Source organism: Nycticebus coucang, chromosome X (genome assembly GCF_027406575.1).
Source record: "Nycticebus coucang isolate mNycCou1 chromosome X, mNycCou1.pri, whole genome shotgun sequence".
In the NCBI taxonomy this organism is placed as follows: domain Eukaryota; kingdom Metazoa; phylum Chordata; class Mammalia; order Primates; family Lorisidae; genus Nycticebus; species Nycticebus coucang.
Genome location: NC_069804.1, coordinates 58,285,537 through 58,429,715, shown reverse-complemented (window position 1 = coordinate 58,429,715; position 144,179 = coordinate 58,285,537). Strand labels below are relative to the sequence as shown.

Genomic DNA, 144,179 nt, shown 5'->3' with positions numbered 1-144,179 from the left:
CTCACATTTTCTCATTCGACTGACAAATATATTTCTTTTTCTTTTTTTTTCTTTTTCTTTCTTTTTTTTTGAGACAGAGTCTCACTACATCACCCTTGGTAGAGTGCTGTGGCATCACAGCTCATAGCAACTTCAAACACTTGGGCCCAAGCAATTCTCCTGCCTCAGCCTCCCAAGTAGCTGGGACTACAGGTGCCCACCACTATGCCTGGAGATTTTTGGTTGTAGTTGTCATTGTTGTTCAGCAGGCCCGGGTCCAGCTCAAACCCACCAGCTTTGGTGCATGTGGCTGGTGCCCTACTCACTTAGCTACAGGTGCTGAGCCTCAACTGACAAATTTTGAACACCCACTCAGTTGAAAGTTTTGCTCCTGATACCACCCATGCAAAGAAGAATAGGATACAGTCCTAGATTTCAAGACCCTCTGCTGACTGAAAGAAGCAAACAAACAACTGGCAGTATTATAATGTGATAATAATAATTAGTAAAGAGGAGAATGTGTAGTAACTATGGCTATATCATTCATATGATGAATACTATAAACCTAAAAGAGTCCTTACCTCTTATAGGGTGCTCAGTAAAGACTTGTCTAATGTTGACTAAAAGAATGGATAAATGAAAGGGAAGAATGGCTGCAGAGTCAAAGTATAGTGTAAAAGAGCAGTGATGAAACATGAGGCTGGAGATCTAAGGAGAGGCCAGAGAGGAAAGGATTTTGTATGCCATGTTATGGAGTTCGGGTTTTATTATGAGGAAAACAGGAAGCCAAAGAATAATTTTAAGCAAGGAAGTGTATAATAATGTTTATAAACAAGAAATAGAAAATGGGTTGTACTGATGCAATCCTGGAGGCAGAGAGGTTGATTTACAGGCTATTAAGATACTCAATGAATAAATACAGAAAATTATTGGCTTAAACTATTAAGAATTAATTGTATTTGGGATTTGGACTAGAGAAAAATAGACAATGGATTATCACAAATCCAGAAGCATTGAAACCTAAGCATTTCCCTTGCCTCCCTTCTCATTTTAAAATTTTGATTACTTCATACAACAAATATTTATTGGGAAGTTAATATGCACCCTGAGGATAGAATAGTATATCATATCCTGAGGGTAGAATAATGATCAAAAAATATGAAAATGTCTGTCCTCACAAGACTTACATTCCTCTGTCGGATAATAAAATATTTAACAAAATACATAATAAAGGATGATGACACATATGAAGAAACAAGCCAGTAAGTAGGATAGCAATGCGACTGGACAAGAAGGAGTTGCCATTCTAGAAGGGTTCTGGAAAGGATGATGTATGAGCAGCATTTACAGACTTCATCCTCTCTTCTCTCAGTCACCAGGATGATGATTTTAGTTCAGACTGTTAATATTTCTCTCCAATCTCAACTTCTTAGCACAGTACACAAAATCTGTCTCTCACTCGCTAAAGCCTTAGCCACTCATCATTGGAGTCCCTAAGTCCAAGTGTCACAAACTGCTTATAATTTAGAAACTGCAACAAGTTCTCAAATCTCTGTGCTTTCACACCCTGCTAATTTATATTCACCTTTCAAAGGTCAGTTCACATTCTATCTTTCCTGAAAGCTTGCTGACTCTTCTTCCATTCCTTTACCAAAACCAGACAACTGCTCCTCTTCTTTATTTCTACCATTGTATCCTATTCTTATGACTTTCTCTTTCTCTTATTTGCTCTACATTTCTTGGTCAACTACTATGTAGTTATTACTACTCAAGGCAGTAAAGCTATATACATAAATAAGGAAATGAAAATAATCCTTTCGTTTTTGTAACTTCCATTTTAGAGTGGAAGACAAGCAATAAACAAAATAATACAATATAAATGGAAACGAAAAATCAGTAGTTTTCAATTCTGGGTGCCCATTAGAATCTCTAGGACAATTTATTTTTTTCAGTGTTAATATGCCTGGTCTGCATCCCAGCCAAAATTAATCTAAAGCTAGGGCCAAGATCAGACAAATGTGTGTGTGTATGTGTGTGTGTGTGTGTGTGTGTGTGTGTGTGTATACAATGTCTCTCTCTCTCTCTCTCTCTCTCTCTATATATATATATACAGTATCTATACATATACATATATACATGTACATGAGGAGGATATATACATATATATCCACATATATCCAAATATATATATCCAAATATAGATATCCATATATCTATATATATGTATAGATACTGTATACACACACATTTGGATATACATGGATATATATGTATATATCCTCCTCACAGTGTTTCTGATGCACAGAGGATATTGAGAACATCAGCCTTACAGACTGCACCAAAGAAAAAAGAAAATTATCCCAAGAGAACAGTCAGAAAAGCTAGGAAAATTAAGAGCAAATAAAATGATAAGCATGTTGAGTTATCTCACTTGATTATTCACAGTCAATTACAGTTGAACTGCTTGTTCAGCTCTTTCCTCCCTTCTTACTACTGTACTTGACTAGTCTTAAAAAAATTATAATCATGTTTCATTTGTCATTTTGTTTCTCTCTTTCTGTCCTTTATCTTTCCTTTTCTCCAGTTCTTTTCTTTCACACACCTCCTTTTTTGTTTCTTTTTCTTTTCTTTCTCAGTGCTCATTTTTTACCCTTATCTTCCTTTTGGCCTTATATCAAGAGGCAAATTCAACACCTAAGCTCTGAGACATGGCAATTCAAAGCAAAGGAGCCAGAGAGAAGGAAAAAAAAGTAAGGGTGATATCTCACCTAACCCCAGCGAGAACAGCTTATATCACAAAATCTCAAAACGGCAGATACTGGTGCAGATGTGGAGAGAAAGAAACACTTTTATACTGTTGTTGGGACTGCAAACTAATACAACCTTTTTGGAAGGAAGTATGGAGAAACCTCAAAGAACCCAACCTAGACCTCCCGTTTGATCCTGCAATCCCATTACTGGGCATCTATCCAGAAGGGAAAAAAAAAAAATTTATTAAAAGACATGTGTATTCTAAATTCCCTTTCTGTCATTCCTAACATTTCTTTATAGGTGGAATCCTCTTCAGTAGCTACCTCATGGTCCCTTGGAGGGGTTGCTCTGGACTGGTTCTTCATGTTGCCATGTTCTGCTGATTCTTCCCCATGAAGAATCTGTTTCCTTGCCCTAATTTTCCTTTCATTTCCTCTTGCTCTTTAAGTTCTCTCGCCTGTGGACTAAGGTTTTGATGAGTCCTTTTGGTACAGGACCAGAAGGATGAGAAGGTTGAAGAGCAAGAAGGGATAAAAGAAAGAGAAAGAAAGAAAGAAAGAAAGAAAGAAAGAAAGAAAGAAAGAAAGAAAGAAAGAAAGAAAGAAAGAAAGAAAGAAAGAAAGAAAGAAAAGAAAAGAAAAGAAAAGAAAAGAAAAGAAAAGAAAAGAAAAGAAAAGAAAAGAAAAGAAAAGAAAAGAAAAGGAAAAGAAAAGAAAAGAAAATAGAGAAAGGAAAGGGGGTGGGTAAAAGGGAATATTGACAAAAAGAAGAGAGGCACAGAAAGAGGGAGACAGAGCAATATAGGTATACAATAGGGTACTTTGACACACTCTTAAAAAAAAAACAACCTCTGGGGGTGCCCGGTTGGGTGGTTCCCTTGAAGTCAGCAGCTCTTTCTAACCTGATCGGACACAGTATCCCACCTCCACCAAGTAGAGAGGAAAGAAAAAAATGCTATAAATCCCATAATACACATGATGAAAACAATGAAGGAAATGATGGAAACAATGAAGGAAATGGCTAATAAAGTGGAAAATAACCAAAAGGAAATCCAAAAACAGAATCAAATAAGAAATGAACAATGTGAAGAATATAGAAAGGATATAGTGGAGCTGGAGGAACTGAAACAGTAAATTAGGGAACTTAAAGATGCAATGGAAAGTATCACCAACATGTTAGACCATGCAGAGAAAAGAATTTTGGAGGTAGAGGACAAAGTTCTTGAGCTAACTCAGATAGTTAAAGAGGCAGAAAGGAAGAGAGAGAAAGTGGAGCGTTCATTGTCAAAATTATGGGACTTTATGAAGCATTACAACATATGAGTCATATGAGTTATAGGAATCACAGAAGGGGAAGAAAAATGCCCCAGAGGAATGGAAACCATACTAGAGAATATTATAAATGAAAATTTCCCAAATATCACCAAAGATTCTGACACACTGCTTTCAGGGGAATATCAAACCCCAGGTCACCTCAACTCTAACCAAGCTTTTCCAAGACACATTGTGATGAATCTGTCCAAAGTCAAAACCAAAGAAAATATTCTGCAAGCTGCCAGGAATAAATTCCCATTGACCTACAGGGGCAAATCCATCAGAGTGACTGCAGACTTCTCTAATGAAACTTTCCAAGCAAGAAGACAATGGTCATCTACCTTTAATGTACTTAAACAGAAGAATTTCCAGCCCAGAATTCTATACCCTGCTAAGCTAAGCTTTAATATAGACAGAGAAATCAAACGTTCTTCTTTTCTTTTTCTTTTTGCCTTGTTCCTTTATTTTTTATTTCATATTCATTTTTTATTTTTTATTTATTTTTTATTTTTTATTAAATCACAGCTGTGTACATAGATATGATCATGGGGCATCATTCACTAGCTTCACAGACCGTTTGACAGACTTTCTTCACACTGGTTACCATAGAATTGTATCAAACTTTCAAGGAAGAGCTTATTCCTGTACTGCAGAAATTATTTCAGAGAATGTTGGCAGACAGGACGGACGTGTAGCCCACCTCTCCCAAGCCACCAGGTGAGAGGAAAGGTGGTCTGGACCTTCGCTGTGTGTGGATTATTGGAGTGGACAGACAGCTGGAGACGCCCAGCAAACTGGCGGATTGCTACATATGAGGGGTATTTTAAAATCACAGACTCTGTTGTAGAGATTCTTCCCTGCTCGGCCGTGCCGGCCAGCAGGACCCTCCCCTACGGAGGTCAGCAGCTTGTAAACACTGACAAAATCCAATTGATAAATAATTATTCCTGAACTGAGGGAGGCATCCGAAAGGAGAGCCACTCAAAACCAAGGGGAGCTGGGCAAACTGTTGGACAATTGAAGGGAAGGGATCCTGCCTGGGAAACAGACATTTTGAACTACCCAAAAGGGCGGGCAGCTTTCTCCCAGGCATTGGAGGGGGCTGGCGGTTTAGGCTGCATGCGAAATGGCGGGCGCCAATCCAAAAGAGAAACTCTGAACCATAAAACCCAGGATAAGTGCCCCGAACGCTCCAGCCACGGGACACGACTTTGGCTGCTAAAGTGGGGAAGCTACTAAAGCCGCGGACCTGGCCGTAGCTGCTGAGGCCACGAACTTGGCTTCAGCCCTGGGAGTCAGCTACAACAGATAAAATTGCAAGCCCGCCAACAACTGGGAGAACTCAGCACCACTCCCCCTACAGCCGATTGCAGTTGCCAGTTTGTAGGAGAACCTGGGAACAGAGTGGAAAGACTTGAGAAGCGTGGACACCTGCACTGAGTGGGAAGGTCGGTTGCAAGTGCTGTCTGGAAAAGAACAGCCGAGGTTACACAATTCTTGGGGGACAAACTTTTACAGAAATTCCAAAATGGCGATCGGCCATGGAAGGTGGTTACCATGGTAACAGTATAAACTGTAAATCAGATATAAGCCTCCGCACCACTCACAGCACCACCTGGTGTCCAGAAAGTATATTGCAGTATGAATATATTCCTACGAAAGTTGATAACTACAGCAGACATATAGATAAATATAGGTATATTTCCACACGCAAGAATATTTTTGTAGCTGGTGGCTTTTTGTTTAGTTTTGTTTTTCGTGTTTTTTTTTTGTTTGTTCTGTTTTTGTCTGTTTTTTCCTCACCATTTTCTTAGAGGAGATTTCGATAATTTTTATTATTAATTTTTATATAAATATATTTTTTATTTCTATGTCTTCTAATTTTAATTTCTTCTTTCTTCTCATTTAACATTTCTAATAACACCACTTTTTTCTCTCTATTTTTTTCCTTTCTTTCAATTATTTTACGATTATCACTATTTTTATTGCAGTTGTTCTTATATTGCTGTTGTCGTGGCTGTTACCTGTATGTCTATGTGTTTCCGTCTGTCTCTGTATATATGGGCCCGTGTGCCTGGTAACCTTTGTATCTGTTTATTTGTTCATTTGGTCTCAATGAGCTTGGTGTTACGACCTGCAACTCTGAGCTCCTAACACTCCCCTCCACTCTCACTCCGTGATCTGGAGACCTGCCCCCCCAGGAGTCCAGATTCTTGGGTGAACTCTCGAGAGGTGCAGACAGGACTTGGACTACAGCTGGCCAGTGCTGACTCTGTAGCAAAGGAGCGAGAAGACGATGGTCGGCTAAGAGGGAATTACACTGGAGCGGTGGTGCTCCAAGGTGCAGAGCAACAGCCGTCTTCAGCAATAACAAGGCCCACCCCCAGATATCACATAGCCTCTCCTCCTATCTTCCTGGGCAACCAGATGAGGCCGAGCATCTTCTCAGATGGCAACCAATATGAAACAGACCTGGGACTGAAACACAGGCCCTGTGAGTAAAGGGTTTGGTTGAGGCGGCACTGACCTGGGTGGAACATGGGGACTAGCAAACACACCTGCAGAGCTGGGAAACTCAAGGTGGGGCTGATCCAGAGGACTACTTGACTGAGCCTAAGACGCACCTGGCCCTCAGAGGATCACCAGTCTATAGACAAAGGAGGCCAAGAGGTTGTAGCTGACAACTGATCGTGCTGCGAATACAAACCCACAGGACTAAAGACAGGGCCTGAGGCACAGGTTCTGGGAACTCAAATCAGCCTCTCCTCTACAGAATAATCTAGCAGGGTCAGAAACAAACTCCCACAGGGTTGTTCCGTTCACCCAGTAACATAAACTAAGGGTGGGGCTGGAACTGAGTGAACAACTCCAGCCTCCATCAAGTGCCCGAGGTTGACAGGCCGCACCACCCCCTGCTGGATAAAGACAGAGAGTAGCGGCCTAGACGAGCGGACACAGACAACCCTGTGACTTAGGCAGGTGCAAACCCCTGGAATATCTGCTTACTGCAGACAACTGACTGGGTCACAGCCCTGTGGGGCTAGCAGCGACTGGGTGTGACAGAGCTGCAAGGTGGGGAAGGAGGCATCAATCTTCCCAGACTGATCTATTTACTGGGTGGCTCTTCCTGACTCCACGCAGCACGGGAACAAATCATATTAGAGCAGTCACCAGACCCCTGTGATCCAGTTCCCCGGGATCTCTTGAACTCTCCCACCCAAGGCAGCTGCTGACTGAGACAATTGATATGGACCTTTTGAACTGAGCCACTCCCCTGGGGACTATCCAGGTGGTGCCCTGGGTGTGTGGTTGTAGGCAGGTTTGATTTTCCCTCTTCCATTTTTTGCCTGTGGTGGGTGGGGTGATTTAATTGCTGGTATTTCTCCACAGCTGAGACTTCAACCCAGAGTAACTGTTTCACTAGGGTCAAATAGAAACCAGCTGAAAACAAGACAGAACCACTTAACTCCTCTACACCAAACAGGGCCCCAGTTTCTCAGGCCACAGCACTCTACGGATCCTCGACAAAACACCAGGAGAGAAATCAAAGGGAATAAAACAATCATGGGGCAGAATCAGCAGAAAACCTCTGGTAACATGGATAAAAAGAATAGATCAATCCCCTGGAGGAAAGATACGGCAGATGTAATTGAAGATCCCATTCACAAACAACAGTCTGAGATGTCAGAAATCGAATTCAGGATATGGATCGCAAACAAGATTAACAAAATGGAACTAGGAATTCGTGGAGAAATTCAAAAGCTGTCTCAAGAATTTAATGAATTTAAAGACAAAACCACCGAAGACTTAGACACACTGAAGCAAGAATTTGCAGCCCACAAAAATATGAAAAATACTATAGAATCCCTTAGCAACAGAAGGGACCAAGCAGAAGAAAGGATCTCCTACATTGAAGATAAAGACTTTGAACGCTCCCAAACTCTCAAAGAGGAAGAGAAATGGAGAACAAAAATGGATCACTCACTCAGAGAGCTCTGGGATAACTTGAAGAAGGCAAATATTCGAGTCATAGGAATTCCTGAAACAGATGAAGTGGCCTCACTGAACATAGAGGCCCTTCTGCATGAAATGAAAGAAAATTTTCCATACATGCCTAGAGATTCTGAAATTCATATAGCAGACAGCTTCAGAACCCCAGCACGACTCAACCCCAATAAGACATCCCCCAGGCATATCATAATTAACTTCACTAAAGTTAATATGAAGGAGAAAATTCTCAAAGTGGCCAAGCAAAAGAAAACTATTACATTCAAAGGAAAGAACATTAGAATGACTACAGATGTATCTGCTGAAACTTTTCAAGCCAGAAGAGGGTGGTCATCAACGTTTAATCTCCTCAAGCAAAATAACTTTCAACCCTGGATCTTGTACCCAGCTAAACTGAGTTTCATTTATGATGGGGAAATTAAATACTTTAATGACATTCATATGCTAAAGAAATTTGCCATAACCAAACCAGCTCTTCAGGATATTCTCAGACCTATCCTACATAATAACCAAACCAATCCTCTACTACAAAAGTAAACTCACTCAGGAACTTCTGATCAAACTCCAACTTCCACAATGGCAAAAGGATTAAAAGTGCCCATTGCCTTTCAAAAAACTCAATACCCAAAATTTCACCAAACTTATCAATACTCTCCATTAATGTGAATGGCTTAAACTGCCCTCTAAAGAGGCATAGGTTAGCTGACTGGATACAAAAACTCAGGCCAGACATTTGTTGCATACAAGAGTCACATCTTAACTTAAAAGGCTAATACAGATTCAGAATGAAAGGATGGTCATCCATATTTCAGGCAAATGGTAACCAGAAAAATGCAGGTGTTGCAATTTTATTTGCGGATACAAAAGGCTTTAAACCAACAAAAGTAAGGAAGGACAAGAATGGTCACTTCATATTTGTTAAGGGTAAGACTCAATATGATGAGATTTCAATTATTAACATCTATGAACCTAACCAGAATGCACTTCAATTTATAAGAGAAACTCTAACAGACATGAGCAACTTGATTTCCTCCAACTCTATAATAGTCAGAGACTTTAACACCCCTTTGGCAGTGAGTAAAGAAATTCTAGATTTAAACCTAACCATCCAGCATTTAGATTTAGCAGATATCTACAGAACATTTCATGCCAACAAAACTGAATACACATATTTCTCATCAGCCCACAGAACTTACTCCACAATCGATCACATCTTATGTCACATGTCTAACCTCAGTAAATTTAAAGGAATAGAAATTATTCCATGTATCTTCTCGGAACATCATGGAATAAAACGTGAGCTGAGTAACAACAGGACTCTGCATACTCATACAAAGACATGGAAGCTAAATAACCTTATGCTGAATGATAGCTGGGTCAGAGATGAGATCAAGAAGGAAATTGCCAAATTTCTGGAACAAAACGACAATGAAGACACAAACTATCAGAACCTCTGGGACACAGCAAAGGCACTTCTAAGAGGGAAATTTATAGCACTGCAAGCCTTCCTCAGGAGAATGGAAAGAGAGGAAGTAAGAAACTTAATGGGACATATCAAGAGACTGGAAATGGAAGAACACTCCAACCCCAAATCCAGTAGAAGAAAAGAAATAACCAAAATCAGGCAGAACTGAATGAAATCGAAAACAAAAGAATAATACAACAGATCAATAAATCAAAAAACTGGTTTTTTGAAACGGTCAACAAAATAGATAAACCTTTGGCCAACCTAATCAGGAAAAAAAGAGTAAAATCTCTAATCTCGTCAATCAGAAAAAACAAAGACGAAATAACAACAGACTCCTCAGAAATCCAAAAAATCCTTAATGAATATTACAAGAAACTTTATTCTCAAAAATACGAATATCTGAAGGAAATTGATCATTACTTGGAAATACGTCACCTTCCAAGGCTTAACCAAAATCAAGTGGAAATGTTGAACAGGCCCATATCAAGCTCTGAAAGCACATCAACCATACAAAAGCTCCCCAAAAAGTAAAGCCCGGGACCACATGGTTTTACGTCAGAATTCTACCAAACCTTTACAGAGGAATTAGTACATATATTACTAAACCTGTTATAAAAGGTAGAAAAAGAAGGAAGACTACCCAACAAGTTCTATGAAGCAAACATCACCCTGATCCCCAAATCAGGAAAAGACCCAACAAGAAAAGAAAATTATAGACCAATATCACTAATGAATATAGATGCAAAAATATTCAACAAGATTCTAACAAACAGAATCCAGAAACATATCAAACAAATCACACATCATGACCAAGTCGGTTTGATCCCAAGGTCTCAAGGCTGGTTCAATATACGTAAATCTATAAACGTAATTAAGCATATAAACAAATTAAAAAACAAAGACCATATGATTCTCTCAATCGATGCAGAAAAAGCTTTTGATAACATCCAACATCCCTTCATGATCAGAACACTTAAAAAAGTTGGTATAGAAGGGACATTTCTTAAACTGATAGAGGCCATCTACAGCAAACCCACAGCCAATATCATATTGAACGGAGTTAAATTGGAATCATTTCCACTCAGATCTGGAACCAGATAAGGCTGCCCATTGTCTCCATTGCTCTTTAACATTGTAATGGAAGTTTTAGCCACTGAAATTAGGGAAGAAAAGGTGATCAAGGGTATCCACATAGGGTCAGAAGAGATCAAACTTTCACTATTCACAGATGATATGATTATATATCTGGAAAATACTAGGGACTCTACTACAAAACTATTAGAAGTGATCAAGGAATACAGCAGCATCTTAGGTTAAAAAATCAACATTCATAAATCGGTACCCTTTATATATACAAACAATAGTCAACTTGAAAAAACAATTAAGGACTCTATGCCATTCACAGTAGTGCCAAAGAAGATGAAATACTTGGGTGTTTATCTAACAAAGAACGTGAAAGATATATATAAAAAGAACTATGAAACTCTCAGAAAAGAGATAGCTGAGAATGTTAACAAATGGAAAATTATACCATGCTCATGGTTGAGAAAAATCAACATTGTTAAAATGTCCATACTCCCCAAAGCAATATATAATTTCAACGCAATCCCAATTAAAGCTCCACTGTCATACTTTAAAGATCTTGAAAAAACAATACTTCGTTTTATATGGAATCAGAAAAAACCTCAAATAGCCAAGACATTACTCAGAAATAACAACAAAGCAGGAGGAATCACGCTACCAGACCTCAGACTATATTACAAATCGATAGTGATCAGAACAGCATGGTACTGGCACAAAAACAGAGAAGTAGACGTCTTTAACCGAATAGAGAACCAAGAGATGAATCCAGCTAATTACCGTCACTTAATCTTTGACAAGGGGCAATTAAAAACATTCAATGGGGAAAAGATTCCTTATTTAAGAAATGGTGCTGGGTGAAATAGTTGACAACCTGTAGAAGACTGAAACTGGACCCACACCTCTCACCATTTACCAAGATAGACTCACTGGATTAAAGATTTAAACCTAACACATGAAAGTATAAAAATACTAGAAGAGTGCAGGGAAAACCCTTAAAGAAATTGGGTTGGGCGAGTTTTTCATGAGAAGGACCCCCTGGGCAATTGAAGCTGCTTCAAAAATACACTACTGGGACTTGATCAAACTAAAAAGCTTCTGTACAGCCAAGAACACAGTAAGTAAAGCAAGCAAACAGCCCTCAGAATGGGAAAAGATATTTGTAGGTTATGTCTCTGACAAAAGTTTAATAACCAGAATCCGCAGAGAACTCAAACGCATTAGCAAGAAAAGAACAAGGGATCCCATCGCAGGCTGGGCCTAGGACTTGAAGAGAAACTTCTCTGAAGAAAACAGGCACACGGCCTTCAGACATGAAAAAATGCTCATCATCTTTAATCATCAGAGAAATGGAAATCAAAACTACTTTGAGATATCATCTAACTTTAGTGAGAATAGCCTACATCACAAAATCCCAAGACCAGAGATGTTGGCATGGATGTGGAGAAAAGGGAACACTTTTGCACTGGTGGTGTGAATGCAAGTTAATACATTCCTTTTGGAAAGAGATATGGAGAACACTTAGGGATCTAAAAATAGATCTGCCATTCGATCCTGTAATCCCTCTACTGGGCATATACCCAGAAGACCAAAAATCACATCACAACAAAGATATTTGTATTAGAATGTTTATTGCAGCCCTATTCATAATTGCTAGGTCATGGAAAAAGCCCAAGTGCCCATCAATCCACGAATGGATTAATAAATTGTGGTATATGTACATCCTGGAATATTATGCAGCCTTAAAAAAGATGGAGACTTTACCTCTTTCATGTTTACATGGATGGAGCTGGAACATATTCTTGTTAGTAAAGTGTCTCTAGAATGGAAGAAAAAGTACCCAATGTACTCACCCTTATTATGAAACTGATGTAGGACCTTTACATGAAAGCTATAACCCAGTTACAACCTAAGAATAGGGAGAAGGGGGAAAAGGAGGAGAGGGAGGGGGGAGGTAGTTGGAGGGAGGGGGATTATGGGGATTACACCTGCGGTGCATCTTACAAGGGAATATTTGAATCCTAGTAAAAGTGGAATGTAAAGGTCTTAGCAAAATAACTAAGAAAATGCCACGAAAGCTATATTAACTAGTGTGATGAAAATGTGTCAAACAGTCTATGAACCAAGTGTATGGTGCCCCATGATCATACTAATGTACACAGCTATGATTTAATAAAAAAATAAATAAATAATAAAAAAATGTCAATAAAGCCAAGGTCAAGAAATCCTCAAAAAAAAAAAAAAGAAATTATTTCAAAAATTGAGGAGGAAGTAATCTTACCCCAACACGTTCTATGTAGCAAACATCACTTTAATACCAAAACCAGGAAAAGACCCAACCAAAAAGGAGAATTTCAGAGCAATTTCACTCATGAATATAGATGCAATAATTCTCAACAAAATCCTAGCCAATAGATTCAGCTTATCATCATAAAAGTCATACATCATGATCAAGTAGGTTTCATCCCAGGGATGAAAGGCTGGCTTAAAGTAAGTCCATAAATGTTATCCACCGCATTAACAGAGGCAAAAGTAAAGATCATATGATCCTCTCAGTAGATGCAGTAAAAGCATTTGATAAAATCCACCATCCTTTTCTAACTAGAACACTGAAGAGTATAGGCATAGATGAAACATTTTTATTTATTTATTTTTGTTCTTGTTGGGGATTCATTGAGGGTACAATAAGCCAGGTTACACTGATTGCAATTGTTAGGTAAAATCCCTCTTGCAATCGTGTCTTGCCTGTATAAAGTGTGACACACACCAAGGCCCCACCCCCCTCCCTCCGTCCCTCTTTCTGCTTCCCCACCCCATAATCTTAATTGTCATTAATTGTCCTCATATCAAAATTGAGTACATAGGATTCATGCTTCTCCATTCTTGTGATGCTTTACTAAGACGAATGTCTTCCACTACCATCCAGGTTAATACAAAGGATGTAAAGTCTCCATTTTTTTAATGGCTGAATAGTATTCCATAGTGTACATATACCACAGCTTGTTAATCCATTCCTGGGTTGCTGGCCATTTAGGCTGTTTCCACATTTTGGTGATTGTACATTGAACTGCAATAAACAGTCAAGTACAGGTGTCCTTATGATAAAAGGATTTTTTTCCTTCTGGGTAGATTTCCAGTAACGGGATCGCAGGATCAAATGGGAGGTCTAGCTAGAGTGCTTTGAGATTTCTCCATACTTCCTTCCAAAAGGGTTGTACTAGTTTGCAGTCCCACCAGCAGCGTAAAAGTGTTCCCTTCTCTCCACATCCATGTCAGCATCTGCAGTTTTGAGATTTTGTGGTGTGGGCCATTCTCACTAGGGTAAGATGGTATCTCAGGGTGGTTTTCATTTGCATTTCTCTAATAGATAGGGGTAATGAACATTTCTTCATATGTTTGTTAGCCATTCGTCTGCCTTCTTTAGAGAAGTTTCTATTCATGTCTCTTGCCCATTGACATATGGGACTGTTGGCTTTTTTCCTGTGGATTAATTTGAGTTCTCTATAGATCCTAGTTATCAAGCTTTTGTCTGATTCAAAATATGCAAATAATCTTTCCCATTATGTAGGTTGTCTCTTTGCTTTGGTTGTTGTCTCTTTGGCTGTACAGAAGCTTTGCAGTTTAATGAAGTTCCATTTGTTTATTTTTGTTATTGTTGCAATTGCCATAGCAGTCTTCTTCATGAAGTCTTTCCCCAGGCCAATAACTTCAGGTGTTTTTTCTATGCCTTCTTTGAGGATTTTTATCATTTCATGTCTTAAATTTAAGTCCTTTATCCATCTTGAATCAATTTTTGTGAGTGGAGAAAGGTGTAGATCCAATTTCAGTCTTTTACATGTGGATATCCAGTTCTCTCAACACAATTTATTGAATAGGGAGTCTTTCCCCCAAGGTATGTTCTTGTTTGGTTTATCAAAGATTAGGTGGTTGTAAAATGTTAGTTTCATTTCCTGGTTTTCTACTCGATTCCAGGTGTCTATGTCTCTGTTTTTCTTCCAGTACCATGCTGTCTTGACCACTATTGCTTTGTAGTACAGCCTGAAATCTGGTATGGTGATGCCCCCAGCTTTGTTTTCATTACTAAGAACTGCCTTAGGTATATGGAGTTTTTTCTGGTTCCATACAAAACGCAGAATCATTTTCTCCAAATCTTGAAAGTACGATGTATTCAACTTTGGATACATACGTATATATCCTCTCCATAGTGTTTCTGATGCACAGAGGATATTGAGAACTTCAGCCTTACAGACTTCACCTCAGAAAAAAAGAAAATTTTCCCAAGAGAACAGTCAGAACGTTATTAAGAATGGAGAAGTATGAATCCTATGTATTCGATTTTGATATGAAGACAATTAATGACAATTAATGATATGGTGGGGCGGGGGAAAGGGAGAGCAGACATAGAAGGAGGGAAGGATTAAGGGAAAGGAAAAGAAGAAAAAGAAAAAACAAACAAGAAAATAAAACAAAATAGTGACTAATTCTCACATCAATTGGATTTAATTTTGATCAAAATACATTATTAAACATTAATTTTTAATTCAACTTGTTAGTATGTTGTTTAGGATATTGCATCCTCATTTATAAGTGACATATGTTTGTAATTTCCCCTTTATAATAATATATTTTCTCCAATTTTAATATCAGCTTTACCCAGATCAAGTAGTATGATTTTGAAGTAGTTCTCCTTTTTCTATTTCTATAAGATTTGGCATGATATGTTTTTCAAAATTATCATTTACTTTTATTTATAAATATTAGTTATTTATTTTTGATACTTAAAATATAAGAAGAAATTAACTGATGACTTCATACTGAATCTAAGAGTCAAAGCATTCTATAATAGATATACTATTATTTGACAAAAATGTGAATGTTACTTTCTTTGCATTCTTATTATTGGTGTTAGTATTAGTATTGCTTAATATTTCCATGTAGCAATTGTCTGATTCCTTTGCTGAATGTATTTATGTTCGTTCATTCTTTATGAGGTTTTTGTTTCTAGTCCTTATCTTAAACATAGTTATTGTTATTAATTTTTAAGCCTTTTTAACTTTGTGAAGAGAAAAAGTGTAAACCTAATAAACACATGTATATATAAAAAAAAAAGAAAGAAAGAAAAGTAGGGAAAGGAAGTGAACAAAAAGAAAACACACATGAGAAGGAACCAACAGAAAAATTCCGGCACCATAAAAAAACAAACAAGAGCAACCCCACCCCACAGGGACCATGAGACAGCTACTGCAGAGGATTCCACTGATAAAGAATAATGGAAATGACAGGAAGGGAACTTACAATATGGATGGTAAAGGCAATAAAAGGAATTGACTAGAAAGTGGAAAAACACAACCAAAAAATACATCCAAGATATGAGGAACATAAAAAAGATATGGTGAAACTTAAGGAAATAAAGGAGTCAAGCAGGTAACTTAAAGATGCAGTAGAAATTATCAATAATATATTAGGCCATAGAGAAGAAAAACTCTCAGACCTAGAAGATAAAGCCCATGACCTAACCCAAACAGGTACAAGAGGCACAAAAGGATAGAAAGCAGAGCATTCCCTCAGAGAATTATAGGACTTCATAAAGCATAAAAACATACAAATCATTGGGATCCCTGAAGGGGAAGAAGAATGTCCCAAAGGAATGAAAGCCCTACTGGAAGATATCATAAATGAAAACTTCCCATGTTTCACGAAAGATTCCAAAACTTTCCTTTTAGAGGATATTGAACCCTGGGTCATCTCAACATGAACATAACATTTCCAAGACACATTGTAATGAACTTGTCCAAAGTCAAGACAAGGCTGCGTGCAGTGGCTCACGCCTGTAATCCTAGCACTCTGGGAAGCCAAGGCAGGTGGATTGCCTGAGCTCACAGGTTTGAGACCAGCCTGAGCAAGAGCAAGACCCTGTCTCTAAAAATAGCGGGGTGTTGTGGCAGGCACCTGTACTCCCAGCTACTTGGGTGTCTGAGACAAGAAATCACTTGAACCCAAGAGTGTGAGGTTGTTGTGAGTTATGACCCCATGGAACTCTACCCCAGGCAACAAAGTGAGCTTCTGTCAAAAAAAAAAAAAAAAAAAAAACCAACAAAGTCAAGACAGAAGAGAAAATTCTGCAAGCAGCCAGAGTTAAACACCAACTGACCTACAGGGGCAGATCCATCAGTGTGACAGCAGACTTCTCAACTGAAACTTTTCATGCCAGAAGAGAGCGATCATCTACCTTTAGTTTAAACTTCTTAAACAAAACAATTTTCAGCCCAGAATTCTGTATCCTGCTAAACTAAGATTCAAAATTGATGATGGAGAGATAAAATCTTTTGCTGATGTGCAAACATTAAGGAATTTGTGACATCAAAACCAGCTCTACAGGAAACACTTAGACATATTCTCAATGTAGACCATCACAATGGACCACCAGCAATCTAAACAGCCAGAAATAAATGGACAAAACCTAGTTTCCACAATGGTACAATGAATAAAACTAAGCAACAGACTCTCCCAAAGTTAAGATGAATAGAACTCCACCACACTTATCATTTCTCTCAATAAATATTAATGGCTTGAATTCCCTACTGAAAAGGCACAGCCTAGCCAATTGGATATAAAAAGCATAAGCCAAGAGACACACCTAACCTTGAAGGACAAATCAAGACTCAGGGTAAAGGGCTGAAAAAGAGTATTTTAGGCAAATGGAAATGAAATCAGAAGAAAGGAGGGGTTGCAATCTTGTTTTCAGACACAAGTGGATTAGCAAAATAACTAAGAAAATGCTACGAAAGCTATGTTAACTAGTGTGATGAAAATGTATCAAACAATCTATGAACCAAGTGTATGGTGCCCCATGATCATACTAATGTACACAGCTATGATTTAATAAAAATAAATAAATTAATTAAAAAGATGGTCACTTCATACTGGTGAAGGGAACAATACAACAAGAGGACATTTCAATTCTAAATATTTATGCACATAACATATGTGCTCTAGGATTTATGAAAGAGATCTTGATTGATCTGAGCAATATGATATCCCATAACACCATAATATCAAGGGACTTTAATGCCTCTCTAAGAGAACTGGATAGATCCAGAAACTAAACAAAGATACGAGGGACATAACTGTGACCCTAGAACAAAAGGGCTTAATAGACAAATACAGACCACACCATCCGAAAGGTAAGAAATACATGTTCTTGTCAGTCCATGGAATATACTCCAAAATATATCATTTCCTAGGACACAAGTCAAACCTCAACAAAATTAAAGAATTGAAATTATACCTTGTATCTATCTTCTAAAATAATTAGGCAATAAAGGTAAAACTCAACTCCAACAAAAACTGTCATTCCCACACAAAGGCATGGAAATTCAACAACCTTATGTTGAATGGCATTTGGGACAAGGAAGAGAAAAATGAAGAAATTGTTAAATTGCTCAAACATAACAATAATGAAGCTACAAGTTACCAAAATCTGTGGGATACTGCAAAAGCAGTCTTAAGAGGGAAATTGATTGCATTAGATGCTTACATCCAAAAACCTGAAAAAGAGTACATCAATAAACTAATAGATTATATTAAGGAGATGAAAAATGAAAGGCAATCTTATTCCAAATGTAGCAGAAGAAATGAAATAACCATAATTAAGTCAGAAATTAATGAAATTGAAAAAAAGAATCATTCAGAAAATTAATGAAACAAAAAGTTGTTTCTTATGAAAATAAATAAAATTGATAAACCATCAGCCAGATTAATTAGAAATAGGAAATTAAAATCTCTAACAACCTCAATCTGAAATGAGAAAGGGGAAATAATGACAGATATCACAGAAATACAAGAGGTTATCTCTGACTACTAAACAAAACTCTATACCCAGAAATTTGACAATGGACCACTACCTGGAATGCACACCCTCTCCCTAGACTTAACGAAGAAGCAATAGATCTCTTGAACAGATATCAAGCACTGAAATCAAAGAAACAATAAAAAATCTTCCAACAAAAAATGCCTGGACCTGATGGCTTCACACCAGAATTCTGTAAACAATTCAAAGAAGATGGGCAGTGCCTATAGCTCAAAGGAGTAGGGCCCCGGCCCCATATACCAGAGGTGGTGGGTTCAAACCTGGCCTCGGGCAAAAACTGCAAAAAAAAAAAAAAAAACATTCAAAGAAGAACTTATACCCATACTGCAGAAACTATTTCAAAATGTTGAGAAGGAAGGAATCTTCCCCAACACATTCTATGAAGCAAAAATCACCCTGATACCAAAACAAGGAAAAGACCCAACTAAAAAGGAGAAGCGCAGACCAATTTCATTAATTAATATACATGCAATAATATTCAATAAAATCTTAGCCAGTAGATTACAGCTACACATTAAAAACATATATACATCATAATAAGGAAGGCTTCATCCCAGGGATGCAAGGCTGGTTTAACATATGCAAATCTATAAATGTAATTCACCATATCAATAGAAGCAAAACAAGGACCATATGATCCTATCAACAGATGCACAAAAAGCATTTGACAAAATTCAGCATCCTTTTCTAATAAGAACATTTAAGAATATATGCATAGGTGGCACATTTCTTAAACGATTGAAGCCATTTACGACAAAGCCACAGCTATTATACTGAATGGAGTAAAACTGAAATATTTTCTACTTAAAACTGGAACCAGACAAGAATGTCCTCTATCACCACAACTATTCGACATAGTGCTGGAAGTTCTAGCCAATGTGATCAGGCAATAAAAGGATATAAAGGGCATCCAAATGGGGGCAGATGAAGTCAAACTCTCGCTTTTTGCCAATGATACAATCTTATACTTAAAGAACACCAGAGACTCAACCACAAGCCTCCTGGAAGTGATCAAGAAATATAATGATGTCTCGGGGTATAAAATCAATGTCCACAAATCACTCATTTTTGTATATGACAATAACAGCCAAGTTAAGAAACTAATCAGACATATTTCCCTTTATGGTAGCTTCAAATAAAATGAAATACCTAGGAATATACCTAGCAAAAAAGATGAAGGACCACTGCAATGAGAACCATGAAACCCTAAGAAAACAAATAGAAGACATTAACAAATGGAAGAGCATACCATGCTCCTGGCTGGGAAGAATCAACATAGTTAAAATGTCTATACTTCCTAAAGTGATCTACAGATTCAATGCAATCCCATTAAAATACTAATATCATACACTGAAGAACTGGAAAAAAATAGTTCTTTGTTTTGTGTGGAACCAGAAAAAGCCCTGTATAGCCTAGGCAATTCTTAGTAATAAAAACAAAGCCAGAGGCATCACCCTGCCAGACTTTAGGCTATACCACAAGTACACAGTGATCAAAACAGCATGGTATTGGCACAAAAATAAAGACATTGACATTTAGAACCAAATAGAAAACTGAGATGAAACAAATCTCTTATACCCATCTGATCTTTGATAATCCCAAGAAAAGCATACACTGGTGAAAATAATTCCTATTCAATAAATGGTGCTGGGAGAACTGGATAACCACGTGTAAAAGACTGAAACTTAGCCTGCAACTTTCACCACTTACAAAAATTGATTCAAGTTGAATAAAAGATTTAAATCTAAGGCATGAAATGATTAAAATCCTAGAAGAAAGTGTGGCAAAAACTCCTGAGTACCTCAGCCTGGGGAAAGATTTTACAAAGAAGACTTCTGTGGCAATTGCAACAACAAAAATTAACAAATGGAACTTAATTAAACTGAGCAGTTTCTGCACAACTAAGGACACAACAAGCAAAGCAAATAGACAACCTTCAAAATGGCAAAAGATATTTGCACATTATTCATCTGACAAGGGCTTGATTACTAGGATCTATAAAGAACTAAAATTAATCAACAAAGAGGTAATAATCGCGTCTATCACTAGGCAAAAAACATGAACAAACCTTCTCTGAGGAAGACAGATGAATGGCTAACAAACATGTAAAAAATGCTCATTATCCCTAATCATCAGAGAAATGCACATCAAAACTACCCTGAGATGTCACCTAATCCCAGTAAGATGTCACCTAATCCCATAAACTTATTTTCATTTGATACAGTTCTAAAAATTAAAAAAAATTATGGCTGGAGGTCACCACAACATGAGGAACTGTATTAAAGGATTGCGGCATTAGGAAGGTTGAGAACCACTGCTCAAAGAACTCAAATTAGACCTCCCATTTGACCCTGCAAGCCCCCTACTAGGCATCTACCAAGAAGAAAAAAAATCATTTTATCGTAAGAACATATGCACTAGATTATTTATCACAGCTCAATTTACAATCACCAAGACCTGGAAACAACCTAAAGGCCCATCAACTCAGAAATGGATTAACAAACTGTGGTATATGCATACTGTGTGGAATAGTATTCAGCCATAAAAATGGTGGTGACTTTATATCTTTTGTATTAACCTGGATGGAGTTGAAACACATTCTTCTCAGTAAAGTATCACAAGAATGGAAAAAGCAAATATCCAATGTACTCAATACTAATATGAAGACAGTAGATAATCTAATTCACACCCACATAGGAGAAAAACTTATTTCAATTCAAGTTGGGGGTTCTCCCACATTGAATAGGCACAATATAGGGGTATATGGCACATATTTTTATTAAATCATAAAGAGGTAGATCATGTATACATTAATGCATTTGTGGGGTACAATATGCTGATTTCATATACAATTTGGAATGTTTACATCGTACTGGTTAATATATCCCTCACCTCATTTACTTAATTACTGTGTTAAGACACTTACACTCTATAATTAATAGATCCAACATGTACCCTTGCAATATTCACCACAGGTGTGATCCCACCACTCACCCTCCCTCCATCTGACCTCTTCCCTCCCCTCCCATCCCCTCCTCCCCCTTTATCCTGGGCCATAGTTACGATCTATTCTTCATATGAAAGTGTGAGTGATTGTAAATTGGTTTCATAATAGTACTGAGTACATTGGATACTTTTTCCTCCATTCTTGAGATAACTAAGTAGGATATGTTCTAGCTCTTGGGTGCAGACCTAACTATAACAGGGACTCTAACTAAAAAATTCAAATATTGTGATTTGGTTTTTGTACCATCACATTTGTCTGAAATAAAAATTTAAAAAATGTAAGCATATATATTACTTTAGAAAACAAATGTGGTACATATAAAATCATAAAAATCAGAACTCATATGGGATTCAAGAAAAAGACTACTCAAAGCTTATGAACAAAAATGTCATATAACTGAGGAAGAGATGGCAATCCAAATTAAGTTGCTTGGAAGAGGGGTTAATATATTTTTAAAATTTTGACAACATTAAGGTAAATAATTGTAATAAACTGTAACCACTAAAATAGCAGAAGCACAGTAAAAGAAAAATTAGAATAATTTTCTTTCTTTCTGTTTATATGGAATCATGTATCTATAGAAACAGAAAGACATAGATAGTGTTTAACTCTGGCATAGATTGCTTCTGGGTTGAAAGATGCTTCCAAAGTGTTGTTTTTATAATTTACAAATATAGTACATGCATTATTTTATATGTATCATATAATAAAAAGATAAAGAATAATTTAAAAATAAACAATTACTAAAAAAGAGACAAAATGAAATATGATATTAACTCTCCATCTTATGCCTGGCCCCCAGCCTTCTAAGTTTTCTCTCTATAGGCAACATAAATACCAAAAAATACTAAGGTCTTAATATCATTTGCCCAAGTTTGCTCATAGAGTGCAAGTTACACACTGGCAGAGGCAAGCCAAGGAGACCAGAGGCTATTATAATTTCTTTGTATTACCTATAAATTATAGAATCAGCTTTTCTGTAATTGTAGAAAAAATCCTTTTGTGATTTTGGTTGAAATTGTAAATCTATAAATTTATAGATTAACTTGGGAATAATTGTCACCATAATAAGTACCAATAGTAGACTATCAATTCATGACATTTGATGTCTTTCCATGTCTTTGGATCTTCTTTGATTTTTTTTCATTAATGTTTTGCAGTTTACAACAAGCAGATCCTATCCATTTTTGTTAAAATTACATGTATTTCTTTTTGAGCCATTATAAATTGTACACATATTATTTTTTGAATTTTATTTAACTGTCAAAACTAATTAAATTACCAGTTTATAGTTATATAATTGATTTTGTATGTTGACTGATTTCTTGACTTTTTGTTAAACTCACTCAATATTTCTGTTTTTTTTTTTTTTTAATAGATTCTTTGGTATTTATTTTTCTGGCCAATTATGTTGTTGCAAATAGGAGGAGTTTTTTTTAAATATTTTACCTTTCCCAATCACTATGAATTTTATTTCTTTGTTATGCCAAATTGCACTGTATTCAACTTTATAATGTTGAATATGAATGGTGAGAAGAACCTCTTTTGACTTGTTCCAGAAATTAGGGGAAAGCATGAAATTTTTCACAATGAAGTTTGATGTCAGGTTTTTTTTTAGAAGCTCTTTATTAGGTTGAAGAAGATTCTTTTTAGTTCTAGTTTGCTAAGTGTTTTTATTATAAATGGGTGTCAGATTTTGTCAAATGTTTTTTCTGCACCAATTAATATGATTAAGCAGTTTTTCTTCAGTGGACTGTTAATATGTGGATAATGTTTGTTTCTCTACTGGTGAACCAGTTCTGCATCTCCAGGATAAATCCTATGGTCATATTGCATTGTATTATAATTTTTGTTTATTGTTCTATCTGATAATATCTTATTCAGGACTTTTGTGTTTATATTCATGAACTTTATTGGTCTATAGTTTTCTTGTATGGTCTTTGTCTTGTTTTTATATCAGCATCATGCTGGCTTTCAAAGTGAGTTGAGAATTGTTCCCTCCTCTCTGTTTCTGGAATTGACTGTACAGGATTAGATTTTTCTCTCCTTTAAATATTTTATCAAATTTACCAGTGAAAGAAGCTGGGCAGATTTCTTTTTTTCTTCTTTAACAATGAAGCAAATAGCTTTATAATATTAATAATTATAGTACTTGTCACGTTATCTATTTCATCATGGGTGGTTTATTTTGTTGTTTGTGGTTTTTTGAAGAATTGTTTCCTTTCATAAAAATCGTCAAATTATGCACAAAGAATTGTTTTCAGTATCCCTTATTAGATTTTTAATTTTTGTGAGCTTCATAACAATATTCCCCATTTTTTACTGGATATTAGTAAGTTGTCTATTTTTTCCTTGTCTGTTGTGCTAGAGATTCACAAATTGTATTGATGTCTACAAAACCCAGCATTTTTTCCTCTATTTTCTCTATTTTTTTCTGCTTTCAATTTTATTGATGTCTGTTTGTATCTTTATTATTTTCTTCCTTCTGCTTCCTTTGGGCTTATTTTGCTCTTTAATTTTCCTAGCTTCTTAAAGCAGACATTTAAATTATTGATTCGAGAATTTTCTTCTTCTCTATGTAAAGAATTCATATTATCATTTCCCTCTGGGGAAGCACTGGCTTAGTTACATCACATTAATTTTCATATTTTGTATTATCATTCTAATTTAGTTCAAAATATTTTGTAATTTACCTTTGTGTTTCCCCTTGGATCTATAAATTCTTTAGAAATGCATAAATTTCCAAGTATTTGGAGATTTTCCTATTGTGTTCCCAGTATTTTTTTTTTAATTTTTTTATTAAATCATAACTGTATACAATGATATGATTATGGGGCATCATACACTCACTTCATATACCATTTGACACATTTTTATCACAGTGGTTAACATAGCCTTTCCGGCGTTATCTCAGTTACTGTGCCAAAACATTTACATTTCTTGTTTAATTTCATTGGGTCAGCAACTTATAGTATATTATTTTAATTTTTTTACATTTATTAAGTTTAATTTATGAATAAACATATGGTCAATTTGGTGAATGGTCCATGTGCACTTGAAAAGAATGTGAATGTGTATTTTATTTTAATTGTGTGAAATACTATATAAATATCAAATAGAGAACTAGTTGGTAGTATTGTTCAGTTATTCTATATCCTTGATGATTTTCTATATAAAATATTATATTGTTTACTGGGAGAGGATTGTTAATCTCTCCAATTATAATTGTGGACTTTTCTATTTCCTCTTTCGATCTGTCAGTTTATGCTTCACATATTTTGAAATTCTTTTGTCAGGTGTATAAACATAAGAATGATATTTCTCTTTGGTGAATTAAGCCTTTTTATTATTATATAGTATCCCTCTTCATTTATGGAAATTACCTTTGCTCTGGAGTGTAATTTGTTAGATATTAATTTAGCTAACGCAACTGTCTCTTGATTAGTATTTTCATAGTATACTATTTTCCATCCTTTTACTGTTAGGCTATTGTTATGAGTTTCTCATAAGCATATTTAGAAAGTATTCATTCACTCCAAGGTTATGAACAATTCCCCCATTTCTTCTAGTGTATGAATGTTTGGATTAAATTTTTTATTCATTTGGAATGTATTCTGGATAAGGTATGAGAAAAAAATCTCATTTTATTTTTGTCTCTCTAGATGGTTTGCTTTCTTATTTTAAAAATATTATTTCACCGAATCCGTCTTTTCCCTACTGATATAAGCAGCTGCTACAAATAACCCAAATTCATTTGCTATGCAGCTTTTATGCCTTCCTTTTTGCTTATTTCTTACTGTTTCACTGTCCCCAATTTAAAAATATCCATTAACCTCAGCTTTCATACGCACAAAAATACAGATGTCCAGAAAAGGGGTATAAGGACCTCCAGAGAACAAGCATAACTAGTAAATTTTTTTAAAAGCAACCATTTAAAATCTCTGAAATTTTCTCTAAGGGCATAGAACAAAAGAATGAACATTTATTTGAGAAAATCTAAATTTCAGTAACAAAAAATAAGGTCTGTGGCACTTAAGTCATAATCTGCTCCATCGCTCCCCTGTCAAAGTCAATGTAATTACAGGTAGAATCTAGGTAGAAGTGGGCAAGAAGGCATGACTTCCTCTTCCTTAATGTCCAATGGCTATTATTTCTTTCCAGGATGGCAGGCCACAAGTATTAATATTTATCATCCCCTCAAGCTTCAGGTTGTCAGCCTAATTCAAAGTGAGTGCAGCTGAAAGGTCCAGGTCTTCCTTCCTGAACCTAGTCTCACCACTTGTAGTGTGGAGGATTTTTATCAGGCATGGCAAACCAAAAAATACTAAGGTCTTCATATCATTTGCTCAATTTTGATCATAGAGTACAGGTTCCACACTGGCAGAGGCAAGCCAAGAAGGCCAGATGATATTACTCCTACCCAGTGCTCAGCTCAGAAAAAAGGGATTTCACTCTGAGAGAAGCAGTTCACTCTCCCCACTCCAAGCTCCAGAGCAGTAGTGAAGTGATTTTGGACAGAAGGGAGACTGGCCATAAGAACAAAGAGGTCCAACACTCTCCCTAACAAAACAGACATTATTTGGAACAGAGTGTAGTAAGTTTAACCCAAAACTAAGTAAGTTTTTGGTGTTGGGTGTTAAGAATAGTTTGGTAAACTCATAAGAGCAACAAAATAAACCACCAGTTGTGAGTTTTCCAGAGATGATCAAAGAAAAAGACAGTTAACAAGAGTCCTCCTGGAGTCAGAAGGAACTTCAAAGATTGGATTAAAAAACTATCTCTTCAAAAGGACCAAATTTAATTGGATCAGGCTGTGAAGTTATTTCTGTACCAGGGTATTGTCAAAAACAATAAACCAAATCAGCCAGCAATTAGTTGAGCCTAATAACAGGTAATAATACCAGAAGAGGTAGGCAAAATAACAGACAGCTAATGAAAAAAAAGACAATATATTGTCAAAAAATTATGAAACATGCAAGGAAACATACGTAGGTGACTTATACACAGGAATTAAAAGGAAGTAACAAAAATTGCCAGTGAGATGGCTCAGATGTCAGATTTAACAGATAAAATTTAAATAGGCCATTATAAATATATTTAAAAACACAGAAAACCATGTTAATGAAGGAAAGGAGGTATGTTGAAAATGTCTCAGCAAATTGAGAGTATTAATAAGAAAACAGAAATCATAAAACAGAAAAACAAATTTTATAGTTGACAAGTATAATAAATGAAGTGAAAAATTCATCAGAGGAGCTCAACAGTAGACTTGAGTAGGCAGAAGGAGGAATCAACAAACTGGAAGATAAATCAATTAAGTTTCTCCAGTCTGAGATACACAAAGAAAAAGGAATGAACAAAGCCTCAACTAAAGGTGGGACACCACTGAGCCCACAAACACACACATAATGGGTGTAAAATAAGGAATGGAGAGAGAAAAAGGAGCAGAAAATGGTATTCAAAGAAAATGAAGAATTACAAAGCTTGATTTTAAAAATTAATCTATACATTCAAGAAGCTCAATGAATTTCAAGTATGAACCATACACAGAAAAATACTGAAACCCAGAGAAAATATTAAAAGCAAAAAGAGAAAAACAACTCATCACATACAAGGGGACTCTAGTAATACTGTCAACTGACTTTTTATTAGAAATAAGAGGCGATAAGAAAGTGGGATGTCATATTCAAAGTGCTGAATCTTATATCCAGCAAAAGTCCTTTAAAAATGAAGACAAACTAAAAATACGGTGACTTTACATCTTTTGTATTAATATGGATGGAGTTGAAATACATTCTTCTTACTAAGCATCACAAGAATGGAGAAGCAAAAATCCAATGTACTCAATTCTGATATGAGGACAATTGATGATAGTACAAGGTGGAGGGAGGAGGAATAGGGGAGTAGAGAGAGGGAAGAAGGGAAGGAGGTCAGGGGCCACGGTGTGTGACACACCTCTTGGGGGCAGGACACTATCATTTGAGGGACTTTCTTCAGCAAACGCAAGCAGTGTAACCTGGTTCTTTGTACACTCGATGATTCTCCAACAATAAAAAATAAAAATGAAGACAAAATAAAGACATTCACAGATTCAAAAATCATAAAATTCATTCCTAGCAGATACAGATGACAATAAATAATAAACTTCTTTAGGCTAAAAGTAAGTGACTCTACAGAGCACATAGAATCCACAAGAAAAATGAATACTGGTAAAGGAAATTATGTAGTAATAAATGGCTATTTAAATCCATATTTTTTCTGCTTTTCTCTTAACTCATTTTAAAATCAATTATATAAAAATGTATGCAAGGTTATTGTTGAGAGTATAACATTTATAAATTAAATATAACTTCCAATAAAGGACTTAGGAGGTAGGTGGGAGCAAAGCTTATTGAAGTAAAGAAATAATCCAGGTGCTTTGGCAGGTGCCTGTAGTCCCAGCTACTTGAGAGGCTGAGGCAGGAAAATCTCTTGAGCCCAAGAGTTTGAGGTCCCAAGAGTTTGAGGGTGCTGTGACAAAGCAACCGAGGGTAACAAAGTGAGACTCTATCAAAAAAAAAAAGAAAGAAAGAAAGAAATGAAATGACAGATATGGCAACTCAAATTCATATGAACAAATAGGAAATAGAAATGGCAAATAAAAAAGATTAATGTAACAAACAGTATAAATATATGTATAATTGTTAAGCTTTCATTTCTCAGGTGGTTTACAAGGCCTAACAGTATGTATAGTAACAATTACAATAAAGTATTATTGAGTTTAGAATACATATAGATATACGTATAAAAATAATGCCACAAAAATCATGAAGGGGGAACAAAGCTATATAGGAATATTAGAAATACATAAAGGAGTAGCACTGATTTAAAAATAAAGTTTTTGATTTCCTGTCTAGACAATTTAAAGGGAAGTAAATCATTTTTTTCACAGCACCATGAAGCTTTTCATGATCTGAGTCACGATCATAAATCCATTAACATCACTTACTTTCTCTGACATCTACTAGTATTCTACTATGTGAATAATATTAATATGTAATTGGTATCAGTGATATCAAGGTGGGGTTTGATGTTAAACTGGCCAAGTATTCTGGGATGAAAATACTCCCTCTGGAATGGCCATCTGTTAAGAGAAAAAAAATCTCTGAAATGAGGCTACTTCTAAAAGACAGAGATTGATAGCTAAAGTGACAGCAATAAAATTACTTAGATTTATCCTGACTCTAGCATAAGTTTCCTCAATAGCAAAATGAAAAAATAAGATGGCTAATTTATAATAAAACAAAGTAGTGAGGGAGCCTCCTGGGGATGCCTGATAGTATCTTGATCTGGATGGTTATTTCATAGACATGTAAATAATTGAGTTGTACATGCATGAGTTGTGCATACTATCGAATGTAAAATAATACCCCAATTAAAAAATCATTTATTGTTTTTTTATGGACCATATGGAATAAAAAGCATCAGATTTATCCTCATAGCTAAGATGACAAAAAAATGTTTCAAATATATGAAACATTAGTTTTTAAGACACTAGAGGGCCAGAGATCCAGCAATGAAGCAAAGTGAGCCCTGAATAAAGGAAAATAAATGAGGTGAGCCCAATGATTGCCCCAGTTGATGGCCTTGAGAGATTTTCTGGGCTCTGGTGCATTGAGAGAGATGGAACTGAGCATCCAGGGATACTGAGGTGGCTAGAATTTGCAGGAGAGGGTACTGCAGAGAAAAGAGCTACACAGGTAAAATTCCAGATATCCACAGAGATTTCCTTCCAGCATTCAGCTAAGGACTAATCAGAACATACGTGTGAGGAAAGTACCCAAGGCCAGATAGGGGATCACCCAAAAGGATTAGAGTTCACAATCTGAGATGAATGTGCAGGGCCAAAAAGAGTGCCTATTCTCACCAACCACACTAGAAAACCTGAAAATTCATGTGGCACTGAGTAGGGTATTCAGAAGGGTAGCTTCAGTACTAGAGAATAATTAGGCCTAGATTGAACACTACCTCAGTCGTGTAAAAAAACTTAAAAGCATGACCCAAAAGGATCAAACCATAATGGAAATAGTTTTAGAACATAGTTAATGTACTTCAAAACAGTTTGATCACTGAGGTAATGTTCAATCTAGGCCTAATTATTCTCTAGTACTGAAGCTACCCTTCTGAATACCCTACTCAATGCCACATGAATTTTCAGTTCTCTAGTGCACCATGGAATATTATGCAGCCTTAAAGAAAGATGGAGACTTTACCTCTTTCATGTTTACATGGATGGAGTTGGAACATATTCTTCTTAGTAAAGTATCTCAAGAATGGAAGAAAAAGTATCCAATGTACTCAGCCCTACTATGAAACTAATTTATGGCTTTCATATGAAAGCTATAACCCAGTTATAACCCAAGAATAGGGGGAAGGGGGAAAGGGAGGGGAGGGAGGGCAGAGGGGGGCAGAGGGAGGGTGATTGGTGGGATTACACCTGCAGTGCATCTTACAAGGGTATATGTGAAACTTAGTAAATGTAGAATGTAAATGTCTTAACACAACAACTAAGAAAATGCCAGGATGGGTGGCGCCTGTAGCTCAGCGGGTAGGGTGCTGGTCCCATATGCCGGAGGTGGCGGGTTCAAACCCAGCCCTGGCCAAATTAAAAAAAAAAAAAAAGAAAGAAAATGCCAGGAAGGCCATGTTAACCAGTGTGATGACAATGTGTCAAATGGTCTATAAAACCAGTGTATGGTGCCCCATGATCGCATTAATGTACACAGCTATGATTTAATAAAAAAATAAAATAAAATAAAACTATTTCCAGAATATTTATAGAAATGCAGAAATAGTCACCATCAAACAAGGTAAAATCTATAGATCTGGTTAGTATCCCATGAAAAATTACAATGAATGAAAAAAAGCATAAAAATATGAACTATATTGAGGAGAAAAACAAAACAATTGAAAGTGACCCAAGACTGACAGAGATGTAGAATTAGCAGACAAGGACATTTATGTAGACATTATAACTGTATTTTATATATTCAAAAAGTTATCTAAAGATAAGGAAAATATGAAAAATACTCAAATAGATATTCTGGAAATGAAAACTAAAATGTTTAAGATGAAAAATATAATGGGTGGAATTAATAGCAGATTATACATTGCAGAAGAAAATTTTAGTGTACTTGATAGCATAGCATTACAAACTATCCAAAATAAAATACAGGGGAAAAATGAATTTTAAGGTACTTGGGGGTGAAAGTCAGGGTAAAAGGGTAAAATTCTTTATTTGGTAAGAATTCCTTCCTTCCTTCTTTCCCTCTCTCCCTCCCTCCCTCCTTCCCTCCCTTTCTCCCTTCCTTCCTTCCTTCCTTCCTTCCTTCCTTCCTTCCTTCCTTCCTTTCTTTCTTTCTTTCTTTTTTCTTTCTTTCTGATAGTCTAACTCTGTTGCCTGGTGTCATAGCTCACATAGCTCAAACTCCTAGGCTTAAATAATTCTCCTGCCTCAGCCTCCCAAGTAGCTGGGACTACAGGCATTGCCATGGTGGCCTGCTAGTTTTTCTATTTTTAGTAGAGATGGGGGTTTCACTCTTGCTCAAGCTGGTCTTGAACTCCTGAGCTCAAGCAATCCACCTGACTCAGCCTCACAGAGTTCTAGGGTTATAGGGGTGAGCCACTGGACCTAGGCCTTGATTGGCACTTATAGACACGTTATTCTGAAGTAGAAACTGAACATTTACCAATATAGACCATACTCTGTGAAATAAATCAAGTCCCAATACATTTTAAAGGACTCAGCCATACAAAATGTACTCTTAGACAACAATGGAATTATATTAGAAATCAATAATGGAAAGACTCTGGAAAATCCCTAAACATTTGGAAACTAAATAACAAACTTATAACTTCTGTATCATAGGATAAACCAAAAGGGAAATTAAAAATTATTTTTAGCCAAAGGAAAATGAAACATACTAAATCAGAATTTGTAGGATGCTGCTGAAAAAAGACTTGGAAAATTCATAGCACCAAATGTCGACATTAGAAAAGAAGAAAGATTTCATATCAATGACCTCATGTTTCTCCTTAGGAAACTAGAAAAAAAGAGAAAATACCAAAGTAAGCAGAAAAAGGGTAATAATAAAGATCAGCATGGAAACTGATGTAAGAGAAGAGATTAAAAACAACAAAGAAAATTGATGAAACCAAAAGTTGGTTCTATTAGATCAATAAAATTGACAAACCTCTTATGAGAGTGATGGACAGGGGAGAAAGAAAATACAATTGACCATTTTTATCTAAATGAGGCTGCAGTTACTGCTCAGTTTTGAGTGACTGGTACCTCTAGGCCGGGAATGCAAATACCATGTTACCAGATCTAATTTTCAAAAACATTGAAAATTTTTATTTTTATGTGAAATCTCCTAATTTCTAAATATCAGCAATCAATGCAAAATTTTCAGCACTGAGGACTAAACACAGCCCATCTACAGGCCTCCATTTACAAACTCTACATCGAGCACTATGTAATTATTAAAAAATACATTGTAAACAAAAGTTGAGTTTGATTTTCCATTTCTATCTGGGTGATGGGCACACCCTAAAGCTGGAACTCAAGCATTATGAACGTGATCCACAGAATCTAAAACATTCCTATCCCTTTAATATTTTGAATTTTTTTTAAAAAAGTTGAGTTTTTCTCTCATGCACGGGCCTGTAGTTGTTAATCTACTCATTTCCTGTAATTTAGACTTTACCCTACAAATGCAAACAATGTAACCTAATTATATATACCCTCATATTAATTGGAAATTTAAAAAAAGAAAGAAGATGAATTTGATGTGTTTCATTTCTTACAAAATTGCTGGGAATTCTAGCTGTCACTGAATTTTTGTGTAATTAGACAAGTTAACATACCTGTACCTTGTCTTGTCTTACCTCATCCTCACCCTGGAGTTATCACTCTTGGCAGCACAAATTACCTGGAGAGATTTAAAAAATGTCTATGACTAACTCACACTTCCAGAGATCTTGATTTGATTGGCCTAGGGGGCAGCCAGGACACTGGAATGTTTTTTAAACTACTCAGGTGTTTCTAACTTGTAGCAAAGGATAAGAACGTTTGGCATAGTCTGAGATAATAATGAATGCTTGATAAGGTAAATTACCAATTTAATCTCAGGTAAAGGGGGGCACAATCTTGCTCAAGAGAAAATGAGCTTTCAATACTTCTTTCTAATCCAAATCTCTTCTAGGGTGATATTTTCAATTTATTCTCAAATACATTGTTCACACTCACAATGTGAGTCTGAAGATCCTCATGCATTGCCTATTAATTCATCCATTAATCCCGTGCTTTGTACTCTGTATTGGGTGCTAAAGTTCCAAGAAGATGACGTATAATATCTTCACTTTCAAATGCCACAATCTAGTAGTAGGAGTCAACATGTGAACAATTCCTCATCCTTGTTATACTGTTCTTGGTCATTCCTCTTCAGCATGTAGTTGGATCTTATTTTCTCCTGCAATCAATGCTATCACTATAATCAGCTTCAAGCCTTATTTGGATTATTCATCCAATTTTAGTCACAAAGTTCCTTGATGATCCACAACTCCAATAGCCATTTACCCTTTCCACTTTAAGGTCAAACTCTTATTCCCTTTACTATGAATCCAATTTAAAGTAACTTGTCTCTCAAAATTCATCATATATGACTTCCTTCAAAATTTGTTATCTTTCTATTTCTTTTACTTCTGCTATTTGGCACTATTAGCCTATGTTCCCTTCTTCTTTGTGCCTACCCAGGAGCACCATATTTTAGGTACTTACTCTATTTCAAGGACAACTCTAATCGATTGGTTATGATTTCCTAAAGCAGTATGTAAAAAAAAAATTGACGCCACATCTGAAATAAAAAATATTGTCTGGCTTGGCATCCATAGCTCAGTGGTTAGGGCACCAGCCACATGCATCGGGGCTGGTGAGTTTGGACCCAGCCAGGGCCTGCTAAACAACAATGACAACAATAACAAAAAAACAACAACAAATAGCTCAGCACTGTGGCGGGTGCCTGTAGTCCCAGCTACTTGGGAGGCTGAGGCAAGAGAGTCACTTAAGCCCAAGAGTTTCAGATTGCTGTGAGCTGTGATGCCACAGCACTCTACCAAGGGTGACATGATAAGACTCTGCCTCAAAAAAAAAAGTATTGTCCGCTGTGGTGCTGTGGATGTAGGAGGGGTATGGAAGCATACCTGACATCCTAATTTTAATGCTAGACCTCCAAATGCCAGCATTTACAAAATCACATATGTAATAATCATATAATAAATTCTGACATCAGCTACCATGTTACAAACATTTGAACTCTCATAGCTTTTTGGTAATCCTACTCCTATGACATTTATTTTACAGTTCTTAAAGTAGTTATTTGTATATTCATTTTATCCTTATAGTTTGACAAGCTCCTTAAAGACAAGTATAATGGCTTACTCCTGTTTCCCTTGCATTTCTTGGGATGATACATTAGAAACTGCACTTGTTGGGTGCCAGGCACTATGATAACGTAACTTAATAACAGAATTATCTCATTTAGCCAGATGTGGTGGCTTTTTCTTGTAATCCTAGCACTTTGGGAGGCTGAGGCAGGTAGATGGCTTGAGCTCAGGAGTTCAGGACCAGCCTGAGCCAGAATGAGACTCTATCTCTAAAAATAGCTGGGCATTGTAGTGGGTGCCTACAGTCCCAGCTACTTAGGAAGCTGAGGCAAGAGAATCACTTAAACCCAGGAGTTTGAGGTAGCTGTGAGTTATGATGCCACGGCACTCTACTGAGGGTGACAAAGTAAGACTATCTCAAAAAAATTATCTCATTTAATTGTCACAACTACCTTATGAAATTTGCATTATACCTACTCTGTTTTATAGATGAGGAAACTCAGTCTCAAGGAGGTTAAATGACTTGCTCAAGGTCAATTAAGTAGTAAATTTAAAAAACCTGGACTGAAATAGAGACCTGCCGTCAACCCCCATGTTCTTTACTTTGACCTCAAAATTTGCAGAACCATAATAATGATTCAAAGAACACAAAAAATTAGCATTAATACAGTTAAATTTCTTAGGGTGGGCAGGGAATGCATAGGCCTGCACTGTATAATTCTGTATATCTTTTTTACTTTTTATTTTTTGAGATAGAATCTTGCTCTGTTGCCCAAGCTGGAGTACAATGGTATCATAGCTCTCTGCAACCTCAAACTCTTAGACTCAAGCAATCCTCCTACCTTAGCCTCCCACGTAGCAGAGGCAACAGGCACATACCAACACACCTGGCTAATTTTTTCTGTTTTTTGGTAAAGAAAAATATGTGTCACTCTTACTCAGGCTGGTCTCAAATTCTTGACCTCAAGCAATCCTTCCACCTAGGCCTTCCAGAGTCCTAGGATTATAGGCATGATCCACTGTGCCCAGCCTTTGCATATCTTTAATATGTTATAATACATGTTTTTAAATTAGTGATCACAAGAATATTAGACAACTGAGTCTTATCTCTCTCTAAGCTTACAGTCATTTTATAATACGCCTAGAGTATGTTAACTTCATATTAACAATTTTATCCAGTATTACTTAGGCACCAAAATACTCTTGTGTAACATACCATGAACTACCATGTACACTGTATTTCCAACCATGTGTACTAATTTGTGTCTGAGGTAATTTAACAATACAAAGGTCCATATAAATGACAAATGAACCTATGAAGGGGTAGAATAGAATCCAAGAAACTTGAAACCTAATCAGCTATATTGAGCACAGACTGGTGAAAAACTATAAATAAAGGGGATGCTATCACTGTGGAGTCCAGAAAATGGTGTATAAGAAGAAAATTTGAATGCTCAGTTCTTTTAGTGGCAGTGATGAGTGTGTTAGTCTCATTGACTTAATTTGGCTATGACTCTTATTTGCTCACCAAAGAATCTTTTCATTAAGACACTTTTTTCCAGTGCAGACAGAAAGAGATCATGGTGATGCAAAGATACAAATCATTAGTCCACTTGCAAACTAAAATTCTCATTAAAATTGCCTCTCAGATTCTGGTTTTCATACAAGATGGTGAAGATGCATTTCTCCCTATTCTTCTGATTTCATGCAGGTAAAACCCGTGGGAATGATAACATATGTATATTCTATCTCAAACATTATATATATAGGACCAAATATATATAATGTTTGAGATAGAATATATATATCTGAAGGCTTTGAAAAGAGAAGAAATATGACCGAGGAACTTCTAGACACAAGGCAGTACAAAACAACAGTGAGTCAGTTGATTTTTTTTTTTTTTTATTTTGCCTCATGTATCCAAGACTGGGTGCTATAGAATACAACAATCCAGAAATGCCAGTCAGCACAAATAAAATAGAAGCCCCAGGAAAAGCCTTCTCTTTCTAGCCAAAGGACCAGGAAAGGGTCAGTATAACAATATAGAAAACTTCAAATGATAACCACTGTACTCCAGCTAAATAGCATGGAAAACAATATGGCCTTACCCCACCTCTGAATCAAGAAAGATCAAGTGGGGAGTTTAAACTTCCATTTTATCTGACTTTAAGAATACACTACTTCTCCATCATAAGGGTAATTTTGGAAGAAGCTGAGTGGGAAGCTGGGACATTCATCCCCATTTGGTAATAAAGGAGGCAGTCCCTCATGGTTTCAGTAGAGGCTATATAGGAAACAGTAATTCGGTACTCCCTACAGCACCCAGACAGAGTAATGTCAGTGTTGGCTTACTGGAACCTGAATTCCTACCCCTCTCTCAGCAGTAATGAGGAATCTCTCCTTCCTTGAATATCAAGGGAGGCCAAGTGGGGAGCCAGGACTGGCACACTCACCTACAAGTTATAAGGCAACACTCTTCCTTTCCCACTGGTACGGTGTCAGAGGAGCTCTGCTGAAATAAAACATTTAAATGACATTCAATCTCATAACATGAAACAAAAAATGTTCAAGATACAACAAAAATCACTCATCATATCAAGAACCATGAAAATGGCTGTGGGGCTGTGGCTCACTGAAGCAGGTGAATTGCTTGAGCTCAGGAGTTTAAAACCAGCCCAAGCAAGACCAAGACCCCATCTATACTAAAAATAGAAAAATTAGCTGGGCGTTATGGCCCGTGCCTATAGTTCCAGCTACTCAGGAGGCTGAGGCAAGAGGATCACTCAAGCCCAAGAGTTTGAGGTTGTTGTGAGCTATGATGATGCCATGACACTCAACCCATATGACTAAAGAGAAGAGAGATGTAGAAAGAATTGGGACGAGAGTTTGGAGGGGTAGGTAGGCTAGTGCTATGGAGGGGCTGGAATACCATGTTAGTGAAGTTGACCTTCATCCTAATAGCAAAGGGAAACAGGAATCTGATCTTCTTAAATCTACATGTCAAAGACAGTGAAAGATCATAAATTGTATCACACTTGCAAATTTGCAAGTTAATTTGCCACAGATTGGCAAAGGCAGACAGAAGACACAAGACTAAGAATTTTATTCGTCACAGCAAAAGCAGCAGCAAGAGCTTCATATTTATTCTGGTTCTATATGCCCTAGGTAAGAATGTTTAAGGCTTTAAATTCTTAAATATCTTCCAAAGCCATAAAGAAACTCTCAGGGCCCTGGGTATATTTCCTCACCCAACACAGTGTCTTTAAGTTCAACATTTAGAGAACTGATTCATTAATGGAGAAAACAAATACTGAATCATGGCTTACACCACATATGAACCATTCCCATCAGCCTACAAACATGCTATAATTTCTTCCATGTTGACTTTCGCCTTCTCTTCCAGCTACAATACCACCTACCACCCTATAAACAGGGTTGAGAGTTGTAACATACCCTAGGATGTCTCCAATGAGAGGAATATGTACTGGGATGAGGGTACATGAATAAATGAAAAGAAGAGCTACCCAAGTCCATGAGGGAGTCAGTGCAGGTGGAGGCAAAGAGGATATGTTCTGGGCTGGTGATGGAAAGATGGCTGAGCCTATGGGCATAGTACTCCATGGAAGCACAAAAACAACATCTCCAGAGGTATTATTATATATAGACAGGGTGTGGATATGGTACAAAATGGACAGTATCTGGAAGAGAGGCACCAACCTTTCCCATCAACATCCTGGCCTGGATCATAATCTAGGAAGTTACAGTCCCAAATATCATAATCCTGAACACTGAAATTCCAAAAGATCAAAATTCCAGAAATCTAAAATCCCAAAAAGTAATTTTGAAACAAAAAAATTTTAAAAATGTAAAATATATTCATTTACAGTTTTAAAGCAAGATTTGAGAAACATAAAGATATGAGAGAATACTTCATAGTCCACTGTACACAATAAAATAGGCAATAATTACATACATATTGCTATAAGCATAAACACTCAGGTATACTAATGATAGTTGCACAAGTATAATGGTTATGAGGAGAGGAACCATATTTATAAAGGAATAGTTCAAAAAGGGAACTATATAAAAGCATGTCACTACAGTTGGTAATTGTGTGCACCCAGCTTTATAATTACTGTCATCTGGAATACTGTGACGAATAACCTATGTCTTTTAAGGAAATAGGACAAAAACCCCAGTGAGTTACCAGCACTTACACAGTCACCCAAAAAACCAATATTTCAAAATATTTGATCTTTCACAAATGCAGATGTATAAAAAGTACACATTATCGTTTACTGAGAAAATTTTAACATTTTAACCTACATATACAATGCTTACAAAGTCAAAGTTGTGATAACACACTTTTGTAGAGTGAAATTTGTTTTTAAAAATGCATAAAATGGGGCGGCGCCTGTGGCTCAGTCAGTAAGGCACCGGCCCTATATACCAAGGGTGGCGGGTTCAGGCCCGACCCTGGCCAAACTGCAACCAAAAAATAGCTGGGCGTTGTGGCGGGCGCCTGTGGTCCCAGGTACTTGGGAGGCTGAGGCAAGAGAATCGCTTAAGCCCAGGAGTTGGAGGTTGCTGTGAGCTGTATGAGGCCATGGCACTCTACCGAGGGCCATAAAGTAAGACTCTGTCTCTACAAAAAAAAAAAAAAAAAATGCATAAAATGAATTAGAACTCTCTAAGTCTTCACACAGTTTATACCTCCATGGTATTGGAAATGATGTGAAAACGAAATACATAGCATAATGAATTGTCAAAAATAAGGTTGGCAATTTAAATAGTGGAAAAAACCTAAAGAAAAAGAACAAAAACAAAGATAAAAATTAACCTAAAAAGTATATTTCATGGATAGGTTGTAGGCAATTGCACAGGCAAATTGTCAAGGGCTGGCCAACTTTCATTATCATTGACTATTATTTTGAAGTGTTGCATACCAACCAAAATAAATAGCTGGTTTTTTATTCTTCTAGGACATGCTGTCCTCAGAGAATACATTCACATTCACTTTGTACCTGGTGCTCTTTATTTTGAAATTCTTTTTTGGTTCAATACACACCAACATGAGCATTCCCTATTAAATTTTCCCATCTTCTGTGCCATTCTTCTATGCTATTTTGGGTGCATAGAAATCCATTCCACATGCACTCATATACAGACCACAATACTAGTGATTGAACACAAAACCAGTGCCTAAGTGTTTTATCATATGATGCACATAATTATTTTTAAACCAATCAGTAACTTCCCTGGCTTCTTCAGGCAAATATGGCTTTAATTCATTAAAAGCTCCTGGAATGTCATCAGCTTAAAGGAATGCCAAGGCAGGCAACTGATGCATTTTTAAGCTGAAGTTTTCATCGTTGCCATATTACATGGCTAATTCACTCATCTGAATTTTCTGCCAAATACAAATAAAGGCAAAAACAAGGTAATACTTAATCCTCCTACTTGGTTGCTATGGAAACTCAAGTACTTGACTACACTTCTGGCAACTTATGTGGAACCTCACCAAGACTGACTACATCCAAGTTGGATTCATAATGCTCAAATAACTTGTTCTGAACTTGCTGATACTATCTGCAGATGGGTAAACAGCTGGTGTATTTGAGCTTTAGGGGTGAATGGGGACACATTAACTCATTCAAAACTGTAGTTTTTCTTATGTTTGCATGTGTTCATTATATCACCTTTGTGCTACTTTAACAAAGTATGTAATAGTTTATATTTCATATATAGTATTTATTGCTACTTAATTGATAATGTAATAATTATCACCTTATTCATAGTTTAATAGCCATGTTTAACATGCAAGGATTTCTTACACTGTGCCAGATACTTTGCTAAGCACTTTACATGCAGGATCTTATTTAAGTCTTACAAAAACCCTATGAGGGATTTTTTCTTTTCTTTTCTTTTTTTAAAAGTTGGTCAAGTGAGAGGTTTTTTTTTTTTTTTTTTTTTTTTTTTCAATATCTACATTACTGATGAGGAAACTGAGGTCCCAGAGAAGTTAAATCTTGGCATCTTGGCACATGGGTATGGTATGGTAGCAGGCCTAGCTTCATGGGCCTGCAACCAATATAGTCCCACAAGGCCCCATGCTCAGAATGGGTCCCTGGGCTTTCAATTAAGTGTAGCTATCTTGGAATTCTTTAACTATTTTCTTCTTTGAATTTGTATTTTGTAGGTGAAGTCGTATGTGCCTGTGATCTTGCTTCTACCACCTCCCTGCCTCAGTGGGACAGGTTTTCTGCTGCCCATTCACTCACACATCCTCCCAGAATCCCCTTCCCTCTGCAGCCCTGAGACTGCTGCTGCACTTTCCCCCAGGTGAGCTCCTGGATGTGGAGGGGCAGGAAGGGGCAGTCTTGAGAATGCCAAGCCATAGGACAGGGCCCTGGGCACCTGAGAGGATCTTCACTTGCCCTATGAGTGTCCCCATACATGAGAGAGCATGATATTAAATAGCAAATAAAAACATCATGGCAGGGCAAAAGAGAGACTGAGGAAAAATGGGAAAAACAGCTTTTGCTGCTTTTGAATAAGGGACCCTGCGTTTTCATATTGTACAAGGTGCCTCATTATATAGCTTGACCTATATAGTAGAGAAGGGTCACAACTTCAGAACTGCATAGTTCCAAAGCCATTATTTCATTTTACTTCTCTTTATTTTAACAAAAATAAAATGTTTTCTTTTAAATATTTTAATAAAAATATTTAATAGGTGATACATGCACACTTAATTCAAAACTATGCAAAGGATTCTTCTCATGCCTGTTACTGAACCATACATAACTCCTTCCTAAAGGCCACCACTCTTTTCTACAAGGCTCTTATATATACCCTTCCAGAAACACATCACTGATATTCAAGCATATGTGTATATTCCAACCACTCACTTTTTTTTATTATTAAATCATAGCTGTGTACATCAATATGATCATGGGGCACCATACACTTGGTTCATAGACTATTTCACACATTTTCATCACATTAGTTGACATAGCCCTCCTGGCATTTTCTTAGTTACTTTGCTAAGACATTTACATTCCACATTTACCAAGCCTCACATATACCCTTGTAAGATGCACCACAGGTGTGATCCTTGCAATGCCCCTCCCTCTAACAACATCACCCCTCCCCCCCACCCTTTCCCCCTTCCCCCTATTCTTAGGTTGTAACTGGGTTATAGCTTTCATGTGAAAACCCTAAATTAGTTTCATAGTAGGGGTGAGTACATTGGATACTTTTTCTTCCATTCTCGAGATACTTTACTGAGAAGAATATGTTCCAGCTCCATCCATGTAAACATGAAAGAGGTAAAGACTCCATCTTTCTTAAAGGCTGCATAATATTCCATGATGTACATATACCACAATTTATTAATCCATTCATGGATCGATGGGCATTTGGGTTTTTTCCATGACTTAGCAATTATGAATAGGGCTGCAATAAGCATTCTGGTACAAATATCTTTGTTATGATGTGATTTTTGGTCTTCTGGGTATATGCCCAGTAGACAAATTGCAGGATTGAATGGCAGATCTATTTTTAGATCTCTAAGTGTTCTCCATATATCTTTCCGAAAGGAATGTACTAATTTGCATTCCCACCAGCAGTGCAAAAGTGTTCCTTTTTCTCCACATCCACGCCAACATCTCTGGTTTTGATATTTTGTGATATAGGCTAGTCTTGCTGGAGTTAGATGATATCTCAAAGTAGTTTTGATTTGCATTTCTCTGTTGATTAAAGATGATGAGCATTTTTTCATATGTCTGAAGGCCACACACCTGTCTTCTTCAGAGAAGTTTCTCTTCAAATCCCTTGCCCAGCCTGCGATGGTATCACTTGTTTTTTTCTTGCTAATGTGTTTGAGTTCTCTGTGGATTCTGGTTATTAAACCTTTGTCAGAGACATAACCTGCAAATATCTTCTCCCATTCTGTGGGCTGTTTTCTTGCTTTACTTACTGTGTTCTTGGCTGTGCAGAAGCTTTTTAGTCTGATCAAGTCCCAATAGTGTATTTTTGAAGCAGCTTCAGTTGCCCGGGGGGTCCTTCTCATAAAAAACTCGCCCAACCCAATTTCTTCAAGGGTTTTCCCTGCACTCTCTTCTAGTATTTTTATAGTTTCATGTCTTAGGTTTAAATCTTTAATCCAGTAAGAGTCTATCTTGGTTAATGGTGAAAGATGTGGGTCCAGTTTCAGTCTTCTACACGTTGCCAGCCAGTTCACCCAGCACCATTTGTTAAATAGGGAATCTTTTCCCCATTGAATGTTTTTAATTGGCTTGTCAAAGATTAAATAACGGTAAGTAGCTGGATTCATCTCTTGGTTCTCTATTCTGTTCCAGACATCTAGTTCTCTGTTTTTGTTCCAATACCATGCTGTTTTGATCACTATCGATTTGTAGTATAGTCTGAGGTCTGGTAGAGTAATTACTCCTGCTTTGTTTTTATTTTTGAGTAATGTCTTACAAAACTCTTAGAAGTGATCAAGGAATACAGCAACATCTCAGGTTACAAAATCAACATTCATAAATCGGTAGCCTTTATATATACCAACAATAGTCAAGCTGAAAAAACAATTAAGGACTCTATCCCATTCACAGTAGTGCCAAAGAAAATGAAATATTTGGGAGTTTATCTAACAAAGTACGTGAAAGACCTATATAAAGAGAACTATGAAACTCTAAGAAAAGAGGTAGCCGAGAATGTTAATAAATGGAAAAACATACCATGCTCATGGCTGGGAAGAATCAAGATTGTTAAAATGTCCATACTACCCAAAGCAATATATAACTTCAACGCAATCCCTATTAAAGTTCCACTGTCATACTTTAAAGATCTTGAAAAAACAATACTTCGTTTTATATGGAATCAGAAAAAACCTCGAATAGCCAACCACTCACCTTTTTATGTAAATGGTAAGTACCAAACAGTGTGTGGACCTTGCATTTGTTTATTTCAAATTTTATCTTGGAATACATTCTGTGCAACACTGAGGGAAAAAGTTATAGAGTGCTTTCCATGCCACTGTTTTTAATGTTTCAACCCCATTAAGTTAATTCTTTGAAAGCAATGTTTTGACATACAGTTTTTTGGTTTTTTTTTTTTTTTACTTGATCATATTTTAAAAGACAGGGCAGAATTATACTCGTCTTCATAATTGTATGAGTGTAAGCTTTTAGAGCTTTTAGTATGCTTTGGAAATCTCTGAAGAGTTGACCATTAGTATCTGTAGGGATCATGGCGGCTTGTCCTTTTCCTCTTAAAAGTTCATCGAAAGATCAATTCACAGTTAAGGTAAATTAATAAGAGAAATGTTTATTTCCAAATACCATGCATATGGGGGAAACCACAAGAATGATTACCCAATGTTTCAGTAATGGTAAGATAATTTTATGGATGCCTTTTAAAGGGGAGGGGGGACAAAGTAGAGTATAGGGACAGCAAGTAGTTGCTGGGGAGGATGAATAGATAGGGAAAATAGGTAGATTTATAAATCAGCCTGAGAGACAGGTATTGTGTTTTAAATGATTTGTGCTGGGTCTGCTAGGATTCTAGGGGAAGAAAGGAAGTCAATTTCCCCACTTTGATCCCCTCATCTGGTCACTCTGGTTTTATGCAGATAGAGGGAAAGCCCCTTCTGATACTTTCTGATTGTGAGTGGCCTTTAATTCAAAATATTCTTTATGTAAAGTAGTCATACTTTAGGGTAAAATTTCCTTAGCATTTTCACAGCCCAGTAAGCCTATTCATTTTCCCCCACTTACTTTTCTTGCCCTTTGGGGGAGGAGTTTTGGACAACTGATGCTAAATTAAGTAGCCTGTGGGTGAACTTGCCAAATCCATTCTACCTCCTCCTGCAAGCAAGATGGTGACTTGGCTTATTCTTTATCTAAAGTCACTGAATAAGTAAGTATGTTATCCCACACAGAGGATGGAGGGAAGTTCCTATTGTAGATAATTCCCAGATATAAGAATGGATGAAGTCATAGTTTAACTGATCTGTTTTTTTTTGTTTATTTGTTTGTTTTGTTTTGTTTTGCTAACTGGGGAGAGCTATACTAGAGATAGAGTTCCTATCTTTGGTCCATTAAAAGACCAGTACTCAGTTTCTTTGATTAAAATGTGTTGGAAAAACAATGTCTGGGTGGGGAAACAAAGTTAGTTTATTATAATATAATGATGGTAGTAAAAGAGGAAAATTGAAATAGCAAACAGCAGTGTCCCTTTCCTCTTGAACACCAAGGTTCACTTCATTCCTGTCAGCTTTACATCCCAAGCAATTCAACGGTAAGGGCAGGGGATGTCAATTAGGGCAGAAAAATGAAGAGGCCTTTATTCAGATCTGTGGACCTTTTCAGATCTTGGATTCCCAGCATCATTATCTTTGTAGTTGATGTAGTTATGGAGGATTCAAAATTTAAGACTCCATTTTATGGCCAATACAGAAAATGGCATAAACAGCTGATCTTCTTTAGGTATGCATACAGATGTGCTGTTTTCCAATTGCACACTCCATGGTTTGGAGGCATAGATAACCTCCGTATTGATGTTAAGCCACTTTCCAAAAGCAAGGAGCCCTTTTTTTGGAAGATGGAAACAATCAGTCTATCTTTAGTTGGTCCAATGTTCAGAAGATAGTTGCCTTCTAAACTTACTGTCTGAGCCAGTTCCAAAAGGATTTCAGATTCCCTTGCACCTTCAGACATCACCTTTTCAAGATGATAGTCCCACAATGTCTTTAGGATACTGGTGCACATCTACTTGTCACCTGACAAGCTCTCTGGCTTGAATTTAATTTAACAGTTGTAGCACATTCCATGGTGACAGGAATAATTCTGACCCCATTGGTCATTTACTGCCAGCTCATCTATGACTGGATTATCACTGTAGAGCCAAACAAGAAAATTAGTACAATTCCAGTAAATATCTGTGAGAAGTGTAGGGGTAGAGTCTAGGTGAGGGTCCACAAGAGGGAGAGGAGGCCAGTGCCAGCATTAAGGAAAGGCTTTATTAGAAAAGAACAGAGTGGTGGGGCACAGTGGCTCATGCCTGTAATCCTAGTACTCTGGGAAGCCATGGCAGGTGGGTTGCCTGAGCTCAGCCAGAGAAGAGCGAGACCCCTTCTCTAAAAAGTAGCTGAGCATTGTGGAGGATGCCTGTAGTTACTAGCTATTTGGGAGGCTGAGACAAGAGACTGGCTTGAGCCTTAGAGTTTAGGGTTGCTGTGAGCTACGACACCATGTCACTCTACCCAGGGAAAGAAAGTGAGACTCCATCTCAAAAAAAAAAAAAAAAAAAAAAAGAACAGAGTAGAGTCTGACCAAGAGCCAGCTCACTCTCACACAGTTTCAAGAGGCTTTTATTTATTGTAATTGGAATGCAGGAGAGGGTTGCTGTGATCATGCAGTTTGGTTTCTGGCCTGCTTTCTCTCACTAGCTATCTCCCAAAATGGCAGTACTCTTTGTCAAGGTAATAAGGATTACTTCCACACAACTCTTCACTTTTTATTTTAAATAATAGGTTCCCAGAAATCTCTCAAAACTGCTTCATACTGGACAGGGGCACAGACTCTTAGGAGGAATTGTTGAGATTATGGATGTTCCAGTGTTGGCCTGACCGGGTTTCTTCTAGAAGGAGAATTTGGGTAATGTGTTGTTGGATTAAGCTGTGGACTATATTTTGAATAAACTGGGTCGGTTACTAGAATGTAGAATTTTAAGTGGAGGGGCAAAGATCACTTGGCCTTGATGAGTCCATTCCTAAAATGCAAGACCTGAAAGATATCTCAAAAACTACTAAATGTTTTCCAAACTTAAAGAAGTTTAAGTAGAATGAAAAATAAATGTTTTAAATTTTGTTTACAAATACATACATTACTCTAAGCTATAAGTAGTTTAAAATATGGAAGATAGTTTTCTTAATTTTTAGACAACAGAATACAGAAAGAATTAGCAATGTTTCAAACAAAAAGTCATAAAAATTATCTCAGTCTCATGTAATTAATTTCTGTTCTGTTTGAGATTAAGTTAGGAAAAGAAAATTGAAAAGCATTTTATATTTGACAATGCTTCCTGTACAGTTTTAATATTCCAAATAAGCCTAATATGTCTTTTACCAAATTTTGGTGGTCTTAATATTAAAAAGCTAGTTTGAGGGCAAAAAGACTGAATTTAGAATTTTTATTTTGGAAGGTTTGTCAAATATCAAAGGTTTAAAACATTTGTTCAAATAGGATTATAAGTCAAAAGATTCTAAAGGCAATATAAGAGGTTATGTGGGCATAAACCTTAACCCTTTTAATGTTTAGGGTTTTTTTTTAAGTTAGCTAAAACCTTCATAAAGACAATACAGGGATTGATTTTTTTCAGGATAGTTACTGAAAAGGTAAAAAAAAAAAATTCTGTAGTGATTTTTACTTTTTTGTTTGTTTTTGAGACCAAGTCTAAATCTGTCACCCTGGGTAGAATGCCATGGCATCCTCAAGCTCACAGCAACCTCAAACTCTTGGGTTTGAGTGACCCTCTTGCTTCAACCTCCAGAGTAGCTGGGACTACAGGCCTGTGCCAGAACACCCCACTGATTTTTTTTCTATGTTTAGTGTGTGTGGGGGGTGTCTCACTCTTTCTCAGGCTGGTCTCAAATTCCTGAGCTCAGGCAATCCATCCACCTTGGCCTCCCGGAGCACTGGGATTACACACGTGAGTTACCGCAACAAATTTTTAAGATTGGCCAGGAAATTGTTATGTCTTTTTGTAAATATAAATATATTTTTAAAACCACCAGCTGTTGGCTCAGCACCTGTAGCTCAGTGGCTAGGGCACCAGCCACATATGATGGAGATGGCAGGTTTGAACCAGGCCCAGACCTGCCAAACAATGACAACTACAACAACAACAAAAAAGTCATATAGTCATAGTATGATTTTTAAATCAAAGGGAAATAGGTCATGTAATTTCATCAAAAGTTAATTAATATTTTAGGAAAACTTTGTTGCTTTTCACAATTATAGTCAACTGAATCATATGAAAATTTCTTCATAAATTCCTTTTTATGAAGTTTTATTCCTTTTTCCTGAGTTTTATCTATCCTGTAAAGACAATCTATAAACTTGTTAAAATCTTTCTGTTTTGTCTTCACTTTCCTTTTTCTTAAATAACCAGCCATTTTATTTCAGGATAAAAGGTTATTATACAAGATCATTGTTTATACAATACTATTTTCCTTTCTGTTTAACTTTTCTTGCTTAATGTACTTTTCATAAAACAGGATCATAGTTTATTATAAAGTTAACCAAACAGATAATTAGAAGATATTAAAAGGTAAAAATTTTGTTCTTTGAAAGAGAAAAGACTCAGTTTCCCAAACAATCATAGGCAGTCAAAGTATTTATCTTGCAAATGACTTAGATATTTTATGATTATCTTTTTAACTTAACAAAACATGATTTTAAGGTTTTATGTAATTGAAAAGTATTTTAGGAGGGAGACAAGATGGCGGACTGAAGCCAGCTTTCAACAGAGGCTCCCGTCCAGAAGGAGAGTTAAGGGACAGGAATTTAGTAAGTATCCTGGTGGACTTGAGCCTCACCAAGAGAGAAGGTTGAAGAACACACATCAACACCGCTGAGGCAAGTTGTGATCACAAGGACGCAAACAAAAGGTACAAAATCCACCACAAAGCAGACGGGAGTCCCCCTCCCCCATGAGACCGGCTCAAGAGCCCCACAATTAAACAAGCGGGCAGAAATTAAAGGCCCTCCCACTACATTCCACAGGAGAGACCTTCTAAAAACTGGAATTACCTCCCCTAGTGGGGTGTCGTGGCGTTCTCCTGCCAGGCATAAAACTGAATAAAACTTTGGGAATCCTTCGCCGGCAACACTCCTGGCGCTCCCCTCCCGCCCACTGAGGTCTGGAGGCCTGTCCCCCAGGGGTTCGGATCCTTGGGTGATTTCTCAAGGGGAGTGGACAGTCCCCGAGTTGCAACTGGTCAGCATTGACTATGAGGCACGCGAGTCAGGAGAGGGCACCGGGCTGAGGGGGAGTCACGCCTCACGGCACTTCCCTGCGGTGCAGTGCAACAACCCTCCCAGGGCAACATTACAGGGCACAAGACTGAATAAGACTCTAGCCTCCCCGCTGAGAGCTGAGAGCCCCTACTCTCACTCGGGGTCTGAGGGCCTATCCCCCAGGAGTTCGGATCCTTGGGTGATTTCTCGAGGGGAGTGCACAGTGCTTGAGCTGCGTCTGGTCAGCGCTGACTCTGGGACACATGAGCGAGGAGAGGGCACTCTGCTGAGGGGAAATCAAGCTTTGGTGGCACTTCCCTGCAGTGCAGTTCAGGAGCCCTCCCCGGGCCGTAGTGTTGCGTAAAACTGAATGAAACTCTAGCTTCCCCCCCCACTCCCAATCGGGGTCTGGGGGCCCATCCCCCAAGAGTTCTGATTCTTGGGGGAATCTCTTGAGGGGTATGGACCCAGCACAAACTGCGGCCGCTCAGTGCTGACTCTGGGGCGCGGGACAGAGGAGAAAAGGTTCGCCTGAGTGCCCACACCAGAGCAGCAGTTCCCTGGAGGTAGATCAACAGCCGTTTTTTCTTTAACGGCAGAATGCTCACTTCTGGATATTCTGAGGCCACATCCGCTGTCTCCCTGGGCAACCAGAGGAGGCCATCGGTGAGCGGGAGATTTCCTGACACGGCTCACAAACCCGGGAAGCTTCCAGGGCGGGCCGACTCAGAGAGGTGTTCGGACGCAAATCTCCAGCAGCAAAGACTTTTGACTCAAAACAGCCCGTCTTCTGTAGACGATGACAGGAACAGAGACAGAACCCCGCAAAGTTGTCTGTTCTGTTCTGTTCTGTTAGCAGCATCCATCAGGGATGAGGCTAAGCCTGAGTGAACACCTCCTTCCCATCACCTGCATCAAACACTCAAAGATGACAGGCCCCATCTCCTCCTGCTAGATAGCGGCAGTCTGCGGGGGACAGGCAGACTTCCTTGCGATTCAGGCAGGTGCAAACCCCTGGAGTGTCTGTTCACTGCAGGCAACTGGGTTAGCCATCTGCAGAGATACCAGTGACTGGGTCCGATGGAGGGGCAAAGTGGGGAAGTCAACCTTCCTAGACTGCTCTGTTTGCTGGGTGGCTCCTCCTGACTCCACGCTGCACTGGGGTGAGCCGTGTCAGAGGAGTCACTAGGCCCCTGTGATCCAGTTCCCAGAGACCTCTTGAACTCTCCCACGCGAGACAAGTGCCGATTGAGACAGTTGATTTGGACCTTTTGAACTGGGCTAATAGACTGAGGACTTTTCAGGCGGTGCCCTGGGTATGCGATTGTAGGAAAGTTTGATTCTCCTTTTCCAACTGGGGCCAGAGGTGGGCAGGCGGAGTGACTTAATTGCTGATTTTTCCACACAGCTGAGACTTCAAGCCAGAGTAGAAGTTGCAATAGGATCGAACGGAACCAGCTGAAAGCAAGACAGAACCACTTTGCTCCACCACACCAGACAGGGCCCCAGTTTCTCAGGCCACAACACTGTACGGGCCCTCGACAAAGCCCCAGGGGAATAACCAAAGGGAGTAAAATAACCATGGGGCGGAATCAGCGGAAAAACGCTGGTAACATGAATAACCAGAATAGATCAACCCCCCCAAGAAAAGATACAGCAGATGTGATTGAACATCCCATACATAAACAACTGGCTGAGATGTTAGAAATCGAATTCAGAATTTGGATTGCAGACAAGATTAATAAAATGGAATTAGGAATTCGAGGAGAAATTCAAAAATTGTCTCAAGAATTTAACGAATTTAAAGACAAAACCACCAAAGACTTAGACACACTGAAGCAAGAACTTACAGCCCTCAAAGATAAGAAAAATACAGTAGAATCCCTCAGTAACAAAATGGAGCAAGCAGAAGAAAGGATTTCTGACATTGAAGATAGTCTTCGAACGCTCCCAATCTCTCAAAGAGGAAGAGAAATGGAGAGCAAAAACGGATCAACTCACTCCGAGAACTCTCAGATAATTCGAAAAAAAGCAACATAAGGATTATAAGGATTTCTGAGAACGATAAAGTGGCCTCCGAGGGCACAGAGGCCATTCTGCATGAAATTATGATGGAAAATTTTCCAGACATGCCTAGAGAATCTGAAATTCAGACAGCAGACAGCTTCAGAACCCCAGCACGATTCAACCCCAATAAGTCATCCCCCAGACATATCATAATTAGCTTCACTAAAGTTAATATGAAAGAGAAGATTCTCAAAGCAGCCCGGCGAAAGAAAACTATAACGTACAAAGGTAAGAATATTAGAATAACTGCAGATCTCTCTGCTGAAACTTTTCAAGCCAGAAGAGGCTGGTCATCAACTTTTAATCTCCTAAAGCAAAAAAACTTTCAACCCAGGATCTTGTATCCAGCTAAACTGAGTTTCATCTATGATGGAGAAATTAAATACTTCAATGACATTCATATGTTGAAAAAATTTACCATAAGTAAACCAGCTCTTCAGGATGTTCTCAGACCTATCCTCCACAATGACCAACCCAATCCTATACCACAAAAGTAAACTCACTCACAAACTTCGGATCAAACTCCAACTTCCACACTGTCGAAAGGATTAAAAATGTCCAATGGACCTCTGAAAAACTCGATACCCAAAATTCCACCAGACTTATCAATACTCTCCATCAATGTGAATGGCTTAAACTGTCCTCTAAAGAGGCATAGGTTAGCTGACTGGATACAAAAACTCAAGCCAGATATTTGTTGCATACAAGAGTCACATCTCAACTTAACAGACAGATACAGACTCAGGGTGAAAGGATGGTCATCCATATTTCAGGCAACTGGTAATCAGAAAAAAGCAGGTGTTGCACTTTTATTTGCGGATACAGTAGGCTTTAAACCATCAAAAGTAAGGAAGGACAAGAATGGTCACTTCATATTTGTTAAGGACAATACTCAATATGATGAGATCTCAATTATTAATATCTATGCACCCAACCAGAATGCACCTCAATTTATAAGAGAAACTCTAACAGACATGAGTAACTTGATTTCCTCCAGCTCCATAATCGTCGGAGATTTCAACACTCCCTTGGCAGTGTTGGATCGATCTTCCAGAAAGAAGCTGAGCAAAGAAATCTTAGATTTAAACCTAACCATCCAATATTTAGATTTAGCAGACATCTACAGAACATTTCATCCCAACAAAACTGAATACACATACTTCTCATCAGCCCACGGAACTTACTCCAAAATTGACCACATTTTAGGTCACAAGTCTAACCTCAGTAAATTTAAAGGAATAGAAATTATTCCATGCATCTTCTCGGACCATCATGGAATAAAACTTGAATTGAGTAACCACAGGAATCTGCATACCCATACAAAAACATGGAAGTTAAATAACCTTATGCTGAATGATAGCTGGGTCAGAGATGAGATTAAGAAAGAAATCGCCAATTTTTTGGAACAAAACGACAATGAAGACACAAACTATCAGAACCTCTGGGACACTGCAAAGGCAGTTCTAAGAAGAAAATTTATAGCACTGCAAGCCTTCCTCAAGAGAACGGAAAGAGAGGAAGTTAACAACTTTATGGGGCATCTCACGCAACTGGAAAAGGAAGAACATTCCAACCCCAAACCCAGGAGAATAAAAGAAATAACCAAAATTTGAGCAGAATTAAATGAAATTGAAAACAAAAGAATGATACAATAGATCAATAAATCAAAAAGCTGGTTTTTTGAAAAGGTCAATAAAATAGATAAACCTCTGGCCAACCTAATCAGGAAAAAAAGAGTAAAATCTCTAATATCATCAATCAGAAACAACAAAGACGAAATAACCACAGACTCATCAGAAATCCAAAAAATCCTTAATGAATATTACAAGAAACTTTATTCTCAGAAATACGAAAATCTGAAGGAAATAGACCGATACTTGGAAGCACGTCACCTTCCAAGACTTAACCAGAATCAAGTGGAAATGTTGAACAGACCCATATCAAGTTCAGAAATAGCATCAACTATACAAAACCTCCCTAAAAAGAAAAGCCCGGGACCAGATGGTTTCATGTCAGAATTCTACCAAACCTTTAAAGAGGAATTAGTACCTATATTACTCAACCTGTTCCAAAAGGTAGAAAAAGAAGGAAGACTACCCAACACGCTCTATGAAGCAAACATCACCCTGATCCCCAAACCAGGAAAAGACCCAACAAGAAAAGAAAATTATAGACCAATATCACTAATGAATATAGATGCAAAAATATTCAACAAGATCCTAACAAACAGAATCCAGCAACACATCAAACAAATTATACATCATGACCAAGTTGGTTTTATCCCAGGGTCTCAAGGCTGGTTCAATATACGTAAATCTATAAATGTAATTCAGCACATAAACAAATTAACAAACAAAGACCATATGATGCTCTCAATTGATGCATAAAAAGCTTTTGATAATATCCAGCATCCCTTCATGATCAGAACACTCAAGAAAATTGGTCTAGAAGGGACTTTTCTTAAACTGATAGAGGCCATCTACAGCAAACCCACAGTCAATATCATATTGAATGGAGTTAATTTGGAATCATTTCCACTCAGATCAGGAACCAGACAAGGCTGCCCATTGTCTCCATTGCTTTTCAACATTGTAATGGAAGTTTTAGCCACCGCAATTAGGGAAGAAAAGGCGATCAAGGGTATCCATATAGGGTCAGAAGAGATGAAACTCTCCCTCTTCGCAGGTGATATGATTGTGTATCTGGAAAACACTAGGGACTCTACTACAAAACTCCTAGAAGTGATCAAGGAATACAGCAGTGTCTCAGGTTACAAAATCAACATTCATAAATCGGTAGCCTTTATATACACCAACAACAGTCAAATTGAAAAAGCAGTTAAGTACTCTATCCCATTCACAGTAGTGCCAAAGAAGATGAAATATTTGGGAATTTACCTAACAAAAGACGTGAAAGATCTCTATAAAGAGAAGTATGAAACTCTAAGAAAAGAAATAGCTGAAAATGTTAACAAATGGAAAAACATACCATGCTCATGGCTGGGAAGAATCAACATTATAAAAATGTCCATACTACCCAAAGCAATATATAATTTCAACGCACTCCCTATTAAAGCTCCACTGTCATATTTTAAAGATCTTGAAAAAACATTACTTCATTTTATATGGAATCAGAAAAAAACTCGAATAGCCAAGACATTACTCAGAAATAAAAACAAAACAGGAGGAATCACACTACCAGACCTCAGACTTTACTACAAATCGATAGTGATCAAAACAGCATGGTACTGGCACAAAAACGGAGAAGTAGATATCTGGAACAGAATAGAGAACCAAGAGATGCATCCAGCTACTTACCGCTATTTGATTTTTGACAAGCCAACTAAAAACATTCAGTGGGGAAAAGATTCCCTATTTAACAAATGGTGCCTGGTGAACTGGCTGGCAACCTGCAGAAGACTGAAATTGGACCCACACCTTTCACCATTAACTAAGATAGACTCTCATTGGATTAAAGACTTAAACTTAAGACATGAAACTATAAAAATACTAGAGGAGAATGCAGGGAAAACCCTTGAAGAAATTGGTCTGGGTGAGTATTTCATGAGGAGAACCCCCTGGGCAATTGAAGCAGCTTCAAAAATACACTACTGGGACTTGATCAAACTAAAAAGCTTCTGCACAGCTAAGAACACAGTCAGCAGAGCAAGCAGACAGCCCTCAGATTGGGAGAAGATATTTGCAGGGTATATCTCTGACAAAGGTTTAATAACCAGAATCCACAGAGAACTCAAACGCATCAGCAAGAAAAAAACAAGGGATCCCATCGCAGGCTGGGCAAGGGATTTGAAGAGAAACTTCTCTGAAGAAGACAGGCGCACGGCCTTCAGACATATGAAAAAATGCTCATCATCTTTAATCATCAGAGAAATGCAAATCAAAACTACTTTGAGATATCATCTAACTCCAATGAGACTAGCCTATATCACAAAATCTCAAGACCAGAGATTTTGGCGTGGATGCGGAGAAAAGGGAACACTTCTGCACTGCTGGTGGGAATGCAAATTAATACATTCCTTTTGGAAAGATATATGGAGAACACTCAGAGATCTAAAAATAGATCTGCCATTCACTCCTGTAATTCCTCTGCTGGGCATATACCCAGAAGACCAAAAATCACAACATAGCAAAGATATTTGTACCCGAATGTTTATTGCAGCCCAATTCATAATAGCTAAGTCATGGAAAAAGCCCAAGTGCCCATCGATCCACAAATGGATTAATAAATTGTGGTATATGTATACCATGGAATATTATGCAGCCTTAAAGAAAGATGGAGACTTTACCTCTTTCATGTTTACATGGATGGAGCTGGAACATATTCTTCTTAGTAAAGTATCCCAAGAATGGAAGAAAAAGTACCCAATGTACACAGCCCTACTATGAAACTAATTTGGGACTCTCACATGAAAGCTATAACCCAGCTACAACTTAACAATAGGGGGAAGTGGGAAAGGGGGAGGGGGTGGGTAGAGGGAGGGGGATCGGTGGGATCACACCTGTGGTGCATATTACAGGGGTATTTGCGAAACTTGGTATATGTAGAATGTAAATGTTTTGGCACGGTAACTGAGATAACGCCGGAAAGGCTATGTTAACCACTGTGATAAAAATCTGTCAAATGGTTTATGAAGCGAGTGTATGATGCCCCATGATCATATCAATGTATACAGTTATGATTTAATAAAAAAAAAAAACAGAGTCTGGAAGGTGACCTAGAACAACCTTAAGGCTAATTATAATGTCATTAGCTTACATCTACATTGTGGTTCACAGCCCCCAATGGGTTTTCACAAAGGCTCACAGGAGGTCTGCATGCGCAGTAAGAGTCTAGTTTCAAAGTGGGCTCTGAAGCATGAGGTGGGCCGATTCCAGACAGTATAAAACAGAACTCCTAGCCATAATTGAGGCCTTTTTTGTCATGACAAGGGAGCTTTCCTTTATCTATGGCAAATATATCTTGCTCTGTAAACCTTTCTTTTCCTCAATAAACTTTGTTTCAGCTTGCCTTAAAAAAAAAAAAAAGTATTTTAAAATCATAATATAGGCACCATTCCTGATGTCTTTCCTAATCCTCCTGAGTCTGTAAAAGACAGGATTTTTTTGTGTCCTCAATTTCTTTACCAGGTGCAAAGACAGAAAACAGGATGACTATAGGAGTCAATTTTTCCCAGAATAGCCAGGAGGCAAAGTTAAAGCAGAAAAGAAGGGGCCAGGTAGGTTGAAGCAGCTGGCCTAGGCACTGAGAATATGCCCCTAGGCTTTCCTACAGCCACCTACCTAGAATTTAGAATTCAGAGGCTCACAAATAAGAATTAAATTTACAGTCAAATCTAGCAAAGTTTAGAAATATTATAGGAACAGCAGTGTTATAACCTTAAAACACCTGAATTTAAATAACAATTTTGAAACTACTTTCATTTATTGAAGATTACCAAAGTAATGTAATACATGAACATGTAGACAGAAGCAGATTTAAATTAGATAACAATTTTTTGATGTTGTTAAGAAAATTTTTAAGATTGGCCAGGAAATTGTTATGTCTTTTGTAGTTTTGATCTTTTTTGTAAATATAAATTTTTTTTAAAACCATGGGGTAGGGTGCTGGTCCCATTTGCTGGAGGTGGCGGGTTCAAACCCAGCCCTGGCCAAAAACTGCAAAAATAAATAAATAAATAAATAAAACCACCAGCTGTTGACTCAGCACCTGTAGCTCAGTGGCTAGGGCACGAGCCACAAACAATGGAGCTGGAAGATTCAAACCCGGCCCCAGCCTGCCAAACAACAATGACAACTACACAAAAAAATAGCCGGGTGTTGTGGTGGGTGCCTGTAGTCCCAGCTACTTGGGAGGCTGAGACAAGAGAAGCGCTTAAGCCCAAGAGTTCAGGTTGCTGTGAACTGTGACACCATGGCACTCTACCAAGGGTGACATAGTGAGACTCTGTCTCAAAAATAAATAAATCCACCAGCTGTAGAGTACTAATTATAGAGAAATAAATAAAGCAATAGTGACTAAATGTTATTAAGCAAAAAGGAGTAGGAGACAGAAAGACAAATATTTTCAAAGGGTGAAAAAGGCCTGAATGTAGGGAGACTCAGTGTTTTCTACTGTGGTGCCAAAAGTTGTTAAGGTGCTGAAAAATGTTTAAGTTAAAGTTATCCTTTTCAGGCTATTGAGATGCATTATTGAGTTTGTATTGAGGCCCAGCCATGTTACAAAATAGAATAAGGTGCTCAGGGTGGATATTGGGCATGAGGGTGAGGATACTTAGGCTGCAGAGAAGATAGGGTGAAGACAAGGACTTTCAGGGCAGGCATTCTGAAGAGAGAGGACATCCTTAATTTAGTGTGACTATCCTGAGGTGTGAGGGGACAGTCTTTAATCCAGATACCCTTATAGTTAGAAAAAGACAGAGAGTGGGGCCCAGGGCCCAGCAGAGAGGAATTTCTAACACAGAAACGGGAGTTGGTGTGTAAGGAAGTGAGTGGATGTTTTCTGAAAAGGTTTGAAACAGTTTGATTATTCTGTTGGGGTTGGCTAGAGTGGTGGGATAATTTTTAATTAGGGTGTATCTTTGGTCAGAGAAAGAGGCTCCTTTCTTTTTGTAGTAGGTTAAGTGTATGGTTGACATGTTTTAAATCAGGCAAATTTAGCATCCTTGAGATAAAACTGATAAGGATTGGTTTAGAAAAGATTGTGTTTAGTAATTACTGAAGTGTAACATCAAGGAAGTTTAAAAGGACTAAAGTGAGTATTAGGTTGAGGAAGAAGGCAGTTCTAACTGAAGAGCTAAGTCTTGTTACAAGAAATCTGAGAAATCTTCTTGGAGGTAAAGGTCTCAGAGAAGTGTGAGAAAGTTTTTGACAGAGGATTAGGAGTAATCATAGATGAGACCAATCATATAGTTATCCCAAGCAACTTGATACCTTGTAGTCTGGCTGTTGTAAATTAAGTCCTGGAATGTAATGTAAACCAAAAGAAGACATTTGTTAAGAAACTGCCTAGCTACCATAAGAGCCAAACACAGTAGTGTCAATTAAAAAAGAAAAGCGGCTACTGTTTTACAAAGTCAAAGAGAATGCTCCCCATTTTTTTCTAGTTTATTTTTTTTCTCAAGCTTTGATAAACATCATCTGGTTTATTCTTTGTTTTTTTTTTAATTGTTTTAATTATTGTTAATCATAGCTGGGTACATTAGTGCAATCAAGGGGTACAATGTGCTGGTTTCATATACAATCTGAAATATTCTCATCAAACTGTTCAACATAGCCTTCATGGCATTTTCTTAGTTACTGTACGTAGGCATTTGTATTCTGCATTTAGTAAGTTTCGCCTGTACCCATTCTAAGATGCACTGTAGGTGTGGCCCCACCCATTACCCTCCCTCCACCTCAAACTCCCCCCTGCTTTCCCCTCCCTTGGCCCTTTCCCCATATTCTTGTGCTATAGCTGGGTTATAGCCTACATATGAAAGATATAAATTAGCTTAATAGTAGGGCTAAGTATATTGGATAATTTTTCTTCCACTCTTGAGATACTTTGCTAAGAAGAATATGTTCCAGGTCCATCCATGTAAACATGAAGGAGGTAAAGTCTCCATATTTCTTTAAGGCTGCATAATATTCCGTGGTATACATGTACCACAATTTGCTAGTCCATTCGTGGGTCAATGGGCACTTGGGCTTCTTCCATGATTTAGCAATTATGAATTGGGCTGTAATAAATATTCTGGTACATGTATCTTTGTTATATTGTGATTTGTGCCCTTCTGGGTATAAACCTAGTAAAGGAATTATAGGATCGAATGGCAGGTCTATTTTTAGATCTCTAACTATTCTCCAAACATCCTTCCAGAAGGAACATATTAATGTGCATTCCCACCAGCAGTGTAGAAGTGTGCCCTTTTCCCCACATCCACGCCAACATCTCTGGTTTTGGGATTTTGTGATGTGGGCTACTCTTACTGGGGTTAGGTGATATCTCAAAGTAGTTTTGATTTGCATTTCTCTGATGATTAAGAATGATGAGCTTTTTTTCATGTATCTGTAGATCATGCGACTGTCTTTAGAGAAGTTTCTCTTCAAGTCCTTTGCCAATTCTGAGATGGGATCACCTGTTCTTTTCTTGCTGATACGTTTGAGTTCTCTGTGGATTCTGGTTATTAAAACTTTATCGGAGGTATAACCTGCAAATATTTTCTCCCATTCTGCTTTACTTACTATGTTCTTTGCTGTGCAGAAGCTTTTTTGTTTCATCAGGTCCCAGTAATGTATTTTTGATCTGCCTGGGGAGTCCTCCTCATAAAATATTCACCTAGGCCGATTCCTTCAAGAGTTTTCCCTGCACTTTCTTCTAGTATTTTTATAGTTTCATGTCTTAAGTTTAAATCTTTTATCCAGTGAGAGTATATCTTAGTTAATGGTGAAAGGTGTGGCTCCAGTTTCATTCTTTTACAGGTCCTCAGCCAGTCTACCCAGCACCATTTGTTAAATAGGGAATCTTTTCCCCATTGAATGTTTTTAATTGGCTTGTCAAAGGTCAAATAATGGTAAGTAGCTGGATTCATCTCTTGGAACTCTATTTTGTTCCAGACATCTACTTCTCTATTTTTGTGCCAGTACCATGCTGTTTTAATCACTATCGATTTATAGTACAGCCTCAGGCCTGATAGCGTGATTTTTTCCTTCTTTGTTTTTATTTCTGAGTAATGCTTTGGCTATTTGAGGTTTTTTTCTGATTCCATATAAAACGAAGCATTATTTTTTCAAGATTTTTAAAATATGACAATGGAGCTTTAATAGGAATTGCTTTAAAATTATATATTGCTTTGGGTAGTATAGACATTTTAAATTCTTCCCAGCGATGAGCATGGTATGTTTTTCCATTTGTTAACATCTTCAGCTATTTATTTTCTTAAAGTTTCATAGTTCTATTTGTAGAGATCTTTCACGTCCTTTGTTAGGTATACTCCCAAATATTTCATCTTCTTTGGCACTACTGTGAAAGGAATAGAGTCCTTGACTGTTTTTTCGGCTTGCCTATTGTTGGTATATATAAAGACTTACGGGTGTTTATTTTTTGTTATTAATATTAAATCATAGCTGTGTACTTTAATGCGATCATGGGGCACCATACATAGGTTTTATAAAGTTTGATTTTGTAGTCTGAGACATTGCTCTATTCCTTGATCACTTCTAAAAGTTTTGTAGTAGAATCCCTAGTGTTTTCCAGATATACGATCATATCATCTGGGAACGGTGAAAGTTTGATCTCTTCTGAACCTATGTGGATACCTTTGATCCCTTTTTCTTCCATAATTACAATGGCTAAAACTTCCATTACAATGTTAAAGAGCAATGGAGACAATTGGCAACCTTGCCTGGTTCCTGATCTGAGTGGAAATGACTTCAATTTAACTCCGTTCAATACGATATTGGCTATGGGTTTGCTGTAGATGGCCTTTATTAGTTTAAGAAATGTGCCTTCTATACCAATTTTCTTAAGTGTTCTGATCATGAAGGGATGCTGGATATTATCAAAAGCTATTTCTGAATCAATTTAGAGAATCATATGGTATTTATTTTTTATTTTGTTTATGTGCTGAATTACATTTATACATTTACGTACATTGAACCAGCCTTGAGACCCTGGGATAAATCCCACTTGGTCATGGTGTATAATTTTTTTGATGTGTTGTTGGATTCTGTTTATTATGATCTTATTGAGTATTTTTGCATCAATATTCATTAGTGATATTGGTCTATAATTTTCTTTTCTTGTTGGGTCTTTCCCTGGTTTAGGGATCAAGGTGATGTATGCTTCGTAGAATGTGTTAGGTAGTATTCCTTCTTTTTCTATATTTTGGAAGAGGTTTAGTAATGTAGGTACTAGTTCTTCTTTAAAGGTTTGGTAGAATTCTGATGTAAAGCCATCTGGTCCTGGGCTTTTCTTTTCAGGGAATTTTTGTATAGTTGATGCTATTTCAGAACTTGATGTAGGCCTATTCAACATTTCCACTTCATTCTGGCTAAGTCATGGTAGGTGGCATACTTCCAAGTATTGGTCGATTTCCTTCAGATTTTCATATTTCTGCGAGTAGAGTTGCTTGTAATATTCATTAAGGATTTTTTGAATTTCTGAGGGGTCTGTTGTTATTTAATCTTTACCATTTCTGATTGATGAAATTAGAGATTTTACTCTTTTTTTCCTGGTTAGGTTGGCCAAAGGTTTATCTATTTTATTGATCTTTTCAGAAAACCAACTTTTGGATTTATTGATCTGTTGTATAATTCTTTTTATTTTCAATTTTATTTAATTCTGCTCTTATTTTGGTTATTTCTTTTCTTCTGCTGGGTTTGGGGTTGGAATGTTCTTCCTTCTCCAGTTGCTTGAGATGTCCCATTAAGTCATATTCTTCTTAGTAAAGTGTCTCAAGAATGGAAGAAAAAGTACCCAATGTACTCACCCTTATTATGAAACTAATGTAGGACCTTCACATGAAAGCTATAACCCAGTTACAACCTAAGAATACGGAGAAGGGGGAAAGGGAGGGGAGGGAGGGGGGAGGTGGGTGGAGGGAGGGGGATTAATGGGATTACACCTGCGGTGCATCTTACAAGGGTATATGTGAATCCTAGTAAATGTGGAATGTAAAGGTCTTAGCAAAATAACTAAGAAAATGCCAGGAAAGCTATGTTAACTAGTGTGATGAAAATGTGTCAAACAGTCTATGAACCAAGTGTATGGTGCCCCATGATCATACTAATGTACACAGCTATGATTTAATAAATAAATAAATAAATAAAAAGATGTCCCATTAAGTTATTAACTTCCTCTCTTTCTGTTTTCTTGAGAAAGGCTTGCAGTGCTATAAATATCCCTCTTAGGACTGCCTTTGCAGTATCCCAGAGGTTGTCATAATTCATCTTTTCATTGTTGTTTTGTCTCAAAAATTTGGTCATTTCTTTCTTAATCTTGTCTATAACCCATCTACCATTCAGCATAAGGTTATATAGCTTCCATGTTTTTGTATAGGTATGCAGATTCATATTGTTATTGAGTTCAACTTTTATTCCATGATGGTCTGAGAAGATGCAAGGAATCATTTATATTTTTTTAAATTTGCTGATGTTAGATTTGTGGCCTAGGATGTGGTTGATTTTGGAGTATGTTCTGTGGGCTGATGAGAAGAGTGTTTATTCAGTTTCATTGGGATGAAATGTTCTATAGATGTCTGTTAAGTCCAGATGTTGAATGGTTAAGTTTAAATCTAATATGTCTTTGCTCAGCTTCTTTTTGGAGGATCTATGCAGCACTGCTAAAGGGGTGTTAATATCTCCAACTACTATGCAACTGAAGGAAATCAAGTTGCTCATGTCTGTTAGAGTTTCTCTTATAAATTGAGGTGCATTCTGGTTGGGTGCGTAGATATTAAAAATTGAAATCTCATCGTATTGAGTATTATCTTTAACAAATATCAAGTGTCCATCCTTATCCTTTCTTATTTTGGTTGATTTAAAGCCTATTGTATCTGCGAATAGGATTGCAGTGCCTGTTTTTTTCTGCTTTCCATTTGCCTGGAGTATAGATGACCATCCCTTCACTTTGAGTCTATATTTGTCTTTTAAAGTAAGATTAGATTCTTATACGCAGCAGATATCTGGCTTGAGTTTTTGTATCCAGTCAGCCAACCTGTGCCTCTTTACAAGACAATTTAAACCATTCACATTAATTGAGAATATTGATAAGCCTTTCCAGAGTCCAGTGGACATTTTTTATCCTTTTGTGACTGTGGAAGTTGGAATTTGATCAAAAGTTTCTGGGTGGGTTTACTTTTGTGGTAGAGGATCACGCTGGTCTTTATGGAGGATAGGTCTGAGAATATCCTGAAGAGCTGTTTAATTATGTCCAAGCTCTTCAACATGTGAATGTCATTATTTAATTTCTCCATCATAAATTAAACTCAGTTTAGCTGGATACAGGTTCCTGGGTTGAAAGTTATTTTCTTTTATGAGATTGAAAGTTGATGACCATCCTCTTCTAGCTTGAAAGTTTTCAACAGAGAGATCTGCAGTATTCTAATATTCTTCCCTTTGTAAGTGATGGTTTTCTTTCGTCTGGCTGCTTTCAGAATTTTCTCCTTCACATTAACTTTAGCGAAATTGATTATGATGTGTCTGGGGGATGTCTTACTTGGGTTGAGTCATGCTGGAGTTCTGAAACTGTCTGCTATCTGAATTTCAGAATCTCTTGGCATGTCTAGAATGTTCTCTTTCATAATCTCATGAAAAAGGGACTCTGTGCCTTGTGAAGCCACTTCATCACTTCTGGGATCCCTATAAGACAAATATTGGTTTTCTTCTAATTATCCCAGAGCTCTCTGAGAAAGTGATCTGTTTTTACCCTCCATTTCTCTTCCTCTTTGAAAGTTTGGGAGTGTTTGAAAGCTCTGTCTTCAATGTCAGAAATCCTTTCTTCTGCTTGCTCCATTCTGTTATTGAGGGATTCTACTGTGTTTCTCAGATCCTTGAGGGCTGCAACTTCTTGTCTCAGTTTTTCAAAATCTTTGGTCATTTGGTCTTTGAATTTGTTGAATTCTTAAGACATCTTTTGGGTTACTGCTTGGAATTTTAATTCGATCTTATTTGCTATCCAGATTCTGAATTCGATTTCTGACATCTCAGCTATTTGTTTGTGCATGGGATCTTGTGCTGTGTCTGTGCCATTGTTCCTTGGGGGAGTTGATCTACTCTGATTATTCATATTGCCAGAGTTTTTTCATTGATTTCGCCTCATGATTGCTTTTCACCGTTGCCTCTGGCCATCCTCAGAATTGGGGGTGTGTCTCTCCAAGATTAGACCCCAGAAGGATCACTCTATTGTTGCTGAATTTTTGTAGTGTGTGAGCCTGTGTAGCTCCTCTGATGCTGTCCCAGCCAGGAAGTTCTGGTATTGGGAGCAGCTCCAGATCATGACACACCTGGATCCAGCATTAGGGCTGGGGGTGGTACCCCCAGTCCTGGGAGCGCCTGGTGCCCATTTACTTTGGCACAGAGAGCCCAAGGCTCCAGCAGTCCCTGGCCAGGAGAAGGGCTCTGCACAAAGGCAAGGAGGGCTCTGGAGGGCACATAGCTACCAGAGTCCCTGGCCAGACAAACGGGTCGGTGTGGAGGCAGGGAGGATACAGGAGGCTAGACATGTGGTTGCACAACTCCTGGAGTTCCTGGTTAGGGCATGCAGAGGCCCAGCAGGTGTAAGTCACAGGTCACAGCACTGCTCATAAGGAAGTCTGGGTGGGCGTGGTTCCCAGGTCATGGGTCGTGGCACCGCTCGTACGGAGGTCCTGTTGGGCTCGGGTCACATGTCACAGGGCTGCTCGTATGGAGGTCTTGGCGGGCCACAGGTCACTGGTTATGATGCCCTTGTACGGAGGTCCGGGCGGGCCGTAGGTCAAGGTGCCAGGCCTACGGAGTTCAGGGTGGGTGGCAGGTCATGGGTTGTGGGTCACATTGATGCTTGTATGGAGGTCCGGGTTGGCGGAGAGTCATGGGGTATAAGGCTGCGTGGCTGCCAGTGGAGATCTTGGAGGGAGGCTCGGTGTGGCCCTGGAGTCTCTTGCTGGGGAAGCACTTTGTCCAGCAGACAGGGAGGGGGGCACCAATCAAGAACCTCCTCCCTCCCTCATTCTCAGCAGGGATTAGGCTTCTAGTTCATCAGGTAAGGGGGGAAGGGCATACTGGAAGTTCAGAATGGCAGGGAAGATCTGATTTCAATATTTTTGCCTCAGGCTTGGTTTCTTAGAGTTGCAGTTTGCCTTAGCAGAGGTGACCTGCAGTTATCATCTCTCTCTCAGCTAGGCTCCCAATCTTCAGCTTTATTGGGCTGTTTCTGGACATTATCTTTCCTTTTGGACAGGAGCCTCCCTTGGAAGTTGCTCTCAATAGGCCATCTTTCCCTCCCCCCCCTTTTTTTCCAGTTTCACATGAGTAACTGACCTTGAGTCTCCTTCTGAGTGCTAGTATCTTATTTCAAAGACACCCATAATTTAGCAACCACTGTTTTTAGTAGGCAAAAAGACAGACAGTTAAACTCTGCATTTTAACATTTTATCATGGCAGATTGACCCATAATTTTGAACTTTTGATGCATTTACTCAACAGTTTAAACGTATGTACAATAATAGAAATCTAAGAGGCTTCAAATATAAGTTCTATAACCTGAGAACAGAAAACTTTGTTGTTTTAAGGTTGTGTATAAAGTCTCAGTTGATTCTCAAGACTTTGCAAAAGGAAGCCTGTGGTGTTAAAGGAATTAGATGTTTGATTTAATCTGAAGATTTTATTTAAATAGTGGAGTAGGGCAATTGGACTTTATATCCCAGCATGCAGAGAAGCTGTGGAATACACAGATGGTTGTATTTTACTTTCTACTCCAATGATGTAGATAGGAGATGGAAACAGAGGTCTCAAAAATTTAGGGAGAACCAAAGTAGCTTTGCTGTTACTAAAATCAGAATCCACAGAGAACTCAAACGTATTAGCAAGAAAAGAACACATGACCCCATCTCAGGGTGGGCAAGGGACTTGAAGACAAACTTCTCTAAAGAAGACAGACACACAATCTACAAACACATGAAAAAAAGCTCATCATCCTTATTCATCAGAGAAATGCAAATCAAAACTACTATTAGATATCACCTAACCCCAGTAAGAGTAGCCCACATAACAAAATTCCAAAACCAGATATGTTGGTGTGGATGTGGAGAAAAGGGCACACTTCTACACTGCTGGTGGGAATGCACACTAATACGTTCCTTCTGGAAGGATGTTTGGAGAATACTTAGAGTCCTAAAAATAGACCTGCCATTCTATCCTATAATTCCTTTACTAGGTTTATACCCAGAAGACCAAAAATCACAATATAACAAAGACATCTGTACCAGAATGTTTATTGCAGCCCATCATGGAAGAAGCTCAAATGCCCATCAACCCACGAATGGATTAGCAAATTGTGGTACATGTATACCATGGAATATTATGCAGCCTTAAAGAAAGATGGAGACTTTACCTCTTTCATGTTTACATGGATAGAGCTGGAACATATTCTTCTTAGCAAAGTATCTCAGGAATGGAAGAAAAAGTATCCAATGTACTCAGCTCTACTATGAAGCTAAATCATAGCTTTCGCATGAAGGCTATAACCCAACTATAGCACAAGACTATAAGGAAAGGGCCAAGGAAGGGGAAGGGATGGGGGGAGGTTAGAGTGGAGGGAGAGTAATGGGTGGGGCCACACCTACAGTGCATCTTAGAATGGTTACAGGCCAAACTTACTAAATGCAAAATACAAATGCCTACATACAGTAAATGTTAGGTGTGGAGGAACCAGGTGTCAGGCCCTGTCTTGCCAGGTTCTTAGTTTTCAGTGCTGAGTCAATGGAATGAATGAGCAGAGTAAGCAGGTATAAGCAAGCAAAGTGACAAAGGTTTTGAAAGATTAATCTAGGGCGGCGCCTGTGGCTCAAGGAGTAGGGCGCCAGTCCCGTATGCCAGAGGTGGCAGGTTCAAAGCTAGCCCCGGCCAAAAACCACAAAAAAAAAAAAAAGAAAGATTAATCTATAGTACATTCCAAAGAAGGAATGGGGAAGCCCCCCATGAGTGGAGGAGAAAAGAAGCCAGATGGATAGGTTGGGGGTGTAGGAATTGGGGACTGAATGAAGGCAGAAAGTTAGAGAGGTAGGGATACATAAGGAGGGAGGCAGAATGGCCTGTAGGGTCAAAGCCAGAGTCAGAAATAGAAGGTTAGGTGGCGGTTGTTCCTTGAGAAGGGGAATTTGAAAGGTGGTACAGGTCTGCCAGAGCAAAGGATGACCTTGAAGGAAGAAGAAAGCTTGAAGATGGGGGACCCCAGACCACTTGCCATTGGAGTTATAAAACTTTTAAGATTTCTGAGAAATGTTTACATTGAAAGTACCATTTTCAGGTTATTAGTTTCCGTTTTCTAATTTGTATTTGGGGTAGGCAGTGTTGCAGAGGAATGTTAATCCTTTCAATTTGATGTCTCCTTTTTTAGACCCAGCATGTCTAGGTTTTTTTTTTTTTTAATTTTTTTTATTAAATCATAACTGTATACAATGATATGATTATGGGGCATCATACACTCACTTCATAAACCATTTGACACATTTTTATCACAGTGGTTAACATAGCCTTTCCGGCGTTATCTCAAGGGATCCCATCGCAGGCTGGGCAAGGGATTTGAAGAGAAACTTCTCTGAAGAAGACAGGCGCAAGGCCTTCAGACATATGAAAAAATGCTCATCATCGTTAATCATCAGAGAAATGCAAATCAAAACTACTTTGAGATATCATCTAACTCCAATGAGACTAGCCTATATCACAAAATCTCAAGACCAGAGATGCTGGCGTGGATGCGGAGAAAAGGGAACACTTCTGCACTGCTGGTGGGAATGCAAATTAATACATTCCTTTTGGAAAGATATATGGAGAACACTCAGAGATCTAAAAATAGATCTGCCATTCAATCCTGTAATTCCTCTGCTGGGCATATACCCAGAAGACCAAAAATCACAACATAACAAAGATATTTGTACCAGAATGTTTATTGCAGCCCAATTCATAATAGCTAAGTCATGGAAAAAGCCCAAGTGTCCATCAATCCACGAATGGATTAATAAATTGTGGTATATGTATACCATGGAATACTATGCAGCCTTAAAGAAAGATGGAGACTTTACCTCTTTCATGTTTACATGGATGGAGCTGGAGCATGTCTAGGTTTTTGAGGAGACTGCTCAGTGGCAGGTCTCAGGAGGGAAATGAATAGCAACTGCCCGTGGAGTGTAAGGTATGGAGGAAGAAGAATAGGGTAGAGGCTCACCAGCAGAGAGACAGGTGTCCCCAAGTCACTCATGGAGCCACATGAGTCTGGAGTCCCAACCCTGTCCCTTAAGCATCTCCAAGAGAAAGTGTTTGGAGGACAGAGACCAGTGCCCCAGATCCTGAGGGAAATCCTAACCCAGTGCTAGGATTTGGGGAGGAGTGAATGGATGGTTGCGGAAGAGGAGATCCTGGAGGAGGTGGAGGAGCCCCTTCCTCCAATTTATTGAGTCTTAAGAAATTAGTGTGTGGTGGTAGTCATTGGGGGACCCTAGCAAGGTTCCAGGTGGTCCCTAGATGGATCTTAATGCCTCTTTGCCTCACCAAATGCACCATAAAGATGAGAAGTTTAGGGATAGCATCTGGGTGAGAATCTTCAAAAAGGAGAGGAGACCCGTGCCAGGATTAAGGAAAGGCTTTACTAGAAAAGAACCAGAATGGAGTCTGACCAAGAGTCAGCTGCTCTCACACAGTTTCAAGGGCTGTTTTATTTGTGTAGTTGGAAGGTGGGAGGGAGTTGCTGTGATCATGCAGTTTGGTTTCTGGCCTGCTTTCTCTCACTAGCTATCTCTCAATCAATATGGCTTTACTTTTGTCAGGGTTGTGAGGATTCCTTCCCTACAATCAGGACATTGCCACTTCCCATCAGATCATATCAGCTTGAAGCTTTACTGGTTAATTATAAAGAATATTACAAAAAGGATACAGATGGAAGAGATACAGAGGGTGAGGCATGTGGGAAGGGGTGTGGGAGCTTTCATGCCCTCTCCTAGTGCACCACCCTCCAGGATCCTCCATGTGTTCAGCTATTGGGAAATTCCCCAAACCCAGTACTTTGGGATTTTTTATGGAAGCTTTTCCTTTTCTTTTCTTTTCTTTTCTTTTATTATTCTTTCTTTCTTTTTTTCTTTTCTTTTCTTTTTTTTTTTTTTTTTTTTTTTTTTTTTTTTTGAGACAGAGTATCATTTTGTCACCCTTGGTAGAGTGCTATGGCATCATAGCTAATAGCAACCTGAAACTCTTGGACTCAAGCGATTCTCTTGCCTCAGCCTCCCAAGTAGCTGGGACTATAGGTTAAAATAGCTGCCACAATGCCTGGCTATTTTTAGAGACGAGATCTCACTCTGGCTCAGGCTGGTCTCAAACCTGCAAGTTCAGGCAATTCAACTGTCTTGGCCTCCCAAAGTGCTAGGATCACAGGCATGAGCCACCGTGCCTGGCCCTTATGGAAGCTTTATTACATAATCATGATTGATTAAATCATTGGCCCATTGTTGATCAATTTAACCTTCATCCCCTCTCCTCTCTCCAGAGGTTGGCCTATTAATTCTCACCATAACACAGTGAAGTAGGTGTTATTTTATGCCTGAGGAAACTACAACACACAGAATTTCAATAACTTGCCAGAAGGCGGGGCATGGTCCTAGCACTCTGGGAGGCTGAGGTGAGTGGATTGGTTGAGCTCAGGGACCCCATGTCTACTAAAAAAAAATTTAAAAAATTGAAAAAACTAACCACGTGTAGTGGTACACACCTGTAGTCCCAGCTACTTGAAAAGCTGAGGCAAGACTATTGAGATTGCTGTGAGCTAGGATGCCATGGCACTCTACCCAGGGCAACAGAGTAAGATTCTGTCTCAAAAAAAAAAGAAACTTGCCAGATGTATTGCAATATGGCTAAAAGGGGCAAGAACCAGGATTTGCATCAATGCATTGAAGCTCCACTAAGCTAAATAACATTCTACTTTTTTCCCAATAGCTGTATAGATATGCTCTCTTTTATTTATTTAGCCAGTCCCCTACTGTGGACATTTATGGTTCTCCCAGTCTTAGGCTAATACAGACAACCCTGCCTTGAATATACAAATATGTAATATTATTCCATAAGTGTGAAAGTATATCTAAAGGACAACTTCATAGAAGTAGGATTTATGGAGCTAAAGGCACACATAATGTTCATAATTATTGATAAATTGCCCTCCCTAGCTGATAAATCAATTTATACCCACACTAACAACGTAGGAGATGTCTGTTCTGCAGCCTCACCAAATCAGTGAGTCTCAAATGTTTGCTCATTTGGCTGTATGACAAATAATGGATGGTACATAATTGTAGTTAAAATATCCATTTCACTTACTATGCATGGGGCCAGGGCATTTTTTGTTTTGGAAACAGAGTCTCACTGTGTTGCCCTCAGTAGAGTGCTGGGGCATCACGGCTCACAGCAGCCTCCATCTCTTGGGCTTCAGCAATTCTCTTGTCTCAGCCTCCCATGTAGCTGGGACTACAGGCATCCACCACAAAGCGTGGCTATTTTCTTGTTGCATTTGTCATTGTTGTTTAGCTGGCCTGGACTGGGATCGAACCTGCCAGCCTCAGTGCATCGTGGCTGGCGCCCTAATCACTGTGATACAGGGCCGAGCCTATTTATGGGCATTTTGCATTTTATTTCCTATGAACCTTTTTGGCATACCTATAGCAGAGACTGACTAGTTGTTCTTCAATTCTATTTTCTTTTCTTCCTGGAGTAGCTCAGTTTCCTAACAGGTAACTATGGCTAGTGGGCTGAATCCTGGGCAATGAAAGGTGGGCCTATGAGATGTATAATATTGACAGGGGTGACTCACAAAAGCCTCCTTATGAGATTCTCCTACTCTCTTTACCTATCTGCTGGCAAAATATTGACCCACAGAGTGACCTATGAAGTTAAGCACTGAAGAGGGCAAGCTTCTGTCAGTCTAGTCCTTGAATTTTTTCCAAAAGCACAGCCAGTCCTCTCTAGTTCTGCTTCTATTTGGAATTTATATGGATAAGAAAAATTTTGATGGTTTTGGGCCACTAGGATTTTGGAGTTCATCTCTTACAGCAGCTACTATTATCAAAAACAATAGAGGAGATTCCTTTTTTTCAAAAAAATGAATCAATTGAAGATATTTCTTATTAGGGAAAGTAGCCCTTTGTATAATAAATAATTTTAAGCTTTTTTTTTTTTTTAAGACAGAGTCTCACAATGTTGCCCTTGGTAGAGTGCTGTGGCATCACAGCTCACAGCAACCTCAAACTCTTGGGCTTAAGTGATTCTTCTGTGTCAGCCTCCCAAGTAGATGGGACTATAGGCACCCACCACAATGCCTTTCTTTTTTTTTTTTTTAAATTGTAGTTGTCATTGTTGTTTAGCAGGCCCGGGTCAGGGTCAAACCCACCAGCCCTGGTATATGTGGCTGGTGCCCTAACCTCTGAGTTATGGGTGCCAAGCCAAGCTTTGCTTTTTGAGTTTTAACTTTGCTTTAGGTATATTTAGCTTACTGTGTCTTTTTACAAGAGTCTGACAATTAAGTTCATGAGCTCATCCTAGGAAAAGTGCCATATAGCTCATTGCTGAATATCATTATGTTCACCTTCAAAATACTTGGGAAGCTATGCACTTCCCAAGCTAGGACACCAGCACCTAGTCCACCCTTCAAAGCAATTTTGGAACTCTTTCTCCTACAATGGCTATCAAAGCTGTTGTGGTATTACCTTAATATTCTGAATGTATTCAAAATGTCTTCCTTTCAATAGTTTCTTTATCTTCAGGTAAAGTAAAAAGTCATTGAGGTTCAAATCAGGTGAGTAGGGAGGGTTTTCCAATACAGTTATTTGTTTACTGGCTAAAAACTCCCTCATAGACAGTGTCATGTGAGCTGATGCATTGTTGTGATGCAAGAGCCATGAGTTGTTAGCAAAGATTTTCAGTTAAGATTTTCCTAACTTTTTCTCTATCAATGTTTTACTTGGTTTTCTATGCTTCTTATAGTAAGCTGACAATTTTGACATATCACTCAAAGTTTTGCAATTTTTTCATCAGTTCTGTTTATTACTGGGCATCCATTACTTCTCTTCATCAGTGATACTTTCTCTCCACTCAGAAAAACATATTTAATCAGTCTGTACACTGTCATTTTCCTCATGGCATTATCCCCATAAACTTGGATGGGGATAAACATCTTGGAATATGTTTATTCCAAGATACAGGATAAACATGTCCCTGATTTCACTCCACTCTTGCAAAGTTTAAGAAGAAATTTATGAATATTTGTTCATTGCTCTACTTTAAGCTCCAACATTCTTTCAATGGCACACAAAAACACACTACAATAATGAATGCCACTCAGCAAGAAACACCACACGCTCACACGAACACAACTATGGGACTGATATACCAAGGTTATGAAACCTTACTGAGTTGTTTGTACAGTGCTGCCAAGGTAAGCACACAGTGGCAAGTTTGTGTTAATTATCAGATCTCATATTAAAATGGTCTTTTTTTAGAACACTTCTATAGAAAAATTGAGTAGATAACAGAGTGTGGCTCAACTTTTAACTTTGATTATGATTCTTTTGAAAAATAATAGTTTAAAATTAATTGTTGTTAAATACGTATAAAATAAATTTACTGTTTTAACCATTTAAATGCACACTGTTCAGTGGCATTAAGTATATTCACGTTATTGTGCAACTATCTCTACTGAAAATAGCAAAACTAGCTGGGCATAGTGGTGGGTGCCTGTACTCCCACCTACTGGGGAGGAGGAAGCAAGATAATCACTCCAGCCCAGGGCTTTGAGGTTGTTGTGAGCTATGACACCATGGCACTCTAGCCTGGGGAAACAAAGTGAGGCTCTCTCTCAAAAAATTATAATAATTTTTCAAAAATTATGTAGAGATAGAGTCTTGCTATGTTGCCCAAGCTGATCTAAAACTCTTGGCCTCAAGCGATCCTCACACCTTGGTCTAACAAAGCACTGGGATTTTAAGGAAGCTACTGCACCAGGCCCAATCGGGGTATTTAGGATATCTATCACCTCAAATATTTATGATTTCCTTGTGTTGGAATCATTTCAAGCTTCTCTTCTAGCTATTTTGAAATGTATAATAAATTATTATTATCTATAGTCACCCTACTGTGCTATCAAATGCTAGAACTTATTCCCTGAATATTTATTATAAATCCTTTTATTTGTGTTAATATACTCAACTTTATCACCTTTTCCTTTTATGAATTCTGGGTTTGTGACGTACCTAGAGAAACCCTGCTTAGTCCCAAATTATATGTAAAACTCTCTTGGAAAATCTCATCTAAGTTGTTTCATCATGAATGAATGATGACTTTTACCAAATTATTTTTGTATCTATTGAGATGATTATGTTAGGCTTCCTCTTTCCTTTAATATGTTAAGGTGGTGAATTACATTCCTAAACCAACCTTGCTTTTCTAGAATAAATATGACTTGGTTATGATATGGTATCATTTTTATATACAGTAGAACCTCTGTAAGTTGACTACCTGAGGGACTGTAACAAACTGATCAACATAAGGAAGTGGTACTGATACATACATATGGTGCATGTCTAATCTATGAAAATTAGGTCAACTTAAGATGTTGGTCAGTATAGAGAGGTGGTGAACTATGGAGGTTCTACTATATTGCTAGTCTTTTTTCAAGTATGTTGCCTGGGATATTTTCATCTGTATGTATGAGACAAATTGTCATTGCTGAATTTTGGTGTCAAGGTATGCTTCATAAAACACAAGAGACAAGTGTATGCTTTTATAGTCTCTGAAAAAGGTGTGCAGTATTTAAATTATGTCTTATATAACTATTGAAAAAACTCATTTATGAATGAGTTTAGAGATTCCATCAAAATAATTTAATCAGTTATTCCATTTATTTCATAGGTAGAGTTCACATCATGTTTTAACATCCTCTTTCAGTTTTAAGTTGTATTTTCCTATTTGTCCAATTCGTCTCAATTTTTTAATTTATTAGCATAAAGTTCTCTAGTGATGTCCCACACTTTTGATCCCTAATATTAGTAATTTGTCTTTGTATTTTTATAAATATCACCAGAGGTTTATTAATTTTACAGACTTTTTCAAAGAACCAGTGAAATGCTTTGTTAAAACTCCCTATTGTGGGTTTGATTTCTCTCATTTATTTTATCTTTAATGATTTTTTATATTTCTATGTGTTTATTTTTTTTTATCTTTGTAATTTCTTGAGATGGATGCTTAGCTCACTTTTAGCTATTCTTCTTTTTCTAACAAATGCATTTAAAGATACAAATTTCTGCAAGAACAGGGTTCCTGTTTTGAAAAAGAAGAAAAATGAAAAGGATGTAAGTTTCCACTTAAGTTAGCTGCATTCCCTAGTTTGGTCTGTGACATTTGCATTGCCACCCAGTTTAACGTATTTTATAATTTGCATCCAGATGATGTAAAGTCAGGCTCAAGTGAGAGATGACATACTGATGCTTTATTTCTCTTGATTTGGAAAGTGATGGCCTCTGGTATCTCAACTACAAGTCAAGGGGTGCTTTACTGGCATCACCTTTGATTAGCTCTGAGATTACACTTTCAACTTTACCTGTATCACCAATGCACTGCTTAATTCTCCAGCTGTTTATTTTCAGGTAGTCTGTTCTGAGTAAAAGCAGTTTGAAGTCCTCAGCTTACTCTGCAGGTCCTGATTTCTCTTAAGAGATCAAGTAGTTCTGTACTATTCTATTAGTACTAAGCTTATTCTTGAAAATGTCTTTTAATATTTCACCCAGGCTTTTGAAGTACTATTACCTAGAACATTGGTCCTTATAACCTTTCACCTTGATTAGAATTTGAAGCCTTCAATCTTGGTACAATCACAGAGGACAATATGCATCACTGAGAGCTATCTCTTTTGTTATTTATTTATTCTACATTCCTATTAATTGTGTCCACTTAATCTGAGTGTCCATGTCAAGTCTCATACTGCCAATTTTTATGTATTTTTTTCTTGAATTTTCTATACTTTTTCTTTATGTATGTTGATGATGTGTTCTATCTTCCTAAGAAATTGTACTCATTCACAATAAAATGTGCACTTTATTACCTGCTTTATTAAATTCTAATCCTAATTAATTCTGATTTAATCTTAATTCATTCTGATCTGATTCTATAATAAGATTGTGAATCACTTTCATTCTTAATTGTCTGCATTTGTCTGAAACATCAGGTGGGCTAGGTTAGGTAACAAAAAGATTGGAAAAGAGTAAGTCTAACTATCTCTGTTAACCAATTATATGATCCTATACCTCTATAGAAAACCCTAAAGAATCCTAGATTTTAATAAATAAGTTCAGTAAAGTATCAGATTACAAAATCAGTAGTGCTGCTATACACCAGTAGTGACCAAGCTGAGAATCAAATCAAGAACTAAATTATATATACAAAAGCTACAAAAAAACGAAAACATCTAGGAGCATACTTAATTAAGGAGGTAAAAGATATCTACAAAACACTGATGAAAGAAATCATAGAAGACACAGACAAAAGAAAAATCTCCCATGCTCATGGATTGGCAGAATTAATATTGTTAAAATGAGTATCAGGCGCAAAGCAATTTACAGATTCAATGCAATTCCTATTAAAATACCAATGTCATTTTTCACAGGATTAGAATAAACAATCCAAAAATTCAAAACGAACCAAAAAAGAGCCTGAATAGACAAAACAATCCTTAGCAAAAAGAGCAAATCTAAAGGTGTCACATTATCTGACTTTTGATTAAACTACAAGGCAACAGTAACCAAAAGAACATGGCACTGGTACGAACCCAGAAATAAAGCTAAATACTTATAATCAGCTGATTTTGACAAAGTAGGCAAAAATGTAAACTGGGAAAAGAAGACCCTATTCAATAAATGGTTCTGGGGAAAGTGAATAGCAACATACAGAAGAATGAAACTGGATCCCTATTTCTCACCATATACAAATTTAATTCAAGATGAATTAAAGACATAAATGTAAGACTCAAAGCAATAAAAACCTAGGAAAACTCTTCTGGGCAATGGCTTAGACAAAGAATTCATGACTAAGACCCAAAAGCAAAAGCAACAAAAGCAAAAATAAATAAATAGAACTTAACCAGACTAAAAACCTTCTGTATAGCAAAAGAAATAATTAACAGAGTAAATAAACAACCTATAGAATGGGGAAAATATTCATAAACTATACATCTGTCAAAGGACTAATATCCAGAATCTATGAGGAACTCAAATAAGTCAGTAAGAAAAAAACTAATAACCCTATTAAGAAGTGGGGAAACAATATGAACAGACATTTTTCAATGCAAGATATGCAAATAGTGAACAAACTCATGAAAAAAATGCTCTACATCATCAATCAGGGAAATGCAAATTAAAATCACAATGAGATACCACCTTATTCCATTCATTACTAAAAAGTCAAAAAATGGGCTGGATGTGGTGGTTTACACTTTAGATCCTAGCACTCTGTGAGGCCAAGGTGGGTATGAGACCAGCCTGAGAAAGAGCAAGACTCCATCTCTACTAAAAATAAAAAAATTAGCCAGGCATCATGGTGGCATCTACAGTCCCAGCTACTTTGGAGGCTGAGGCAAAAGGATCACTTGAGCCCAAGACTTTGAGGTTGTTGTGAGCTGTGACGCTGCAGCACTCTACAGAGGGCAGCATAGTCAGACCCTGCCTCAAAATAAATAGTCAAAAAACAATAGATGTCGGCATGGATGCAGTGAAAAGGAAATGCTTATATACCAATTGGAGGATTGTAAATTAGTGCAACCTTTATGGAAAACAGTATAGAAATTTCTCAAGTAACTGAAATTAGATCTATAATTTAATCCAAAAATCTCTATGTTAACCAGTGTGATGAAAGTGTGTCAAACGGTCTGTGAAGCTAGTGAATGATGCCCCATGATCATATTAATGTACACAGCTATGATTTAATAATAAAAAATAATAAATAAATAAATAAAAATCACACTATTGGATATCTACCCAAAGGAAAAGAAGTGAATATATCAAAAGACTTCCACAATTATATGTTTATTATAACGCAATTCACAAAGATATGGAATCAACCTAAATGCCTATCAACAGAGGAATGAGATAAAGAAAACATGGTATATATACATCACGGAATACTACTCAACCATAAAAATGATGAAATAATGTCTTTTGCAGCAACTTGGATGGAACTAGAGGCCATTTTTCACTATAGCAAACCATCATGACTACAATTAACAATAGCATATTGTGTATTTCAAAGTAACTAAGAAAGTAAACTTCAAATGTTCTCAGAACAAAAAAAGATTAGTTTTTAAAGTGATACACATGTTAATTAGTTTGATTTAATCATTCCACGTTGTATGCATACTGTATAACATCACTTTGTACCAAATAAATATATATAATTATAGGCTTGGTGCCTATAGCACAGTGGTTACAGAGCCAAGGCTGGCATGTTCAAACCTAGCCCAGGCCAGCTAAGCAACAATGACAACTGCAACAGAAAAATGGTCAGGTGTCGTGGTGGACACATGTGGTCCCAGCTGCTTGGGAGGCTGAGGCAAGAGAATCACTTAAGCCCAAGAGTTTGAGATTGCTGTGAGCTGTGACGCCATAGTACTCTACCTAGGGGGACATAATGAGACTCTCTCTCTCTCTCTCTCTCTCTCTCTCTCTCTCTATATATATATATATATATATATATATACGTAATTATAGTTTGTCAATTTATAATTTTTTTTTGAGACAGAGTCTCACTTTGTTGCCCTTGGTAGAGTGTCAAGGCGTCACAGCAAACAGTAACCTTAAACTCTTGGGCTCAAGCAATTCTCTTGCCTCAGCCTGCTGAGTAGCTGGGACTAAAGGCAGCCACCAGAATGCAAATTAATGCATTCCTTTTGGAAAGATGTATGGAGAACACTTAGAGATCTAAAAATAGATCTGCCATTCAATCCTATAATTCTTCTACTAGGCATATACCCAGAAGACCAAATATCACATCATAACAAAGATATTTGTACCAGAATGTTTATTGTAGCCCTATTCATAATTACTAAGTCATGGAAAAAGCCCAAGTGCCCATCGATCCACGAATGGATTAATAAATTGTGGTATATGTACACCATGGAATATTATATAGCCTTAAAGAAAGATGGAGACTTTACCTCTTTCATGTTTATATGGATGGAGCTGTAACATATTCTTCTTAGTAAAGTATCCCAAGAATGGAAGAAAAAGTATCCAATGTACTCAGCCCTACTATGAAACTAATTTATGGCTTTCACATGAAAGCTATAACCCAGTTACAACCTAAGAATAGGGGGAAGGGGGAAAGGGATGGGAGGGAGGGGAGAGGTGGGCAGAGGGAGGGGGATTGGTGGGATTACACCTGCGGTGCATCTTATAAGGGTATATGTGAAACTTAGTAAATGTGGAATGTAAATGTCTTAGCACAATAACTAAGAAAATGCCAGGAAGGCTATGTTAACCAGTGTGATGAAAATGTGTCAAACGGTCTATGAAACTAGTGTATGGTGCCCCATGATCACATTAATGTACACAGCTATGATTTAATAAAAAAATTAAAAATTAAAAATAAAGGCACCCACCACAATGCCCAACTATAAATTTATAATTTTTAAAAGTAAAATCAATTCAAATAAATTAATTTTGCCAATCTCTGTCTTTTTCTTTTTTGAGAGACAGGGTCTTGCTCTATCACCTAGGACGAAGTGCGGTAGAGTGATCATAGCTCACTCACTGCAGCCTCAAACTTCCTCTAACCATTGTCTTGCTCCCACCTTGAGCAGGCAGAACTATAGGCAAGAGCCATGAAGCCCAGCTAACTTTTTTTTTTTTTTTTTTTGAGGAATGCAGTGTAAACTCACTATCTTGTTTGGGGTGGCTTCAATTCCTCACCTCGGGCGATCTTCCCACCTTGGCCTCCCAAGAACTAGGATTACAGGTATGAGCTAATGTGACTGGCCTCAATCTCAGTCTTTAATTGGTGTACTTAGAGAATTTACATTTAAAGTAAGTATGTTAGGGCTACAACCAAACATTATATTATTTGTTTTCTGTTCCCCATGTTTCTCATTCCTGTTTCTTTTCTTTTTTTCCTCTTACTTTTCTTTAGGTTACTTGAATACATTTTAGAAATTCATTTTTATTCTTCTATCATGCTTTAGAGCATATCATCTTGTATCTGGTTTTAGTGGTTATTCCAAGTGTGACAATATAAATATACAACTATAACCACCATCTACAGCTATTATTATTTAACGATTTTGCATGAAGTGTAAGAGCCTGACTTATGTTAATATAAATGGAAATTGGGATTCCATTAAAGTTTACAGTTAGTACGAAGATTCAAAGGCTCAAAATTCCTCTTGTGTTCTTGTTTTCATTTCTGCTTTGGATTTCTCTAAGTATTTCTTCTCAGAGAAAGTTTTGTGCATCGCATCTCTTTCAGTTGTAATTTAGTATTATTTTACTAGAGCCTTGCAGGTGTGTTGGAAATGTGAAGTGAGCATTCTATAATCTCCCATATATTTATTTATTTTATTTTTTTCTAGAGATGGTCTCACTCTGTTCCCCCATGCTACATTGTCATGGCATCAGCCTAGCTCACAGCAACCTCAAACTCTCTGGTTTAAACAATCCTCCTGCTGCAGTCTCCGGAGTAGCTGGGACTACAGGTGCCTACCACAATACCTGGATAATTTTTTTCTATTTTTAGTAGAGACAGGGTCTTTCTGTTGCTCAGACTGGTCTGGAACTCTTGAGATTAAACAATCCTCCCAAGAGTGTTAGAATTACAGGCATAAGCCACTATGCCTGGCCTCCCATTTAAATCTCAATCATTTTAGTGAGCCTATGTCTCCGGTGTGTGACCTTTACAAGTGTGTCTTCTTCTGTATCTCCACCCACTCCTTAGATGAAAGCAGGAAGTTAGAGGAAGCTTTTGTAATAATGGCCTCCTCCAGGGCTCTGAACAAGGCTCTTTGAAATGCTATCCCTGGAGACGTGGCCTTTTTTATGGAGAAGACTCGAGGCATTTCCTCTCAGAGACATGGTGAAATCATTCTGAGATCTTTGGTAATAACCTTGTGGGGTTCCTAGAAGTAAAAAATAAAACTGTGGGGCCTGCACCCCCAAGAGTACAGCTCTCCAAACTTATTCACTCGTACTAGTCCAACCCAACCTCAAGCAATTTATCAAAATTGTAATTTAAATTACGTATGGTTCAAGCAGTTTCTGTTTTTTAAAAGCCATTTTTGGCTGGGACTCTGGATTCATACATTTCTCAAGTTTCAGGGTGGTGACTGCTCTGACAAGTCTGTTGTCTGATGGGACCAAGAAAATTTGTTGATTTTTAAGTTTGTTCGGTTTTATCTTGCTTTATCAGTGGGATAAATTCTAAGCACTTTATATGTCAGAATAGCTCCCTGGTTCCTCAGCAATAGTTGAGTATTGTTTTCAGCTCTCAAATACTTGTTCACTACTTCTGAAACTCTGATGGTTCAAATGTTAGAACTTTCGTTTTTGTCCCACAGTTCTGCTCATTTCTTCTCACTCATTTTCCCCTATCTTCCAGATTGAGTATATTCTATTGATCCGTACTAGAGTTCACAAATTTTTTCTTCTCTCATTGCCATTCAATTATACAAACCACTGTGCAAGATTTTTTTTAAAATGTTCATTATGATTTTTAGTTTTATGATTTCATTTGGTCCTCCTCTATTATTTTTATAACTTGGAAGAGGTTACTTCATAGCAATCCATTATTATGCTTTCAATTAATTTTATACTCAGCATACTTTAAATACTTTAAAATATTTTTGAGATACTTCCAATATCTTATTCATTTCTGTTACTGCAAGTTGATAGCCTTTTCTCATTTTATTTTTTATTAAATCATAGCTGTGTACATTGATATAACCATGGGGCATCATTCACTAGCTTCACAGATCGTTTACCAAGTTTCACATATAAACTTGTAAGATGCACCACTGGTGTAATCCCACCAATCCCCGTCCCTCTACACACCTCCCCCCTCTCTCCCCTCCCTTTCCCCCTTCCCCCTATTCTTAGGTTAAAACAGGGTTATAGCTTTCATGTAAAAACCCTAAATTAGTTTCATAGTAGGACTGAGTACATTGGGTACTTTTTCTTCCATTCTTGAAATACTTTACTAAGAAGACTATGTTCCAGCTCCATCCATGTAAACATGAAAGAGGTAAAGTCTCCATCTTTCTTTAAGGCTGCATAATATTCCATGGTGTACACATACCACAATTTATCAATCCATTCGTGGATCGATGGGCACTTGGGCTTTTTCCATGACTTAGCAATTATGAATTGGCATGCAATAAACATTCTGGTACAAATATCTTTGTTATGATGTGATTTTTGGTCTTCTGGGTATATGCCCAGTAGAGGGATTACAGGATTGAATGGCAGATCTATTTTTAGATCTCTAAGTGTTCTCCATATCTCTTTCCAAAAGGAATGTATTAATTTGCACTCCCACCAGCAGTGCAAAAGTGTTCCTTTTTCTCCACATCCGTGCCAACATCTCTGGTCTTGGGATTTTGTGATGTAGGCTAGTCTCACTGGAGTTAGATGATATCTCAAAGTAGTTTTGATTTGCATTTCTCTGATGATTAAATAATGATGAGCATTTTTTCATATGTCTGACGGTTGCACTCCTGTCTTCTTCAGAGAAGTTTCTCTTCAAATCCCTTGCCCAGCCTGCGATGGGATCCCTTGTTCTATTCTTCCTAATGCCTTTGAGTTCTCTGTGGATTCTGGTTATTAAACCTTTGTCGGAGACATGACCTGCAAATATCTTCTCCCATTCTGAGGGCTTTTTGCTAGCTTTACTTACTGTGCTCTTGGCTGTACAGAAGCTTTTTAGTTTGACTAAGTCCCAGTAGTGTATTTTTAAAGCTGCTTCAATTGCCCGGGGGGTCCCCCTCATAAAATACTCGCCAAGATGGATTTTTTCAAGGGTTTTCCATGCACTCTCCTCTAGTATTTTTATAGTTTCATGTTTTAAGTTTAAATCTTTAATCCACTCAGAGTCTATTTTAGTTAAGGTGAAAGGTGTGGGTCCAGTTTCAGTCTTCTACAGGTTGCCAGCCAGTTCACCCAGCACCATTTGTTAAATAGGGAATCTTTTCCCCACTGAATGTTTTTAATTGGCTTGTCAAAGATTAAATAACGGTAACTAGCTGGATTCATCTCTTGGTTCTCTATTCTGTTCCAAACATCTACTTCTCTGTTTTTGTGCCAATACCATGCTGTTTTGATCATTATCGATTTGTAGTATAGTCTGAGGTCTGGTAGCGTAACTTCCTCCTGCTTTGTTTTTATTTTTGAGTAATGTCTTGGCTATTGGAGGTTTTTTTGATTCCATATAAAACGAAGTATTGTTTTTTCAAGATCTTTAAAGTATGACAGTGGAGCTTTAATAGGGATGGCATTGAAATTATATATTGCTTTGGGTAGTATGGACATTTTAACAATGTTGATTCTTCCTGGCCATGAGCATGGTATGTTTTTCCATTTATTAACATTCTCAGCTATCTCTTTTCTTAGTTTCATAGTTCTCTTTATAGAGATCTTTCACGTCCTTTGTTAGATAAATTCCCAAATATTTCATCTTCTTTGGTGCTACTATGAATGGGATAGAGTCCTTAACTGTTTTTTCAACTTGAGTATTGTTGGTATATATAAAGGCTACCGATTTATGAATGTTGATTTTGTGAACTGAGACGCTGCTGTATTCCTTGATCACTTCTAAGAGTTTTGTAGTAGAGTCGCTAGTGTTTTCCAGATATACTATCATATCATCTGCGAAGAGTGAAATTTTGACCTCTTCTGACCCTATATGAATACCCTTGATCGCCTTTTCTTCCCTAATTGAGGTGGCTAAAACTTCCATTACAATGTTAAAAAGCAATGGAGACAATGGGCAGCCTTGTCTGGTTCCTGATCTGAGTGGAAATGATTCCAATTTAACTCCATTCAATATGATATTGGCTGTGGGTTTGCTGTAGATGGCCTCTATCAGTTTAAGAAATGTCCCTTCTATACCAATTTTCTTAAGTGTTCTTATCATGAAGGGATGCTGTATATTATCAAAAGCTTTTTCTGCATTGATTGAGAGAATCATATGGTCTTTGTTTTTTAATTTGTTTATGTTCTGGATTACATTTATAGATTTATGTATATTGAACCAGCCTTGAGACCCTGGGATAAAACCAACTTGGTCATAATGTAGAATTTGTTTGATGTGTTGCTGGATTCTTGTTGAATATTTTGCATCTATATTCATTAGTGATATCGGTCTATAATTTTCTTTTCTTGTTGGGTCTTTTCCTGGTTTGGGGATCAGGGTGATGTTTGCTTCATAGAACATGTTATGTAGTCTTCCCTCTTTTTCTACCTTTTGGAACAGGTTGAGTAATATAGGTACTAATTCCTCTTTAAAAGTTTGGTAGAATCCTGACGTGAAACCATCTGGTCCCAGGCTTTTCTTTTTAGGGAGGTTTTGTATTGTTGCTGCTATTTCCGAACTTGATATGGGCCTGTTCAACATTTCCACTTGATTCTGGCTAAGTCCTGGAAGGTGACGTGCTTCCAAGTATTGGTCACTTTCCTTCAGATTTTCATATTTCTGAGAAAACAGTTTCTTATAATATTCATTATGGATTTTTTTTGATTTCTGAGGAGTCTGTTGTTATTTCATCTTTGTCGTTTCTGACTGATGAGATTAGAGATCTTACTCTTTTTTTTCCTGATTAGGTTGGCCAAAGGTTTATCTGTTTTACTGACCTTTTCGAAAAACCAGCTTTTTGATTTATTGATCTGTTGTATTATTCTTTTGTTTTCAATTTCATTTAATTCTGCTCTAATTTTGGTTATTTCTTTTCTTCTACTGGGTTTGCAATTGGGATGTTCTTCCTTTTCCAGATGCTTGATATGTCCCATTAAGTTGTTAACTTCCTCTCTTTCTGTTCTCTTGAGGAAGGCTTGCAGTGCTATAAATTTCCCTCTTAGAACTGCCTTTGCAGTGTCCCAGAGGTTCTGATAGTTCGTGTCTTCATTGTTGTTTTGTTCCAAAAAATTGGCGATTTCTTTCTTAATCTCATCTCTGACCCAGCTATCATTCAGCATAAGGTTATTTAACTTCCATGTTTTTGTATGAGTATGCAGATTCCTGTTGTTACTCAGCTCAAGTTTTATTCCATGGTGGTCCAAGAAGATGCATGGAATAATTTCTATTCCTTTAAATTTACTGAGGTTAGACTTGTGACCTAAGATGTGATCGATTTTGGAGTAAGTTCCATGGGCTGATGAGAAGTATGTGTATTCAGTTTTGTTGGGATGAAATGTTCTGTAGATGTCTGCTAAATCCAAATGTTGGATGGTTAGGTTTAAATCTAAGATTTCTTTGCTCAGCTTCTTTTTGGAGGATTGACCCAACACTACCAAAGGAGTGTTGAAATCTACGACTATCATGGAGCTAGAGGAAATCAAGTTGCTCATGTCTGTTAGAGTTTCTCTTATAAATTGAGGTGCTTTCTGGTTGGGTGCATAGATATTAAAAATTGAAATCGCATCATATTTGAGTATTACCCTTAACAAATATGAAGTGACCATTCTTGTCCTTCCTTACTTTTGTTGGTTTAAAGCCTATTGTATCTGCAAATAAAATTGCAACATCTGCTTTTTTCTGATTACCATTTGCCTGAAATATGGATGACCATCCTTTCACCTTGATTCTGTATTTGTCTTTTAAGTTAAGATGTGACTCTTGTATGCAACAAATATCTGGCCTGAGTTTTTGTATCCAGTCAGCTAACCTATGCCTCTTTAGAGTACAGTTTAAGCCGTTCACATTAATAGAGAATATTGATAAGTCTGGTGAAGTTTTGGGTATCTAGTTTTTCAAAAGTCCAATAGGCATTTTTAATCCTTTCACCAGTGTGGAAATTGGAGTTTGATTCAAAGTTTCTGAGTGAGTTTACTTTTGTGATATAGGATTGGGTTGGTCATTATGGAGGATAGGTCTGAGAATATCCTGAAGAGCTAGTTTGGTTATGGCAAATTTCTTCAACATATGAATGTCATTAAAGTATTTAATTTCTCCATCATAAATGAAACTCAGTTTAGCTGGATACACGATCCGTGTTTCAAAGTTATTTTGCTTTAGGAGATTAAAAGTCGGTGACCACCCTCTTCTGGCTTGAAAAGTTTCAGCAGAGAGATCTGCAGTCATTCTAATATTATTCCCTTTGGAGGTAGTGGTTTTCTTTCTCCTGGCAGCTTTGAGGATTTTCTCCTTCATATTAACTTTAGTGAAGTTAATTATGATATGCCTGGGGGATGTCTTCTTGGGATCGATTCATGCTGGGGTTCTGAACCTGTCCACTATCTGAATTTCAGAATCTCTAGGCATGTCTGGAAAATTCTTTTTCATAATTTCACGCAGAAGGGCCTCTGTGCCCAGCGAGTCCACTTCATCTGTTTCTGGAACTCCAGTGATTTGGATATTCGCCTTCTTAGAGTTATACCAGAGCTCTCGGAGAGAATGATCTGTTTTTGCTCTCCATTTCTCTTCCTCTTTGACAGTTTGGGAGCGTTCAAAGGCTTTATCTTCAATATCAGAAATCCTTTCTTCTGCTTGCTCCATTCTGTTGCGGAGGGATTCTCCTGTATTTTTCATATATTTGAGGGCTGCAAATTCTTGCTTCAGTGTGTCTAAGTCTTTGTTGGTTTTGTCTTTAAATTCATTAAATTCTTGAAACAACTTTTGAATTTCTCCTTGAATTCCTAATTCCACTTTGTTAATCTTGTCTGCAATCCAAATTCTGAATTTGATTTCTGACATCTCAGTCAGTTGTTTATGAATAGGATCTTCAATTACATCTGCCATATCTTTCCTTGGGGGGGTTGATCTATTCTGGTTATTTATGTTACCAGAGTTTTTCCACTGATTCCGCCCCATGGTTGTTTTACTCCCTTTGATTTTTTCCCTTGGGGCTTTGTCGAGGGCCTGTACAGTTTGTGGCTTGAGAAACTGGGGCCCTGTCTGGTGTGGTGGGGCTAAGTGTTTGTCTCTTGTTTTCAGCTGGTTTCTGTTCCACCCTAGTGAAACAGATACTCTGGATTTAAGTCTCAGCTTTGGAGAAATATCAGCAATTAAGTCACCCCACCCCCCACTGGCAAACAATTGGAAAAGAAAAATCAAACCTTCCTACCACCGTGCACCCAGGGCACCACCTGATTTGTCCTCAGGTGTTTGGTTCAGTTCAAAAAGTCCAAATCAATTGTCTCAGTCTGCACCTGTCTTGGGTGAGAGATTTTAAGAGGTCTCTGGGAACTGGATCACAGGGGTCTGGTGACTACTCTGGTGTGGCTTGCTCCAGTGCTGCGTGGAGTCAGGAGGAGCCACCCAGCCAATAGATCAGTCTGGGAAGGTTGCTGCCTCCTTCCCCACCTTGCACCACTGTCACACCCAGTCACTGATAGCCCTGCAGTTGGCTGACCCAGTTGCCTGTAGTGAATCGGTACTCCAGGAGTTTGTACCTGCCTGAATCACAAGGAAGTCTGCCAGGCCACTGTGCTCTGCCTCTCTCTAGCAGGAGGAGGTGAGGCCTGACAATCTCAGGCACTTGATGAAGGTTGGGGGGTTTTCACTCAGGTCCAGTTTCGCCCCTGATTTATGTTACTGACAGAACAGAACAGAACAACTCTGTGGTTCCCCTGCAGAAGAGAAGCTGAATTGAGTTCCAAATCAGCTTGTCTTTGCTCTTGTATTGTCTATAGGCTGATGATCCCTTATTGTCTATAGGCTGATGATCCCCTGAGGGCCAGGTGCGTCTTAGGTTTAGTAAAGCGGACCTCTGGGTCAGCCCTGCCCTGGGAGTTTCCCTGGTTTGCAAGTTGGAGTTGCCTCAGGCAAATCCTATACTCAGAGTCTCTGGTTGCCCAGGGAGACAGGGGGCGTGGCTTCAGAATATTCAGTAGTGAGCTATATTGCTAACAAAAGAGGGCTGATGTTTTATGGCTCAGGCAACCGCTGCTGCAGTGTAGCTCCCTTCCGTCCAACTGTCCTCTCTCTGCTCCCATACCCCAGAGTCTGCATGGACCAGCTTCAGCCCAGCACTGTCTACACCCCTCGAGCAATGGCCCAAGAATCTGGACCCCTGGGTGACAGGCCTCCACACCTTGGAGCAAGAGCAGAGGGGAGTGCCAGGAGCACTGGGAGCCTGGGGGTGAGGGCAGAGATCACACACAGCTTTACACAGTTTTATGCCTGGCCGTATTGTCACCAAAAGTGCACACTGTGCCTCAGGGAACTGCCACTCCGGTGTGGTCCCCTCTCCACCGACCGGGACTGACCTCCAGACCTCAGTGTGAGTGAAAGGGAGTGCTGGGAGCTCAGAATTCCAGGTAGAGACTATACACAGTGTATACAGTTTTATGCCTGGCAGGAGGATGCTGTGGCACCCTAGTAGGGGAGGTAGGTCCAGTTTTTAGAGGGTCTGTCCCGTGGAGTGTAGTGGGAGAACCTTTTAACTCTGCCAGGTTGTTTGTGGGGCACTCTGAGCTGTTATCATGGGGGAGGGGACTCCCGTCCACTTGGTGATGGATTTTGTACCTTTTGTTTGTATCTTTGTGGTCACAGCTCACCTCAGCGGGGTTGATGTGCGTTCTTCAACCTTCTCTCTTTGTGCAGCTCAAACCCACCAGGTTACTTGCTGAATTTTTGTTCTTTAACTCTCCTACTGGACAGGAGCCTCTCTGGAAAGCTGGCTTCAGTCAGCCATCTTGTCTCCTCCCCCTGCCTTTTCTCATTTGAGTAGTTATTTCCCTGTTCTGGATATTATGAATGATTTTTTTATTGTGTCCTGCATATTTTAGATATTATTTAAAGAAACCCTTAAAGTTTTCATATCTTATATTTTTGCATGAAGTTGTTCTAGTACAGTTTGACTTGTTGGTTCTGGCCTGCATTCAAGAGATATCATTCCAATGGCATTTAGTTTAATGAATCTTTGTGATGCATTTCTGGGCTGCATTGTTCCACTAACTCCAGCTGAGTTCCTGATGGATATATTGCTGCTGAATCTACCTATAGGAGCAGAAGGTGCTTACCTGGGCCATCTGGTGTCATTAGGTAGAGGATGCAGGACTCAGACCCTGCGGACTGTAGAGCATTTTCCTTGTCCTGTTTTTCAGTCATCTGGTACCATTGGTTTTCCTACTGCATATCTACCAGTTTCCCCAGGGAAGGGAAGCACTGACCTGAGCCATCTACTGCTGCTGGTTGGAGGATCAGAAGCTACAGACCTAAAATCTTCCTGCCACTGGATGAATGGTTGGGAGATTAAGCAAGTGGTTCATCTTTTATTGCAGGATAGATATCTCATAAATGCCAGTTGCTTTTGCCACTGGGTGGAGGGATTACAGATGCCTGCCCTGGATCTTTTGTTGCTGAATAGAATGCTATGAGCCACTGGGCCTAAGCAGTTCTCTTTTGTTAAATGAAGGATATGGAGACAGGGGCCTTGGATCACGCTCTGTCCCAGGATAGAGGACCAGGGTATGTAGGCCTCATTGGCACTACCTGTGCATGTGGAAAGACCCACTTATGGTCTTCCTGTAAAGGTCACTGTGTGAATTAACCCTTTGGTGATCTATTGCTTCAAGGAAATGGAGCCTGCTGTTTCCATCGTTTTGGGGTACAAAATGGACTGTCCTTGGTGGCACCTGTAGCTCAAAGAGTAGGGCACTGGCCCCATATGTTGGAGGTAGTGGGTTCAGACCTGGCCCCAGCCAAAAACTACAACAACAACAACAAAAAATGGACTGTCCTGCCCTCCACATCAGAGGTAGCTGTTGCCACTTCTGCTGGTTGATCAGCCAAGTGTTTCTAGTGAGTATCAGTCTCTTCCTTAAGCCAATGCTAAGTTTCTACTGTTCCCATTCTTTGCCCAGAAACAGCAAATTTGCTTATTTGTTTCATATTTCATTTTATTTTATTTATTAACTTTTGTCTATGTGTATTGAGATTCTGTGGTGCATACATCTCTAGTAAACAATATAAGATATGTGGGTGATACAAAGAAAGCTCAAGGTATCATCATAGTGTAGATCTCCAAATCCTTAGATCTCTAGCCTGTCCACATTCTTTTGACCTTTCAGAGTCCTGTGTTTTGAATTGAATTGTTTTCACAGTAATTATTTGTATTTACAGAGGAATAAGAAAAAATGAGTCTACACTATCTTGTCCACCAAACAGAAGTCCATTTAGCCATTTTTATAATTAGAACTCTATGTAATATTCCTAACCTTTTCTGCATTTAGGTAGTCTTCATTAGTGCCTTACAATGAACAATAATCAAATTAGGAAATCCCTCTACCTCTTCCCTTCCACTGCAATTACTAATATTAACTAGATTATATCTGTTTTACTTCTTTTTTTTTTAGTTTTCTGATAATTTAGATCTGAATACAAGTCCTTTTGCCCAAGTTATCTATTCATCTATTGGTTGACTGAGGTTTATAGTTTACCAAATTATTTAAAAGGTAGTCATTAGAATAATGTACAATTTAAAATTGTTTGCCTATTGCTTTTGTACTTCAGTAACAGATTGGTTAGGTGAAAAATGGTGCAGTCACACTTTTTTATTTGATGATTTTGTAGATTTTTTCCACAAAAAATTGTGCTCTTAACTGTAGTATTATACTATATCTGGTAGGACAAGCCTCTAATGTGAATATTATTTTTGAATATTTTAAAGGATATATTTCCGTATTCACCCTCAGGAAATAAAAAGAAATTATATGTGGGTCATTTTCATGTCCAACCATGACTGTGATAAAAGCTTGTTACAATTCTATTAATCACAAAGTAAAAAGACTGCATAAAAGGGAAAAAATTCTATTTGAGAACATCAGAGTACTTCTTCTATTTCCAGGACGTCAGGTTGGAAGAATCTGCAGGGTATGGAAACTCCCTGAGAAGGATCCAACAGTCTTGTGTTGCTTTTTCCCTCAGAGAATTTGTTGGATCTTAAAAAGTTCTGTGTGAGGTAAAATACCTGCTAGGAAATGCAGGTGGCATCAGTTTTCAGGAAACTCATGGGGCCTGGGAAACAAAATTAGGAGTTCAGACTTCCAAACCAGTCAATATTGGAGAAGTCAAGATCTCAAGAAGGACAGACAGAAGTGAGATCCAAATCCTAGCAATCTGGGAGACCAAGGTGGGTAGATTGCTTGAGGTCAGGAGTTTGAAACCAGTCTTAGCAAGAGTGAGACTCTTTCTCTAAGAAAATAGCTGGGCGTTGTGATGGGCACCTGGAATTCTAGCTACTGGGAGGCTGAGGCAAAAGGATCACTTGAGCCCAAGACTTTGAGGTTACTGTGAGTTACGACACCATGGCACACTCTATGAAGGGTGACAAAGTGAGACTCCATCTCAAAAAAAAAAAGAAAAAGAGACGTGAGATCTATTTTATTCCTTGAGGCATTCATCCAAACTTGAGCTATAGAGGACATGCAACTAAGAAACTCGTTAAACGTCAATTAAAAATCTCAACAGATTTGTCAGCAGTCACATCATGTTGCAGAAGGAAAAACTGTGTACAGAATTCACCCAAAAGAAGGCACTCAGTAAACACCCCAGATTCATGGTTGGGGGTCTCTGGACAACTGAAACCAGAGGTAGATAAAGTTTTATGAAGTCTGTAGCATCAATAAGTCAGCTAAGTCCCTGGCTGGATTGATGTGACTGTCCCTACACTAGCAACCTCCAGGAAAGAGGGTGAATCTTTTATGAAGAGAGATGACATCATGTTGAGTACATAAACTTTTTCATACACAATACTTGACATTCAATTCAGTTAAAAGACATCAAGAAACAGGTAAAAAGAATAAAAAGACCAAAGTAAACATCCATAACACCCTAATATTTGCATCATCAGACATGGTAGTGAAATAATTATTATTAATATGTTCAAGAGAAAAATATGTTTAGGACTATGTATAACAAAATTGAGATTTCATCAGAAAACTATAATTTAAAAATTAGCCATTATGGTTTGAAGGTCATTTGTCTCTGTCAAAACTCATGTTGGAAACTTTAGTGCAGTAATATTGGGAGGTCAAACCTTTAAAAGGCGGGATCTAAGGGGAGGCATTTGGGTCAGGGAAATTCTGCCTTCATGGGTGACTGAGTACCTTCTCTCAATGGTGACTTCTTGCTATTCTGAAACTGGATTAATTCTCTCAGTAATGGATTAGTTCCTATTAGAGTGGATTGTCATAAAGTGAGATTGCCCTTTATGTTTTTCTTCTTTTAACATGTCTACTTCCCCTTTAACCTTCCACCATGTTATGATTCAGCATGAAAGTCCTCACTGAAAGTCAAGTAGACTCTGGCACCATGCCCCTTGAACTTACCAGCCTACCAAACTGTGAATTAAATAAACCTCTTTTCTTTATGAACTATGCAGTGTCAGGTATTCTGCTATAGCAGTGATTTTCAACCAGTGTGCCATGAGAGGATCTTGGGTGTGACATGAAATTTTTGAAAGATCATTAATTAAGGCACAGGTATGGTGGATCATGACTATAATCCTAGCACTCTGGAAATCTGAGGCAGATGGATTGCCTGAGCTCAGGAGTTTGAGACCAGCCTGAGCAACACAGAGATCCCATCTCTACTAAAAATAGAAAAACTAGCTGGGAGTTGTGGCAGGTTGCTCTAGTCCCAGCTACTAAGAAGGCTGAGGCAAGAGGATTTATTGACCCAGTTTGAAGTTGCCAAAGCACTCTAGCCTGGGTGACAGAGTGAGACTCTGTCTCAAAAAAAAAAAAATGATTAATTAAATTATTTTCAAAAGAAATCCAAAAATAAAAATATATTCTTTTTATTCTTCTTTTTTACTCCTTTTTTTGATCAACATAATTTAAGCATGCTACAGAAGTTGAACTATAAGTTCAAGTGTGCCATGAAATACAAAGGTTGAAAAACACTCTGCTATAGCAACAAAAAATGGACTAAGATATCAAATGGATACACTGAAAAATTCAAACACACTAAAATTCAATATTTCAGTTTAACTGAATATTTAAAACAGCAAAATAGAGAGGGAGGGAAAGGCCAAGCAGAAAACATACACATGTTTGACAAACAACATGTGAGGTTTGTCCATGAGATATCAGAGACACATAAAAGGGCAAGGAGAGATAATGGTTAAAGTGACAGTGAATATAGGTGGCAGCTGATGTCTGTGTGCTGGACACTCTTTCTGAACTCTACAATCATTATCCAAACACAGAATGTAGCTGTCACTTTGGAGATGGCTGCATCTTGCCTTGGAATACATCAGACATTTCTGATTCCTCATCAAAAAACCTAAAGACTATATAAATAAAGCTTTTTTTTTTCTTTTTAGAGACAGAGTTTCACTTTGTTACCCTCGGTAGAGTGCTGTGGCATCACAGCTCACTGCAACCTCCAGCTCTTGGGCTTCTGCCTCCCAAGTAGCTAGGACTACAGGTACTCACTGCAATGCCCAGCTATTTTATTTTTTTGTTGTTGCAGGTTGGCCAGGGTCTGGGTTTGAACCCACCACCCTCAGTATATGGGGCCGGCACCCTACCCATTTAGCCACAGGCACTGCCCTAAATAAAGGATATTTTTAGAGCAGTTTTAGGTTCTCAGAAAAATGGAACAGAAAGCACAGAGATTTCTCATATTCCCTGCCTCACACATGGATAGTCCCCTCAACTAGTAATATCTTTCTCCCAACAGAGTGGTACATTTGTTACAATTGATGAACCTACACGTAATTATCAAGTTATCATCACTCAAACTCAATAGTTTACATCAAAATTCACTATTGGGCTGGGACAAATGTGTAATGACATGTATGATATCATAGTAAATAGTTTCACTCCTGTACAAATCCTCTATACTCCACCCATTCATCCCACCCTGACCTAAAAAAATCTGTAACAAATTATCTTTTTACTATCTGTCTTTAGTTTAGCCTTTTCCAGGACATATTATTGGATTTTTCTTATTGGCTTCTTTCACTTAGCAATATACATTTAATTTTCTTCCCATGTCTTTTCATGGATTAATATCTCATTTTTTCTGTGCTGAATAATATTCCATTATCTGGGTGTGCCATGATTTATTTATCCTTTCTCCTGCTGAAGGACATCTTGTTCACCTCCAAGTTTTGGCAGTTATGAGTAAAGCTGCTATAAACATCCATATTTAGGTTTTATGTGGATGTAAATTCTGAATTCCTTTGAGTAAATATCAAGGAATGCAATTTGCTGGATTATGTGGTAAGAGTACATCTAGTTTTGTAAGAAATCACTTACGTGTCTTCTAAAGTGGCTGTACCATTTTGCATTCCCACCAGCAATGAATGAGAGTTTCTGTTGCTCCACATTCTCAAGAGCATTTGGCATATCAGTGTTCTAAACTTTGCCCTTCTAATAGACATGTAGTGGTATCTTATTGCTATTTTAATTTGCATTTTCCTAATGGCACATTATGTGCAGCATCATTTCATATAATTATTTGTCTTTTAGATAGCTTCTCTAGTGAAACATCTGTTAAGATCTTCAGCCCAATGGAAGGTCCACTTTCAGTTCTTTGAGAATTCTCCATACTTCTTTCCATAGAGGTTTAAATTGGATGGTTTACATTCTTATTATTGAGTTTTAATAGTAATTTCTATATTTCAGATGACAGTCTTTTATTAAATGTGACATTTGCAAGAATTTCCTCCCAGTCTGTTGTTTATGGTTTTATTCTCTTGAAAATGTTTTTCACAGAGCAGAAATTTTTAATTTTCCTTAAGTCTAGCTTATCAATTCTTTCTGTGATGGATCTTGCCTTTGGCATTTTATCAAAAAAGTCATGACCAAACTAAAGGTCCTTTATAATTTCTCCTTTTATCTTCTAGGAGTTTTACAATTGTATATTTTACATTTAGGTTAGTGATCCATTTTGAGTTATTTTTGTGAAGAGTGTAATGTCTGTGTCTAGATTCTCTTTTTTTGTTTGTTTTTATTTTTGCATGTGTATGTACAGGGGTTCCAGCACCATTTGTTGAAGACTATCTTTGCTTCAGTGTTAATTTTGCTCCTTTGTCAAGATCAATTGACTATATTTGGGTTAATATCTGATCTCTCTATTATGTTCCAATTAATCTTTTTTTCTGTTCTTTCACCAACACCATTGTGACTTGATTTTATGTATCTACTTGATTTTGTCTTAGTTTTGTAATGAGTTTTTTGACTGTTCTTGACCTGCTGCCTCTCCACATAAACTTTAGGATCATTTTGTCGATATCTTAAAAATGTCTTGATGAGATTTTTATTAGCATTACATTAAATCTATACGTCAAATTGGGAAGAACTGACATTTTGACAATATTGAGTCTTCTGATCCTTGAACATGGAATACTTGTCCATTGATTTAGTTCTTCTTTAATTTATTTCATCAGTGTTTGCGGCTCTCATTAAATAGATCTTGTACACATTTTGTTGGAATGTAATTCATTTGGGGGGTGCTAATATAAATGGCATTTTTTTTTAATTTCAAGTTCTGCTTGTTCATTGCTCCTATTTAAGAAGGCAATTGAAGGGCTGTGCCTATGGCTCAAAGGAGAAGGGCACTGGCCCCATATACCTGAGGTAGCAGGTTCAAACCCAGCCCTGGCCAAAAACAGAAGAAGAAGAAGGCAATTGAATCTTATGTATAAAGGGTATGTCCTGCAATCTTGCTATAATACCTTGTTAGTTCCAGAAGGGTTTTTTTGTTGGTTCTTTGGAATTTTCACATAGACAATCGTGTCGTTTATGAGCAAAGACAGTTTTGCTTCTTCCTTAACAACCAATATACTATTTATATTTTTTCTTGTCTATTGCATTAACTAAGACTTCCAGTATAACATTGAAAAGGAGTAGTGAGGTGACATTTTAGCTTTGTCCCTATCTTACTGAGAAAGCTCTAAGTTTCTCATTATTAAGTATAATGTTAGTTGTAGATTTTTATGGACATTCTTTATCAAGGGAAGTACCGTCTATTTCCAGTTTACTAAGAAGTTTTTTTTTTTTATCATGAATGATGTTGAGTATTGTCAAATTCTTTTTCTGCATCTATTGGTATGAGCATGCAATTTTTCTACTTAAATACGTTGATATAGATTGCATTAATCTTATTGAATGTTGAACTAGACTTTCATAATTGGGATAAATTCCACTTGGTTGTGGTGTACAATTATTTTAATACATTGTTAAATTTGATTTGCTATTATTTTGTTCAGGATATTGATATCTATGTTCATAAGCTATATTGGTCTCTATTTTTTTTTTCTTTTTCTTTTTTTGTTGGTAATTTCTCTATCTGGTTTTTGTATTAGTGTAGTGCTGACCTCATAGAATAAATTAGGAAATATTCCCCCTGCTTCTATCTATTGCAAGAGTCTGTAGATAATTGCTATTATTTCTTCTTTCTTAAATGTTTGGTAAAATTCCCTAGTGAATCCAGCTGGGCTTGATGCTTTCTGCTTCAGGAGGTTAGTAATTGTTGAATAAATTTCTTTAAAGATATATGCCTATTCAGATTACTTATTTCTTCTTCTGTGAGTTACAGCAGATTGTGTCTTTCAAGGTATTGGTTCCTTGTACTAGGTTATCAAATTTGTGGGCATATGAAGTTCTGACAATTAAGTTCACAAACTCATCTTAGAAAAGTGCTACGTACTTCATTGCTGAATATCACTATGCTCACCTTTGAAGTACTCCCCTTAGAAAGCTATGCACCAACACCAGCACCCAGTCTACCCTTCACAGCAATTTTGGAACTCTTTTTCTGCAATGCCCATCAAAGCTGTTGTCGTATTACCCTTGGTGTTAATCAAAATGTCTTCCTTTCAATACTTACTTTATCTTCAGGTAAAGAAAAACATCATTGGTGTACAGATCAGGTGAATACAGAGAGTGTTCCAATGCAGTTGTTTGTTCCCTGGCTAAAACCTCCCTCAAAAATAGTGCTGTGTGAGCTGGAGCATTGTCATGAGTCAAGAGCCATGAGTTGTTGGCCAAGATTTTCAGTTAAGATTTTCCTATTTCTCTATTGATATTTACTTGGTCTGTTATGCTTGTCATAGTCAGCTGACAATTTTGACACACAATTTGACAAAGTTTTGCAATGTTTTAATTAAACCTGCTTATTACTGTCTGCCCTGACCTCTCTTTATCAGTGATGCTTTCTCTTCTCTCAGGAAAATATTTAAAATTCATTTGTACACTGCCATTTTCTTCATGGAACTATCCCCATAAACTTGGACTAACATGTCACTGATTTCACTTTTAGTCTTCCAAAGTTTAATAAGAAATTTAATGTTTGTTCATTTTTCTAATTCAAGCTCTCACATTCATGTGACAGCACACAAAAACATGAAACAACAATAACGAACACCACTCAGCAAGACACCACCACATGTCAAAACAAACACAGCTATGAGGAAGTGATTTACCAAGGTTTTAAAACCTTACTGAGTTTTTTGTACAATGCCGCCAACATAAGCACACAGTGGCACATTTGCAAATTTTATCATCAGATTTCATAGTGTTGTTAATAATATTAATTTATTATATTTTTTATGTCCATGGGATCTGTAGTGATGTCCTGTTTTTCATTTCTGATATTTGTAATTTGTGTCTTCTCTTTTTATGCTTGGTTAGCCTGGCTAGAGGCTTGTCAATTTTATTGATATTTCTAAAGAACAAGCTTTTAGTTTTGTTAATATTCTCTATTGATTTCCTTTTTTCAATTTTATTGCTTTTTGCTTTAATTTTTAAATTTCTTTTCTTCTGCTTACTATAAATTTGCTTTTCTTTTTTTAATTTCCTAAAGTGGAAGCTTAGATTATTGATTTTTTTTTGCATGAAACATAATAGGAAACCAACCAAAGTCAATATAATCAAAGAAAAGCATTAGATTTCATGGATGGCCACCTGTTATTGGCATGAAAGGGTGTTGTGGTCATACACAAGGACTTGTAGGAATGTTCCTTTATGTTCTCTCAGGACTTGAGCTGAACTCTGAAGGAGCTCATAGAAAAAATTATTTATTCCTTTTGATAATATGTTCAGACCTTCTGGCATCACAACCAGCATGGCAGCACCTCTGGGTATGGTAAGACCATTGATCCTCAATACCTCCTGAATATGAACATTGGGCCCTGCACTCCTGTATCAGTGTATAACTGTGTTCATGTGATCCCACTTTTCTCTAGTGACTCTGATGTACAGAATGAAGGGCAGTGATATCATGAGGTTCTGAGCCACTGTGTTAGCCCTATTTCTTCCAGCATCACCCACTATCAGAGTAGTGACCAGAATCAAAATATGTTTGCATCACAACATTAAATATGCCTCTCACTGTACTTAGCAAACAATAGACTTCTTTCCCTTCTCCTGTTGATGTTTTTCATGGTAATCATCAGAAGTAGCTATGCTCCATTGTATAGTGGAAAACATAATAAATGCCCTGTGGAATACCAATCAGAATGATGAGTAAGCCACATGTCTCCTTCTATCTGAGCTCTGGTTCCTCATGCACAACATAGAAATAATGCTAGTGCTTGCTATGTGGGAAAGTTATGAGTACCAAAAAAGGTAGCATGTTAAAAAAAAAATTGCCTGGATGCAGTATGTGGCTCAATTGTGAGTTATTTTTTTCCTTTCAGTTCATATTCAATCCTTGTCTCGATTGTGGGTTTGACCCAAGAATCTCTGTTTCTCTTTTCTCACTGGAATTGTTGATTGCTGACCCAATAGCTCTTCCCAGCATTATTATGTAGTGAAAACAGTGATTTTGTTTAAGAAGGCAGTATGTACAGTTCTGAGGGGGTCTGTTCAAGATTTTTTCAGTCATGGCTACCATGATCCCTTTTATGGTGTAATGATGAGTCCTCAGTCTCCCTTGCAGCTAGCAGTGGGCATATGACACCCTTCTACCCAATGAAGCAACAGGGAATGACTGAATGACTGGGGGCATCTGAGAAAAGGCTACTTCTTAATAAGGACAGAAGGGAAAGAAGAAGATGATAGTATTTTAAATATGATATAGACGCCTGCAGCCACGCTGGGAAAAGCATGAGTTCACAGAGTGAACTTATTGAAAGTGGTTGAGCAGGGGGATGGATGCCTTGGTGTCTTTGTGGGTCCCTGAACAGCTGAATCAACACAAGTATACTTTCAGAACTTTTGTCTCAATAAACATAAAAGTGAGGCCCATTTGATAATTAGCTCTAAACTTTAGCTTTAAATTATTTGAAGGTACCTTTAGAAACACTAATACCCTGGTCCTATACTCAGAAATTCTGATTTCATTATTTCATGTTGTAATAAATTTGGACACTTAAGAAAATATTCTGTTTCAAAAGCTTTCTGTTATTAATACTGTCAATCTGCAATATTATAGGAACCTATGTGTATATCTATTGTGTTTAATAGACATATACAGAACACATGATTCCAAAGCTAAGGAATGTACGTTCTTCTCATCAGCCCATGGAACATTTTCCAAAATAGATCATATCCTAGGACACAAATCAAACCTCACCAAAATTAAGAGTTGAAGTTATGGACTTTCAGACTGTATTTTCAGACTATAAGCCAATAAAGGTGGAACTCAACTCTAATAAAAATTGTCATCCCCAACAAAGGCATCAAAATTAAACAACCTTATGCTGAATGAAAGTTGGGTAAATGAAGAGATAAAGAAGGAAATCATTAACTTCCTTGAGCATAATAACAATGAAGACACAAGCTACCAAAACCTGTGAGACACTACAAAAGCAGTCTTAAGAGGGAAATTTATCACTTTAGATGCCTACATATAAAAAACAGAAAGAGAATACATCAACAATCTAATGAATCATCTTAAAGAAATGGAAAAGGGCCAGGTGCGGTGGCCCACAGCTGTAATCCTAGCACTCTGAGAGGGAGAGGCTGGTAGATTGCTTAAGATCATGAGTTCAAGACCAGCCTAAGCAAGAGCAAGACCCTGTCCTACTGAAAATATAATAACTGAGGCAAGAGAATCGCTTGACACTATGGCACTCTACCCAGGGCAACAGCTTGAGACTGTTTCAAAAAGAAAAAAAGGAATGAAAAAGGATGAGCAATCCAATCCCAAACCTAGGAGAAGAAAAGATATAACCAAAATTAAATCAGAAATAAATGAAATTGAAAACAAAAGAATCATTCAGAAAATTGACCAAACAAAAAGTTGTTTTTTTGAAAAGATAAATAAAATTGATAAACCATTAGCCAGGTTAACTAGAAATAGAAAAGTAAAATCATCAGTGACCTCAATCAGAAACAATAAAGGGGAAATAACAACTGATACCACAGAGAAACAAGGGATTATTTCTGACTATTACAAAAAAACTCCATGCCCAAAAATTTGACAATGTGGAGAAAATGGACCAATACCTAAGAATCACACCATTTCCCAAAACTTAACCAAGAAGCGATAGATCTCTTGAACAGACCAATATTAAGCACTGACAATGAAAAACAATAAAAAGCTTCTAAGAAAAAAACCCTGGACCAGATGACTTCACCCCAGAATTCTATCAAACCTTCAACAATGAGCTTGTACCTATACTGCAGAATCTATTTAAAAATACTAAGAAGGAAAGAATCTCCCTCAGCATATTCTATGAAGCAAACATCACCCTGATTCCAAAACCAAGAAAGGACCTAACAAAAAGGAGAAATACAGACCAATTTCACTAATGAATATCAGTGCAAAAATACTCAGCAAAATTTTAGCTAATAGATTGCAGCTACACATTAAAAAAAATTATACATGATAATCATATATGCTTCATCCCAGGGATGCAAGGCTGGTTTAACATAGGCAAAACCATAGTGTAATTCATAATATCAATAGAAACAAAAACAAAGACAATATAATCCTCTCAATAGATGCATAAAACACATTTGATAAAATTCAACATCCTTTTCTAACAAGAACACTTAAGAATATAAGCATAGGTGGCACATTTCTTTAGCTGATTGAAGCTATCTATGACAAACCCACAGCTAATATCATACTGAATGGATTAAAAATGAAAGCTTTTCCACTTAGAACTGCCATCAGACAAGGATGTCCACTATCGCCACTACTATTCAACATAGTTTTGGAAGTTTTAGCCAATACAATTTGACAAGAGAAACCTATAAAGGGCATCCAAATGGGAGCAGAGGAGGTCCAACTTTCACTCTTTGCCAATGATATAATCTTAGAGAACCCCAGAGACTCAATTGCAAGCCTCCTGGAAGTGATCAAGAAATATGATAATGTCGGTTATTGGGTATGGCAACATGGAGATCATTGGCAATCTTAATGAAAGTAGTTTCAGTGAAGAAAACTTCATTGGATGTTGGGGATGAAAGATTGCAGCACTTTCAAGAGAAAGAGAGGACACAGTGTGAAGTACAAACTATAGGCAACTATTTTGAGGTTTTTTACAGTGAGAGGTTAGAGAAATTGTGAAGTAGCTATGGAATGATATGGGTAAAGAGAAAGTTTTGGTTTTTTCAAGGTAGGAGGTAGTTTAACATGTTTACATATTAGAATATTCCAGTGGAGAGGAAAAAATTTTTAAAGACTATATTTTTTAAAGAGCAGTTTTAGGTTTATAGGAAAATTGAGAAGGGACTAAGATATCCCATATGCCTTCCATCCCCAAATATGCATAACCTCACCCATTGTCAACATTCTCCATAATAGTGGTACATCTGTTACAATTGATGAATCTACATTGACTCATCATTATCACCCAAACTCCACTGTTAAATTAGGGTTTACTCTTGATGAATACAACCTAAGGGTTTGGAAAAATATATAATGACATGTATCCATCATTAAATTATCAGAGTAGTTTAACTACTTTAAAATTCCTCTGTGCTTGACCTATTCATCTCTCCCTTCCCCCAATCCATGGCAAGCACCAGTTTTATTGTGCCTATAGTTTTGCCTTTTCCTGATGTCATATAGTTGTAAAAAAACAGAATGTAGTCTTTTCAGATTGGTTTCTTTAACTTAGTAATGGTCATTTAAATTTCTTCCATGTCTTTTTATAGCCTGATTGCCCCATTTCTTTTTGAGCACTGTATAATATTCCATTGTCTGGATGTACCATAGTATATTTATCCATTCACTTACTGAAGGACATCTTGAATATTTTTAAGTTTGGCAGTTTTTTGCCAATTATGAATAAAGCTGCTAGCCAATCAAAAAAGAAAAATAAATACGATAATGTGTCAGGGTATAAAATCAATGTCCACAAATCAGTAGTCTTTGTACATGTCCATCACAGACAAGTGGAGAAGCAAATCAATGACAAAATTTCCTTCATAGTAGCTTCAAAGAAAATGAAATACCTATGACTATATCTAACAAAAGAAGTATAGGATCTTTACTAAGAGAATTATGAAACTCTAAGAAAAGAAATAGCAGAAGACATTATCAAATGGAAAAACATACTATGGTCTTGGCTGTGAAAAATCAATATTGTTAAAATGTCTATTCTGCCCAAAGCAATCTACAGATTCAATGCAATCCCCATTAAAATACCAATATCATATCAAGGCCCCACCCCTCTCTCTCCAGTGTAACCTGGCTTATTGTACCCTCAATGAATCCCCAACAGTAAAAAAAAAAATACCAATATCATACTTTGAAGAACTGGAAAAAAATAGTACTTCATTTTTTATGGAACCAGAAGAAAATCCATATAGCCAGGGCTATTCTTTGTAATAAAAACCAAGCATCACTGTACCAGATTCCAGGTTACATTGAAAGTCCATGATAATCACAATAGCATGGTATAGGCACAAAAACAGAGACATAGACATATGGAACAGAATAGAAAACCATGATACAAAACCAGTCTCTAATTGCCATCTGATATTTGATAAACCAAACAAAAGCATACAGTGGGGAAAAGAAACCCTGGGAGAACTGGATAACCACATGAAAAAGACTGAAACTCGACCCACACATTTCACACCAATTTTTGTTACAAAAATTGACTCAAGATGGATAACAGATCTAAATCTAAGACATGAAGTGATAAAAATCTTAGAATAAAGTATGGGAAAAATTATTGAGGGTGTTGGTTAGGGAAAGATTTTATGACAAAGACTTCAGTGGCAATTTCAACAACAAAAATTAACAAATGGGACTTAACTAAACTGAAAAGCTTCTGCATAGCTAAGGACACAACAAGCAAAGCAAAAATCCAACCTTCAGAATAGGAAATGATATTTGCATGGTATGAATCTGAGAAAGGATTGATAACTAGAATCTACAGATAACTCAAATTAATCAACAGAAAAAGAGTAACAGTCCCATCTACCTTTGGACAAGAGATATGAACAGAATCATCTCTGAGGAAGACAGACAAATATCTAATAAACATTTGAAAAAATGCTCATAGTCCCTGAGCTTCAGAGAAATGTAAATCAAAACCACCCTGAGTTATCACCTAACTCCAGTGAGACTAGCCCACATCACAAAGTCTCAAAGCTGCAGATGCTGACATGGATGTGGAGAGAAGGGAAAACTTTTGCACAGTTAGTAGGACTGCAAATTAATTCATTTTTATTGTAAGGAAGTGTGGAGACTCCTCAAAGATTTCAAATTAGACCTCCCATTTGATCCTGCAATCCCAGTCCTAGGCATCTATTCAGAAGAAAAAAAAAATCATTTTATCATAAGGACATTTGCACTAAACTGTTTATCACAGCTCAATTTACAATTGCCAAACTGTGGAAACTTAATGCCCACCAACCCAAGAATGGATTAACAAGCTATGCTATATATATACCATGGAATACTATTCAGCCATTAAAAAGTATGGAGACTTTACATCTTGTGTGTTAACTTGGATGGAGTTGAAATGCATTCTTCTTAGTAAAGTATGGCAAAAATCAGGAGCAAGAATCCAATGTACTCAATACTAATATTAAGCCAGTAGATGATCTATTACATGCCCACATAAGAGAAAATCTCAAATCAATTTAAAGTGGGGGGCAAGGGAATTATGAAGTGGGTGGAAGGGAGGAGGGTGGGGAATGAGTGTGTTTCCACTTAATGGGCACAATGTTAGGGGATATGGCATACCTCCTGGGGGCAGGACATAATTATAAGAGGGACTCTATACCTAACAAATGCAAACATTGTAACCTAATTCTTCGTACCCCCAAATTAACCTGAAACAATAGAAACAAACAAAAAAATTATTTAGGGAGGGGTACTGACATCATACTTGGTTGTTTTATTATATAATTGTGTCCTTCCCTCCACCAGATGTTTAAAACTGACATTACTACTTTACTGTCTTTGGCATTATTCAAGTATTTGGAGACAGAAAAATTAAGGCTTACTCTCTTTTATTGTATCTTTCTACTTTGTTGGGGAACAAGTGGCCTCAACCAGGCTCATGAATTTGATTATCTTTTGGTTTGCAAAATTTATTTCTTCACATTACCATTAATTCTTATTCACACTGTTTGCTCTGTGCTAGTCTGTGCAGTCATCTGGTATTGCTCTATTTCCCAAAACTTGCATAGCTCAAATTTCTTCTTGCCCTAGCACATCACATCTTCCTACCATAGTGCCAGAGCTCCTATAGAAGTAGGTTGTCAATAATACAACAACTGTCTCTTCTCTGCTTCTTAACCTCATTGGTTTTTTTTCTCCCCCATTATACGTGTGCATTTTGAGGAGTAATGAGTGTTTCCTTGGCCACATCAAAGACCCATTAGTGAGGAGGCTCTTTTTTCCCACACTTCAATTTTCTGATTTCTAAGGTGGTTCTAAAACCTTGCTCTACTGTTTCTGCATGCAAATTCTAGGATATATAAAACATTGTACACTGTCTACATGTTTGCTTGGTGGCTTAGCCCATTAATATTTGTATATCAGAATACCTGAGATTGGGTAATTTGTAAGGAAAAGAAGTTTACTTCTCAGAATTCTAATGGTTAGAAGCTCAAGATCCGAGTGCCAGCAGTTTCAATGTCTGGTGAGGGCCTAGTCTTTGCTTCCAAAATGACACTGCATCCTCAAGAGGTAAATGGTAGAATGCCAGAAGGCAAAAGGAACTAGACACTATGTGAAGCTTCTTTTATTTATGTTTAATTATTTTTATATTTTAAAATTTTGTAGCTTGCTATACTGCTAGTCATATATGAAGCTTCTTTGATAATGTCGTTAATCCCATTTATTAACGATCTTCTTTTATACGGTCCTTAATCTCATGACTTAATCATTTCCTAAAGGCCTTACCCCTTAACGCTATTGCATTGGAGATTAAGTTTCAACATGAATTTTGAAGGGGACACAAGCATTCAAACCATATTACTTGGATACAGGCTGTCATAATAACAAGTGTTGGATTCAATATAAGAGAATTAAAAAATCCCTTGAATTTATCCCATTACTCTGAGAGAACAGAATAGTATTCACACTGGGATTGTTAGGATATATGCAGAAATTTATTTGGCATCATGGTAATCTATAAAGATACTCTTTTCACCTTTTAACTCCTAAAGTAGCCTACTTTCTGGGTGGACTATCCCAGCCTTTATCCACCAGGCAATTCTGTCTTTGAGGATGCTTAATCAAATTTTACTGTTGCAGTTGTGGGTACTGGTAGAAAATAATAATAAAAAAAAGCTGAGTGACTAATAATCCATTTGGGGAGTTCTTCATATTTTCTGTGTTGTGTGTGAATTAGTCTGAAAAAAAGGTTGTGATGTTGACTCTGACGTGGTAGCTCACCTTGCTCTTAAAGTACTAGATGAGTAACTTCCCAGTGTATGGCATAGACTTTGCAGGGACAGGAAACTGCCTCTGAAGAGAGATACATTTTCCCCCTTTTAACTTCACATTTGGACTGTAAGGGTATGCTATTCTCATGCTTGGTTATCAGGCATTTCAGTTCTGGTTAAGGTTGCTGTCTAATACTTTACTGTAGTAGTGGTGAGTATTGGTGTTTCAAAATGACAAAGTTGCTGAAGTGATTATTTTGAGTGGTTCCTTCTAGCCTTCATGCATCCCTGTATGTAGCACCTCAGGGTGAATCTGTGGATGTGGGTGGATTCAGCTCCACTTCTCAGATAAGAAAACTGAGATACAAAGTGGTTGAGAAAATTAACCAATGGAAAAAGTTAGAAGTATCAGGCCCTGCATTTGAACTCCAGCTGTGTGGCACTTGTATAGTCAGTGTTTGCTTTATGTTAACAAAATGCATTCTGACTATGTTAATTAGTGCAAAGATTAGCATGGGAAGTTCAGGGCTTATAAATACTTTCCTCCTAGGGCCTGGAGGACCAGGATTTTTTCCTGGGCTCTCGGGATGTTTACCATAACCACACAGTGCAATTGGCTCCCTAGGGGAGGGGCCACCTTTGACACAGTTGGGGAGTTGGGGGAATCAGTGAAGCTTATATTGCAACTATTGGTTCTAGGTATATAGTGCTTTAGTTGCCCTCCTGGAAACAGGAAACTCCATCAAAATTTTTGGCTTAAGTGAGACTTTCTCCCCAGCTAGATTTGCACCTCTGAGCTATGCCAGCCTTACTCCACATCTCTCTAAACTTAGAGTGCTTCTAAATGAAATCTAGTTGGAGGGTATCAGATTGTCAAAAGGTAAAATTCATCTGGAATCCTAGCAGCAAAACCTCTAGGAAGTGGAGACTTAAGTTTTCTCGGATTTTCAGTGGAGAGAGGCCTATTTATGAATGTAACTGGAACATATGCTGAGAGAACCAATATAAGGCATTCAGTACAGTATTATTAACCCTGTGTTCACTAGCTCCTCAATATTTTCCTGTTCTCCTTTCAGCCCACCTTACATCACTATTCCTTAAACCTGCATGAAGCTTAAAACTCTGCTTATGCCTCAGGATGCCCAATGGTACTGGGTGTACATTGCCGGAATAGAGGAATCAAAAAATCTGAAAGTAGTATGTTCTGTATAAACTGCTTTTGTTTACTTGGAATTATTATTATTATTTTTTGAGACAGAGTCTCACTATGTCACCCTCAGTAGAGTGCCATAGAATCATGGTTCACAGCAACCTCAAACTGTTGGACTCAAGTGATTCTCTTGCCTCAGCCTCCCAAGTAGCTGGGACTACAGGCACCCGCCACAACACCTGGCTATTTTTTGTCACTGTTGTTAGCTGGCCTGGGGCAGGTTCAAACCCACCACCTTCGGTGTATGTGGCTGGCGCCATAACCACTGTGCTATGGGCACTGAGCCAATTTGGAATTATTTTTTGAAAATTATTTTATTGAGCAGAAAGACTAAAGGAAGGAGGCGGGTGGGGTCTTGGTGTGTGCCACACCTTCTGGGGGCAAGACACAATTGTAAGAGGGACTTTACCTAACAAATGCAATCAGTGTAACCTGGTTTCTTGTACCCTCAATGAATCCTCAACAATAAATTTTAAAAAATTATTTTATTATTCCCAAGTTCATCGCCTCCATCATACCCTAAAGGCATATTCTGAATCTTCCCCTGTTCTTCATTTTTTTCTTATTTTAATCCTCCCTCACAATCTCCATAGGGTGATGATCTTTTTCAGGAAAAAACAAATTTTCATGAAAGAATGCCACTGAATTATCCTTTCTTCCTTAAATTTACCATATTTCCATTATCTTCAGATTTTTACCCTCTTCCACTTGTGATTTAATCCCTCAAAATTTTCCTATTCCTTTCTTTGTTTGTAATGATACAAACCAGTGTGGTCTCAGAATTATATTGTCTATGTTTGAACTCCAAGTCCAATACTTACTAGCTGTGTAACCTTTGATAATTCACTCACCCTCTTTACATATTATTTTCTTATCGGTAAAATAAAATGATAAGACAACCTTCTTCACAGGTTGGTAGGGAAAAGTAAACGAGAGAATCGTAATGCACCTAGAAAGCACTCCATAAAAGTTATTTATTGGATAGATGCAATTCAACTATGAAATATAGAAAATAAAGCGATCTTATGCAAAAAATATGTTTTATATAATCATATTGATGATAGTAGTACTGATACTATAGTATGTGTAGGTGGGATAAATCAAATGAGTAATTATTTTATTTTCTAATTTTATCATCCCCTGTTATCATCCCCTGTTATCCTACTGTTATCCAGTATTCCTGGTTTGGCAAAAATGGATAAAATTGTTATACCAGACAATAAATAAACCATTTACAACTACCAGCATATTCTCAAAATCACTCAGAACCCAACTTGAAAAGGCATCCACTGGCCAAAGACCGTCAATAAATTTAGTTACTAAATTTGTTTAAATCACTTCAAATAGATGTAAATCTAATGATTCATAATTATCCTCTTAAGATATCTTTAAGATAACCTTATTTGTCATCTATGAAGGATTATAAACAACTAAATCATTACTTTGAAAACTCCTAAATAAAAGGAAAGAATGAGGTATCATTCCTGCTTTTCATTTACAATTTATATCTCAAAGGAATAAAATTGCTGATGAAGGGCCTGGTACGGTGGATCATGCCTGTAATCCTAGCATTCTGGAAGACTGAGGCAGGTAGATTACCTGAGCTCACAGGTTTGAGAACAGCCTGAGCAAGAGCAAGACCCTGTCTCTAAAATTAGCCAAGCATTGTGGCAGGTGCCTATAGTCCCAGCTACTCAGGAAACTGAGGCAAGAGAATTGCTTGAGAGTTTGAGGTTGCTGTGAGCTATGACACCACAGCATTCTACTTGAGGGTGTCAAAGCAAGACTCTTTCTCAAAAAAAAAAAAATTGTTGATGAAGGGAAAGTTTTTAGAATGGTATTGCAGTAAAAGGATGAAAAAAATAACAGAAGTACATTATCATAATGTAGCTAACTCTAAAAAAAGTTACATGCACCTCTTTTTCTTTCTTTCTTTCTTTTTTTTTTTTTTTTTTTTTAACAGAGTCTCACTGTCGCCCTTGGTAGAGTACCATGGTGTCACAGCTCTCAGCAACCTCCAACTTGGTCTTAAGTGATTCTCTTGCCTCAACTTCCCGAATAGCTGGGACTACAGGTGCCCACCACAACGCCCAGCTATTTTTTGTTGTTGCTGTAGTTGTCATTGTTTAGCTGGCCAGGGCCAGGTTTGAACCCACCAGCCTCGGTGTATGTGGCTGGTGCTGTAACCACTGTGCTACAGGCACTGAGCCTGCATGCACCTCTTGATGGAAATAATCAAAACTCCCTTGAAGTATTCTTGTGAAAAAATTGCACCTGAATCTTATCAAGCTTGTTGATACAAATATTGATATACAGGAAATACAGAGAAAATAGGAATATTTTAACTTATACTATAGCAAAGTTGAAATGGTAAAAAAATCTGCAAGTCATTCATCCATTTTCTTCAATGAACAAATGACAAAAAAGGCAGGATAGGCTCAGCACCTGTGGCTCAAGCGATAAGGTGCCAGCCACATACACCTGAGCTGGCGGGTTCGAATCCAGCCCAGGCCAGCCAAACAACAATGGCAACTGCAACCAAAAAATAGCCAGGCATTGTGATGGGTGCCTATAGTCCCAGCTACTTGGGAGATGGAGGCAGGAGAATTGCTTGAGCCCAAGAGGTGGAGGTTGCTGTGAGCTGTGATGCTACAGCACTCTACACATGGCGACAGCTTGAGGCTCTGTCTAAAAAAAAAAAAAAAGGCAGGATAGATTGGGGGCCTTAAAAGAAGGAAATAAAAGAAAATTGAAAGAGGTATATGTATTTAGCTGATAAAACTATACAGAAAATCATTTAAGTACCCCCAAATTTCAAAATAGCAGTTACACTGAAAAGTGGAGAGAATGGACTGTGGTCAAACAGGGCAAAGAGAGATCTTCTAGGTTAGGTGACAAATTTCTATTTATTGATTTGAGTGGTGGTTATAAACGTGTTTCCCTTCTCATAAGTCAATAGTTATAATTTTATGTGATTTTCCATATGTGTGTTTCCATAAAACACAATGAAAAAGTATTTTAAAAGGAGAAAAGATTGAATTAAGCAATGGCTGGATATCACCTACACTGTCTTTTTAAGCCTTTGGTGAGGAAAATTTTCTCATTTACTGATGAACTGTTAGGTAGAGTGCCTGGAGACAAGAATCCCATCACACAAAGCAGCAAGTTTTATTCAAGGCCAGTCTCTCTGGACACAACCTGTTCAGTGTTTCTTTCTCTTGGCTTGACCCCACCACCACCACCAAACTCCAAAGGTAATGGATTGTGAGAACATCCACACACTAGTTATCATTTTTCCTTTAAAGTTCTAAAAGTGAAGCATCCTCTTTCTTGTATAGATATCATTAAGCAGAGATCATGCCAATATTCTCATGATCAATGCTTTTGACCAAGGGGGAGGAAAAATCCCAAATCTGTCCTGCTTCCTTACATGAATTACCTTATGTAGGCACAACTGCCTAAACCTGTTTCTCCCAGAAACATCTAACCTATGTTAATAGAATGTCTAATAAAGGCTCTAGCATATGTATGGAGTATAGTCCAAAAGTCTCTCTGTGCATTCCACTTCTCAGTTCTTCCTGTTTGTTATGAATAGATTTGCATATTCTCTTTAAGTCACAGTAAATAAATAATTAAGCCATTACCTGAGGCAAAAAGAATGAAGGGGTTCGAGATATAAAGGTTTGGAAACAGCACAAAGCTAGTAAAATAGTGGCAATCTTGGAGTGAAAACGTCAAAGTTCTAAGTTTGCCATACATAGGGTTTTTTGTTTCTACCCCATATAGTCTGGAGAACATAATTCTCAAGTTATAAGTCAGTCACTTGGGTTTCTAACATATTGCTTGGGGTTTTTTTTCTTTTCTTTTTTTCTTTTTTGCAGTTTTGGCTGGGGCTGGGTTTGAACCCACCACCTATGGCATATGGGGACTAGCGCCCTACTCCTTTGAGCCACAGGCGCTGCCCTATTGCTTGTTTTTGGATTTATTTAATATCTAACTCTATGACTCCTCTTGTACTAGCAAATTGTATTATCACTGGGTTAGGGGTTTTGTTTGCTTGCTTGCTTTGCTTTTTCTATCTCAGTTTGCACTAAATTTACAAAGTCAGCTAGGCTTTGGCTCAAATGTCAACTTACTGAGGGTGAGATTCTATTGATTAGTTTCTTAAGGACTTTGTTCATCTCAGAGGTCGTAATTGGTTTAATTAGGCTGACACATCTAGCTACGTCATTACCACAAACTGAGGAGCGATCCAACATGGCAGTGATTCTTTCTTAGAGAAAATCCAGCACCAACAGAGAAAAGGGTTCCAAAACCCCAGAATGAGATAGGAAAATATATGGCTTGTGGACCCAGGGTGTACTCTAAGGAAGTGCTGGTCAGTAAGGCGGGTACACCCAGAATATAGTTATTTGGAAAAACACAAGTGATCTGAGCCCAGTTCTTGCCTGTTGTGATCCACCACTGAATGGCAGGCCAGACATCGTCCAGGTACTTGCATATCATGGGGACAAGACTCCCCTTGGAAATTATCTCCCTGCAGTTAGCCAGGATGCTTGACATGAAAAGAAGTTGTAACCCCACCCCTATACCATCAGCAGAAGTTATAGGCATATGGGGTCCTGTGAGAAACAGGAAAATCAAAAGGCTTCTGGATTTCATGTGAGTGATCTTAAGTTGCATTTCCTATAGTCAGCTACATATTCATGTATTTCACCAGTTCCTTCCTTGTCACTACTTATTTCTCCCTTTTGTTGCTGGGTTTCTGTGTTTTTGAGTAGTTAACCCATATCCTGCCTCCCATTTGTTTAATAGGGATTTTAATTTTTACTGGAATCTTGAGTGGAATTGTAAATCAGGTGTACTTGGTCTAGGTTTAATCATTACAGTGTGGTCAAATTGCTCTTCCATATTGTATGAACAAAAGTGAATGGAAATTTTCATTTTAAAAATTGTACTTTTGGACTTAGCCCCTGGCTGAGAAGGCGGCTGAGAGTACGGATGGCAGTGTAGGGTCAATCCAAGCCCGGCGCTGGGTCGGGGATGGAGGAATCGGAAGTGGTTGGGCTTGAGGGGGAGGAGATCCGCTCGCACACAAGGGGAGAGTGTTGAGCCGCCATATCTGCTGCTGCCGCCGCAGTTGCGAATGCCGCATCGGCGCTTAGCTGCCTCCACGGTGCAGCTAAGGTTCGTGTGACTACATTTTGGCCCGTCGCTCTTGCTGCCTCTACACCCGCTGGCGGAGCCCTCACCCTCCCTGCTACACATCAGTTCCTGAGACCATGGATCCAGGCAGCAGCAGCAGCGACTCGGCTCCCGACTGCTGGGACCAGGTGGACATGGAAACCCCCAGTTCAGTCCCGAGTGGGGATGGAGTCTCCTCGTCTGCGGCCGAGGCCCAGCACGAGTCCCTCAGCTCGGCTTTTAGCCGTCAGCTCAACGTGAACGCCAAACCCTTCGTGCCTAACGTACACGCCGCGGAGTTCGTGCCGTCCTTCCTGCGGGGCCTGGCCCAGCCGCCCACCCCCCATGCCTGCTTCACCAGCAACGATGAAACCTGCACCGGCGCGGGAGACCTTAAAGGTAAAAGGCTGGGACTGGGGGCACTTGTGGAACCATCCAAAGAGGAGCCCTTTGTGTCGCGTAAAGGTTCCAATTCACCCGTTACCATGGAACTTTCAGAACCTATTGTAGAAAATGGAGAGGTTGAAATGACCCTAGAAGAATCATGGGAGCACAGTAAAGAAGTAAGTGAAGCCGAGCCGGGGGGTAGTTCCTTGGGAGATTCCGGGCCCCCAGAAGAAAGTGGCCAGGAAATGATGGAGGAGAAAGAGGAAATGAGAAAATCAAAATCTGTGGTCGTACCCTCAGGTGCTCCTAAGAAAGAACATGTAAATGTGGTATTCATTGGGCATGTAGATGCTGGCAAGTCCACCATTGGAGGACAAATAATGTTTTTGACTGGAATGGTTGACAAAAGGACACTTGAGAAATATGAAAGAGAAGCTAAAGAGAAAAACAGAGAAACTTGGTATTTATCCTGGGCCTTAGATACAAACCAGGAAGAACGAGACAAGGGTAAAACAGTAGAAGTGGGTCGTGCCTATTTTGAAACAGAAAAGAAACATTTCACAATTTTAGATGCCCCTGGCCACAAGAGTTTTGTTCCAAATATGATTGGTGGTGCTTCTCAAGCTGATTTGGCTGTGCTGGTAATCTCTGCCAGGAAAGGAGAGTTTGAAACTGGATTTGAAAAAGGTGGACAGACAAGAGAACATGCAATGTTGGCCAAAACAGCAGGGGTGAAACATTTAATTGTGTTGATTAATAAGATGGATGATCCAACAGTAAATTGGAGCAGTGAGAGATATGAAGAATGTAAAGATAAACTGGTTCCCTTTTTGAAAAAAGTCGGCTTTAGTCCTAAAAAGGATATTCACTTTATGCCCTGCTCAGGACTGACAGGAGCCAATATTAAAGATCAATCAGATTTCTGCCCTTGGTACACTGGATTACCATTTATTCCATATTTGGATAATTTGCCAAACTTCAACAGATCAATTGATGGACCAATTAGGCTGCCAATTGTGGATAAGTACAAGGATATGGGCACTGTGGTCCTGGGAAAGCTGGAATCAGGATCCATTTTTAAAGGCCAGCAGCTTGTGATGATGCCAAATAAGCACAATGTGGAAGTTCTTGGAATACTTTCTGATGATACTGAAACTGACTTTGTAGCCCCAGGTGAAAACCTCAAAATCAGACTGAAGGGAATTGAAGAAGAAGAGATTCTCCCAGGATTCATACTTTGTGACCCTAGTAATCTTTGCCACTCCGGACGCACATTTGATGTTCAGATAGTGATTATTGAGCACAAATCCATCATCTGCCCAGGTTATAATGCGGTGCTGCACATTCATACTTGTATTGAGGAAGTTGAGATAACAGCCTTAATCTCCTTGGTAGACAAAAAATCAGGAGAAAAAAGTAAGACACGGCCCCGCTTTGTGAAACAAGATCAAGTCTGCATTGCTCGTCTAAGGACAGCAGGAACTATCTGCCTCGAAACATTTAAAGATTTTCCTCAGATGGGTCGCTTTACTTTACGAGATGAGGGTAAGACCATTGCTATTGGAAAAGTTCTCAAACTGGTCCCAGAGAAAGACTAAGCAATTTTATTGATGGCGCTGCACCATACTGTGAGAATAATTGACTGTAAAGTTCACCACCTCTTATTTACTGCCCATTAATAGACTTTCCTTCATATTTTGCAAAGAGAAATTTCACAGCAAAAATTCATGTTTTCTCAGCTTTCTCATGTTGAGATTTCAGTTATGTCACTGTTAAATTTACCTTTGAGTTTCCTTCCTCTATACCACTCTGCTTTCTTGGACAAAATCAGTAATAGCTTTGTAAGTGACGTGGATGTAATTGCCTATAATAATGAAAAATTAATATATTTTTAATTTTTCATTTTCCTTTAGGATAATTAGACAACCCTTGTTCCACGCAGATCAGAGTGTGTCAATGTGTGTGTACATGTTAAAAAGACAAATAACATGTGAATAAAATATTCCCTTTGAAACTCAGTATTGGAAATACTTTCAGATTATGTTTAAAATTTGTATATTCTATTTAGTTAGCTTTTTTACTTTGTCAGGTAACTGAGTAGGTTTTATCACTTTGATTTTTAAAAACTATCCTCTTCACTTTTAAATGAGGAATATACAAACAATGCACAAGTTTGTATTAAAGGAAAAAAATTTATGTTGAAAAAATTTATTTTAGGGTTCTTCCCAATAAGGTCTGTTTTCTTTGCTCAAGTCCAGTCAATAAAGAAGCCTTTTTGCCCCCTCCATGCCCCTTGCTCCCGCCCCCCCCGTAATTTGAAAATCAAAGGCTCAGGCCATCTTTATTTGTGCAGTAATTCCTCTTTTAGTGCCATTGACAGGTTCTTGGAAACTTAGAATTAAAGGAAACACAGACTGCAGGTCTTCAAATAAGGTCATTCAGCTTGTTTTGTTGTAACGTTGATGAAGAAAAGGATTTTGAATTTTGTTATGTCATTTCACTAGTATCACAGTTTCCAAGAACCTATTGGCAAATTAAGGTAAAACTTACTGTTTTCCTTTTTCCCATAATATTGAGCATGGCCAAATTACACATATCCTTGGGGATTCAGACATATGTTGACTAGACTCTTATCTGTACTCCATTATCTTAACACACCCCTTGGTTTTGTTCACCTTGAAACTTGTGATGTGGGTCACAACACATTAAGGAGTATGACTATTGAGAATGCAAATGCTTGCAAAGGGGCTCTGGGTCATTTATTAAAAAATTAAGGGTTAGTGAGAGTCCTGAGCTGGTTAAGTGAGACCATTTCACCCTTCTACACTTCAGTGCTTGGGGTTGGTGGGAAAGGTAGAAGGTTGTTATAATTACATCATGACTTACTCTTCGAGTCAGAGGCCAATTGTGGATTCTGAGGTGCCTACATTTATTGCCAGGAGAGCAGTCTTATAACCTGCATAACTATCAACAGCTGAAGAACTTTGTCTTGGTAAGTGGGTAGGGGCCAGTGCAAACACCTTCCCAGTGTTTGGCAGAGCCAGTTTCTTTTAGACACAGCAGTATACTTGTAAGAAGGGTTTGCTTTATTGGAAAACCTCACACTCATACCATGGTTGAACAGTTGTGGAAACTGCTGCCACAACACCCTGGGCCCATCCTCAAGTAAAGGCAGTGTCTCGTTCTCCATGATCCCTTTGTGTACCAATATGCCTCTAGGATGTCTAACCTGTCAGAGATAGCCACACTGGTCTTGTCAGAGCTTCAGTAGTATGTCTCTACTGTGAATTATCCATCATAGATCTTCAAGGTGCACACATGAGAAATAAGGATTTTTATTTAGTCATATGTCAACCAACCTAATCCACAGAGATAATGCCTCATACTGTCTTTGACACAGTGTTTTTAAATTTTTGAATTTTTTATTTATTTTTATTGTTTGGGATTCATTGAAGGTACAAAGAGATAGGTTACACTGCATTTGTTAGGCAAAGTCCCTCTTATAATTGTTAGACACAGTTTTTTAAACACTAGAATGTCACTGGCAAGAGTTATGTCTTATAGGTTTCCCTTCTTGGCTCTGCACTGAACCAATCCAGCACTTCATAAAAAGTTTTACGCTGGCAGCCACTTTTAAAAAATTACTTTGATGCTGCATCAATCTCACTGGTTTGTAATTCAATTTTATTAATTTACTCATACTATTGTTGTGGTTATCTTCCACTGATAAGCCAAAACCACAAGCCAGGGCAGAACTAGCTCCATCCTATTTAAATAATTTGCCATCGAAAACTAGCTCCTTTGCTCAGCAGCTAGGGCTCCAGCCACATACACTGGAGCTGGCAGGTTCAAACACAGCCCAGGCCTACCAAACAACAATGACAACTACAACAAGGAAATTGCCAGATATTGTGGGTGGCACCTGTGGTCCCAGCTACTTGGGAAGCTGAGGCTAGAGAATTGCTGAAGCCCAAGTGTTTGAGGTTGCTGTGAGCTGTGATGCCACAGCACTCTACCTACCATGACATAGTGAGACTCTGTCTCAGAAAAAAAAAACAAAACAAAACAAAAAAAACTGGCTCCTAAATATCTTTCTCAGCCAGTTGTTTCTCTACCAGGAGCTCTGAACTCTCTTTGTGTGTATAAATATATATAAATACACCCTATATACATATACATTATATATACACACGTCTTAAGAGGAAAGGACATAAAACTTGTAGATTTATGAAACCAGTTCTTTGCATGTTAGTCAGAGGCAGATTATCTAGGCAGTTGGAGTTATCAGACTCTAGCTCTTTGAGGAAGTAGATACAAACTCATGGCAACATTTCTAACTTCCTGGATATTTATAGTTGTTGATACCTGGTGGTGTTTTCCAATACTCCAAATTGGAGACATTCATAAACATGGTTGGTACTAGTTACCTTAGGGGATTCAATTACTTATAAAACCATATTCAGGGAAATGTCTCTTCAAAAGTATTGTTTTGCTTCCAATTTAGTCCAGTTTAACTTAACTATTCTCAGAGTTTCATCTCTATTTAGCAGGCATGATAATGTAAAATCTCCTCACGTCTAGGTGCGTGCATGCTTTAGGTACACCATGAACTTCCTACTTGAGGCTTTCTCAATGTCTGCCCACTGGCTCATGGCAACTTTTCTCCCAAGTTTCCTTCTTTATTCTTCTGGTCATGGGACAAATCTGAGTAGATTTAAATAAGGGCCATCTTATTCTATACTTTTGCAAAGATCCAATGGTTGTAAGAAGGGTGAAAATTTGGGCTGGGTAGAAGCTACCAGAACTCCATGTTGCTCACTATGAGCCTCTTTCTCTGGTATCCAGGAAAAAAATTCTAGTGCTTTTATTATGCGCCAACATCACTGTTTTTGTCCTCAAAAGACAAATCCTCTCTTAAAGTAGACACTTCTTTCATAGTATCTTTATCTTAGTTCACTGCAATGCAAGAACCTGCCCTTTTAAAAGTTGACTTACAAACATTTTACAGTGCAAACACTAAAACTCTTTCATTTTAGTTAAACAGGATTGTAAAGTACCAGGAAAATAATTAGTTACCATGTAATAGTCATTAAAAAAGAAAATGTCCAATAACCACAGAAGCTATGTCAAAGCCTGAGCATTTGAACATGTTCACATTGTTCCAGTGCCTGTTTCCATGTTCAGTATGACTATATTTTCTGTTGAGTCTATTGGCATATTTAAAATTTTTTTGTTTGTTATCACTTATGTCTACTCATAGTTGGCCATTGAGGGGAAGGAGAATCTGATCTGAGACTTCTAAGGGACACTACTCATCATTTCCATGGGGTGGAAAAAAATGGACTTGCCTTAGAATTTAGGAGAGGCTTTTTCCAAATACCCCATGTATGTGTTTGTTAGTGTTAGACAAATCACCAAAATCAGCAAGGAAAAGGGAAAACAACTTACTGGATGAACATGCCATGTATCCAAAAAAGAGAGGAAGAACACTTTACTTACATTATAAGGCAGAGCTTACCATTTCCCACTATATAGGCTGTAGAAAATTGAATATTGCCTTTCCATGCAGTTCAGTCTTGCACTTGACTGTAACAGATGGTAGAAGAAATTTGTCTAAATTCTAGAGAGATTCTTTTTTCCCACACTTAGCCTTAAAAAAAAGTGTTTCTTGGCTTGGCGCCAGCCTGGTAGGTTTGAACCTGGCCCTGGCCTGCTGAACAACAATGACAACTGCAACAAAAAATAGCCAGGCGTTGTGGTGGGCGCCTATAGTCCCAGCTACTGGGAGGCTGAGGCAAGAGAATCCCTTAAGCACAGAGGTTTGAGGTTGCTGTGAGCTGTGACACCACAGCACTACCAAGGATGACATAGTGAGACTGTCTCAAAAAAAAAAAAAAAAGTTTTTCTTTCTTTTTTTTTTTTTTTTGAGATAGAGCCTTACGTTGTTGCCCTGAGTAGAGTGCTGTAGCATCACAGCTCATAGCAACCTCCAGCTCCTAGCTTAAGTGATTCTCTTGCCTCAGCCTCCCAAGTAGCTGGGACTATAGGTGCCTGCTACAACGCCCGGCTATTTTTTGGTTGTAGTTGTCGTTGTTTGGCAGGCCCGGGCTGGGTTCTAACCCGCCGGCTCTGGTGTGTGTGGCTGGTGACTTAGCTGCTTGAGCTACAGGCGCCAAGCCTAAAATGTGTTTCTTTTGATAATTCAGTGTTGATAAGATTTTCAGGTGCTAATACTCAGACATTAATCAAAGGGGATTTCAGCAAAGCCCATCACTTCTTATTCAAATTAATATGAGACAATCAAAATTTGCATTAACATAATTTGCAGACATATCTCAGCCCTCTATTGAAGATATTTCTCTCTTTAGATGCTGAACCTTTTCAAAAGTCCAAGCAGATATATTGAAACCTGGCCTCAGTTTTGCATAAGAGGACAAAAAACGATTTGTTCACAGGCTGCTGTACACAATAATGCCACTGCATCTCTCTCTTGATATGATGTATGACCAATATTTGGGGCACCAAGTATAGGCTTCTTTATTCTCTAACAGCAATTTACATGAATTATGTTCTCCTGAGACTGCTTTTACTTGCTCTACTACAGTCTAACTGTGACCTTTTGCCTCATCAATAAACTCACAGAAGAAGGACATATTTTCACATGGCAAGTGACCGAGAAATACCCAAATGGCTTCTGAAGATTTAGCTGTTAGTCCCTGCATTAAATATTAGTGTTTGATCTCTTTTCTTGAATTTCTTGTAGCACTCTGCTTTAACTTACGCTCCTAATACATACATTATTTAACTTTCTAAACAGCTTTAACTTTTGCCAATTTGGTAGTGTATAAATTAAAGGGTGAAATAAAATGTATTATTGCATTTATTAAATACCCAAAGGCTTAGATCCTGAGTGATGCTAATGACAACACTGCATCCCCATCCAAGTTCTTCAATGTGTGCTAAACCAAAAGGAGCTCTTGTCTAAAAGGGTAAGTGATCCATAAGCATAAATTTTATACCTTTAAGAAATGATTACAGAGAATTTAAAAGTCAGAAGATATATTTAAGGAGGCCCTAACCTTAAAGCATGGTGATTAGTGCCAGATCAGAGGTCTCTTCACAAGATCCCGGTGGTGAGTAAAATGTCATGACCAAAAGTTAACAAAATTCAAGAACTGCTTGCCTCCATAGATGCCACACTATTCAAGGCCTGGAGGAAACTGGGAACATGAGAAAGCTAACACTGATTTTCTAGCAGAATCTGAGCTGTGCCCACAGGTGGCCAGGGGACAAATATATATATATATATATATATATATCAGAGTCACTTGGTAAGACAAAGAAGTCAATGTTGCTGACAATACAGACAGGCACCATGGCAGTCAGTTCTGAAGGTGATGAAATCACCAAACCTCACAGACCTTCAAATATGAGTGTTAGACTCCATACTATCTACCAATACCTGATTGAACTAGTGGCACCCAAAATACCACATGTGACTTGAGTATGCACACTGGTAACAGTTAAAATGAAGGGCAAGTTCTGCTCAAGGTGTCTCTTGGGCCCTCAACCCTGCCAATAGCTCTCATCATTGATATAGTGGCCATAATAAAAATATGTTCTTCTCCTGACATGGACTATGCCTAGCACTGTGCTGACTTCTTTCCTTTTTTCATGTCATTTCTGATGGTGATCTTGGTAATCCATAAATATGGCTATAACCCATGGCAGAGAGAAAAAGTAATGACCCATGGAGCCACTAATCAGAATGCTAAGAAAAGAACCTAGGTTTGCCCCTGTAAGCTTCTGATCTCTCATGCATTAATGTGGAGATACTGGCAGTTACCTGTTTTGTAAAACTGTTCTAAGGACTGAACAAGATTCAGGTACAAAAAGTGCCGGAACATAGTGTGTGACTTAATAATTTTTAGTTTATTCCCTTTAGTCCACATCAAATTCTTACCCATGGCTATGTTTTCTACCCTAGGAGCTCTTCTCCTTTCTTACTAGATTTGCTGATTGCTGACCCAACAGCCTTCCCCACCATTATTAGGTTGTAAAAACACTGATTTTGTTCAAGGAAGCAGTATGTCCAGTCCTGAGGGAGCTCCCTGAAGATTTTTCCAATCATGTCCATGACAATTCCCTTTGTCCAATGATGGCTTTTCAACCTCGATTACAACTATCGGTGGACATATGACACAGTTCTGCCCAATGAGGCGTACAAGGAATGTGTTGGGATTTTTGTAGAAAATACTATTTCTTAATAAGAAGGACAGACATGAGAGAAGAAGATGGTGGTACTGGGAATGTAATAGAGATACCTGGAGCTGTTACAGCCATATTGTAATATGCAGGAGGTCACAGAGTCAACTTGCTGAAAATGGTTGATAGGAAAATGAACATCTTAGTGTTTTTGTGGTCTTTGAGCAGTTGTGTTAGCACAAGTATACTTCCAGACTTCTTAAATGGTGGGGGGGAGAGTAAGATCCCCTTTGTTTATATACCATTCACTCTAAACTTTAGTTGCATAGTAAACTCATTTAAAGGTACTTTCAGAAATACTAACGATCTAGTCCCATATCCAGAAATTCTGATATCATTTGTCTGTGCCCAGCCAACATCAGGTCACTTAATGAAAGATTATTTTAATACATAGTTCTAAAGATGTAGACATTTTAGGTCAAGTGTGGTGGCTCATGTTTGTAATCTCAGCACTTTGGGAAGCCAAAACCACAGGATTGCTTGAGGCCAGGAGTTGGGGGACAGCCTGGGCAGTATAACAAGACCCCATCTTTAAAAAAAATGTTTAAAAAATCAGCTGGCATGATGTGGTGGCCATGCACCTCTAGTCCCAACTACTCAGGAGGCTGAAGTAGAAGAATTGCTTGAACCCGGGAGTTTGAAGTTACAGTGAGCTGTGATGGTGTCAATACACTCTAGCCCCAGTGACAGTGAGAAACCCATAAGAAAAAGAAAAGTGAACACTTAAAAAATAAGCACAATAACATTATCACATGTAAAAATTAATTATAATTTCTAAATATCTTTACATATTCATTCCTAATTCAAATTTCTCAATTGCTTATAAATATTTATTTTTTGAAATTTGATTTTCAACTAAGGATTCAATTTACTTTCATGAATTTGTTGATATGCCTGTTAAGTCTCTTTCAATTTGTAGGTTGTCTCTTCTCTCTTTTTTTCTTGCAATTTATTTGCTAAAGAATCTGAATCTTTTATTCCATAGAGCTTCTTACAGTCTAGATTTTGCCTACACCCTCCTTTTGCCGTTATTTAACATGTCCCTCTCTCCTGTCCTCTTTACAAAATTGGTTGTTAGAGATAGAGGCTTCCTGAGATTGGTATCTCTCTCTCTCTTTTGTTTCCTTCCTTTCTTTTCTTTTTTTTTTTAAATACATACTGTATGGTTGTCTAATTTTTTTTGATGTTAGCAGACATTGATGATTGTTTCCTAGATCCACTATTTCATCACAGATTATAGCATGAAGATATACAATTTATCTTTATGCATTTATTAGCTAGGATAATTCTTCAAAGATAATTTTCTCCTCATTAACTATTTGATGACACACTAGTTCATGTGCAAATGAAAGGATAATTATTTGATTCTTTCCTTTTATTTATCTGTTTGCAAATAAAAGATTTATTCCCTAGTGCTTTTAAAGGTGACCACAAAGTATATTTTAGAATCAATCATTATGCACACAGTATTTAAATGTGTTTAAATCTTTAATTATTCTGAAGATGCTCAAACTGTTCCATTTTTAGGCATTCAGCTTCCCAGGTGATTCTGTGGTTCTGTAAGCATTGAACACCATTAGTTTAGGTTGTTGTGAGTTGATTTTTTTTTGTTTTTTTTTATTGGAACTAAATGCAAAACCATCTAGTCTGAATTTCATGATTGGCTTTTGAAGTCTTTTCACATAATTCCAGTAGTCTTTGATAGCTTCCTGTTTTCTTGTACATCGGGTTGTTCAAGTCTCACTTTATACATTTCCCCAAATCAGCTAATTCATCATGTAAGTTTGATTTTTTTGGTGGAAAATACTTTTTAGAGAGTAAAATTATGATACTTGACTGTATACTACTGGGTTCATCATGATTTCTGGGGCCTTGTAGAGGACAGAACTAAGAAATATGTATTTTTAAAGCAAAATACATCGTATGTTCATACTAATACTTCCCATTCAAATTTAGGGCCCTAGAATACGTACTTTTTTTTTCTTTCTTTCTTTTTTTTTTTTTTTGAGACAGAATCTTACTTTGTCTCCCTCGGTAGAGTGCTGTGGCATCACAGCTCATAGCAACCTTAAACTCTTGGGCTCAAGCCATCCTCTTGCCTCAGCCTCTCAGGTAGCTGGGACTACAGGTGCCCACCACAATGCTGAGCTATTTTTAGAGACGGGGTGTTGCTGTCCTGAGCTCAGGTGATCCACCAGCCTTGGCCTCTCAGAGTGCTAGGATTACAGGCATGAGCCACTATGCCCAGTGAGGATAGGTACTTACTTCAGTATATCCTTCTCTGAAGCCACAAGTTCTGACTCCCAATGACACTAATGAAATTACTCACTAGTGCTATCCTCCAATTTATACCCACAATGTCTAAAATATATGCCAGAACTACCATTAAAAATACTAATTATGAAAACGGTTTAAAAATTTTGTGTGGTTCTTTTGGTCTTCAGATTGTATCTGACTAAAACTGTATAGAACAAAAGATTATGTTTTAAAATCACTAGTGCTGGGTGCAATGGCTCTCCCTTGTAATCCTAGCACTCTGGCAGCCCAAGGTAGATGGATTGCTTGCGCTCAGGAGTTCTGGACCAGTCTGAGCAAGACTGAGACCCCCGTCCCTACTACAAATAGAAAAGTAGCCAGGCGTGGAGGCACATGCCTGTTGCCACAGATATTCAGGAGGCTGAGGCAGGAAGATCACTTGAACCCAGGAGTTTGAGGTTGCTTTGAGCTCTTTCATAGCACTCTACCCAGGGCAGCAGAGTGAGATTCTGTCTCACAAAAAAAAAAAAAAAAAAAAAAAAGGAAAAGAAAAATCATTAGAAATAGTTTCTGTCTGTGTGGTAATGCCACCAACTGAATGCAGAATAAAGATTCATTTTGCTTTTCATCAATAGGAATTATTTTTATCTTATTTAAATAGTTTTTATAGGCTGGGTGAGGTGGCTCACGCCTGTAATCCTAGCACTCTGGGAGGCCGAGGCGAGTGGATTGCCTGAGCTCACAAGTTGGAGACCAGCCTGAGCCAGAGAGAAACCTCCTCTCTAAAAACAGCCGGGCATTGTGGTGGGCACCTGTAGTCCCAGCTACTTGGGAGGCTGAGGCAAGAAAATTGCTTAAGCCCAAGAGTTTGATGTTGCTGTGATCTGTGATGCTACAGCACTCTACTGAGGGCAGCAATGTAAGACTCTGTCTTAAGTAAATAAATAAATAGGTAAATAGCTTTTATAAATATGTAGAAAGTTTACATAGTACCAAAGTCAAAACTACAAAACATATAATTTAGAGCAGTTCCCCTTCTTCTCCCTCTCTCTCTTCACCTTCTCTTTCCCACTGATATAATATTTTTAGTTTGTTCATTATAATTCCGTGTATGTATTCATAACATATCATTTTTGATAAATAATAATGTACTATGCAATTTTCCCCATCTTGAATTTTGTGAATTAAAATAAAATCTTAAATCTCCCCTGCAAGAGACTGACTGACTGGACCTCTTGGCCAAGGGGCTCCCTAAAACTGAGTTGCTAGCCAGGAGAAAGGAGATTAAGACAGGCCTTATCATGCCCCCTCCCCTTCTTAGAGATGTCCTCTGTAACTCATTAACAAGCCTAAGGCTATGCAAGACCTACATACATAACAAACTACTTGATATCCTTCTCTGAAAAATTGACCCATTACCTTAAGCATTCCATTTCTTTGACTCCTGCTAACTCTTTCAGCCAATTGTCAGTTAAAGAATCTTTAAACTCACCTATAACCTGTAAACCGCTCCCCTAGATGTCCCACATTTTTTGGCCAAACCAATGTATGTTTTCCACTTATTGATTTATGACCTTACCTGTAATTCCTGTCTCCCTAAAAGGTATAGAACCAAACTGTAATCCCACCACCTCGAGTCCACTTGCTCAGAGCTTCCTGGGTGTGGCTCTGAGTCCTGGTCCTCAAGTTTGGTTCAGAGTGAGCCTCATTAAATTATTTTACAGAGTATGGCTTATCTTCTATCAACACTTTTTTTTTCACTTATTAATATATCCTGGAGAGTTTACCAACTCAATATATAAAAATAGTTATTGTTACCTTTTATAGCTATATAATATTCAAATATTTCATTTTTCAAGTTTTCTATTCACAGGTATTTAATCATTCCAATTTTTGCTATAACATATATTGCTGCAATTAGCAACATTTTCATATTGCCAGATATTGCCAATTACCCTCCATAAGAATTTTACCATTTTACAGAAAGTTTGTCTTTTGCAAAGCTGGTTCCGTGGCTCTGCAAGAGTTGAAAACCACTACATTGGTCATTGTTAGTTGATTTTGTTTATTTTGTTATTGAAGCTAAACGCATAACAGCTTAATGTAAAATTTATGTTTGGACTCTTCCTATTAGCTCCAATACTAGTAAAGATCAGAGACTGTACTATGTTCATCTCTATACTCCCAGTGGCTAGCACAGGTGTTACTGGATGAAGAGGATCCAGTCACCTGTCACTGTCATACAGTGTGCAGAGATGGGAATAGGTGCACCAAACTTTATTTGTCAAAAGGTCACCAATTCTGAAGAACAGTGAGAGTATCCTCTCCAAGACTGTTCTATTCTTTCACGACCAAAATCACAGTTTTCGGTGGGGGTTGTTTTGTTTTGTTTTTGCATTGAGACGGTCTCGAGCTGTCACCCTGGGTAGAGTGCAGTGGCATCATAGCTCACAGCAACTTCCAACTTGGGCTCAAGAGATCCTCTTGCCTTAGTTTTTCTATTTTTAGTAGGGACAGGGTCTCAATTTTGCTCAGGCTGGTCTCAAATTCATGAGCTGAAGCAATCCACCCACCTAGGCCTCCTAGAGTGCTAGGATTACAGGCAAGAGCCACCATGCCTGGCCCCCAAATTGCAGTTTTATACATAAAAGCATGAACCTTACTAACCCTTAAACAACAGTAATTAACATAACTCATGACCCATAATAAACAATAATAGACATAACCCATAACCCATGACCCAAAACAACATTTCTAATTTAAAGGTTAATCTTCTAAATCAATTGCCCCAAACTACTCAAGATATACACTTTTAGGTTAAAGCTGAGCTTATAAAACAGGAATGAATGGGAGACGTGAAGTAAAGTTCACATAGGACTTAAACTGACCAGACCAGCTGTGTCACATCCATCCTACCCTGACTGACTCCTTCTTATTCTCACTACATGTGCTCTCACAGGGGCTAGAACAAAGCAGGGGCTTATTAAATATACATTGGATGTTGAATGAGGCAGTAAAGTGACATTATAGTTGGTTGATTTCTTATACAAATATATTGCCGTGCTCACCCTCAAATGTTTCATTCTCTGAAGGAATGAATTGGAGTATTATTTATATGTTAATGTAGCAAATATTTATTTAGAGCGTAACATGAGACAGCAGTATTGTAGATGGTATTGACAGAATAAGGGGAGGGGGGAGGATGGGCGGAGGAAGGGTAATTGGTGGGACCACACCTAAGGTGCATCTTATAAGGGTATATGTGAAACTTACTAAATGTAGAATATAAATGTCTTAACACAATGACTAAGAAAATGCCAGGAAGGCTATGTTAACCACTGTGATGAAAATATGTCAAATGGTATATAAAACCAGTGTATGGTGCCCCATGATTGCATTAATGTACACAGCTATGATTTAATAATAAATAAACAGGCAAAAATCTATACCCCTGTGGTGTTAACATTTTAGTGGGGAGAGTAATATTAAAGAATATAAGAATGGCCAGATGTGGTGCTTCACGCCCGTAATTCTCGCATTCTGGGAGGCCTAGGGGGAGGATTGCTTGAGTTCCGGAGTTGGAGACCAGCCTGAGCAAGAGCGAGACCCCACCTCTAAAAACAGCCAGGCATTGTGGATGGCGCCTGTAGTCTCAGCTACTTGGGAGCTGAGGCAAGAGGATTGCTTCATCCCAAGAATTTGAGGTTTCTGTGAGCTTATATAAAGCCAAGGCATTCAACCCCAGGGCAACAGAGTGAGGCACGGTTTAAAAAAAAATATATATATATATATAAGTAATTAATATGAGCAGAGTAGTACTAAGTGTTAACAAGAAAAATTTAAATGGGTAACAATGAGACTGACAGGGATTTTAAGCTGTAGTGAAACCTGTCTGTGCCTTTTAAGCAGAAACATGACTTAAATGAAAAATTTTTTTTTTATAGAGAGCATCTTTATACGAAGATTTCTTGAATAAATGAGTGATGATGATTGCCAAGAGAATCTTTTGTCTCTGATTATGTATCAGTTACCAGATTGGGGTATCCCTTTCTATTCCTGTATGCTAAATTCTGCCCTTTCCATCCTCCTAAGGTGGGCCATAAGAAATCCACCTAGCATAAACTGGACTTCAAGATCCTGTCTGTTGATTGACACCAGTTCTATGGGCACGAGGCATGAGGTGGTGTCCCCTTTTCCTTTACTTAACTTTCTAGTAATTTTCTTGTTAGATTTAAATGAAACCTTTTAACTTTCCCTTATTACATATGAAATGATTGATTTTTTTTTTCTTGCTCTTCCTTATTCCCCTTTCTTCTCTTTAATGGTTTCTCTTTTTCTCAAAATTTGTGTTTTCATAATATTCTTCCACCATGGCCCCCATCTGTGTTTTGGTTTTTATAATGCTAAAAGCCATAATTCCCAATGAAGAAAAAACAGTTATGAATATTTATGTGCTAAATGACACATACATACTTTCATAAAGCAGAAATTATAGGAGATACAGGGAGGAATATATAGAAACACGCTAATAACAGACTTTAACACAACTGTCCAAGATAAGCCGAATAGAAAAAAAAAAGCAAAGATACAGAAGACCTATTTCATGTAACCAATAAGGTAGACCTTCTGGATATATTTATCAGATGTTACAGCTAGACAGCAGAAAAACACTTTTTTGAATACCCAAGGAATATTCATAAAACTTTACCATATATCATCAAATTCAATAAAGTATAAATAATATAGCCTTCATTCTTTTATCATAATGCAAAGTTTAAAAATTTTAAAAAAGTCTTTCCATAAGTAAATTTTAAAACTTTCTATATAACAAAATAAAATAAAAGCTCTTGAATGAAAAGGGAAATACAAACCAAAATTTCGACATTAAAAAATAATGGAAACTCTTTATCTCATAATGTGAGAGAGATATTTTAGCAGTATTAGAGTAAAATCAATAGTCTTACTTATACCAATAGAATTTTAAAATAGGCAAAGAACAATAAAGTAAAGCAAAAGACAATACAAAGAAGCAATGATAAAGATAAAAGGAAACATTAAAGAGGCAAGAAATGGAAAAGAAGCGAAACTTGGTAAATGTGGAATGTAAATGTTTTGGCACAGTAACTGAGATAATACCAGGAAGGCTATGTTAACCATTGTGATGAAAATGTGTCAAACGGTCTATGAAGCTAGTGTATGATGCCCCAGGATCATATCAATGTACACAGTTATGATTTAATAAAAAAAAAAGCATGTACAAGCCTAGAGAGGCTTTCTAAGGTACTTCCTGTTTGGCTTGAATAAAATCTTGGGTTAACCACTTTCGTGAAAATGTTTAATAAAATTTTATTTTTGAGGAAGAGTCAAAAAAAAAAATAAATAAAGCAGCCAAACTTTAAAAAAAAAAATAAAAAAAGAAGTGGAACCAAATAAATCAAAATTCTATTTCCTTTCATGCCTATAATCCTAGTACTCTGGGAGGCTGAGGTAGGTGGATTTCCTGAGCTCCCAGTTTCAAGACCAGCCTGAGCAAGAGTAAGACCTCATCTCTAGAAAATAGCCAGGCATTATGGCAGGCACCTGCAGTCCCAGCTACTTGGGAGGCTGAGGCAAGTGAATTGCTTAAGCACAGAAGTTTGAGGTTTCTGTAAGCAATGATGCCAAGGCACTCTATCCAGGGCAACAAAGTGAAACTCAGTCTCAAAAAAAAAAAAAAAGAAAAAAAATTGTTTTCTTAAAATAAATCAGCAAAGAACCAACCACTAGCTAATGTAATCAGTGAATAAGGAGACAACACAGACACACACAGAATAAGAAATGAAGAGGGGAAAATAACCATTAACATTAACATAGAGAAATCTTTTTTTTTTGCAGTTTTTGGCCGAGGCCAGGTTTGAACCCGTGATCTCCCATATATGGGGCCAGTGCCCTACTCCTTTGAGCCACAGGCGCCACCCCATAGAGAAATTTTTTAAAAGACTTTTCTACACAAAGTTGAAAACTTACAATTTCCTAGCAAAACAATTTTGTCAAAATTGACTCCAAGAGAGATGAGAATCTTAATTAAACTAATTTCTATAGCATAAATAGAGAGATGTATTAAGACCTTCCTCAAAGAAAAGCATCAGGCTTTAATATTTTCACAGGAAAATTTTATCAAAACTTTAGCACCAACTAATCATAATAGTATATAAGTTATTGCTCTCAGCACTACACAAAAAATTGCAAAGCACAGAACATAAAAGAAAATTCAAATTATTTTTGTGAAATAAATATAACATTGATACCACAACCTGATGAAGACAGTAAAATAAAAGAAAGTTACAAGCCTATTTCAATTATAAATACCTGTATTATTATGAATATGCAAATGTCCTAAATTAAATTTCAATAGGAAAAATCTAACACCAATTTAGAAAGTAATACATCATGAATGAGTAATATTTATCCTAGGTGATCAGGGTAATTCAATAATTAGGGAATCTATTAATGTAATTCACCTTATGATAAACCTAAGGAGAAAAACTTTATGCAGATCTCCAGAAATCTTTAAAAAGCATTCAATGAAGTTCAATGTTTATTCCAAAAAAATCAAAACAAAACAAAATGAAATGAAAAAATACCTAACAAAATGATGAGTGTTTCACATATAATATGTATGTATTATATATACCAAATATATAATATGTTCATACATACATATAAAAGGAAGTGCCTATCATATATATGTATGAATAATAACATAAATACTAAAATCCTCAATGGAAAACATAAGAGACATTCCTGCTAAGGTCATGAGCAAGGAAAGAATTGTCCACTCTTTCAGCTATTCAAACTTGTAATGGAGATATTAATAAACACTACAAAAACAATTATAGCCATAAGAATTACAAAAATATTATAATTCTATTTGTTAGTTACATGGTATTCTACTTGCACACCTTGAGAAATGTAAAGATAAAACTAACATAAACAATAAAAGATATGTTAAATTTAGAAGGATATAAATTAATATACAAAATCAATGACTATATATAAATAATAATGAGGAACAGATATAATAGAAGAGACAATCTCATTTATAATAATAATAAATAAGATAACATTCTTAGGAATAAATGTGACAAGTAATGTGGAAAAGCTATATGAGGAAAACTTTAAAGACCGCTGAAAGCTATAAAAAGGGGGAAAACTACCCCTTTGATCTTGGTTGGGAAAGCTCAATATCATTAAGATTTCAATTAGTTTATAGATTTAATGAAATCTTAATTTAAAATATGCCAGTGAGTTTTTTTTCCCCTAGAGAAAGATAAATTGATTCTAAATTTCCTCTGGGGGTGGGGGGACATGCAAGCAATAGCTACAGAAAACTGTGATGAAAAGTAGAAATAAAGGGAAACTAACCCAACCAGGAATAAAACATACTATTAAGTCTTGATAATTAAAACTGTATGGTACTTGAATGAATAGAATAGAAAGGTTTGAAAAACATCCATGAACATATAAAAAGTAATATACAATGAAGGTGACCTAACATTAAGTAGGGAAAAGAAAAGCATTTTTAATAAATGCTGTTGGGACAACTGGATAACCATTTGGTAAAACATACAATTTCATCTATAGTTTGTAAAAATAATAATCTCCAAGTGGTTTAGAGATCTAAATATAAAAAATGAAGCTCTTTAATACCATAATGGGATACCGGTAGACTCTGTAATAACCTGGGAGTGTGGAAATGACTTCTACCAAGAAATCAAAATCCAGACACAAAGAAAAAATTGATAAATGACATCCTCAGAATGAAGAAAAAGAAATATTATGGTCTAGCAAAAAGTGAAAAGACAGGCAAATAAAAATCAAATAACCAACTCCAAGAAAATACTTTCAAAATATATAAAAGGTAAAGTGCTAATATTCTGAATAGATGTAAAGTACTTTGTCAAGTCAAGGAAAAAAGACCATAAATGTATAACATAATTTAACAAAAGACTTGAACAAAAAGTTTATTAAAAAGACATAAAAATGGCCCTGAATTATACAAAAATGTGGTCAAATTTACTCATAGTAACAAAAATGTAAATTTAAGCTACTTTGAAATACCATTTCTCAACTATTGGGTTGTTTGTTCTCTGTTGTGATTCATGTACCATTATATCATACATTCACTATTTTAGACTCATTGTATAGTACATTGAAAAATAAGCTAGTGCTAATCAAGCTACCTATGAGGAACAAGGAGTAGAGCCTGTTAGATAGAAAATACTCAAATGATTAGTAGCTATCTTTATTTTAGTTTGTTCAAGTCATGAATAATATATGACCTGTTCCTCCAACAGTTTGGGAAGAAATTGGTATTCTCCATCCAGTATGTCCTCATTATGCAAATGATCCACATGTGTATACACCTTGTAATGATAATAAAAATTTCAGAAGCAATTGTTTCCCACTTATAGAGCCAAATAACTTATAGGGTAGTATCTTTGGGGAAAGAATTCTGTTGGCTCTATATCCTCACTCTGAACTGACAAAGGGAAGAGTGCTGACTGCGGCGGAAAAGCTGCCTCTGGTGTATCAAGTCTGAATTAGACTGGGTCAAGTGTCAGGTTACCATGGAAACAAAAGGATCTGGATGCATCATCTCCCATGGCAACTGCATTGAGGGGGCCTAGTGTTTGAGTAAAAGCTTTCTCTCAGCATCTGACTTATTTGAATCCACCTTGGGGTGCTGGTTATAAGGATACATGGAACATACAAAGAACCACAGAGCCTTAATTGCATAAGTCACTTCAGCAGCTTCTTCTTTTTAAACCACCAGAAACACAACTACTGCAATAAAGTGTGGGACAGCAACCTTAACCAGGCCTGAAATGCCTGATAGCCAAGCATAGGAGTATCCTATGCCGGAAATAGCTTAATTTTAAGGTTAAAAGCAAAAAAGATGTATCTCCATTTTAAGGCAGTCCCCTTGGCCTACAATATCTACACTACACTCATCCAATACATCCAATGCTAGGTGTCAATGGAACTATAAAACCACAGCTGACACTATAATCCTGTTGTTTTCAAACTAATTCACAATTAACATGGAGAATGTGAAGAACTTCCCAAACTGGGATTATTAGTCACTCAGCCCTTTTCAATTTTTACCAGTACCTGCAGCTGCTACAAGCATCCTCAGGAAGAATAGAATTGCCTGATAGCCAAATGTTGAAGTAGCTCACTCAGAAAGGAGTCTACATTTAGTAAGTTTAGACTTCTTTCTGAGTGAGCTACTTCAACATTTGGCTATCAAAAACTAAGAAAATGCCATGAAGGCTATGTTAACCAGTTCAATGAAAATATTTCAAACTGTATATAAAACCAGCATATTGTACCTTCTGATTGCATTATTGTACACAGCTATAAATAAATAAATAAATTAATTAATTAAAAAAAGAAAGGAGTCTAATTTGGAGGTTAAAAGGTAGAAAGAGTATCTTTATAGGTTCACATGTTAGCAATCCAGTTCTCACATATATCCTAGGAGACCCTGAGTAAAATATTGCTCTGTTCTCTCGGGGTAATAGGGTAAATTCAAGGGATTATTTAATTGCTCTATATGTTATCCAACATTTCTTACATGACAGCCTATATCTAAGTAATCATGAGTACAAATGTTTTACATATCTTAGAATTTTCATGCTTCATAATGTGCTAATGATCTTTTGTCAAGCACATTTCACAAGACATAGGAGAGGAACCTCTTAGCCCCATGTTAGAAATCAGAAAATTGAAGTTTGGGAAAAAACAGGTGGGTAGCCAAAGGGTCTTTGATATGGCCAAGCCCCAACACTCCTTTGTCTTCAAAATCCGTACTTACAATTGGAGAAAACAAATTAAGAAACCCAGAAGAGATACTTAGTGATTAACTCACAAGTTATAGTCGTCCCTCTGTATCTCTGAGAAAATGGTTCCAGCACTTCCCATTGATACCAAAATCCACGATACTCACTTGCTTTATATAAAATGGTCTAGTATTTGCAAATAATCTACACATGCCCTCCTGTATACTTTTAAATCATCTTTATTTTATTTTTTTATTAAATCATAGCTGTGTACATTAATGTGATCATGGGGCACCATACAGTACATGCCAATACATAATTTCGTTCACATGAATTTGGTGGGTGGGAAATTGAAGTTTTGCCTTTGAAACTTTGTGGAATTTAATTTTTTTTCCAAATATTTTCAATCCATAGTTGGTTGACTCCATGGATGCTAAGCCCACAGATAAGGAGGGCTCACTGCACTTCCATAGGATTGCTTGTACTGTGGTGAGAAGATGTCTTAAGGAAGGACCAAATTTTAATAACTGCACAGACTAGCACAGAGCAAACGGTGTGAGTAAGAATTAATGGTAATGTGAGGAAATGAAGTTTGCAAGTCAAAAGATAATCAAATCCATGAGCCTAGTGGAGGTCACTTGTTCCCCAATAAAGTAGAAAGATCCAATAAGGGAGAGTGAGCTTTAAATTTTCTATCTCCAAATGCAGTAATACAGTAAATTAGTAACATCAGTAAAGTAGTAACATCAGTTTTAAATATCTGGTGAGGGAAGGACACAGTGATATCATATTACAATAAAACAATCAAGTATGATGTCAATACACTTCACAAAGTCATTTGATGTAAGTTCAACACACATTTACCAAGCATCTGCTTTGTGATTGCCCTTGTGTTCTAGTCAGCAGGTTCAGATTATGAGTTTGCATCATGTAGGGAAAATTTGAGTGTCGATAAGAATACTAACTAACATACATTTGAACACATCAAATATGATTACATTTTGACTATACAGTAACTCTATAGGAACAAAGACTTCATGTCCATCATTATGAAATGCTAAGGAATAGATTTATTATATCAATTGTGTAAATAAGGCAAATAACAAGACATTATCCCATGTTTGCCATATCAATTGTAACACTTGTTTACCAAATAGTAGATGAAGGGAGTTCTCATGATTGAAGAATTTCAGCTACTAAATTAAAAAGAACAGATAGAATTAAAACATCTCCATTTTAAACCTCAAATGACACAAGTGATCTAGGGAATGACTACCAATATCTACTCCTGTTATGGAAAGAGGAACAACAATAAAGTTATGTGTCTCCTGAAGGACTAATGGGGCGTTGCCTCTGAAGTATTCTTTCCAAATTATGAAGCCTGAATTGGATGAAGACTCTAGATCTAACTACCTATTTACAGGAAAGTAAGAGACAAAACAGAGTGTTAAATAATGCCAATGAAAAGAAATCAGCAAAATTCATCGTGTGAGAGACTCTATAAAGGACTCATTTCTCATAGGAAAAGGGGGAGCAGAGGGTGAATTTTATTGAGAATTAACAAACATATCATCCAATTGCAATACATGAGACAATGGGATCAGAGTTGAAAAAAAGTGAAAACATTAGCATTTATGACGCAATACTGGATTATATTAAAATGCGAAACAAGGTCTCACTCTGTTGCCCAAGATGAAGTGCAGTAGTGTGATTATAGATCATTGTAACCTTGAACTCCTAAGCTCAAGAAATCTTCTCACCTCAGCCTCCCAAGTAGCTGGACTACAGGCAGGTACCACCACATCTGGCTAATTTTTTTTTTTTAAGGTGAAGTCTCACTATGTTGCCCATGTTGGTCTCTAAGTCCTGGTTTCATGCAGTCCTCCCACACTAGCCTCCCAAAGTACTGGGATTACAAAATGTGAGCCATTGCATCTGCCCACAATATGGGAAATTTTATCTGTGAATGAAATTCGAAGATACTAAACAATTACTCGTCATTGTTTAGGAATGATAATGGCACAAATTACATTTTTAAAATAATACTTTTAAGGTGTCTTTTTTTCTTTGACAGATATATTCTGCAGTATGTTTGGATTAACTGATATGATGTCTTGAATTTGCTTGAAGCTAACTTGGTGAGGTGGGGGAAATTTCTGGGCATAGATGGAATAAGATTGACCAAGAGTTTATTATTGTTGAAGTGGGGTATAATCTACATGTGAGTTTTTATATTATATATTTTTAAATGCCCAAAGCCATTACAATATAGATTAATGAAATCAGTATTTCTGGTATGGGTGCAAGGCATTAGTATTTCTAAAAGATACCTATAAGTGAGTTTAATCTAAAGTTTAGAGCCAATGATCAACGAGGGCCTCTTGCACTGATTCAGCTGCTTAGGGACTCACAAAGACACCAAGACTCAGGTGGCTCCTGTGGCTCAAAGGGGTAGGGTGCTGGCCCCATATGCTGGAGGTGGTGGGTTCAAGCCCAGCCTCTGCCAAAAACTACAAAAAAAAAAGACACCGAGACTCTGCTCTGTCATTTTCAGCAAGTTGACTTTGTGAACTCATGCTTATCCCAGAATGGCTCCAGGCATCTTTATCATATTCCATATACTACCACCTTATTCTTTCCCATCTGTCCTTGTTAAGAAGTAGCCTTTCCTCAAAAGCCTGACCCCCCAAAAAACCATTTCCTGTGAACATCATTGGGCAGAACTGAATTACACATCCACTAACATCTGCAGGGGAGGCGAAGAAAGCATTATTTTAAAGGGGGGATTGTGATAGCCATGATCAAAATAGAAGATCCTGGGTCTGCCCCCTCCCACCCGAACAGGACTGGATATATTTGTTTCTTTGAGCAAAATCAGGATTTTGGTTCCTTGGGCGTTTTGTCTGTTCTTTACCACTGGGCATTGTTAGGAAGGGCTGTTGGGGAAGCAATCAGCAAATCCAGTGAGAAAAGAGAAGCAGAGCTCCTAGGGTCAAAACCACAGTCAAGAGTAAAGGTTAAATAAAGGCTGAAGGAAATAAACTCATAGCAACTGGGCCACATACTAAGACCAGGCAATTTTGTACCTGTTGCCTCGTTCAGTCCTCAAAACATTTTTCCAATGCAAGTAATAGGCATTATTTCCGTGTTAAGTATAAGGGTCCAAAGGCTCACAGGGGAGAGCCAGGTGCTTTGCTTAGCCTCTGATTGGTGGCTCAGCAGGGCATTACTTTCCCTACCTGTGGAGAAATTGTGTGGGTCACAATTATTTCTGTAGAGTACCAAAATCACTGTGGGAAATATTATCAGGGAATGGGAAAGAGGTTCATTATTTGGCCAGCACAGTGCTAGGCATAATTCCATGTCAAGAAAGGAACATATTTTGATTCTGACCCTACTTTGTTGCTGGGAGATGCTGTCAGAGATGGGGCTGACAGAGTAGCTCAGAGGTGATCCTGCTTGTTATGCACTGAATTGTATTCCCTCAAAATTCATATATTGAAGCTCTAACTCTAGCACTTCACCGTATGACCATATTTGGAAACACATCCTTTAAAGGGGTAATTAAGTTAAAATATATGTATAGAATGGGCCCTAATTCAATGTGACTGCTGTTCTTAAAAAAGAGATTATGAAATAGGGGAGATAAACCAGGAGCACACATCCACAGAGGGGCAACCCTCTGAACAGACAACAAGAGGACAGGCATCTGAAAGTCAAGGAAAGACACCTCAGAAGAAATCAACCCTGCTGGCACTTTGAACTTGAGAAAATACACTTTCTGGGCGGCAGCCATAGCTCAGTGGGTAGGGCACCAGCCACATACACTGAGGCTGGCAGTTTCAAACCTGGCCCGGGCCTGCTAAAGAACAATGACAACTACAACAGCAACAACAACAACAAATAACCTGGCATTGAAATACTGGGTGCCTGTAGCACCAGCTACTTGGGAGGCTGCGGCAAGAGAATCACTTAAGTGTGAGAGTTTGAGGTTGCTATGAGTTGTGATGCCAAAGCACTCTACCCAGGGTGACAACTTGAGACTCTGTCTAAAAAAAAAGAAAGAAAGAAAAAGAAAATACACTTTCTATTGTTTAAGCCAGCCAGTATGTGGTATTCTGTTATGGGATCCCAAGCAAACAAATATATTGCCATATATATCCCTTGCTGCCTATCCTGTACAGCTGCTTCATACATGATAAGTGGGATCCTGCACTGACATGAAACTGAAAGCCTAACCTTCTACTAGGGAAATTTTTGTGAGGCTTGGTGATCTTACTATAATCAAAGGTGTTGCCACACTGGTCATGTTTCCAGCAGGTCTGAACATAATCACAAGGAATGAATCTGGTATGTATTTAGTGCCATAGCTTCTGCTGAGCTCAGCTCAGATCTTGCCAGAACATCAAAGAAATTTCTTAGAAGGCCTTTCTTATGCCCTACAACTCCTCTTGATGCCCAAGAGATTGCCATCCATGGAGTCAAATAGCTGTTCTTTATGATGTCACTTTGGTTCCCTATTACATTTTCTAAAAAGCCAGAATCTTGTGACCTGATTCTCATCTGTTCTTCCCCTTTGTTCTTTAAGACTGGAGTCTCTAATATGTGGATACTGTTGATGGAACACTCTTTATACCCTTTTAAAATAAACGAATGTGGCTCAATAGCCTGTGTAGACTAAAGAGATCTTGTGCATGTGTTCTGAACAACATGGGCAGGAAGAGAATTTCCTTATTGAAACAACCCAGGATTAAGCCTGTGGGTGTTTTAAATATATGCCATTAAATTCAAAAAATTTTTCACATGTCACAAGAACATCGGTTAAGACGCTCTAACCCTATAAACTCACTAAGTGACACTGATGCTTCAGTTTCCTTTGAAAATGTATTACTTCCTAAACTTTCTCTAGGACATCAAGGTACAGCAACAAGTTATTTCTGCACACAGTAGATACTGTGGGTAAGTAAGAGTAAAGAAGAAGACTAGGTCACAGGGTGTCCCTTCCTTATTATTATTATTATTTTTTGAGACAGAGTCTCACTATTTTGCCCTTGGTAGAATGCTGTAACATCACAGCTCACAGCAACCTCAAACTCTTGGGCTTCAGCGATTCTCTTGCCTCAGCCTCCCAAATAGCTGAGACTATAGGCACCTGCCACATGCCTGGCTATTTTCTCATTGCAGTTGTCATTGTTGTTTAGCTGGCTCCTGCCAGGCTCGAACCTGCCAGCCCCTGTGCATGTGGCTGGCACTGTAACCACTGTGCAATGGGTGCCACGCCTGTCCCATACTTATTAATTTGATTATATCTTGTTATTATTTCCATGCTTGCCTATTAAATTGTGTTTTGCAACAGATGAAGTGAGATGCTCAGATATCAAAATGAAAAAAGAGAAGTAGTGGAGTGATATTAACATTGTCAAATCATCTTGGGTGTGTGAATAAGAAGAGATAGAAACTGTGAATAGGTTGTGTCTGTAGAGGTTGACCTAGGTAAACTTTTTTTTCTCTGCCCCCCCTGAGATGATTGAGTTTTTTTGAAAAGGATTGGGGAGTGCACAACTTGTCTGCTCTAATCTTGAAATAATTCATCCACTAAGGAGAGAAATTTTACCACCAGAGGCCTGAGAAATTGGTATAAATAATATCTTATTTCATTTAACCTTTAGTAGATAATAAATGATATCTGATAAAGAACCCTGTAACTTTGTTCTGTCTGGTAGAATTCAGAATATCTTACTAATTTATTTAAATACCAGATCTAATACTTAGCAGGTTTATGGGAAAAGGGGACTCTTACTTGATCTTTGCTTCAATATTCTCCTAAAACACCTGTGATATGACTGAAAATATATACGATGAATTATGCACATACCTATGGTGGCAACTAAAGGCTGGTTATAAATTTTTCACATGAGCTCAAATGCAAATGGAAAACAAGTTATTTCCATCCTTTAGAAAAAAATTATAGATGAGAAAATAAAAAGAAAGTATAAATCGTTCAATGTCATTCCTTCTAAGAAGCTTTAGGGAGAAAAAGTTTGATGGGAAAGAAATGGTAATAAATACCTAAAATATTTTTTACATTTTATGAATTTAAAAGATGTCTTTAGTATACGTGCTACAACATGGGTAAACCTAGAAAATACAGTGCTAATGATGTGATTTTTGGTCTTCTGGGTATATGCCCAGTAGGGGAATTGCAGGATTGAATGGCAGCTCTATTTTTAGATCTCTAAGTGTTCTCCATATATCTTTCCAGAAGGAATGTATTAATTTGCATTCCCACCAGCAGTGCAAAAGTGTTCCATTTTCTCCACATCCACGCCAACATCTCTGGTCTTGAGATTTTGTGATATAGGCTAGTCTCACTGGAGTTAGATGATATCAAAGTAGTTTTGATTTGCATTTCTCTGATGATTAAAGATGATGAGCATTTTTTCATATGTCTGAAGGCCGCGCGCCTGTCTTCTTCAGAGAAGTTTCTCTTCAAATCCCTTGCCCAGCCTGCGATGGGATCCCTTGTTCTTTTTTTGCTAATGCGTTTGAGTTCTCTGTGGATTATCCAATGTATTCAGCCCTACTATGAAACTAATTTAGGGCTTTCACATGAAAGCTATAATCCAGTTACAACCTAAGAATAGGGGGAGGGGGGAAAGGGAGGAGAGGGAGGGGGGATGGGGGTAGAGGGAGGGGGATTGATGGGATTACACCTGCGGTGCATCCTATAAGGGTGTATGTGAAACTTAGTAAATGTGGAATGTAAATATCTTAGCACAATAACTGAGAAAATGCCAGGAAGGCTATGTCAACAATTGTGATGAAAGTGTGTCAAACGCTCTGTGAAACTAGTGTATGATGCCCCATGATCATATCAATGTACACAGCTATGATTTAATAAAAAATAAAAAAAAAGAAAATACAGTGCTAATGAAGATGTTCCACAAAGGGACAAATATTGTATGGTCCACTTACATGAAATGTCTAAAGTGGTGAATTAAAAAAGACAGAAAATAGAGTTAGAGGATTCCAGGGGCTGAGAGGTGGGGGTAAAGAGAGAATTATTGTTCAAAGGGTACAGACTTTCTTTTCGAGGTAATAGTGGTGATGATTGCACAACATTTTGAATGTAATTAATGTTATTGAATTATAAACAGAAAATGGTGAAAAAAGGCAAAATTCATTAAGCTATATGAATTCATTAAGCTATATAATGAGGGACCTTATATAAAATGTGGGGTCCCTTGTTCAAAAGCAGCAAAAGCTGTTTCATTTCTTCTTCAGTCTTTCTTTCACCCTGTCAGGGTGTTTTTATTTGCTATTTAATATCATGCTTTCTCATGTATGGGGACAATCATAGAGTGAGTGAAGATCCTCTCAGGTGCCCAGGGCCCTGTCCTATGACTTGGCATTCTCAAGACTCCACCTTCCTGCCCCCACACCCAGGTTTTCACCTGGGGGCAAATGCAGCAACAGTCACGGGGCTGCAGAGGGAGGATGTGTGAGTGAGTGGGCAGCAGAAAACCTGTCCCACTGAGGCAGGGAGGTGGTAGGAGCAAGATCACAGGCACATATGACTTCACCTACAAAAATATAAATTCAAAGAAGAAAAGAGTTAAAGAATTCCAAAATAGCTACACTTAACTGCAAGCCCAGGGACCCATTCTGAGCATGGGGCCTTGTGGGACTACATTGGTTGCAGGCCCATGAAGCTAGGCCTGCTACCACACTCTGCCTGTGTGCCAAGATGCTAAGATTAACTTCTCTGGGACCTCAGTTTCTTCATCAGTAATGTAGATATCGAAAAAAAAAAAAAAAAAAAAAAAACAAAGTCTCACTTGACCAAGCTTCTAAAAAAAGAAAAGAAAAGAAAAAAAAAAACCCTCATAGGGTTATTGTAAGACTTAAACAAGATTCTGCATGTAAAGTGCTTAGCAGAGTATCTGGCACAGTGTAAGAAATAATAATAAATAAACTGTTACAATAATAAATAAACTGTTACTAGAGTTATCGATTAAACTCTAGTGAATATTATACATGAAATATAAACTATGATATACTTTATTAAAATAATGTAGAGATGATATAATGAATGCACCCAAATATCATGAAAGAGAACCGTGGAACACAGCAGATTAAATAAAGCTATTTTAACTTTAGTGTTAGAGGCAATGTTCTATTCATCCGTAAACCCCAAATATGCCAATTGCTTACCTATCTGTAAGTAATACTTGCAAGTTCAGAACAAAATATCTGGTCATTATGAATCCAACTTAGAAAAAGTAGGTCCTGGTGATTCATATGTCATTCCTAGAATTTGAGTCAAGCACCTGAGTTTCCATGGCAGCCAAGTGTACCAGGGAGAGCCATCTCTCACAGAAATTGTAGGATAAGGCTTTCCCTAAGAATCAGACCTGGATGTTAGTGGCAAAGATTGGGGCATCTTTTCTGAACACAGTACATTTTACAACAAACCCATGCCCTGTCCTGCTACCAACACCCATCTGTATGCTGTTTTTATGTTTCCATGTAGCACCAGTGCCATCATGGATTCAGCCATCTTCCTTGTCACCAGCCCAGAACACATACTCTGTGACTCCACCTGCTCTGACTTCCTCATGTGGCTGGGTAGCTCTTCTTTTCATTTATCATTGTGCCATCATACCAGTACCCACTCTTCTCATTGGAGATATCCTAGGGCATGTTATAACTTCCAATCCCATTTATAGGGTGGTGGGTCGGGTAGTAGCTGGAAAAGAACATGGAAGTCAACATGAAAGAAATTATAGCCTGTTTGTAGGCTAATGGAAGTGATTCATATGGTGTAAGGCATGATTCAATGTTAGTTTTCTCCATTAATGAATCAGTTCTCAAATGTTGAACTTCTTAAAGACACAGTGTTGGCTATGGAAATCCACCATGGGTCCTGAGAATTCTTATGGTTTTGGCAGATACACCATGAATTCAAAGCCTCAAGCATTCTTTACTTAGGATATCTCTCAGGTTCTATTTGTAGTGAACAATCTTATGGAGGAGGTAACACCTCATGCAAAAAGCAGAATTGCTTCTATTTACTAGAAAACTGTTGAGTCTCCCAAGCTCGGTGCTCCTTTCTTATAAAACCACCCTCTGTGTGTGTAGGCATCCAGTTCAGTCCACCTTAATTGCCTCCATGGGACATAGAGGGCATGTGGAACCAGAGCACATATGAATCTCTGGCTGTTGCTTTTGCTGTTACCAATAAAATTCTTAGTCTTATGTCTTCTGTCAGTCTCTACCAATCTGTGGCAAATTAACTTGCAAATTTGCAAGTAAGATGTAATTTATGATCCTCCACTCTCTTTGACATGTAGATTTAAGTACATTAGATTCTTGCTTCTCTTTGCTGTTAGGATGAAGGTCAACTCCATTAACATGGTATTCCAGCCCCTGCATAGTCTGAACCTATTCCTATTCTCTCCAAATCTCTCTGCTCATTAGTTATATGGGGGGAAATTAGTCCTTGATATCCAAACATTGGCCTGACACTTATAACTCACCCTCTGCTTTGCTATTAACCTGGCTTTTTACTCATGGCTATGCTGTGCTATTTTCTTGTTGAACATAAATGTCAGCATCATCCAAACAAATCACAAATTCTATAATAGGTTTTTCTAACATGATCTTTCTGAAACACTGTGGTTCCTCATGGCATGCATTCTCCTTCATTTCAATGAATAATAAGCCCAACTTATTTAACTATCTGTGTGTGGTGCTGCTGCTCTTTGGCTGGAATACATGAGATACACATAATAACCGTCCTTAAATTTAGCAAACATGCCAATTTCTTTTCTTGTTTTTATATTTATTTATTTTTATTAAACCAGCTGTGTATATTAGTATGATCGTGGGGCACCATACACTTGGTTCATAGATCGTTTGACACATTTTTATCACATTAGTTAACATAGCTTTTGTAGCATTTTCTTAGTTATTTTGCTAAGACCTTTACATTCCACATTTACTAGGATTCACATATACCCTTGTAAGATGCACCGCAGGTGTAATCCCATTAATCCCCCTCCTTCCTCTTCCCTCCCCCCTCCCTCCCCTTTCTCCTTTCTCCCTATTCTTAGGTTGTAACTGGGTTATAGCTTTCATGTGAAGGTCCCACATTAGTTTCATAATAAGGGTTACTACATTGGGTACTTTTTCTTCCATTCTTGAGACACTTTACCGAGAAGAATATGTTCCAGCTCCATCCATGTAAACATGAAAGAGGTAAAGTCTCCATCTTTCTTTAAGGCTGCATAATATTCCATGGTGTACATATACCACAATTCATTAATCCACTCGTGGATCGATGGGCACTTGGGCTTTTTCCATGACTTAGCTATTATGAATAGGGCTGCAATAAGTATTCTGACACAAATATCTTTGTTATGGTGTGATTTTTGGTCTTCTGGGTATATGCCCAGTAGAGGGATTACAGGATTGAATGGCAGATCTATTTTTTAGATCTCTAAGTGTTCTCCATATCTCTTTCCAAAAGGAATGAGTTAATTTGCATTCCCACCAGCAGTGCAAAAGTGTTCCCTTTTCTCCACATCCACGCCAACATCTCTGGTCTTGGGATTTTGTGATGTAGGCTACTCTCACTGGAGTCAGATGATATCTCAAAGTAGTTTTGATTGGCATTTCTCTGATGATTAAAGATGATGAGCATTTTTTCATATGTCTGAAGGCCGTGCGCCTGTCTTCTTCAGAGAAGTTTCTCTTCAAGTCCCTTGCCTACCCTGCGATGGGATCCCTTGTTCTTTTCTTGCTAATGCGTTTGAGTTCTCTGTGGATTCTGGTTATTAAATCTTTGTCGGAGACATAACCTGCAAATATCTTCTCCCATTCTGAGGGCTGTTTGCTTGCTTTACTTACTGTGTTCTTGGCTGTGCAGAAGACTTTTAGTTTGATCAAGTCCCAATAGTGTATTTTTGAAGCAGCTTCAATTGCCCGGGGGGTCCTACTCATAAAAAACTCACCCAACCCAATTTCTTCAAGGGTTTTCCCTACACTCTCTTCTAGTATTTTTATAGTTTCATGTCTTAGGTTTAAATCTTTAATCCAGTGAGAGTCTATCTTGGTTAATGGTGAGAGGTGTGGGTCCAGTTTCAGTCTTCTACAGGTTGCCAGCCAGTTCACCCAGCACCATTTGTTAAATAGGGAATCTTTTCCCCACTGAATGTTTTTAATTGGCTTGTCAAAGATGAAATAACGGTAAGGAGCTGGATTCATCTCTTGGTTCTCTATTCTGTTCCAGACATCTACTTCTCTGTTTTTGTGCCAGTACCATGCTGTTTTGATCACTATCGATTTGTAGTATATTCTGAGGTCTGGTAGCGTGATTCCTCCTGCTTTGTTTTTATTTTTGAGTAATGTCTTGGCTATTCGAGGTTTTTTCTGATTCCATATAAAACGAAGTATTATTTTTTCAAGATCTTTAAAGCATGACAGTGGAGATTTAATGGGGATTGCGTTGAAATTATATATTGCTTTGGGTAGTATGGACATTTTAACAATGTTGATTCTTCCCAACATGGTATATTTTTCCATTTGTTAACATTCTCAGCTATCTTTTTTCTTAGAGTTTCATAGTTCTCTTTATATAGATCTTTCACGTCCTTTGTTAGATAAACTCCCAAGTATTTCATCTTCTTTGGCCCTACTGTGAATGGGATAGAGTCCTTAATTGTTTTTTCAACTTCACTATTGTTGGTATATATAAAGGCTACCAATTTACGAATGTTGATTTTTTAACCTAAGACACTGCTGTATTCCTTAATCACTTCTAAGAGTTTTGTAGTAGAGTCCCTAGTATTTTCCAGATATAGAATCATATCATCTGCGAAGAGCGAAAGTTTGATCTCTTCTGACCCTATGTGGATAAACTTGATCGCCTTTTCTTCCCTAATTGTGGTGGCTAAAACTTCCATTACAATGTTAAAGAGCAATGGAGACAATGGGCAGCCTTGTCTGGTTCCAGATCTAAGTGGAAATGATTCCAGTTTAACTCCATTCAATATGATATTGGCTGTGGGTTTGCTGTAGATGGCCTCTATCAGTTTAAGAAATGTCCCTTCTATACCGATTTTCTTAAGTGCTCTGATCATGAATGGATGTTGGATGTTATCAAAAGCTTCTTCTGCATCGATTGAGAGAATCATATGGTCTTTGTTTTTAATTTGTTTATGTGCTGAATTACATTTATAGGTTTACGTATATTGAACCAGCCTTGAGACCCTGGGATAAAACCGACTTGGTCATGATGTATGATTTATTTGATATGTTGCTGGATTCTGTTTGTTAGAATCTTGTTGAATATTTTTGCATCTATATTCATTAGTGATATTGGTCTATAATTTTCTTTTCTTGTTGGGTCTTTTCCTGGTTTGGGGATCAGGGTGATGTTTGCTTCATAGAACGTGTTGGGTAGTCTTCCTTCTTTTTCTATCTTTTGGACCAGGTTGAGTAGTACAGGTACAAATTCCTCTTTAAAGGTTTGGTAGAATTCTGACGTGAAACCATCTGATCCCGGGCTTTTCTTTTTGGGGAGATTTTGTATGGTTGATGATATTTCTGAACTTGATATGGGCCTGTTCAACATTTCCACTTGTTTTTGATTAAGTCTTGGAAGGTGAAGTGCTTCCAAGTAACGGTCGATTTCCTTCAGATTTTTATATTTCTGAGAGTAAAGTTTCTTGTAATATTCATTAAGGATTTTTTGGATTTCGGAGGAGTCTGTTGTTATTTCGTCTTTGCTATTTCTGATTGATGAGATTAGAGATTTTTCTCTTTTTTCCTGATTAGGTTGGCCAAAGGTTTATCTATTTTGTTGACCTTTTCAAAAAACCAGCTTTTTGATTTATTGATCTGTTGTATTATTCTTTTGTTCTCAATTTCATTTAGTTCTGCTCTGATTTTAGTTATTTCTTTTCTTTTACTGGATTTGGGGTTGGAGTGTTCTTCCATTTCCAGTCTCTTGAGATGTCCCATTAAGTTACTTACTTCCTCTCTTTCCGTTCTCCTGAGGAAGGCTTGCAGTGCTATAAATTTCCCTCTTAGAACTGCCTTTGAGGTGTCCCAGAGGTTCTGATAGTTTGAGTCTTCATTGTCACTTTGTTCCAGAAATTAGTCAATTTCCTTCTTGATCTCATCTCTGACCCAGCTATCATTCAGCATAAGGTTATTTAACTTCCATGTTTTTGTATGTGTATGCAGATTCCTGTTGTTAATCATCTCAAGTTTTATTCCATGAAGGTCCGAGAAGATGCATGGAATATTTTCTATTCCTTTAAATTTGCTGAGGTTAGACTTGTGACCTAAGATGTGATCGATTCTGGAGTAAGT

The 144,179-nt window shown here is 37.7% G+C and overlaps 1 protein-coding gene across 1 annotated transcript; it reads left to right on the top strand.

Annotated features, from left to right (window-relative positions):
• The first annotated feature begins 109,975 nt into the window (after positions 1 to 109,975).
• Positions 109,976 to 112,468, top strand: GSPT2 (G1 to S phase transition 2). Its single transcript, XM_053580886.1, has one exon. The coding sequence runs from the start codon at positions 110,166 to 110,168 to the stop codon at positions 112,050 to 112,052; it is 1,887 nt and encodes a 628-aa protein (XP_053436861.1). The 5' UTR covers positions 109,976 to 110,165; the 3' UTR covers positions 112,053 to 112,468.
• Positions 112,469 to 144,179: the final 31,711 nt, after the last annotated feature.

Excerpts from the sequence above, each read along its gene's own strand:
- GSPT2 (XM_053580886.1), top strand. The coding sequence starts at position 110,166 with ATGGATCCAGGCAGCAGCAGCAGCGACTCGGCTCCCGACTGCTGGGAC.